The sequence below is a fragment of the Scyliorhinus canicula genome, chromosome 5 (genome assembly GCF_902713615.1).
Source record: "Scyliorhinus canicula chromosome 5, sScyCan1.1, whole genome shotgun sequence".
In the NCBI taxonomy this organism is placed as follows: domain Eukaryota; kingdom Metazoa; phylum Chordata; class Chondrichthyes; order Carcharhiniformes; family Scyliorhinidae; genus Scyliorhinus; species Scyliorhinus canicula.
In genome coordinates, this window is record NC_052150.1 from 165,095,844 (window position 1) to 165,225,778 (window position 129,935).

The window sequence follows — 129,935 nt, forward strand, 5'->3', positions numbered from 1 at the left end:
GAGGGCATCTTGAGAGGTTTACTGTGTGTTGCTGTTTACTTAGACGACGTTTTGATTACAGGGACGTTGGAGCAGGAACATTTGCAAAATTTGGAGGCTGTCCTTTCATTCTTTTCGGAGGCTGGAGTCCGTTTACGTCATATAAAGTGCATCTTTCAGGTGAAGGAAGTAGCCTACCTGGGTTATCGGATGGACCGCGAAGGTTTGCACCCCGTCGCAGAGAAGGTGCGCGCAATTCAACAGGCCCCCGCCCCGACTGACACTTCACATCTTTGTTCTTTTCTCGGCACTTTGTTCTTTTCTCAGGACCACGCCACATGCAGTGACTGGGGTAGCTCCCACCAAATTCCTAATGGTCCAGAGACTTCGCACCCGCCTTGGCATGGTTTTCACGGACATTGGTGCAAAAGTACGCCGCTCTCAAAAGCGGCAGGGACATGGCTTTTCTCGGCATCAGCTGTTTCGGCAGTTTGCGCCCAGGGACCCAGTGTTTGTTTGAAATTTTGCTGGTGGTGCCTAGTGGGCCCCTGGCATTATCTTTCGCCGAACGGGCCCTATCTTTTACCAGGTGCAAGCCCAGGGTCGTCTCCAGCGCAAGCATGCAGACCACGTTCGGTCCAGAAGACCATTTCTTCCAAAGATTCCCCGCCCCCGGAGCTCATTTCTACAGCCACAGAGACCAGATACAGTGGAGAGTATTCCTCACAATCTTCCTCTGGTGCCACACTCAGAGCCTGCGCAGGTCGTTACAGAACCTTGTGGAGATAGAGACGCCGAGATGATGGAGGAAGTGCACTCCGACTCAGAGATGGAGACACAGGACGCCTCAGAGGGGGAGTCCTAGGGCCCACGGGCCGTGGATGTACAACCATTACGCCGTTCATCATGGAAGCGCTGTTCTCTGTCTCGTTACATGCCGCCCGATCCAGCGCCTCGTGCAAATGGTGGCCGGCCTGCGGCAAAACGAGTCCTCTCCCCTCCTTCGCTAGGGTTTTCGGTGGATTCCTTGGACTTTGCGGGGGGGGGGGGGTGTTTTATATATATATATATATATATAGTAAATGAATGTTATTTCTTTCTATCCTTCAACTTGTGCTGGATTCTTTGTGGCCCTCACAAAAGGAATGATCTGTTTGAGCTGTATGCAGAACAATATTTTTCACTGTACCTCAGTACACTTGATAATAAACAAATCCAAATCCAATTGTACCTTTTCAATTTTATGAATAAAAGTTATTTTTTTAAACTCTTCTGCTGAGAACTATATCTCCAAATGAGGAAAATCAGACTTATAATCCTTAAAATCAAGGACACATTGGCTAACATGAATATTAAAATGATCTTATGTATTCATTTTTTAAAAAGTTCTATATGCCTTAATGTGTTATTATTTCCATAATTCCAAATGCAAATTACACCCAATGTGTCAAGGAAGAAAGGAGCACATAAGACTGAATTTTCCCCTCCAGCCTGTGTTGGATTTTGTGGTGGGCGGGAACAGAAAATCTGGAGAGATGCCAACAGTAGGAAATCAGTTTGGAATTTTCTCCTCACTGCTTTCATGCTGGGCTGATGGCGAGTCGGATTTCCCACTGATTCATGGTAGGAACTTTATTTGTGTGCATTACCTCGTCATGAATGCTTGTTTAGAACTTTGATGTCAGGTCCATCCTTGCCCTTTTCCACAACAATCTTGAACCTAATGGAGTCACTCCTATCAATTAGAGTAATCATCCATTATCCCCACTCTCTGTCACCTGCAACTCAACCAATTTCCTAATCATGTCTATAATTTTCCATCAACATGGGGAAAAGACGAATAGGATGTTGGCCCATCAGTTGAGAGAGCAGCAGGCGGGGAGGGGGATCGGTCGAGTTAGGGATGATAAGCGTAAGGTGGCAATGGACTTGGAGGGGGTGAATGAGGCCTTGTATAGGAGGCTGTACAAGGTGGAGACCCCGACCGGGGAGGAGAGGATGCAGCAGTTCTTGGATGGGTTAGAGTTTCCCAAAGTGGAGGAGACACCCCAATTGGGCTGAGGGAGGTGATGAATGGCATGGGGACAATGCAGGCAGGAAAGGACCTGGGACGGACGGGTTCCCGGTAGAGTTTTATAAAAAATTTGGGGCAGACCTGGGCCACTGCTGGTGAGGCGTTTAGTGAAGCAAGAGGGAGGAACTCCCCCCTACATTGTCGCAGGCTTCTATCTCCCTGATTTTGAAGAGGAACAGGGACCTGGAGCAGTGTGGGTCGTCACGCTCTACATTACTATTAAATGTGGACACCAAGTTATTGGTATCGCAAATCGAGGACTGTGTGCCGGGGATTATAGGCAAGGATCAGACAGGTTTTGTGAAGGGGAGGCAGTTGTCGCCCAATATGAGGAGACTGCTAAATGTAATCACGATACCTTTGGAGGGGCAGGAGATGGAGGTTGTGGTGGTAATGGAAGCAGAGAATGTGTTTGATCAGGTGGATTGGGTGTATTTGTTGGAGATACTGGGCTGGTTTGAGTTTGTGGATGGGATCCGGTTGTTGTACAAGGCGCCGGGCGCGAGTGTGCGGATGAACCGAGTGTGTTTGGGGTACTTCGAGCTGCATCGTGGGACGTCGCAAGGGTGTCCGCTCTCCTGTTGCTCTTTGCCTTGCCGATAGAGCTACTGGCAATGTCACTTCGAGCATCAAGGGTCTGGAGAGGGATTGAGCAGGGCGGGGAGGGGGGTGGGGTGCATTGAGCACAGGGTCTCATTGTATGCAGACAACCTGTTATTACATATTTCGGACCTGGTGGAGGATTTGGAGGCATCATGGAGTTGGGGGAATTTAGACGGTTTTCAGGATACAAATTGAATATGGGAAAGAGCGAGGTGTTCCCCGATTGAGGCCAGAGAGCAGGAAAGGAGGTTGGGGAGTTGCCGTTTGGGGTGGTGGGGTGAGTTTCAGATATTTGGGTATCCAGGTGGTGTGGTGTTGGGCGCAGATGCATAGGCTGAACTTGGTTTGTCTGGTGGAGTAGATAAAGGGGGATTTAAAGAGGTGGGATGTGCTGCCACTGTCATTGGCAGGGCAGGTGCAGACAGTGAAAATGACGGTGCTACGTACTGAGGTTTCTTTTTGTATTTCAGAACCTCCGAATATTTATTCACAAGTCATTTTTTCGAAAGGTCAATGAGCTGATTGTGATGATTGGTAGACTATCATCTATATATGATATTAGTAGATCATCATCTGTGTGTGTATTTAAGTTATATGTTTTACTGCTGGAGTTCCAGCATACGACCACCAGGTGGTGTGGGTATGCAGGCATGTGACCCGGACAAACCATGGGTGGGATTCTCGGTGCTGAAATCGCGATCAGCGCGGGGGCGGAGGATGGGCGTCAAACCCGAGATTGGGTCCGACACCGCTCCCGTGATTCTCCAGTCCCCAGTGAATCGCCGCCAATCGCGTGCGCGTGGTCGATGCGGCGTCAGTTGGGGGCCATTGAAAGAGGCCCCGGCGGCAATTCACTGAGTGCAGCTGGCTGGGTTCCCGACGGCGTGGTTCTCTCATGGTTCCACCCATCAGAAAATTGGCGTGGCGCCTGTGGACTCAGTCTGCGGCCGCCCTGGTGGGGGGTGCGGGGGGGGGGGGGGGGGGGGGGGGGGTGTGGATCATTTACTGGGGGGGCCTCCAGGACGGCCAGGCTACCGATCAGCAGCCACCGATCCGCAGGCGCGCGTGATCTGGGGGGGCATCTATGTTTTCGGTGCCGGTCCGCGGTGTGGGATGGCCAATGGCGCCACCGTGCGCACGCATGGACCCTCGACCGGAAGTGCAGGGCCCCGTATCGGCAGCCGGAGCTGCAGGGACTACTCCGGGGCTAATCGGAGAATCACCCTGGACTTTCTCCAGGTATGGCCAGAGTGATTCGCACGTGTTTTTCCGCAGGTGTGAGGACATAGCTCCATTATTGGAGAATCCCGTCCCATGTGTTCCACAGAAGGTGCTAGTGAGGAGTTGATAGCAGTCGCATATTAGAGTAGCTCTGTAGTATTATAGTGTAAGTTAATGTTAGATCATTATTTCCAACTGTGTTAATCTTAGACATTGTAGTAATCCGTTTGAGTAATGTTAGTAATATAGTTTTGTTGTAAAACAAAGTCTAATGTTAACATTAACACATCAAGGTCCAAGATCAGCAATCAAAGAACATTACACTGATCTCCAGGTTTGTGTGGACGGGGAAGACCCCATGAGTGCGGCGGGCCATTTTGGAGTGGGGGCGGGAGGGGGGACTGCTGTTGACGAACATGATGAACTATTATTGGGCGGCGAATATTGCTATGGTAAACAAGTGGGGAGGGGCCGGTGTGGGGGAGGGTGGAGACAGCATCGTGTAGGGGTACGTGTTTGAGGGCTATGTTGTTGGCGCCTTTACCATTCCCGCCGGCCAGGTACTATGTGAGCCCACTGGTGGTGTTGGCCCTCAGGGTGTGGGGGCAGTGGAGGCAGCACTTGGGGCTGGAGGGTGCCTCAGTTTGGGTGCCGATCTCTAATAACCATAGGTTTGCGCTGGCAGGGCAGGATGCCAGGCTGCAGGCAGGGATTGAGTGCTTGTTTATAGGGGATAAATGCCGGGGCTGGAGGGTCTGGGGGAAGTGTATGAGTTGCCCTGGGGTAATGTCTTTAGGCACTTGCAGCTTCGGGATTTTGTGAGGAGAGAGGTGGTGTCCTTTCCTGGGCTGCCGCTCTTGGGGTTGTAACACAAGGTGCTGTCAAAGGACGAAATAGGGGAGGGGAAGGTGTCGGATATCTATAAGGAGTTGATGGAGTGGGAGGGAGCCCTGGTGGGGGACATTAAGCGCAAATGGGAGAAGGAACTGGGAGGAGGGGTGGGGCTGAGATGTGGGCAGAGGCCTTGAGGAGGGTGACTGCATTCTCGTCATGCATTTAAAGTGGTGCATAGGCTCATATGACAGTGGCGAGGATGAGAGGTTCTTTGCGGGGGTAGAGGATAGATGTGGGTGGTGGATGAGTTGGCCCGCAAATCATGTCCGCATGTTCTGGGAGTGCCCGAGACTGAGGGGGTTCTGGCAGGGTTTCTTGGACGTAATGTCCGAGGTGCTGGATGTGGTGATGGTTCCGAGTCCGGCGGTGGCAATATTTGGGGTGTCAGAAGACACGGGAGTCCAGAGGTGAGAGAGGCCGATGTTTTGGCCTTTGCCTCCCTGATAGCTGGGAGATGGATTTTGCTAGGGTGGCAGGACTCTGAGCCACCGAACGCAGGTGTGTGGGTGAGCAACCTGGCAGAATTCTTGAGGCTGGAAAAGGTCAAGTTCGCTTTGTGAGGGTCAGCAGAGGGGTTCACCTGGAAGTGGAAGCTGTTTATCAATTTCTTTAAGGAGGATTGAGGAGTCATTGGTTGGGGGGGAGGGGGGGGGGGGTGGGTAAGGGCATAAAGTTAGGGAAGGTGGGATGCGAGGTGGGGTTGGTGTCAGGCGGGCAGGTGGGGTGTGGTTGTTTATTGAATTGTTCCGTTGTCCGTCTCATTTTTGTGCATATATGTGAAAATGCCTTGAATAAAATATTTTCCAAAAAAAATAATAGTTTGCCCTTAACTCCATGGGTTTCCACGTTAGTTAAGTCTTTTGTGTGGGATGTTTTCAAATGCTTTCTGGGATTCCATATAAATGACATCCGTAGACATTCCCCTGTCCACTACCTTAGTCACCTCTTCAAAAAATTCACTAAGCTTACTCAAGAATGACTTTCCCTTCACAAATCCATGCTGGCTCTCCTTGATCGACCAAAATTTTTCAAGGTGTTCAGTAACCCCATCCTTGATTATAGAGGGCAGCAATTTTCCCCACCATTGATGTTAGACTAACAGGCCTGTAATTCCCTGGTTTCCCCCTTTCACCCTTCTTAAAAAGTGAAAAGACGTGTGCAATCTTCCAATCCAGATGGGCTACTCCTAAATCTAGGGAATTCTGAAAGATTATAGTTAAGGCTGTTATGTTCTGTGTTGTGGCCGTAGTACAGATGCACTCTTTAGTTCCCATTAATTTCCTTGTTAATGATGCTGTACGTGCGTTAATTGCATTCATCCCTGACCTCTATCAACTATTAATATTTCTGGGACGTCTGGCACGTTATCCTCCTTTTCAACTGTAAATACTGAGGCAAAGTAATTGTTCAATATGTCTGCCATTTTCCCATTATCACTGACAATATCTCCATTTTCAGCTTTCAGTGGGCCTACATTGCTCTTCACCACCCGTTTTCCCTTTATCTGGTTATAACATTTCTTCTTGTTGATTTTGATGCCCCTTCCAAGTTTCCATTCATAATCCCTTTTAGTAGCTCTTATAAACTGCTTTGTGATCCTTTGCTGATCTTTCATCATGATCTGTGCTATGTCTTGCATTTTTGTAAGCCCTTTCTTTTAGTTTTAGAACATAGAACATACAGTGCAGAAGGAGGCCATTCAGCCCATTGAGTCTGCACCGACCCATTTAAGTCCTCACTTCCACCCTATCCCCGTAACCCAATAACACCTCCTACTCTTTTTGGTTACTAAGGGCAATTTATCATGGCAAATCCACCTAACCTGCACGTCTTTGGGCTATGGGAGGAAACCAGAGCACCCGGAGAAAACCCACGCAGACACTGGGAGAACGTGAAGACTCCGCACAGACAGTGACCCAGCGGGGAATCGAACCTTGGACCCTGGTGCTGTGAAGCCACAGAGCTATCTACTTGTGCTACCGTGCTGCCCGATGCTGTCTCTAACCTCTTTATTTGTCCATGCCTGTTTTTTTTGTGAAGTGGAGACTTTTCCTCTCAGGGGTATATACTCGCTCTATATCTCATTAAATGTTTCTTTAAATATTCTCCACTGATCTTCAGTTGTTTGTTCCATTAACAGATCTTCCCAGTTTACCATGGACAGTCTCTGTCTCATCCCATTAAAGTCAGCGATATCCAAGTCTAAAATTCTAATGTCTGAAACATGCTTTTCATTTTCTACACAAAGCAGTCACTTCATTTGGCCTTCAACAGAGAGGTATGTGAGAATATAAATGAGGGAAATCATTTAGGAAGAACAGCTGCTGCATTTCTGCTAGATCATCGATGGAAGCCTATGTTTTTTCCAATTGGCATGGATCACAGGCCAAAGAGCATTCAGTCACTGCTGAAGTGAAAATTTAGGTTGATCAGCATGAAAGATAATGGGCGGAATTCTCCGCAAGGCCCGGCGCCGTTGTGAAACCCGGAGGGGTTCACGGCGGCGTCGGAGGCCGCTCCTTGCCCCCTATTCTCCCCCCCCCCCCCCGGTTGCCTGGCCCGCGATCGGGGCCCACCGATCAGCGGGCGGGCCTGTGCCATGGGGACACTCTTTTTCTTCCGCCGCCGCCACGGCCTCCACCATGGCAGAGGCGGAAGAGACCCCCTCCACCGCGCATATGCCGGGGTAACGTCAGTGGCCGCTGACGCTCCGGCGCATGCGCGGACTGACGGCGACCAGTGTAGGCCTTTCGGCCAGCCCTGACGCCGGTCAGTGGGGCGCCAAAGGCCGTTGGCGCCGTTCGGCAGAGCGGGACCACTGAGGCGCGGGCTTAGCCCCTAAAGAGAGGTCTCCGCACCTTTGGGGAGGCCCGACGCCGGAGTGGTTCTCGCCACTCCGGTACGCCGGGACCCCCCGCCCTGCCAGGTAGGGGAGAATCCCGGCCCTGGTCGCTGCCGGCATGAACAGCGCGCGAACGCTGCGGGGGCAGCCTGTGGTTGGGGGGGGGGGGGGGGGGGGGAGGTCAAGCACCGGGGGGGGGTGCGCCCACCAATCGGTCTCTGAAGGACGCACTCCTTTCCTCCGCCGCCCTGCAAGATCACTACTCCATTTCTTACGGGGCGGCCGCGGGGAGGACGGCAACCGCGTATGCGTAATTTACGCGGCGCTGCCCAGCGCGCGTAAATGATGCGGCGCTGCTCCTAGCCCCCGGGGGGTGGGAGAATAGGGGGTGAGGAGCGGCCTCCGACGCCGGAGTGAAACACTCCGGTTTGCACTCCGGCGTCGGCACTTAGTCTCCCGTTGGGAGAATCCTGCCCATGGAGAACACCTTGCTTCAATTGAAATAAAATGATTCAGCTGCAAGGTTATTTTCTTCTATTTCTGACATAGATTATTATTACAACTTGACACAACAAGTTTATATCTTCTAAGGGACAAGCTTAAAAAAAACATGTCTGAAGTGTTACCCTTGGCAGGCATGAATAAGAGGATTCCATGAAAACCTATTTAAATGGGATTCTAAAGAAATACAGGAAATTAAACAGCAGTATGGATTAATGAAACACCATGGTGCCAGAATTCCTGATGGGAAGAACAGTGGTGTCGTATTGTGTGAGGGAACTGCAACTTGGGGCAGAATGTGAATCTCCCATGTTTCCACTTAACATATTCTGGGAATTGCACCATAGAGTGGCCAGTCTTCTGTCCTAACCCTTATGCCCAAAGTCAACTACGGTGGTATTCCTGAGGAATTTGTCCAGTCCCCTGGGGAATTCTGCTCATTTATCATCCAAAAGGCAAAAAATAACAAAGGAAGGCATTTCCTCTGAATTTATTCAATCTTCATTCAGTACCATCAGCTACAGAACAAGTGCTGCAAAATGGGATTAGCATAGATAGGTTCTTGATGGCTGACGCAGACACGACAGGCCAATGGGCCTCTTTTTGAGCTGTAAAACTCGGATTCTACCATACTGCTTAAAATGTGGAGCAGGAACACATTGTAGCAAGTGTACAACCACAGAAGTGTTACAGTGCAGATGGAGGCTTTTTGGCCCATTTTTTCTGCACTGGCTCTCCAAACGAGAAGTTGCTAATGACAGAAATAAAACTTTTTCACAATGTTCCATACAGATCGGTTGTAAGGCATACCGAATGGAATATCAGACAGCTGATACAATATTTTTTTTAAAATCACTTAGTTATCTCCCCATCTGTTTATGGAAGCATTACATTTCAAAGATGCCTCCATTTTCCATATGGTTGATACATTTAATTTACTTCATAAAAAAAGGAAGCTGAAACTTTAACATTAATGAACCGTCTCAGTTCTATTTAAAAGATGTATAGTTGCAGGGAGCACAATGCTTATGCAGAAATCGTCCAAGTTACACGCTCCCTTTCATGTATGGTGAACATTAAGGATTTACTGAATGCAAAGTGATCTGGCCTTTAAAGATAGTGAACCTCAGCAGTTTCTAAATGCTTTGTAATGTAAGCTACTAAAAACTTTTCATTATCTGGCTCTTTGAGGTAAAAATGGCCTCCGGGAAGCTTGTGGGTGGTAAATTCTCCACTTGTTAAGTCGTTCCAAGCTGCAGAATTAAATCAAGAAATAATTTTAATCCTCTCTCCAATAGTAAAATTTAATTACAAAACATAAAATATAATTTCAATCCTAATTTCTTTGTTGATCTGTCATGAGAACTGAACTGGCTTCCCGAATGTTCATGAGGAAAAGAAAATGCCACTCCATCCACTCGGGTCTACACATGATTCAGGCCCCATCTTATGTGGTTGAAAAGTAAAAAGATTTAAAGTTTCAAACTGAACCCAAACCTGTCCACTTCTTTTTTTAAACAGAGGTGGAGCAGCCAATAAATCTGCTTTCAGGGTGTCAAGGGCACTCTTGCTCTCATCTTCGGAATTCAGTTCTTTTGTCCAATACTGAGATCTGAAGCAGAGTGGTTCTGGCAGATTGTAAACTGAGCATTGGTGAGGCAAGTGGTTGGTGAGGCAAGTGCCACTCGTCGGGCGGGATTTACCGATCAACCCGCTGCGTGTTTTCCGGCGGCAGAGGTGGCCCGCCAGCGGAATTTACCCACTCTGTCACTGTCAATGGGATTTCCCAGTGCCTGCACACCTCATCGTCAGGAAACCCGTGAGTTGGTGTGTGACCGGAATATTCTGCTGGCGTGAACAGCCGGCAGATCGCGCCTGATAGTACAGTCAACAATACCTTCCATCACGTGCAGATGCGGGATTGCGCAAGGAAGGTTTTCCCGACAGTTCCGGTGGCACTGCCCTCCTCATTGTTGGACGGTGTTGTTGTTGGTGATGGGATTGGAGGGATGGATCATCTCGGCAATTTATGGGAGGATTTTGGAGGGGGAAATGGTGTTCGCGAGAAGGGGTTAAAGCCAAAAGGGAGGAGCTGGGGGTGGCGAAGGAAGGAGGGGTTGTGGTGCGAGGTGTTGCGGAGGGCAAATGCTTCAACATCGTGTGCAAGGCTGGAGTTAATACAGTTTTTTTTTTTATAAATTTAGATTAGCCAATTATTTTTTCCAATTAAGGGGCAATTTAGCGTGGCCAATCCACCTACTCTGCACATTTTTGGGTTGTGGGGGCGAAACCCACGCAGACACGGGGAGAATGTGCAAACTCCACACAGACAGTGACCCAGAGCCGGGATCGAACCTGGGACCTCAGCGCCGTGAGGCGGTTGTGCTAACCACTAGGCCACCGTGCTGCCCCGAGTTAATACAGTTAAAGGTGGTGTGCAGGGCGCACCTAACGAGATCGAGGATGAGCCGGCTGTTTGAGGGGGTGGACACTTACAAGCAGTGTGGGAGAGGTCCAGCCAATCATGTACATATGTTCTGGTCCTGGCCAAATTTGGAGAAATTTTGGAGATTGTTTTTCAGCACCACGTTGGCGATCCTGCACATAGACTTAGATTCCAGTCCCCTAGGGGCCATATTTGGGCTGCCGGACTTGCAGGGGCTGCAGACCAGAGCGGGGGCAGATGTTTTAGCCTTCCCTTTGTTGATTGTTCGCAGGCGGGTCCTGTTGGGGTTAAGGTCAGCTTCTCCACTCTGTGCCTCTGTATGACTTGGAGACCTGTTATTTACCATCAGCTGCTAAGGGGAGAAGGTGGATGGTTGGGGGGGCTGGAATGAATTCTTAGCATTATTGGGGAGATGGCTCGTGAAGTGGGGGCAGGTTCTGTTCTTGTTGTTTTGCACTGTTTTGTTTTATGTGTAAAATGTTAAAAACTGAATAAAAATATTTTTAAAAATACCTTCCATCACTTTGCTGATGATTCAGAGTGGACTGATGGGGCAGAAATTGTATGGGCAGGACGTATCAGCGTAATTTTGCCTTTTGTCAGGTAGATGTTAGCTGGTATGGCTAGCTCTGGAGTATAAGTCCTTAGCACCAAAGTCACTGCTGTTCCCTTCCACCTGTCAGCCAGGCCTTTGGCCAATTGCCTTTTAGTTTGGCAGCATCTCGGCCTCACCTGATATGCTACCTGTATATATTATGCTTTTATTTCTAAGTAATCAGACAGTTAATAATTTATACTAAGATATAGGCGGTCATAAAATTTGACGCACGCATGATCAAAGGAAAATGTATTTTGTGAGATAGCTAGTTTATATCATATACTGGAACATTGTTGAAATTAATCTCACCTTCAAGGTCATGTGGTACATCCTGTTTTCCATCAAAGCTGCTGATAGAACAAGAGAAGAGCTTGTTCGGAGGTTTCTCATATCTGCAGAAGAAGCAAGCTCAATTCAAAATCATTCAAAAGTTATTAACTTCACATTAAACAAGAACAACCTGCATTTTTATAGTGCTTTTTACATTGTAAAGAATTCCAAGGTGCTTCACAGGAGCGGAATTTGACAAAAAATCCCACATTGGAAAAACACATCAGCAGCGTCAACGCTTCATTCTTTTACAAATAGGAACAAAATCTAATTTTTAAATTCAGTCCTCTCTTCAGTTCCATCTTACGCAAGACATTTTAGAGACATGGCAGCAGAGTGATGATTGGCTGCTAAGCTGTTTTGAGGAACTGCACAAGGGAAGCTTGGTGTCGGTCCAGTAGTCATGAAAGACACTATGGGCGGGATTCTCCGGCTGCACCCGCCGGGCGACTGGAAATTTCTGCCCGAGGTCAATGGACCTGTACATGGTCCGGATCCCACCCATGACGATATTGCGCCAGGTGGAAGAATCCAGCCCTATATAAATGCAAGTATTTATTTTATACGCTCCATCTCACGAAGGTGATTCAAGCTGGTATCTGTAATCGAGCAGGCATTTGGGAAGAAAAGTACTTGAGGGATACAGTATGTTGTGGGGTTCATGGATGCTCCAAAATAGCTTTACCTATCCTGCACATTTCTGTGCCCTTTGCTATTTCACAACAAAATGTACATGCTATATCTCAAGGCTACTTTAGAACTGATGCTGAGGATCAATGACAGGATTTAAAATTTCATTAACATTGGCACATGGGAATTCTTGCATTCCTGACTGCTCGGAGTCCTGCCAAGGTTAAGTGACCAGCAAACCTACAGTGAAAATGGGAATATCAAGCTTTTAGGGGAAATTTTGTGGTGTAATGGGAATGCACTAGTAATCCAGAGACACAGGCTAATGCTCAGGAAACATGGGTTCAAATCCCACCACAGCAGCTGATGGAATTTGAATTTAATTAATAAATCTGGAATTGGCTTCACTAATGATTATTATGGAAGGAAATCTACCATCATTACCTGGTCTGGCCTACATGCATATCCAGACTCACAGCAATGTAGTTAACTCTTAACTGACTTCTGTGTTGGCCTAGCACGCCACTCAGCCAAGGGTAATAAATACTGGCCTTCTCAGTGAATCACCAAACCTTGTAGGAGTGAAGAAAATAAACAGGGATGGTGTCGGGACCCCGAACAGGAGCGTACTTGGACTGCCTAGCTTTAGGCAGTCCTCTTCAAAAAGAGTCTGAGTTGCGATGTTTCTGGGCTGGGATTGAGCCTGGGTGGGGTGATAATCAGCTTAACTGCTGGAATTGTTCCGTGGATTGTATTATTGTTATTATGTTATTTTCTTTCACTCTAAAACTGAAGTTTGTTATCATACAAATATTTTGAATAAAAGGTTCTCATTTACCTTCTCTGAAAGAATGCTGTTGTAATGACTGTCTGCAGTTTACCTACTGTAAAATGACGGCTGAAGGCAAGACGTTTTATCCAGCTGGATGCTTTCATATATGAACCATATAGTTACAATGATTCAGCCAAATGATAACCCCAAAAAGGACCCAATGCACTTCAATTTGAATGTGAAAAACAAATCAAATAGAAAATGCAGAAAATAAATCATATACACATTGTACACCTATTTTATAATCCTAATCTTATTATATATATTATAAAATGAATTCACCTAATTGATTCCACAAGTCTAAGATCTGCTTTTAAAACTGGGACAAACAGTTGCAGAATGTCTTTATTGGCAAGAATTTCAGATGGGGTACCACCAATGGATGCCATCCATTCCAAGAATTTATCATCTGGGAGGTCAGCCCTCTTCTGTATGGGGTAGCGAACTGGAGACTACATTGTGGGAAAAGGTGAAATCATTATTCAGTCTCATTTAATCAATTACACTTTACTACAAAAGACAAGTAGAGACAGTTAGAAACAGTCCAAATTAATTTCTGTACTTTGCATTTTCCCATGGTAATATATGTAGTGGAGTTGGTTTTCCTGATATATCCAGACCATGGTGTACAGGGACAAATTTATAAACAATACAAAACTTGGAAGTATTTTACACTGCAAGGAGGAAAATGTAGAACTTCAAATGGACATAGACAAGTTGGTGGAATGAGCAATGAGGTGGGAGATAAAGTTTATGCATAAAAATGTAAGGTGATATATTTTGATAGGCAGAACATGGAGAGGCAGTATAAAATAAAAGGTTCAACTCTAAATGGGGTACAGGAGCAGACGGACATGGGTGTATATCTGCATAAACAATTGAAGGTGACAAGACGGTTGAAAGAGCAGTCAATATGTGCGGCACGTTAGCACAGTGGTTAGAACTGTTGCTTCACAGCGCCATGGACCCGGGTATGACTCCCGGTTTGGGTAACTGTCTATGCGGAGTCTGCATGTTCTCCCTGTGTCTGCGTGGGTTTCCTCCGGGTGTTCCGGTTTCCTCCCACAAGTCCCAAAAGACGTGCTTGTTAGGTGAATTGGACATTTTGAATTCTCCCTCAGTGTACCCAAACAGGTGCCGGAGTGTGGCGACTAAGGGATTTTCACAGTAACTTCATTGCAGTGTTTTTTTTATTTTAAAAATAATTTTTATTGAAATTTTTTAAATTTACACAACAACATCAAACCATACTAAAATACCAACGATAACAGTAATAACAACAATCATAAACCTTCGCCCCTCCTCAATGAACAACCCAACATATTAACAACAACTTAAGTTAACCCAGTGTTAAGTTACACAACCGTAGCAAAAAACAATATAGAAACTATATTTAGGAACACCCCCCCAGGCTGCTGCTGCTATTGACCAAGATACCTATCTTTGAGCCAGGAAGTCCAGAAAAGGCTGTCTCCGTTTATAGAACCCTTGTACTGATCCTCTCAAGGCAAATTTAACCCTTTCCAACTTTATAAATCCCGCCATGTCATTGACCCAGGTCTCTACACTTGGGGGCCTCGCATCTTTCCACTGTAGCAAGATCCTCCGCCGGGCTACTAGGGACGCAAAGGCCAGAACACCGGCCTCTTTCGCCTCTTGCACTCCCGACTCCACCGCAACTCCAAAAATCGCGAGTCCCCACCCTGGTTTGACCCTGGATCCAACCACCCTCGACACCGTCCCCGCCAACCCCTTCCAGAATTCTTCCAGTGCCGGACATGCCCAGAACATATGGGCATGATTCGCTGGACTCCCCGAACACCTGGTGCACCTGTCCTCCCCCCCCAAAGAACCTACTCATCCTAGTCCCGGACATGTGGGCCCGGTGCAGCACCTTAAATTGGATGAGGCCAAGCCTCGCACATGAAGAGGAAGAGTTGACTCTCTCCAAGGCATCCGCCCAAGTCCCGTCCTCTATCTGCTCCCCAAGTTCCCCCTCCCATTTAGCCTTCAGCTCCTCCACTGATGACTCTTCCACCTCCTGCATTAGCTTATAGATGTCAGACACCTTCCCCTCTCCGACCCACACCCCCGAAAGCACTCTGTCTATCGTCCCCCGCGAGGGCAGCAAAGGGAATCCCTCTACCTGTTGTCTAGCAAACGCCTTTACCTGCAAGTATCTGAACATGTTCCCTTGGGGAAGCCCAAATTTATCTTCCAGTTCCCCCAGGCCTGCAAACCTCCCGCCAATAAACAGGTCCCTCAATTTACTGATGCCCACCCTTTGCCACCCTCTAAATCCCCCATCCTTGTTCCCCGGGATGAACCGATGATTGCCACCCAGTGGAGCCTCCATCGAGCCCCCTGTTTCCCCCCTATGCCGTCTCCACTGTCCCCAGATTCTTAGGATCGCCGCCACCACCGGGCTCGTGGGAAACCTCTTAGGGGAGAGCGGCAGCGGCGCCGTTACCATGGCACCCAGGCTCGTACCTCTACATGACGCCATCTCCATTCTTTTCCACGCCGCCCCTACCCCCTCCATCACCCATTTACGCACCATTGACACATTGGCCGCCCAATAGTACCCCAAAAGGTTGGGCAGCGCCAGCCCGCCTCTATCCCTCCCTCGCTCCAGGAAAACCCTCTTCACTCTCGGAGTCCCATATGCCCACACAAAGCTCAAGATACTGCTAGTCACTCTCCTAAAGAAGGCCCTGGGGATAAAGATGGGCAGGCACTGAAAGGAGGAACAAGAACCTCGGAAGCACCATCATTTTGACGGACTGCACCCTCCCCGCCAACGACAACATGTCCCACCTCTTGAACTCATCCTCCATTTGATCGACAAGTCTGGTGAAATTATGTTTGTGAAGAATCCCCCAGTCCCTGGCCACCTGCACCCCCAGGTACCTAAAACTCTCCCCTGCCCGCCTAAGCAGGAGCCTACCAATTCCTTCCTCCTGGTCTCCAGGGTGCACCACAAACACCTCACTCTTGCCTAAATTTAGTTTATAACCTGAAAAGGTCCCAAACTCAGCTAGCAGCTCCATCACCCCCGGCATCCCTCCCACCGGGTCCGCCACATACAGTAACAGGTCATCGGCATACAACGACACCCTATGTTCCTCCCCACCTCGCACCAAACCTCTCCACCTCTCTGAATCCCTCAACGCCATCGCCAACGGCTCGATTGCCAATGCAAACAACAAGGGGGACAGGGGGCAACCCTGCCTGGTCCCTTGGTAAAGCCGGAAGTACTCCGACCTCCTCCCATTTGTGGCCACGCACGCCATCGGGGCCTCATATAGCAGCCTCACCCATCTAATAAACCCTTCACCAAATCCAAACCTCCCCAACACCTCCCATAAGTACCCCCACTCCACTCTATCGAAGGCCTTCTCCGCATCCAGCGCCACCACTATCTCTGCCTCCCCCTCAATCGCCGGCATCATGATGACATTCAACAATCTCCGCACATTCGTGTTCAGCTGCCTTTCCTTCACAAAATCTGTCTGGTCCTCGTGTACAACCCGTGGCGCACAGTCCTCTATCCTGGTGGCCAGGATTTTTGCCAGCACCTTGGCATCTACGTTGAGGAGAGATATGGGCCTGTATGAACCGCACTGCTGGGGGTCCTTGTCCCTCTTTAAGATTAACGAGATCAGCGCCCGCGACATCGTCGGGGGCAAAGTCCCCCCTTCCCACGCTTCATTAAGTGTCCGCACCAGTAAGGGGCCCACTAGGTCCACAAACTTTTTATAAAATTCCACCGGGAACCCATCCAGCCCTGGTGCCTTCCCTGACTGGATCTGCCCGATCCCCTTAACTAGCTCCTCCAGCTCAATCGGCGCACCCAACCCCTCCACCTGCTCCTCCTGCACCTTCGGGAAAGAAAGCCCGTCGAGGAACCTCTTCATTCCCCTCCTCTCCCCCGTTGGCTCCGACCGGTACAGTTCCCCGTAAAAGTCCTTGAAGACCTCATTCACCTCTACCCCCTTCCGCACCACATTCCCACTCTTGTCTCTCACTCCAGCAATTACCTTTGCCGCATCCCGCTTGCGGAGATGATGAGCCAGCATCCTACTCGCCTTTTCACCATGTTCATACACTGCCCCTTGTGCCTTCCTCCACTGTGCCGCCGCCTTTCTAGTGGTCAGCAAATCAAATTTAGCCTGCAGGCTGCGCCTCTCCCCCAACGGTCCCTCTTCTGGTGCCTCTGCATACCTCCTGTCCACCTCCAGCATCTTCCCCACCAGTCTATCCCTCTCACTCCTCTCCCTGTGTGCCCGGATGGATATCAGCTCCCTACGAATCACTGCTTTCAGGGCTTCCCAGACCACCCCAACCTGAACCTCCCCGTATCATTCACCTCGAGGTACCCCTCAATACTTGCCCGGACCCTCCTACACACCTCCTCCTCCGCCAACAACCCCACATCCAACCGCCACAACGGGCGCTGGTCCCGCACCTCCCCCATCTCCAACTCCATCCAATGCGGAGCGTGGTCGGAGATTGCAATGGCCGAATACTCGGCCTCCTCCACTCTCGGAATCAGTCCCCTACTCACCACGAAGAAGTCTATCCGAGAGTAGACCCTATGTACGTGGGAGAAGAAAGAGTACTCCCGTGCCCTCGGCCTCACAAACCTCCATGGATCCACCCCACCCATCTGGTCCATAAACCCTCTCAGTACCTTGGCAGCCGCCGGCCGCCTGCCGCCTACCCGTCCTAGAGCTGGACCGATCCAGTGAAGGATACAACACCGCATTGAAGTCCGTCCCCCCCGTCGTCCCCCCCTCCCCCCCCCCCTCCCCCCGCATACACACTAGCAAGTACCACCTTCTCTCCTTGTAGCCGGCCCCTAACCATAACATACCTACCCCCCTTATCCGCCACCACCTCCGATGCCTCAAACGACACATTTTTCCCCACCAGATTCGCCACTCCCCGGTTCTTCACATCCAACCCAGAGTGGAAAACCTGCCCCACCCACCCCTTCCTCAGACGGACCTGGTCCGCCACCTTCAGGTGGGTCTCCTGAAGCATTGCCACATCTGCCTTTAGCCCCCTCAGATGAGCAAGTACCCTCGACCGCTTCACCGGCCCAATCAATCCTCTCGCATTCCAGGTGACCAACCGGATCAGAGGGCGTCCCGCCCCCCCTCCCCCGTCGACTAGCCATAGCCCGTCGACTGCCCGCCCCAGGCCAGCACCCCCTGCCCGACCCAGTCCCCACAGCGACAACACCTCACCTCTGTCCCCCCGGCCCCCACCAGCTCCTTCCTGACCCTGCCGGCAGCAACCCGGTATTCCCCTTTCCCCTCCTCCCTCCCCCCCCAGGCTAGGAACCCTCCTAGCCGCGAAGCGTCCTCCATTGTACTTCCGTGGGTCAGCTAACCTCTGCTGACCCCGGAAACTTCCGCCAGTAACCCGACCCCTCCCAAAGTGGGATCATCCCCCATCCTATCCCTCCTCCAGGCACCGCTCCAGCGCGGGGAAGAACCAGTTAAGGCCCCGCCTCCCCCCGTCATCATCTCCTCCCCCCAGCCCCGCAGCGCGAGAAACCGGAGGAAAGCCCTGCCCCACCACACCCTTCTGACGCAGCGCCCAAATACCAGCCCCACTCCATACCCCCAACCTGACATAGAATACAACAAACCCCCCCAACCCTCCCCGCAAGATAAAAAACTCAAACAGTGCCCCACAGCAAAAAACATAACAGAACAACACCCCCATAAATAACTATATCAAAATTGTAAAAGTACAGAAAAAGAGAACACAGCAACAGCAGAGTCCAGCAATAAAGTATTACAACCGACCCCGCAACCCCCAACCCCTAGTTCAAGTCCAGTTTCTCCGTCCGCACGAAGGCCCACGCCTCCTCCGGGGAATCGAAATAATAATGCCGGTCCAAATAAGTTACCCACAGGCGCGCAGGCTGCAACATTCCAAACTTAATCTTCTTCTTGTAAAGCACCTCTTTCGTCCGATTAAACCCGGACCGCCGCTTAGCCACCTCCGCACTTCAATCCTGGTAGATCCGTACTACCCCATTCTTCCAGTTGCTGCTCTTCACCCTCTTGGCCCAGCGCAGCACACACTCCCGATCACTGAACTGGTGGAACCTCACCAGCACTGCACGCGGGGGTTCATTCTCCTTAGGCCTCCTGGCCAGTACTGTGTGTGCTCCCTCCAGCTCCAAGGGCGGATGGAAAGACCCGGCCCCCACTAGCGAGTTCAGCATCGCAGCCACATAGGTTGTCAGGTCCGACCCCTACAGCCCCTCCGCAAGGCCCAAGATCCACAGATTTTTCCGCCTCATGCGGTGATCAAGCTCCTTGAAGCGGTCCTGCCACTTCTTGTGGAGCGCCTCGTGTCCTTCCACCTTACTCATGAGGATCCCGGCCTCTTCCTCTCGTTCAGTGGCCTGTGTCTGCAGCTCCTTGATGGCAGCACCCTGGGTCGTCTGAATCTCCGAGAGCCTTTTGTTCGTTTCCTGCAGAGAGCTCAGTACCTCAGCCTTGAAGTCTGCAAAACAGCGCAGGAGAGCAGCTTGTTGCTCCAGGGCCCACTGCTACCAGTCCTCTGGAGCTCCGCCGGCTGCCATCTTGGATTCCTTCCCCCGTTTTTTCTGGGGAGCTGCTGCCGTTTTTTCCTCCTTTCCACTCCGAGTTCGAGTCATGAACTGCGGGGAAAGTCGATCAGCACACCTTCTCCCACCGGGAGACGTCGAAAAATTTCCGTTTTGGGCTCTAAAAAGAGCCGAAAAGTCCGTTTGAAACGGGAGCACCCAAATGTGCGGCTTCCTACATCATCGCCGCCACCGGAAGTCGCCAACTTCATTGCAGTGTTAATGATAAAGATTATTACTATTAACGCTTACAGTAACTTAGGCTTTACTAACAGTGGCATTGAGTACAAGGATAAAGGAGGTTATGATGAACTTGTATAAGACAGTAGTTCGACCTCATTTGGAGTGTTGTGCATAGTTCTGGGTGCCATATTTTAGAAAGGACATGAAGGCATTGAAGAAAGTGCAGAAAAGATTCATGAGAATTGCCCCAGGGAAGAGGAACTTCAGTTATGAAGTACGATTGGAGAAGTTAATCTCCTCCTTGGAATAAGACTGAGAGGAGATTTAATAGAGGTATTCAAAATTATGAGGATGTGGACAGAGCAGACAGGGAGAAATAGTTCCCATTCATGAAAGGATCAAGACCAAGACAGCACAAATGCAAAGTAATTGCCTAAAAAAGCAAAAAACGAGATGGAAAAAACCCCTCCTCACAGAGTGGTTAGGATCTGGAATGCTATGGCTAAGGGGAAATTAGATGATTATTTGAAAAGGAACAATCTGCAGGGATACGGGGAGAAGGCGGAAGAATGGCACTAGGTGAAATGCTCACTCAGAGCTGGTGCAGACATGATGGACAAAATGGCCTCAATCTGCACTGTAACAATTCTGAGACACTATGATTAAAGGTGTGGAATACCAGTGCTAGCATGTCAGCTGTAATCGCTTCCAGTAGTTACAGCCCAAGTTACATGCAGCTCTTTACTCTGCTCCAACAAGGCGCATTAATCTCAACTTCATATTACACCAATTAACTCTTTTTAATTTCTCACACCAGCCTTCCTTAACCAAGTACTAATGAAGTGTAAAATTATGGTCACTTTAGTTTTGCGTTTGCACAAAGAACATAGATGAGATTGCAGAAATGTGCTCAATTTAGGTCTGTTGCAACTGCCAGCAAGGAGATTTTCTTCCAACCAGACTGGGTTCCAAAGATGATGGGTGAAGGGATATATAATAAGGAATCCATTGATATATACAGACATATGAAATAGGGAAAGTAGGCCATTCTGTCCCTTGTTCCTGCTCTGCCATTCAATAAGATCATGGCTGATCCATGATCTTATTGAATCATGGATGTTTGTGTCAAAATCCCACCTACCCCCAATAACCTATCTTACCTAACAAGAATCTATCGACTTCGGCCTTAAAAATATTTAGTGGCCAAACAGTGATTCACCTTGATCCCAGTACAGTGCACAATAAGTAAACACAATAAATATTCAAAATACATACAACTTCAGTACTAACATCCCAAATATAGAGCAGCATTTTGATGTGGCACTGGGGATCTTGCCTGCCAGCTGGAGAGCCGGCAAGAGACCTGCAGTGCCTCTTTTCGGGAAGGCCCACTGAACAACACACCAATCAGGCAGCGGCAAGGCCATGGAATCCAGATCGCTGGCAGAAGTCCCATCTAGCAGCCGGTCGGAGGATGGCAACTCTTGTGCTCAGCAGTGCCAGGTATGGCAGGTAATAAGGCATCTGGAATTTTTTCTTTCAGAGCTAAAGAAATAGAGTATAAAACTAGGGAAGTGTTGCTCCAATTGTACAAAGCATTGGTGAGACCGTACCTCGAATATTGTGTAGAGTTTTGGTCCCCTTATTTGAGGAGGGATGTAGTTGCATTAAAGGCAGTTCAGAGAAGGTTCACTGGATTGATTCCAGAGATGAGGGGTTTGTCTGATGAAGAGAGATTGAGCAGTTTAGGCCTATACTTTCTAGACTTTAGAAGAATGTGAGGACTAATTGAGGTATATAAGATGATAAAACGTATTGACACAATAGATGGAGGGCCAATGCTTCCTCTTGTGGGGCAATCTAGAACACAAGGTCATAGTTTTAGGATAAGTGGATAGCAGATTTAAAACGGAGATAGGAGAAATTACTTCTCTCAAAGGGTTGTGAATCTGCGGAATTCACTATTCCAGAATGCAGTGAATGTTAGGACTTTGAGTAAATTTAAGGAGGAGATAAACAGATTTTTATTTAGTAATGGTTTGAAAGGCTATGGAGAATGGGCGAGAAAGTGGAGTTGAGGTCGAGATGAGATTAGCCATGATCTTATTGAATGGTAGAGTGGGCTCCGGTAGCTGAATTGCCTACTCCTGCTACTAATTCTACTATTATTTCACTGAGAAATTCATGGTCCTGTGTACTTTGCTCTAGCTGAACTCTCCAGATGAACCATGACTCTCATCAGTATTCACAACTGAATACTGGTTGGACAACAAAATGCAGTCTGGGGACTCCTGCAATACATGCCTCGTCCACTTTGATTACCTGGCAGTCACCTGTTCTGCCTGCACACCCGGAAGCCAGGTGGTCTCAGCTCTGCAAATACACCACAGTGAGGCCAGCTGTTGTTCAAGCTCCAAATCCCACACCACGAGACTGAGGCACTCTGTATGCCTCTATTTATAAAATAACTAAAGTTAGCTAAACTAAAGCATATTACAGCCTTATTAAAGGAAGAAGATGACACACAACTAAACTGACACACTGTGAAAGCATCCGAGAACACAGTTTTTCCCATGAGCAGTTAGCGTGAATAGGATTTGAATAGCGTGAATGGGATCACTAGCTGCCAAGAGTTTTTTGTTATGAGGCAGATTAAAGTGGTTAGTGAGAGATCCTGATTTTATGCAGTGAACTTGGGAAAGATTTTATTTGATGAACGATTGAAAACACGTGAAAATGAGTATGGTTGTTTAAGCATACAAGTGAAAATGTCTGTAAAACACAGCCTTATCACTCTGTCTGATCGACTAGATATCTATTTTGCCTCATAGCCAAGGTTATTTTTCCTTGGCTGAGACACATTTGCCAGAAGAAATTACGTAACTCCAGCAGGTTGCAATGTAGAATCATTATCTTTAAGAGTATATTCAAGTATTGTTGGACATTTCCAGATATTTACGGTTGTGCTAGCATTAATGGGAACCTAAGAATAGATATTTATTATGTAGCTGCTCCCATCCCCGCGCCACCTGGATGTCCATGTATCTGAAGCTTGCCCCCACCACCTTGAATGGCAGCTCTCCCAACTTTCTTTCCTGCTCTCTGAACACCTGTCTCTTCCCCATGTTTAGCTTATATCCGGAAAACCGGCCAAACTCCTCCAGAATTCTCATGATTCCCCCAATACCTCCCAGTGGGTCAGAAATGTACAGCAACACGTCGTCCGCGTACAACAAAACTCTGTGTTCAAACCCTCACCCACACCGCACAATTCCTCTCCATCTCCTCAACGATCTAAGGGCCATTGCCAACGGCTCTATTGCCAAGGCAAAAAGCAACGGGGAGAGCGGGCACCCCTGCCTTCTCCCACGTGTAACCCAAAGTACCCTGGGCTCACCCATTAGTCTGTACGCTCGCTTCCAGTGCCCTATACAACAATCGGACCCAGTCCACAAACCCCTGCTTGAACCCAAACCGTCCCAAAATTCCCACAGATGCTCCGACTCCACCCGATCAAAAGCCTTCTCTGCATCCATTGCCACTTCTACGTCCTGTCCGCCTGGGAGCATCATTATCCGTTTAGTAATCTCCTAACATTCGCAGACAATTGCTTCCCCTTTACAAACCCTGCCTGATTTTCCCCTATCAGCCCCGGCACACAGTCCTTGATGCATGGGGCCTGTATCTTTGCCAGCAGCTTAGCATCCACATTTAATAGCGATATCGGGCGGTCGGACCCACGCTGCTCCGGATCTTTATCCTTCTTCAGTAGTAGGGATGTGGATACCTGCGATAATGTAGGGGGGAGTTCCCCTTTTCCCTAGCCTCATTATATGTCCTGACCAACAGAGGCCCCGGGTTCCCCCCCCCCCCCAACAAACATCTTATAAAATTCTACAGGGAACCCATCCAGGCCCGGGGCCTTGCCTGCCTACATCCCTCCCCATGCTCTCCATCACTTTCACCAGTCTAATGGGCACCCCAACCACTCCACCTGTTCTTCCTCCACCTTGGGGAACTCCATCCCATCCAGGAACTGCTGCATTCCCTCTAAACCCCCCAGATCAATATGAATCCCCCCCTCCCAAAACCACTGCCTTGAGTGCCTCCCATTGCGTAGTGGCCGAGACCACACCTGTATCATTTAGTTCCACATACCCGCGAATGGCGGCCCTCACCCACTCACACACCACCTCATTCGCTAACAACCCTTCTTCCAACATCCACTGCGGGTACTAGGCCCCCACCGGTGCAAATCCACCCAGTGTGACGTGTGGTCTGAATCCATGATCACCGGGTATCCGGAGTCGACAACCCCTGGCAGCAGCGCTATGCCCTCCATGAAAAAATTATTCCCAGAGTACTCCCTTCACACATGGGAGAAGTACGAGACCTCTTTCGCCCTTGGCCTCCCAAACCTCCCATGGGTCAAAAAATGAAGACAGAAACAGCATACTTCATAGCACGTTTTCTAGCATGAATGTTTTAATAACAAATAACGAAGAAATGTAATCTATTTTACTTACATGTGGTGCTGAAGCACCAGACACAAAAAGATGCACAGGTTCCAATCCGTGAATTCGTTTTAGATATTCTGCTGTAGCAAAGCTGAGGTATGCCCCAAGACTGTCGAGGAAAACAAATGGTTAAGCAGTTTTTAGCCTAGATCATGTATCAACGATCTTACACTTATTTCTTGTGAAATCAGTATCAGTATTGTTATTGTCCATTATGAATGAAACACGTGTATTTACTCAGATGAGATGTTCAGCACTATTGTTTCTGCACACTCCACAAGTACATTCTGCCTACTGCTGGAGTAACTGTTGGAAATTTGCATCTGGCAGTCAAGCAGAAGGCAAAATAAGATAGACTGTGATTTTGCAAAAGCCCATAAACAAGAGAGAACCTCAAAGGCAGTATGATGTAGGTCATAGGTGTTGAACTTCATGCGACTGGCTTTCAGGGTACCTAATATTTCAATGGGATAACTTATTTCAAAATTTAAATTCCCTCATTAAATTTTATGTCTCAGGGCCAGGGCCAGACCCTGGCCAACACACCTACCCCTGTATGTAAAATCTAGTTGCTGGCGGGTTACAGGAGCTGGCCTGCTCAGGTAGGCCTCTTAGGCTGAATAGAGAATGTTCAGAGGGGAGGTGAAAAAGCAAATAAGACCCAATACTTCCAGCTGCACAGGGGCACCAGACAAGGATGCCCACTGTCCCCGCTGCTGTTCGCACTAGCAATTGAACCGCTAGCAATCGCGCTCAGGGCAGCAAAAAATTGGAGAGGGATCCGAAGGGGAGGCAGAGAGCACAGAGTCTCACTCTATGCAGATGATCTGCTCCTCTACATCTCGGACCCACAAAGCAGCATGGACGGAATCATCGCGCTCCTGAAAGAGTTTGGAGCCTTCTCGGGCTACAAACTCAACATGAGCAAAAGAGAGATCTTCCCAGTACACCAGCTGGGGGAGGGGGGGGGGGGGGGGGGGGGGGGGGGGGCAGCACTAAAGGGGCTGCCGTTCAAACAAGCCCAACATAAATTCCGCTACCTGGGGATCCAAATAGCCCATGACTGGAAAGGGATCCACAAATGGAACCTCACCAGCCTGACGGAGGAAGTAAAAAAGGACCTGCAAAGATGGAACACACTCCCACTCTCCCTCGCGGGGGGAGTTCAGATGATCAAAATGAACGTACTGCCCAGGTTTCTCTTCCTGTTTAGATCCATTCCGATCTACATCCCCAAGGCCTTTTTCAAAGTGCTGGACAAACTTATCATGGCGTTTGTATGGGGGGGGGGGGGGGGGGGGGGGGGGGGGGGTTAAAATGCTAGGATCCCAAAGAAGGTCCTACAAAAACAAAATCCAGGGGGGGCTAGCTCTCCCGAATCTACAATTCTACCACTGGGCGGCAATAGCCGAGCGAGTAAGGGGATGGATCCAGGAGCCAGAAGCCGAGTGGGCGCGTGCGGAGGAGGCCTCCTGCATGGGGACCTCCCTCCGGGCCCTCGCCACGGCAGCACTCCCATCCCCACCCAAAAAACACTCCAGCAGCCCAGTGGTGACAGCCACCCTCCAATCCTGGAACCAACTGCGGCAGCAATTTGGCCTGACCAAAATGTCGGACAAGGCTCCCATCTGCAACAACCATAGGTTCACACCAGCACTGACTGACACCACCTTCAAAAGTTGGAGGCAGGACGGGGGGACACTGACAGTCAGGGACCTATACACGGATGACAGGATCGCAACACTGGGCGAACTGACAGAGAAATTTCAGCTAGCTGGGGGGAACGAGCTACGGTACCTCCAGCTCAAAAACTTCCTACGAAAGGAGACCAGGACGTACCCACAACCGCCACGACAGACACTACTGGAAGACCTACTGGACGCAAGTATCCTAGAGAAAGGGAACTGTAGCGACATGTATGACCGACTGGTAGAAAGGGACGACACCGTACTGGACGCAACAAGAAGGAAGTGGGAGGACGACCTGGGGACTGAGATAGGGTGGGGACTCTGGAGCGAAGCACTGCATAGGGTCAACTCCACCTCCACGTGCGCAAGGCTCAGCCTGACGCAACTAAAAGTGGTACATAGAGCCCACTTAACAAGAAACCGTATGAGCAGGTTCTTCCCGGAGGTGGAGGACAGATGTGAACGGTGCCAAAGAGGCCCGGCCAACCACGCCCACATGTTCTGGTCTTGCCCCTGACTTGTGGAGTACTGGACAGCCTTCTTCAAGGCTATGTCCAAAGTGGTGGGGGTGAGGGTGGAGCCATGCCCGATAGTGGCGGTCTTCGGGGTTTCAGACCAGCCAGATCTATTCCTGGGGAGGAGGGCGGACGCCCTTGCCTTTGCCTCCCTGATCGCCCGCCGTAGAATCCTGTTTGGCTGGCGGTCAGCAGCACCACCCAGAGCTACGGGTTTGTTATGGGGGTTTGATGGCTAGCTAAGGCCCAAAACCAAACTGTAAATAAATGCCTATAAACATGTGCCTCGGCCATATTGGGGAATGTAAAATATGTATGCCGGCTAAAGGGGAGGCGGCCACAGTTGTTATTATGAAGATGCTTACCTGTAAATATATATGTTAATTTTTGCATGTTTTTTTTTCTCTCTCTAATAATTTGTAATTTGTTCAATATAAAACATGAAAACTCAATAAAAAACATTTATAAAAAAAAAGCAAATAAGAGAAACAAAGGGAAAGTATGAAAAGAGACTGGCGACTAACATAAAAGGGAGTCCCAGGAGACATATAAATAGTAACAGGATGGTAAAAGGAGGAATACGGTTGATTCGGGATCAAAAAGGGAATTTACGTTTGGAGACAGAGGCTATAGCTGTATTAAATAAATAATTTGCACCTGTCTTTATTAAGGACGATGATGCTACCCAGGCCATGATGGAAGAGGAGGAATTAGAGATGGCATTGAATAGGTTGCCTGCACTTAAAGCTTAGTAGGAGCCAGGACTAGATGAGATGCATCTAAGGATACGGAATGAAGTGAGGGTGGAAACTACAAAGGCACTAGCCATAATTTTTTGGTATTTCTTATTCTAAAGAATGATGCCAGGTACTGGAATACTGCAAATGTTGCACCCTTATTCTAAAAAAGGTCTATAGATAAGCCCAGCAGCTACAGGTCAGTCAATTTAACTTGGTGGCGGAGAAACTTGCAGAAACAATTATTCAGCACAACATTAATAGTCACTTGGACAAATGGAAGTTAATTCAGGAAAGCCAGCATGGATTTCCGTTTTAAGGAAAAAGCATATTTAACTAACTTTAAGTTTTATTTTAGAGGCAACATAGAGGAATAATAAGGGCAATGCTGGTGATATGGAGTGCTCGGATTTCCAAAAGGCATTGGATGCAATGCCACATAACAGACCTGTGAGCAAAGCCATAGCTAATAAATAGGTCAGTAGCAACATGGATAAAAAATTTGCTCAGTGACAGAAAACAGAGGGATCATAGAATTTAGAGTGCAGGTGGAGGCTATTCGGCCCATCAAGTCTGCAACGGCCCATGGAAAGATCACCCCATCTAAGCCCACACTTCCACCCTATCCCCGTAACCCAGTAACCACATCCAATCTTTTGTAACACTAAGGGCAATTTAGCATGGACAATCCACCTAGCCTACACATCTTTGGACTGTGGGAGGAAACCGGAGCACCTGGAGGAAACCCAGGCAGACACTGGGAGAACGTGCAGACTCCGCACAGAGAGTGACCCAAGCCAGGAATCGTACCTGGGACCCTGGAGTTATGAAGCAACTGTTCTAACCACTGTGCTACCGTGCCAGCCAATGGTTGATGTTTTTCAGCCTGGGTGAAGGTGGAAACTGGAGTTCCCGAGAGGACCTGGCATGTTGAAATCCTTGCTTTGCCTGTTAAATATTAATGACACAGACCTTGGTGTACAGGGCATAATTTCAAAATCTTATAAGACCATAAGACATAGGAGCAGAATTAGGCCACTCAGCCCATCGAGTCTGCTCCACCATTCAATCATGGCTGATATTTTCTCATCCTTGTTGGGGGACATTTTCTGATACTGGACTATGATATAAATTATAGTTGGCTCTGTAACTAAATTTTTGCTCCTATATTATTTTTGAATAGTTCTGCTGAGACAAAAGGTACTCATTGGCTTAGATGCCTGTTTAGAAGAGGCAATTTGTAGGAATAGATAGTTTATACACAATGCTTACTAATATCAGAAAGGACACAAAATGGCTGTTAGCTATGTTAGCAATACTAAAGACACAAAATGGCTGAGCTAGCCACATTCCTGAACAATAAGTTACAAACTGTGTAAACTACCTCATGAGAACCAAGCGTCGGTATGTATAGGGAGTATTTTAACAGCCGCTGATAACAGCTTCACAGATCAAGGAATGCAATGTATCTTTAGTAGCTCAACGTCCCCAGCTGAAGACAGGACATATCCTTATGTTAGTCTTGAGTGACTTTTGCATGAAGTTAGGGGCAGGTAAGACAACACCCACTTTAATCATATGTTTGATAACTGGGATGCTAAGAAAATTGATTGACTGCATGTAATGAATTGTGACACGAATATAGTTGATTGATTGTATGTAAATGAGAATACAACTAATTCCGCCCTTTGAATCTGTATATTAACCCAATGCGGACCTTAGCTCAAGTGAGAAAGAGGATTGTGAGGCTGCGGAGCTTCCAATATTTCTCCCAGATCTGATATTATAAACTGCTTCGTTACTCACTCAAAAGGGCCTACATGTGAATATTTTCGCCTCGAACAATCCCCATTCTCCTGCCTTCTCCCGATAACCACTGATCCCCTTATTAATCAAGAACCTATCTATCTCTGTCTTAAAGACACTCAGTGACTTGGCCTCCACAGCCTTCTGCGGCAAAGAGTTCCACAGAATCACCACCCTCTGGCTGAAAAAATTCCTCCTCATCTCTGTTTGAAAGGATCATCCCTAGTCTGAGATGGTGTCCTCTGGTTCTTGTTTTTCCTACAAGTGGAAACATCCTCTCCACATCCACTCCATCCAGGCCTCGCATTATCATGTAATTTTCAATTAGATCCCCCCTCATCCTTCTAAACTCCAACAAGTACAGACCCAGAGTCCTCAACCGTTCCTGACGATACAAAACCTAGAAGCATGGTGAACTGTGTGGAGGACAGTGTCGAACTTCAAACGGACCTAAACAAGTTGGGAGAATGAGAGGACAGGTGGTAGATGAAGTTTCATGCGGAGAATTGTGAAGAGATTCATAGAGGTACAAAGAAAATGGAGTGATATTAGAGTTGTACCCTTTATGTTATAAAGAAATTCAGGAACAGAGAAACCTGGGGGTATATAAGCATTGAAGGTGGCAGGATAGGCTAAGAGGTCTATTAATAGGCAGCACGGTGGCGCAGTGGTTAGTGCTGCTGCCTCGCGGCGCCGAGGTCCCAGGTTCGATCATGGCTCTGTCCGTGTGGAGTTTGCACATTGTCCCCGTGTTTGCGTGGGGTTTGCCCCCACAATCCAAATGATGTGCAGGGTAGGTGAATTGGCACACTAAATTGCCCCTTAATTGGAAAAAATGAATATGGTACTCTAAATTTAAAAATAAAATTAAAAAGTAGAGGTTGAGTAATAAAACACACAGTATCTTGGGCTTTATTAACAGTGCCATAGAATACAAGAGCAAAGAGGTTATGTTGAACTTGCATAAGACGCTAGTTCGGCAACTGCTAGAGTACTGTGTACAGTTCTGGGCATCACACTTTCGGAAAGATGTGAAGGCATTGGAGAGAGTGCAGAAGGGATTTGCATGAATGGTTCCAGGAATGAGGAACTTAAGTTATGAAAGTAGATTAGAGAAGTTAGGACTGTTTTTTTTCCTTGGTAAAAAGACTGAGAGGAGATATGATAGAGGTATTCAAAATCATGAGGAGTCTGGTCAGAGGGCGAGGGAGAAACTGTTCCCGCTCATAAAAGGATTGAGAACGAGAGGGCACAGACTTAAAGCCAAAGTGAGAAGAAGCAAAAGTGACATCAAAGAAAACCAAAGAATTCACAGTTCAGCTTTGACAAAGAGTCTTCAGACTCGAAATGTTAGTTCTCTTCTCTTCCTACAGATGCTGCCAGAGCTGCTGAGATTTTCCATCATTTTCTCTTTCATTTCAGATTCCAGCATCCGCAGTAATTTGCTTTTATCAAAGAAAACCTTTTCAGCAAGTAATTAAGTTCTGGAATGTACTGCTCAAGAGTGTGGAAGGGGCAGGTTTGATTAAAGCATTAAAAAGGGAATCAGACTGCTATCTGAAAAGAAAGAATGTGCAAAGTTATGTGGAGAAGGCTGGAGGATGGCACTCAGCAAATTGCTCATTTGGAGACCGGTGCAGACTGTGTTGTAATAATTCTGTGATTCTATAAAAGGAGGAGGTCGCTTCTCAGGTTTTTTTTCTGCTTATGTTATTTTTTCTATTGCTGCATTTTGACTATGAATTGGTTAGTTTTGTTGCTGTTTTGTCACTTGCAAATAATTTTCTTCAGTATTGTTGGTTACTGATTCCTTTGGAATTGATCTTACAAAAGAAGTAAAGATGGGTATTATTTTGTACAGTTCTGAATACACTGCATGATTGAAAAAGGAGTTTGTGCAAATTCAAATATTCCTGCAGTGTTTTGGCCATAAGATGTCTCAAGTGCACTTGGACATATCAGAGTTGATGTGGCTTTGCCAATTTTATTTGATGCGGCAGGCTGTCGTAGAGTTGCGTCATCTGCTCCAAAATTACCTGCACATCATATTAGTATATCCCTTCCCATCACGTAGGTTATATATTATTGGATCTTTCCAGGACACCCTGGAGCTATCTGCAACATCTGCTTGCAGTGCTTGGCCACATTAAGGAATTGACAGATTCTCGATTTGCAATGGCAACACTTCGTTCATATTTCATTCTATCGGTCAAGGTTACCACAATACTGATCTTTTGTATGTCAAGCTCATTTCAAACAACCACAGGGGACACCAGTAACATCAGTCAATTCACAGTTCATATGTGTATGCACCAAGAATCTTATTGACAAGCTTTTCAACAAAACAAACAAGTGCACAATTCTTCTGAGAAATGTGGAGAATTAATGGGTTCTGCAATCTTTACACTGAATGTGTACTTTAAGTGTAAGATATTAACTCTGCATTTGTGCTCACCTCAGCCAGTGGCGGACTGGGTCTAAAAATATTGGTTGCCAGGAGACAAAGGGGGCCCACCCACAACTACAATGCTATCATTTAATTTTCATAACGAATAAATCAAATTTTCAAAAAATACATATGGAAAAAAGGGTACAATTAAAGTTTCTGTGGAAAAAATGTGTATTTCTTAGTAATTACAGTGTACATGTACTGTACATATTACTGGCAGTAGATACCAAATGTAAATACAGAATGTTATAATTGAATTTCTTTTTTAAATTTTAAGTAATTGGTTGATATTTTTAAATAGTTTACTGCACAATTTACACATTAACAGATAGTTCAAAAGCACAATAGAGCAGTGCATGCAGTCCACTATATAGAGCAATCGTTTGTGTTCGCTAGATGATTGTGCGAATCTGCCAATAACTGCTTCTGCATCCAATTCATCTAACAATTCCTTTTCAATGGATAGCAACATGTATGATTCCAAATTCTCCTCAGACAGCAAATTTCTTAACCTTGTCTTTATGATCTTTAGCTTTGAAAATGTCCTCTCACATTGGACTTGAGTAACTGATAGTGTGCAGATGACTTTATAAAGTTCATAAAGATTATCATATGCCTTGTCATGAAGTCTGTTGGATGCCAGAATTTTTAGTACACACATATTAGCAAGTGCTATAAATTTTACAATTGTTGCAACTGGAATCCATATTCTCACCATCATTAAGCAATAGCTTTAATACATCAAAGTTTGAAGCAAAAGAAAGCAATTCCAATATTACTTGATCTTTGCTGATTTGTGGAAACAGCTTAATAATACCTTCCAATGCTTCATCTTCAAGGCCCTTCTCTGCAATAGTTTTAAACTTTGCTGGGTCCAAGCAGGACAAATCTTTATACAACTGTTTGTGTTGTACAAAGCGTGATTCTAGTGACTGGACAATGCGATCCATTATTAGGTTAAACACATTTACTTGAAAATCAGCTGGAGAATCTGAGCAATTTCTTTCATCATCAATAAGCTCATCTGCCATTATTTTCTTCTTCCTCTGCCTCTTAACTGGCAATGCTGTTTCCAACGCATCAATTTCCAATGTTTGATTTTCATCCATATTCATCTGTGAAATCCTGTCATTACATTTATTTACAAATTCCAAAGCCTTGCTGTGAACGTTATCAAATGTTCTTGTCTGTTCCTTCAACTTTGTTGTAGCTGAATCTTCCAAACTCCATGCAGTAAACATATCTAAACCACTTGTCTGTAGATAACTTGATAACGGGGTTGTAGTTTCAAATATATACAAGTAGGTAAATGCTGTCAATATGGTTTCAAACTTTAGAAGACTTTGAAGTAAAACATTTGCTTCATGTTTTGTTTTTGCATCAAACTTTTCTGAATCTTGTATCATTGATAAGCATGTCAATAGATTTACAAAAGTACTGGCAGCGGCATCACCAAAACGTCCAAATATAGTTGTTGCTGCATTGGATTTTCCTGACCATCTGGTCTCACCAATTAGCTTTAATCGTTTCATTTTTTCTTGTCCTAGATGTTTTCCAACAACTTCTATCCATACAGCCATTCTCTTGTATGATGCTTTCACAAAAGTTGCTATATTCTGGAGCAAATTGAAAAAAGAAACTGCAGGCACACAACATTTTGTTGTTTCAGTTATCACCAAATTCAAGACATGGGCATAGCACCATATATGAACATGTTGATCAGCCACATCAGCAATTTTACTTTGTAAACCATTATACTGGCCATGGAAGCTTGCAGCGCCATCTGTGCTATCAGATAAACATTTTTGGGGGTCAATTTTAAGATGCTGTAATGTTTCAATCAATAGATCAAAAAGTCCCTGTCCTGTACCATCATTACTTGGCACCCGCCCCCTCCACTCTTTTTCACATCCGTTTAACACTGCTTCGTTCCTTCATACACTGAGTGATTATTTGTTTGTTTCTTTATTGCATTTTTATTTGGTATTGCTCTTTTTAAAAACAATTATATTTTATTAAGTTAGAATACAAATCTCAGGAAAGAAGTTAGAGATTTATTTATCTAATTAATTATAATTTTTAAGGGCCCTTCAGAGATTCATGGGCCCCTTCTTGGTTCTCCGGGTCCTGGACCAATGTACCGGCTGAACCAAGACTACTGCTTGATATCCTTTGAAGTTGCCGACCATCTCAAATCACGAATTGTAACTTTATCTTTAAATTCACACACTCTTGCTGAAAACATGGAATTTCCTTAATTATGCCCGACCCGGGCCCCCCTATTCCACATCCTTCCACTACCTCCCCTGCTTTGTTCCTTTTCATGCACTGCTTATTTGTGTCCTGTTCTCTTTTTTTTCTTATTCCTTTTTATTACTAAAACAGTTGTCTGTGTTTGTTTCTTTATTGCATTTTTATTTGATATAGGGGGCTCACTTCATCAGGGGCCCACTTGCCATCGGTCAAGCTGACACCCTGGCCAGTCCGCCACTGACCTCAGCCTCTACACACAATCTTTTGGCTTTCATGCAGGACATGGAATCCCACTTAATTTTCAGTTGTAGTTCTTCAGTGGACAGATAAGCTGCTTTACATTACAGGTCCAGAACAATCTCTAACATAATCACATAACTAAAATTTGTGCCATGTACATAGGACTAACAATGGGGGATGAGGAAGTGGTTGGTAAACTGGATACTAGATAATACCTGCTCTTGCAACATTCAGACCAAGAGCTCAGTAGACATGCTTAACAAGACTGATCTTGCAAAAGAACCCAACAAAATTCACCAAGCACAATCAGTGTGCTTCAACCTGCTGTTCCTACGTCAGTACCAGAACATTTCCCTAACAGGTCAAATACCTCATATTAAAACTATTAAGTGAATATAATTGTATATCATTACTTGTTGCATTGTTACTTCAGAATTATCACAGAACATTTCATGCAATTTTATTAAGTAATACAAGTGAAGCAAGCAACAAATTGATTTAGAATTTTGGAATCCCCACAAAGCAGAAGGAGGCCATTCAGCCCATCGAGTCTGCACTGATCCTCCAAAAGAGCACTCTATCTAGGCCCACTCCCCTGCAACCCCGTTAGCAACACTTATGGCAACAAGAACGTTGATATTTAGCTGTAGTACCTGTTCTGACTATAGGTTGATGCTGCAACGGTTTCTTAATGTTAAATCCAAGACAACGTTAGCTGCTTAACCAATAGTTGCTAGATTGGATAACAAACTTGTATTGGGCAGGGAAGCTGTTTGACTAACACTACTAATTGCTCAATCTACCCCTCCGCCTTCTGTCCTTAGAACCATAGAATTCCTACAGCGTAGGAGGAGGCCATTTGGCCCATCGAGTCTGCACCGACCCTCTGAGAACACTCTATCCATGCTCACTCCCCCGCCCTATCACTGTAACCCCACCTAACCTACACACCTTTGGACTGTGAAAGGAACCCAAAGGGAGAAAGTGAAAACTCCACACAGAAAGTACCCAATGGTCGGAACTGAACCAGGGTCCCTGGCGCTGTGCCACCTTGTCGTCCTTCGGTATCCTCCTTGTTTAGGTCTCCCCTTCCTCGTCCTATTTTCCTCACTCAAATTTTCTTTCCCCAATCCTCTACTTCCTCTTGTCCCTCTAACCTGTCCTCCTCTATCTCTTCTCCCTGGTTATCCCTTCTTTCTTTAATTCATCTGTGTCCACCACCCAAACCTAAAAACAAATTGACCGACCTATTTACCGTCCATTTTTCTCAATACAAGGGTGATTTAACTAGAAAAGGAACAATTTGAGGCTGATGTTTGTTCACTTGTTAAACAAGTAATAACTTTTATATTAAACTATCCTAATTTTCCACTTGTAATAATCATTACTGTGGCGAAAGTTGATGCTGGGATAGACAGACACTAGCACTTTAAAATTGGCATTTGCATGGTTATTGATTATAAAATTTAACTGCTGTTAATGGAAACAATATAACAACATTAAACAATGATCTAAAATGGTGTGGTTCTTTGTAGCTCAAGATAAATTCAGACCTGGTTCATTATTATCCATACCTGTGACCAAAAAATGCAAAGGGTTTCTCTTTAAGGCTCGGGAGCAAGGTGCTGGAAATTTCCTCAATAAGTTGCTGAAGATTCTGTGCATGCGGCTCCTTAGAACGAATTTCTCTTCCAGGAAGGCGTATAGAGTAAACTGAAATTGAAAGATATGATTAATGGTGTCAGCGTCTCTTCAAATTCGAGAATGTGGGATGAGTTAGTATTATAAATTATATAGGCTGTCAGAATCAACCCTGCTTAAACATTCCACACTGCCCTGCTGCACAAAATGAATATCATAAGATATTCTATGGCTCAGGTACGAGGGTTGACAGGGACAGCATGAGAAAAAGAAATAAGATAAGTTTCCAAACCCATATCTATCCCATTATTTACATATAAAAGTTATTTTTAAAAATGTGGCAAGGCAGTGACAAGATTGCTATGCCTTCAAGATAGACGTAGACGAGGAAACTAAAGGTCACACAGGAATGCAATAGTAGGTTTGTTGTAGGACCGTTTTCAGAGACTGAGTATTAAGCTGTCTTTCATGTGAGGGATTTTCCTTCTTAATTACGGCCCAGCTAATACAAAGACTTGCGGAGACAGCAACCCTGGTTAAAGACAGTCATACCATTTTCAAACGGCAGTAGCCCACCCCAGCTGGGCATGGGCCAATCATATATTGACCAATGTAATTTACTCTCAGGTAGCATGGGACTGCGTGATCAGCTCATGGACAGTTGGAAACTCGTGCATGATCTTCTGATGTTTTCCAGACGATCTCATCTACTGTCCTTGTTTCTTTAATAAGACAATCCCCCCATCTTAACCTGGTTCCTGACTGGAACCATTGTCCGTATTCATAACGGCTTTCTGGGGTCTGCTGATAAGGGAGGAATGTTTCTGAAAACAGGTTGTTTCTTTGTGAATCTGCTTCCCTAAAGAATATGGCCAATTTAGCTGGCTACATCTCATTATACCTCGCGAACATTTCACTGTTAACAAAGATTTGTATGCTGTATTACTGTTATGCTTTAAGAATACTATTAGTACTTGTTGCAGGTGCCTCTATTCGGGGAGTAATTTATAACTCTATCTGTTAATTCTACTTCTGTGTGCTGAGCAAGTTAATACTGTTAACTTTGCGCTTATCATCTATTTCTCTTTATCCTATTTAGTTTAACCTACTGATCTTTTGTTCCAAGCTACTGAGTCCCCTTACAAGGCTTTTCCACCAATGTTCCTGCCAATTTAGCACCTGATACTGCGAAGTAAAGTCCAGGCCTCGTTGTCTATCAAAGAAACATCTCTACCTTGTATCATGATACAAGTATGCAGATACACAGAATCAGCTACCTTTCCATTCTGATACTAAAGACGCCCTTGTTTTATGGTTCATTATTCATGGGGATATCTTTAAATTTGAAACTCTTCCTGTTACAAGTGGGCAGGTTCACCTCGCTTGCATTACTGGCAGAGTTCTGACTTTCGTGCAATAGGATTTGCCGCTGTTTTACTGAAAGTCCGGTTTAGAAGCAGGTGACAAGACAGTGGTGCTACTTGAGGAAATGAGTTCAGCGTTCCACTAATTTGTACATGCTTAGCTGCAATATAAAAATTGTTGCTTTTCTGGTCCCCATGAAAAATAGTCTTCAAAAGACACTCCTTTGGAGAAGCAGCATTAACTGGAGCGAATAAGAGAGCAGTTCTCTCTTTCAGTAATGCTTTCTTAATCTCCCAACTGGGATAAAAATAGAAAATGCTGGAAAGACTCAGCATTTGTGGAGAGAGAAGCACAGTTAAGTTTTGAGTCAAATATGATTCTTAGCTCCAGGGTCCCAGGTTCGATTCCCGACTGGGTCACTGTCTGTGTGGAGTCTGCACGTCCTCCCCCTGTGTGCGTGGGTTTCCTCCGGGTGCTCCGGTTTCCTCCCACAGTCCAAAGATGTGCGGGTTAGGTGGATTGGCCATGCTAAATTGCCCGTAGTGTCCTAATAAAAAGTAAGGTTAAGGGGTGGGTTGTTGGGTTACGGGTATAGGGTGGATATGTGGGTTTGAGTAGGGTGATCATGGCTCGGCACAACATTGAGGGCCGAAGGGCCTGTTCTGTGCTGTACTGTTCTATGTTCTATGTTCTATGTTCTTCATGTTATGCTGTGTCTATTTTTATATTTCTATGTTTTTGTATATATTCTGCACAGGTAAGGATAAAGTTGTGTCGGTGTGTGTCCAGGATTAATTGGAGGCAAGATTTTAAACTCAGATTGTGGAATCTAAGGGATGAAAGACTAAAGGTGCTATCTTCTTGCATTTTGCAATGAGAACATAAGAACCAGGAGCAGGAGTAGGCAATTCAGCACCCTAAACCTGCTTCGCCATTCAATATGATCATGACTGATCTAATCTCGTTCTCATATCCACGTCTTGTCCACCCCTCATAACCCTTCATCTCACTACTAATCAAAAGCCTATCTACCTCCTCCTTAAATCTGTTTATTGCTCCAGCGGCCACTGCACTCTGGGGTAGAGACTTCATGTTAGGTCTTAATTTACAAGGAAACAGAGTAGATCTCAAATTTTCATATGGGATTAGGTTTGAAATTGGCTTGTAGCTGCTGTATTTCAAAAGAATCGCAAAGGTGTCAAAAAACATTTATTTTACAGGAGATTTATGAGGTAACAAGGGCAGGCAATTTACATTTTATTGACCTGAAATAGAGGTAACACAGGTACATGAAAGGCTTTAATATTTAGGAACCTGGGTGTTCAAAGGGATGTTTAAAGTGCTACGATCCCAGCTGATGTTATAACTGGACAGGAAGATCCCGGAATGGAACCCTGGCTCAAAAGACCATAACTTTTACTTTTTAAAAATAAAATGTGGAGGAACATAGTTACAGGGCCACTAATTAGTTTTAACAAGAAGAAAGACATCTATTAAACATGAAAAAATGGATTGATATAATACTCCTTTACTTCCTACTTAGCTTGACAATTGCACACAGATTTAAATATTATCATGAGTTACAAAGTACATTTTAAATTACAATGGTCTCATTAACACACAAAGTCTATTGTAAGCACACAAGATGACGCTGATCAAATACACTCTCCACTCTGAACCTCTAGTAAATGTCAGTGGATTTCTCCTCAGAATCCTCCAGAATCAGATTGCCACCAGATTGCCAAACTCCACTCCCAAAAAACACTTTAAAACCTCCTTTCATAATAATGTTTCCCTTAGCGGTTTGTGTTCAGAAATCCAGAACATGATTTTCAAATGACACTTTTAAACAAAGCTTCCATTCCACTTTTAACAACAAATCCAGTACCAGACTGTATTAAAATTGCATCAAACATTCAATTGACCTACAAGTCTGGTATCCCACTTTAAATCTGGTTACTGTAGTTTTCTCTTAACTCAGAACACCTTGTTTACTCTTCCTTGAATTCTTCTGAACAATGCCTTGATCTCAGTTCACTTAACTCCAATCCTCTTGAACATTCTGAAACAAACCCAATTCCGTTGGTTTCCAGACTGTATCTTGTTCCTTAGGAAGCTTACGTCTTTGCAACTCTCTTGCCCATCGAGCTTCTCTTGGCAGAGTGAAGAGAGGTTCACTGCCCAGTGTCCTGCCTCCAACTGCAAACAACTTCAGTTAAAACTAAAACTTACAAGCTTCTCTACCTTACAAGGCCCCAGTTGCTGAGCAACCACTGCAGGTTTATTTACTCTTCACATCATAGCCCTCTCCAAGCACAAACGAATCACTGTTGAAATTGAAACTAATTCTCACATATACAAACCAGAGCACCCGGAGGAAACCCACTTGGTCGGAAAACATGCAGAGTCCGCACAGACAGTGACCCAAGCCGGGAATCGAACCTGTACCCTGGCGCTGTGAAGCAACAGTGCTACCCACTGTGCTACCATGCCGACAAGTGTCCCTTTGCAAAAATCATCAGCATGGATTTGTTCTGCGGGGTTGTGGATTGTATTTCTGTTTAAAGCGAAAGCACTTTCTCAGTTTGGGAATATCTCCTGGATTTTTATGGTTAAGAATCTATAAGGGCTGGTGTCAGAAAAATAGTTGTGTATCTTTGATAAAGCATTTAAGAGGTTATTTTGTAATATTTCTTTTTAATTATGTTTATTTTATCTTGTGTTTAGGTTTTATCTTTTCTTCCTTTTAATAAACATTTTAACTTTTAAAAACTTTATTATTATTGGAGTTCTGTACCTTTTGTGTTCAGTAACTTTCCCTCTTCATTTCTACAATACAGAAAAAAGTACATTTCGCCGAGAGGGATCGCAATCTGAGATCTGCCTCGTTCAGGATTAACATCAGGAAGCTCTGAAGAAAAGTCTTATTGGACTGGGGGTTGGGGGACAGTAATTCAGCTGCCGAGGGTGGCACGTGAGCACAGTGGATTTACCACTGTTGCTTCATAGCTCCAGGGTCCCAGGTTTGATTCCCAGCTGGGTCACGTGCACAGTCTGCATGTTCTTCCCATGTCTGTGTGGGTTTCCTCCAGGCTTCTCCCACAGTTCATAGATGTGCAGATTAGGTGGACTGGTCATGCTAAATTGCCCTTAGTGTCCAAAAATGCTGGTTGGGGTTACTGGGTTATGGGGATAAGGTGCAGGTGTGGGCTTAAGTAGGGTGCTCTTTCCAAGGGCCGATGCAGACTCAATGGGCCAAATGGCCTCCTTCTGCACTGTAAATTCTATGTAATCTATGAGATGGGTACTCAGTGGCAGGTGGGTTACCACTACTTCAATCAGATCTACAGGCCCTCGCTATGCTGCCAAAGACCATTCTGTAGAGGGATTCCCACGCTGAAGCACCCTCTCTGTTACTTACCATTCACTTCAGCCCACTGCTCCCCTTGAGCTGAAAGGCCCTCTTGCTTTGGGACCCTACTCACAGCCTTTAATTGTCTCCATGTCAATGAAAGAGACATGCAGTCAAAAAGTGACTGTTTCCCAATGGGGTAGGTTTGGGACCAGGAAACATGCCACCTCCAAAGCAATAATTTTGTCCATTTGTCTTCAAAGAGCAGGAAAAACAGGAAGGAAATGAGAAGAAAAATAACCATTAGATTGATTTATGGAAAACGTTTTTATGTTCAATAGATAAATCTATAGAATGGATTAAAATTATACTCAAACACGTGCATACCCACTAGGAAGACCTAAATGGAAGCGAATGCAAAATGTGACTCACAAATAAAAACAAATCCTTCATTGAAAGGTTTAGACAGCAGTATCATACTCATGCTCGTAGCTGATGCCAAATGGACTTTTGCCTTATTGTTGAATTAGGAAAACTGTCAAACATATTAATCTGACTGTTGCTTCAGTGGAATTTTAAAATCTAAATGCAAAGTGGTTGGTTCCTTGTATAGATTTTGAGAGTCACCATTGTCAAAATAATCTGGGACATTTTGTGCATTTCCTCTCTCATCATCCAGATGTTTCTTTCAAAGTTCATCAAATTACTTCAAAACCAATTTTTGAAAGATACATTGAGTTGGGGGGGATGGTCAAAATATATGTTTTAAACTCAGGGTCAGTTCTAAAATATATCTTAAAAGCTGTACTTTTCACAGCATGACAGAACATTCCATCCAAATTATCGCTAGCTTGGACCCCCACAATTCACAATCTGGCTGCAGGATTTTTTTTGCCATTTTCTACATGAGCTACAATAAAGCAACGCAGAATAGCAAAATTTTTGTTCACAGGAAAAGGAAAATTATTTAAATCCATTGCTTTCATTTTGTAGCCCCAAAACTTTCAGGTGGGATTTTTACAGCCAGAAAGAATTTCTACCCACATCTGTCACTGCTTTGTTACATCCAATCTCGATTACTCTGCTGGCCAGTCTGGTCTCTTCCATCCAGAGCCAAACAAAATCTCTGCTGCCCAAATCCATTTTCAGGGCTCATATCAGTCCTATGCACCTATTACATGTGGTCACAGACACGTTCCTAATATACAAAATGAATTGATTTTAAAGTTCTCATCCTGGTGCAATCTTCAGCCAATTTGCTTCACTCCATGTGATATCAAGAAATGGCAGCGAGAGTGCTGGAGACTTCAAAAGCCAAGGAGCCCGACAACATCCGCACGATAGCACTGGAGACTTGTGCTCCAGAAATAGCCGCGTGCCCTAGCCAAGCTGTTTCAGCACAGCTACAACCAGCAATGTGGAAAATTACTCCGATATGTTCTGTCCACAAAAAGCAGGACAAAGACAACCTGGCCAATTACCGCTCCATCAGTCTACTCACGTTCATCAGCAAAGTTATTTTTTATTCATTCATGGGACGTGGGCATTGACGGTCATGCCAGCATTTATTGCCCATCTCTAATTTCCCTTGAGGAGCAGTTATGAGTCAACCACACTGCTGTGGGTCTGGAGTTACATGTAGGCCAGAATAGGTAAGGACGGCAGATTTCCTCCCTAAAGGGCAGTAGTGAACCAGATGGGAGTTTACAACAATCGACAATGGTTTCATGGTCATCATTAGACTTTTAATTCCAGATTTTTATTGACTTCATATTTCACCATCTGAATCTGGGATCCCAGAGCAGTACTCTAGGTCTCTGGATTACTAGTCCAGTGACAATACCACTACGCCACTGCCTCCCCCTGAGTGATGGAAGGTGTCATCTGATAATACTATCAAGCAGCACTTACAGAGCAACAACCTGCTCACTGATGCCCATGCAGTTTGGGTTCCACCAGGGCTACTTGGCTCCTGTCTTCAATACAGCCTTGGTCCAAATGTGGACAAAGCAGCTGAACTCAAGAGGTGAGATGAGAGTGATTTCCCTTGAAGTCAAGGCAGCATTTACAAAGCAAGGCCAAGCGGAATATCTGGGGCTGGAGCATCCCTACCCGATGATCTGAACAATTTCTATGCCCGCTTTGAGCAGTCAGCCAATGCATCAGTGCCACTCGCCCCAACACACCAATACCCACTATTACAGCCTCAGAGGTTAGAGCTGCCTTCTTGAAAGTGAATCTGCAGAAAGCGACGGGCCCCGACGGAGTCCTTGGGTGAGCACTGACAGCCTACAAGACCAGTTGGCGAGTGTATTCGCAGATATCTTCAACACCTTACTCCTCCGCTCTGAGGTCCCCACCTCCATAATACCAGTACCAAAGAAGAACAAGGGAGCCTGCCTCAACAACTCCCGACCAGTGGCCCTGACGTCTGTTATCATGAAATGCTTCGAGTGGCTAGTCATGAATCGGATCAACGCCAGCCTCCCAGGCGGTCTCGATCCACTGTAGTTTGCCTATCACGGCAACTGGTCCACAGTAGATGCTATCTCCCTGGCTCGACAATCAATACTCGAACACCTCGACAACAAGGGCACTACCAACATAAGACTGCTGTTCATAAACTACAGCTACGCCTTCAACACCATTATCCCGACAAGACAAATAACCAAACTCTGCAATCTTGGACTTGACCCCTCCCTGCGCAGCTGGATCCTTGACTTCCTCATCAACAGACCACAATCTGTCAGGGGGACCCCGCAAGGTCGTGTGCTCAGTCCTCTATTGTACACCCTATACACACATGACTGTGTGGCAAGATTTAACTGCAACTCAATCTATAAGTTTGCGGATGATGCGGTTGTGGTGGACCACATCTCAAACAGCGAAGAATCAGACTACATGAGGGAGATAAATCACTTGGTTTCATGGTGTACCGAAAACAACCTCTCTCTAAATGTCGGAAAGACCAAGGAACTGATCATCAACTTCAGGAAGCGTAGCATGACACACATTCCCTTCTGCATCAATGGCTCCGAAGTGGAGATGGTCGATAGCTTTAAGTTCCTGGGGCTCACCATTACTAACAGCCTGTCCTGGTCCACCCACGTTGATGCAACAGTCAAGAAAGCCCAACAACGTCTCTACTTCCTACGGAAGCAAAAGAAATTCGGCATGTCTGCATCAACCCTCTCAAACTTCTACAGATGTGCGATAGAGAGCATCCTATCCAGCTGCATCACAACCTGGTATGGCAACTGCTCGGTCCAAGATCGCAAGAAACTGCAGAGTGTGGGGAACTCAGCCCAACATATCACACAAGCTTGCCACCACCACATTGATTCTGTCTACACCTCCCGCTGCCTCAGGAAGGCAGACAGCATTATCAGAGACCCTTCCACTCAGGCATTGCCTCCTTCCAGACCCTTCCATCAGTCAGAAGGTATAGAAATCTGAAGACCCGCACATCCAGACATAGGAACAGCTTCTTCCCCACAGCTACAAGACTCCTCGGACTGATCTATTCCCTGTAAGAATACTATTCACATGCCCAATGTTGCTCTTGCTCATGTATTTGTTTTGTTTGCCTCTTGTTCCGCACTGTAACCAATCACTGTTTGTCAATTTACCATTTGTCAATATACTCTGTTGATTATTCTCTTTGTCTACTGTGTATATTCCCTCGGCCGCAGAAAAATACTTTTCACTGTACTCTGGTACACGTGACAATAAATCAAATCAAATCAACTGTGTGTGGCATAAAACATTACTGGCGAAATTCAAGTCAATAAGAATCGGGGGAAAACACTCCACTGGTTAGAGTCATACCTAGTACAAAGGAAAATGTTTATGATGTTGAAGGCCAATCATCTCAGTTCCAGGACATTGCTGCAGGAGTTTCTCAGGATCATGTCTTCTGCCTACCATCTTTAGCTGCTTCATCAATAACCTCACTTCCACCTTAAGGTCATGATGTGGAGATGCCGGCATTGGACTGGGGTGAGCACAGTAAGAAGTCTTACAACACCAGGTTAAAGTCCAACAGGTTTGTTTCGAATCACTAGCTTTTGGAGCACTGCTCCTTCCTCAGGTGAATGAAGAGGTGGGTTCCAGAAACATATATATAGACAAAGTGAAAGATGCAAGACGATACCCTTGAATGCAAGTCTTTGAAGGTAATTAAGTCCACAGGTCCAGATGGAGCAACTGGAGAGAGGGATAATCACAGGTCAAAGAGGTGTGAATTGTCTCAAGCCAGGACAGTTTGTTGATTTTCACAAGCCCAGGCCAGATGGTGAGGGTGAATGTAATGCAACATGAATCCAAGGTCCCGGTTGAGGCCGTACTCATGTGTGCAGAACTTGGCTATAAGTTTCTGCTCGGCGATTCTGCGTTGTCGTGCGTCCTGAAGGCCACCTTAGAGAACGCTTACCCGATGATCAGAAGTTGAATGCCCTTGACTGCTGAAGTCTTCCCTGACATTTGTGTAACATAATACATTCCTGCCTGGCGACTGTCGCACGATGTCCGTTCATCCGTTGTCGCAGTGTCTGCATGGTCTTGCCAATGTACCACACTTCGGGACATCCTTTCCTGCAGTGTATGAGGTAGACAACGTTGGCCGAGTCGCACGAGTATGTACCACGTACCTGGTGGGTGGTGTTCTCACGTGTAATGGTGATGCCCATGTCGATGATCTGGCATGTCTTACAACGATTGCCATGGCAGGGTTGTGTGGTGTTGTGGTCACTGTTCTGAAGGCTGGGTAGTTAGCTGCAAACAATGGTTTGTTTGAGGTTGTGCGGTTGTTTGAAGGCAAGTAGTGGGAGTGTGGGGATGACCTTGGCAAGATGTTCATCTTCATTGATGACGTGTGGAAGGCTGCAAAGAAGTTGTCGTTCTCCGCTCCAGGGAAGTACTGGACGATGAAGGGTACCTTAAGGTCAGAAATGGGGATGCTAGCCGATGATTGATGAGGATAGTACAGTTGACGTGGTCTACATGGACTTTAGCAAGAGTTTAGATGAGGGGCCATATAGCAGACTGTTTGGAAAAATAAAATCCATGGAACCAGGGGAATGTACCAAACTGCATACAAGATTGGCTTAGTGGCTGGAAACAAATGGTAATTGTTGATGGATATTTTTGCAATGGGAAGGTTGTTTCTAATGGGGTTCTGCCGCGCTCAGTACTAGTTCCCTTGCTTTTTGTGGTGAATATTAATGATTTGGACCTAAATGTAGAGGGGAGGAAGATCATCAAGATGTTTGCAGATGACACAATATCTGCATGGCTGATAGTGAGGAGGAGAGTTGTAGATTGCAGGATGATATCAAAGGGTGTCAGTGGGCAGAAAAGTAGCAAAAGGAATTAAACCTGGAGAAGGGAGAGGTCAAACAAGGCATAGGAATACACAATACATGGGAGGATAGTGAGAGACGTGGAGGAAGTGAGGGACCTTGGAATGCATATCCACAGATTCCTGAAGGTAGCCAGGCAGCTTGATCAGATGATTAAGAAGGCCTTTATTGTCAATGCATAGAATAGAACAAACAAATAACAAAAGAAAAGTACAGCTCAGGAACAGGTCCTTCGGCCCTCCAAGCCTGCGCCGACCATGCTAACCTAAAACCTTTCACATCTCCGGAGTCAGTATCCCTCTATTCCCATGCTATTCATGTATTTGTCAAGATGCCCCTTAAAGGTCACTACTGTTCCTGCTTCCATCACCTCCTCTGGCAACGGGTTCCAGGGACCCACTACCCTCTGTATAAAAAAGCTTCCCTCGCGCATAAGAGCAGGAAGGTTATTTTAGAACTATATAAAACACAAGTGAGGCTACAATTTGAATACTGCATACAGTTAGGTTCACCTGACTACAGAAAGGATGCCTTTGCACTAGGTATAGAAGAAATCATGAAGAATTTGCCAGGATTGCAAAATTGCAGTTATGAGGAAAAATTGGATAGGCTGGGGCTATTTTCCTTGGAAAGAAAAAGGAAGCTATGGGAAGGTTTGGTTGAGGCATGCAAGGTTGTGTGTGTGTGTGGAGGGGGGGGGGGGGGGGGGGGTCTGGATAGAGTGGGCGAGAAGGACCTATTTTTCATAGCAGAGAGGTCCATGACCGGGGGCTGGGGTGGGGCACATAACGTGATTGGTAGAAGGAAAGAAGTTAGATGTGGAAAAGCCTTTCACCCGTAGGGTGGGAGGATTATGGATCTTGCAACCTAAATAAGCAATAGAGGCAGAAAACTCAACTAATTTAAAAGGTATCTGGATATGTACCTGAAGTCCTCTATCTTCCAGGGTTATGACCAAGTGCTAGAAAGTGGCATTAGACCTAATAGTTCATTTATCAGCTGACCAACGATGGGCAGAGTGCCTCCTTCCGTGCTATATGTTTTTCTATATTTTCTAAATGTCTGAAAGGGAGAATATTCAGGGATGTGGGAAGAGGGCCCGGGGGGGGGGGGGGGGGGGGGGGGGGGGGGGGGGGGCAATATAGGAATCCCCCTTAGGAGACTGCATAGGCATGATTGGCTGAAAGACCTTCTTCTGTGCTGTACCAATTCTATTCTATGATTCAGAACGTTCAGTGCCATTTGCAACTCCTCAGATACTGAAAACTGTCCACACCAATAGGTAGCAAGACCTGCACAACATTTAGGCTTGGGCCTTTTTATGAAAATATTTTACAGGATATGGTGCAAGGCCCCTTCCTGTTTGTTCTTGTTTATTACCTTATTTCCCCTTTCTTTTATATCTGCCATTACATTCTTGATCCATGGATGGTTTATGGCCATGGGTCTTTAAGAAAAGTGACCTGTGTCTTTAAATTGAGGCCTATGCTGGTTTGGACAAGTTGTGGACAGACCTGCACCAATATCAGAGATTGGCTGAGTCTCGGTTTGATTGATTTGGCGGATGGCCAATGAATTGGCCCAAAATGGCTGTGTTCTGCCTGGTAACAGGTGGTGATTGGATCTGTTCCCATTGGAATGGTTTAGAGACCCAAAGATCTTTTGGTTTCGCTTCGGCAGCTAAGGGCGGAAACCTCTCTTTTTCCCCCATACTATTTTCTCCAAAGATAATCAGCTAATTCTCACCAAAAGCCACTGTGGGAAACAACTCACTCTGTAGAAAAGGCTGGTGCAAGCAGAATCCAGAACCTGATAACTCTCTATGCAGAACAGGCTGATGTGAAGCCAGTGCTTCTCCTGGAAAAATTATAAGATGTTGCTAACTGCAAGAAAGATCATTACAGGCTGTAAACCAGGGACTTGAATCCACGCTCATACGGTGAAGAATGTGCATTAACAAACTCAATATCTGAAGCAGAGACTCTTTATGTTTTGACTTTAATCTTTATTTTTACCCCTTTCCATCCCTTGGTATTTATCTGTCTTGTGTGTGGGTACAGGGTGGGGCAGTTAAAGGGGGAGTCAGGTATTAGTGTTTTGTTAAGCAGCTGTATTTTCTGTGTATTTCGTATTTGTTCTTGTTATAAACAGTAATTGTGTTGAAACTTACAAACCTGGTGACTCTAATTATCGGACAGGCAAGGGCCAAACACTTTGGGGTAGTTTTAAAAGAATTATTGGTTAATTCAATGGTGTTGTCACTTGGGAGTGAGGCTGGAATTGACCGCACGTTTGCCCAGGGTGTCGTAACACTGGGCAGGGCAGCAATTTATTGCCCACCCATAATTGCCTTAGAAATGGTGCCGGTACACCCATGGTGCTGTTTGGGAGGGAGTTCCAGGATTTTGACCCAATGACAGTGAACAAACGGCAATATATTTCCAAGTTAGGACGATGTGTCGCTTGGAGTGGAACTTGTAGGTGGTGGTGGTGGTCTCATGCATCTGCTGCCCTTGTCCTTTTAGGTGGTCATGGTCACAGGTTTGGAAGGTACTATCAAAGGAGTTATGGTGAGTTGTTGCAATGCATCTAATAGATGGTACACACTGCTGCCACTGTGCATTAGTGGTTGAGGGAGTCGATGTTGGAGGTGCTGCCAATCAAGCAGACTGCTTTGTCTTGATGGTTCTGGAGTGTTGTTGGGCTGCACTGATTCAGGCAATCGGGGAGTATTCCATCACACTCATGACTTCTGCCTTACAGAATGTCGTCGGGCTTTACGGAATCAGGAGGTGAGTTACTCTCTGCAGAAGTCCCAGCTTCTGACCTGCTCTTGTAGCCACAGAATTTATATGGCTCATCCAGTACAGTTTCTTGTCAATGGTAATCCCCAGGATATTGAGAGTGAGGGAATTAAGAGATGGTTAGAGTTAAGCCAAGGGGAGATGGTTGGATTCTCTCTTGGAGATTGCCATTGCCTGTCACTAGCTCGGCATGAACATTACTTGCCACTTATTAGCCCAAGTCTGATTTATGTCCAGGTGTTGCTGCACATGGGCACAGACTGCTTCAGTCTCTCACCTTGGGAGTTCAGCTCTTCTGTCAATGTTGGATCACATGTTCCGCCGCATGAAGATCCACAGCAGAAACCCCTGACCCGAGGTAATTGTCATCCTTGAATGGAGTGATAGCTGACATGCACACTCCACCCACAAAAGGTATAACATAACATATATAGGTGTTACCTTCTATTGAATTGTTGAAGTGTTTTCCCCACTGAGCATAATGTATGGATCCACCTCCAGCCCAGGGAAAGCAGATAAGTCTGTAAAGAGCTTGAGGTCTTCTATATAGGCAGTTCGCTACTTTATCCATTTCTGTAACATAATACACAATTCTTAAAATAAAGATTTGATTATCCCATAAAATTCGATCACTACATTTCAAGTTTAGAGATTTTGTGCTGCAATTTAAAAAAGAATGTGGGTGTCTAGTTCAAATCTTATTATACAATAATGAATTCAAGGTCAGAAATTTAATAAACATTGGGCAAAAGTTCAAAATATAATTAGCAACAGGGAGTGGTAGCATAATGGCATACTACTAGATTTGTAATCCAGGGACCTGGAATAATGGTCCAGAGGAGTTCAAATCACACCACAATAGCTCAGGGAATTTAAATTCAATTCATTGAATAATTTTCGAATAAAAAAACAGGATATCAAACTACCACTCCCTGATTACAGAATCTCTGAACTTTTACAACACAGGAGGCCAGTTGGCCCATCATGTCTGCACCGGCTGGCCAAATGATAAATTTACTTGGTGACATTCCCTCAGCTCCTTGTAACCCTGAACATTCTTCCTTTTCATTTGTCATGTTCTGCAGCCATATACCAACCCCGAAGAAACACTTTTGTATCTTTCCCTTCAGTCCGAAAAAGACCCATTCGCTGCTATCATTAAAACTGGAGCCAATTTTGTATCCACTCAGCCACTTCAAGGACTTCAATTTTACTGACTAGCTGAGATACTTTTATCAAGTGTTCGTTTGTAAAGTCCGCATACATACAATGCCACCCAGGCTACTCACATTACTTCTTCTGGTTTTGATGAAGTTGAAGCTGAAAAGTTAGCAGTTCTGTTTTCTGTCAGCGGATGCTTCCTATTCTCTAGCTTTCTGTTTCTGATTCCGCGACATCCTGTTTTTTTATGTATATCCTGGTGATGTATTTATTTATTTGCTTTTTCCTCACCCTCACGTTTGGTCGGCGTACGACTTTTAGCAGCGTCTTTATAAGGCAACACATTCATAACGCGATGGAAACATTTGTCCAGGACACAATGACGTTTAAGCCCAGGGTGAACACGTGATACACAGACAACGTGCCAGATACAAATATTGGTAACATTGTGAATTGGCCGGCCAGCCTACCAACCCCGAGAAAGGTTTGGAGCTGCACTTGTCTTTAAAGTAATTTATATTGACTACAGGGCCTTTAATGCAGAAATAACTGCAAACAGCCTGGTTGATGAGGGTTTAAAATACATCAAAACGGGTGACATTTTTAAGCAAAGTGAACTGCACTGATTTAAAACAGCGTGAATTGCCAGCAGTGTGCTACGAATGTTGGCGATCTGAGCCCCCATCTCACTGGCTCACTTCATTCTAGTTGCCTGCGGGGCGGAAGTGTGTGAGAGAGGGGGGCGGAAGTCGCGCTGCCTCCCCGGCCTGCGAACGGGAGAGTGGGGCGGAAATATCGCTGCCATCCGGCCTGTGGGGGCGGAAGTGTCTGGTGGCAGTTGACTGAAGTCTCGATGACTCCCGCCCCGCTTGTGTGTCGGAAGCACCGGGAGAGTTGGGGCGGAAGTCTAACTGAGCGTCGGGGAGTAGAGCGGGGCGGAAGTCTGGCTCTGACACCCGGCCTGCGGGGCGGAAGTGCCGGGAGAGTGGGGGAAAGTTCACCGCCTCCGTCAGGTGGGGGAGGGGGAAAGTGGAGCATTGGAGGAGGAGCAGGTCCTCTGCTCGGAACAATCCTGTTGACACCAAAAGACAGTGAATAAATCATTCGTTTTCGGAAATTTTCTTTTGTTTTCACATACCGACTGAGATTAGCCCCGGAAAGCCCAAAGTAAGTTCTTAACCTGAGAGCATTGAGATAAGTACCGCTCCTCTGTGTAGGTTATTGATGTGCTTCTCGGGGATTAGTGAAACATACCAGCTGTGTGTGTGTAAATATAACGACATATTAGAAATCGTGTGCATATTTTCTGTTATCACCATTTTGGTCACCTATTCATATATTAAAAGGGGATTCCTGGATGCAAACCGGTTTCAGGCATTTGGGCTGCAGCCAGAAAGATGTGGGTTCAAGTCCGGGTCTGGAGGCTTATGAGTCCTCAACCAGGACTTGCACCTCAGTGTATTAGTGAGGGAGTGCTGCATTGTCAGAGGTGTCCAGTTTGAGATGTTACACTGACGTCTGTCTGCCCTCTCTGGAGGTAAAAGTCAAAGATCCTCTTGATAATGTTTGAAGAGGGTCAGGGGAGTTCTGCCCAGTCTCCTGACCAGTGCTTCCTTCGCCCGACACCTGAAAAATATGTTTAATTGCCACTGGTGAAACTTTCTGCTTTGTTTCTTCCAGTTCAGCAATGACCCTCGCACCTTCAAAGGTGCATCATCGATCAGTCCTATATAATAAAAGCAAATTACTATGAATGCTGGAATCTGAAACAAAAACAGAAAATACTGGATAATCTCAGCAGGTCTGACAGCTTCTGTGGAGAGAGGAGGCAGCTAACCTTTCGAGTCTGGATGACTATTTGTCACAGGGAATTTGCTCTTCATTGAATGTAGAACATATAGTGCAGAAAGAGGCCATTTGGCCCATCGAGTCTGCACTGGCCCATCGAGTCTGCACTGGCCCACTTGAGCCCTCACATCCACCCTAACCCAATAACCTCTTCTACTTGTTTTGGACACTAAGGGTAATTTATCATGGCCAATCCACCTAACCTGCACGTCTTTGGACTGTGGGAGGCAATCAGAGCACCTGGAGGAAACCCATGCAGACACGGGGAGAATGTGCAGACTCCGCACAGACAGTGACCCAGTGGAGATTCGCCGTGGGATCCTGCTGCTGTGAAGCCACAGTGCTAACCGCAATGCTACCATGCTGCGTGACCTTTGATGAACCCGACCTTTCAGGACTGAGTTTAGATGGACATGTCAATCACTGCTGGCATGGATAAATTTGTAAAACTTCAGTTACTTCTCAGAAATAAATGACCATTTCATGGACTGAAATGGGCAAATACAGCAAAGGATAAGTCGTGTGCTGTAAATATTTCTGCTCTGCTGTGGCTTCCTCTTGCACCTAAACTGAATGCAATAAACTGGCTGAAAACCGATAACACTTTCTCCAAAAGGCCAGTGAATGCAACGTTATAGTCAATATATTTACATAACCCAGTTTAGTTGACTGTGATGCCAACGTTGAATGATTAACATTACCATGTAACCTGTGTTAGCCTTGAACTCTTTCAGAATGCTTTTCTGGATACCAGAAAATAGATGTTGAAATGAGAAATATTGGTATTTTCTTTTCTTTTGATCTCATGTTTAGCTGTTGATTTTCTAATCGATCTTTCTGCCTAATGTACAATTCCTCCCATGTCATGAATTAAGAATCTTCCACCATCCATCTATTGGGAATGCCTCTGCCAGTTCAGTGTGTAGATATTCTGAGTCATGTTGATATTAATAAAGAGGAGGTGTTGGGCATCTTAAGAAGCAGTAAAGTAGATAGGTCCCCAGGGCTTGATGGGATCTATCCCAGAATACTGCGGGAGGCAAGGGAGGAAATTGCTGCAGCCTTGACAGTAATCTTTGTATCCTCATTGGCTACAGGTGAAGTTCCAGAGGACTGGAGAGTAGCCAATGATGTTCCGTTATTTAAGAAGGGCAGCAGGGATAATCCAGGAAATTTTAGGCCGGTGAGCCTGATGTCAGTGCTAGGGAACTATTGGAAACGATTCTTAGAGATAGGATTTACTCACATTTGGAAACGATTCTTAGAGATAGGATTTACTCACATTTGGAAACAAATGGACTTGTTTGTGATGGGCAGCTTGGCTTTGTGAAGGGGAAGTTGTGCCTCACTAATCTGATCGAGTTTTTCGAGGCAGTGACAAAGATGATAGATGAGGGAAAGGTAGTAGCTGTTGTATACATGGAATTCAGTAAAGTCTTTGACAAGGTACCTCATGGTAGACTGGTACAAAAAGTGAAGTCACATGGGATCAGAGGAGAGCTGGCAAGTTGGATACAGAACTGGCTTGGGCACAGAAGTCAGAGGGTAACAATAGAAGAGTGTTTTTCTGAATGGAAGGCTGTGGCTAGCAATGTTCCATAGGCATCAGTTCTGGGGCCTTTGTTTGTGGTGTATATAAATGATTTGGAAGAAAATGTAGCTGGTCTGATTAGTAAGTTCGCAGACGACATAAAAATTGATGGAGTTGCGGATAGTGAAGAGGATTGTCAGAGGATACAGCAGGATATAAACTGGTTGGATCTTGGGCGGAAAATAGGCAGATGGAGCTTAATCTGGACAAGTGTGAGGTAATGCACTTTGGAAGGTCCAATGCATGTAGGAATTACACATTAAATGGTAGAATTCTTGTGAGTACTGACAGGCAGCGAGATCTGGACGTGCATGTCCATCGATCACTGAAAGTGGCAACGCATGTGGATAAGGTGGTCAAGACGCATACTGTATGCTGACTTTCATTGGTTGGGGCACTGAATATAAAAATTGCCAAGTCATGTTGCAGCTGTACAGGACCTTAGTTCGGCCTCATTTGGAATATTGTGTACAATGCTGGTCGCCACACTACCAGAAGGATGTGGATGCTTTGGAAAGGGTACAAAAGTGGTTTAATAGGATGTTGCCTGGTATGGAGGGCATCAGCGATGGGGAGAGGTTAGATAAACTCGGTCTGTTCTCACTGGAATGACGGAGGTTGAGCGGTGACCTGATAGAGGTCTACAAGATTATGAGTGACATGGACAAAGTGGATATCAGATGCTCTTTCCAAGGGTAGGAGAGTCAAGTACTAGGGGACAGAGGGAAAAAGTTTAGAACAGATGTATGAGGCAAGTGTTTTACACATAGGGTGGTAAATATATGGAATGCGGTGCCTGGGGAGTTGGTGGGAGCAGGTACGATAGCGGCATTTAAGGGACATCTAGACAAATATGAGTAGGGTGAGATTGGAAGGATAGGGACCCTTAAGTGCAGACAGTTTTAGTTTAGGTAGGTATCATGGTCGGCGCAGGCTTGGAGGGCCGAATGGCCTGTTCCTGTGCTGTATTTTTCTTTGTTCATTCAGACAATAATAGCTTGCATCTGTACAGCACCCTTTCAGTGCAAAAAGACACGAGGTACTTCACAGAGCCGAAACATTTGCTGAATAGTATTGAGAGAGTTAGGGTTAATGACCAAATACATGGCTGAAAAGGTTTGAAGAAGCTTTTAATAAAGGAGGAGGAAAAAAAAACATCACGGTAGAGCACTTCAGGGATTGAATGACAAAAGGCTGAGCCAAAAAATTGAAAGTTTTATAACTGATCCTGGGATGCATAGAAGGCCAGAGATGGAGGACCAAATGGCATAGCTATGATTTAAGGATGGAAGAAGTTGCAACGGTAATATGTTAAATATGCAATTGGTAATAAGAGTGCAGAAGAGATTTATGAGGATGCTACCAGGACTTGATGGTCTGAGTTATAAGGAGAGGCGAGATAGGCTGGAACTTTTTTCCCTGGAGCGTAGGAGCCTTGGGGGTGATCTTATAGAGGTCTATAAAATAATGAGGAGCACCGTTAAGGTAGATAGTCAACAACTTTTCCCAAAGGTAGAGAAGTCTAGAACTAGAGGGCATAGGTTTAAGGTGAGAGGAGAGATACAAAAGAGACCAGAGGAGAAATTTCTTCACAGAGGTGAGCATCTGGAATGGGCTGCTAGAACATCTATGACTCTTATGGAATTAAATGTTGGAGGGATTTGTAAATGAGGATAAGGATTTTTAATATGCTACATTGGGGTGACGTAGGAGTTTGTAGGGTTGTGTGTGTGATGGGGGCTTAGGTTTGTTGCTCGTTTTACTGGAGTGTGATTAACACGCCTCCGTTTAAAGGCCGTGTGCTTAACACTGCTATGGCTCTGTATGTGTAATTATGCTCGGAGTCGCCATGTGCCGTATTGAGACACCGTCACAAGTATATCAAGGTCAGGTTCAAAGTAATAAATCCGTACACCGATTAGTAAGTCCAAACGATTGGTGTTTATTATAACAAATATAATAAATACACATGCATACGCTAAAGAGACTAACTTACTTCTAATACTAAACAACTAAATACTTATCTAGACAGGAACAGGCAAGGTCAGGGAACAAGGCCTTCGTCCCATTCTTGGTCTGCAACTTTCTGATTCGTAAAGTTGTCAAGATCTAGCAAGGTCTGGATCACGTAGCGATCGTTGTATTGGCACTTACAGTTCGATGGCTGAGGCTCAACGGCTGGCGATGAAACTGGAGTCAGGATGCGATGTAACAAGTCTGGGCCGGAGCAAAACAACAGACTTGGGCCGGAGCAAGCAAGCAGACCGAACCATGTGCGGGGTCTACTCTTATAGGCCCTAGAAGTCCGTGCCCCCTTGGGGCGGTTCTTTCACCTGCCAGGTATCGATTGGGTCTCTCCCAATCGATATCTTCCAAACTCCCCAATCTGAGGGTCGTTCCTCGATGGGTGGGGCGGTCCCTACGGCTCTTTGTGTTGGTTGCTGTGGCGCCATTCTGTCTGGGCGTCTACGGAAAAGTATCCACTTAAATGTTTCTATTGTGCGGGGTCTGGATCTGGATCACCTCATTACTATGCAGATCTGTTTCCCATTTGCACCTTTGGCTGAAACTCTGCACCTGGCCAGAAACTGGTTTCTGTACGTGCAGAATGCAAATTAGTCTTCTGCAAGCTGCTTGTCCTCACTAAGACTGTTTTTCCGTGCAGCCTTAGCGGTTCTCCATTTTGTAGCCCAGTGTCCATCTTAGATGGCTACATTCCCTCCTTGTGATCCTCACAAGAAATTGTGAAGGATCACCTATGCACGTTTCCTCGAGTGCCTTTGGGTGCCCTCTTTGGGTTCCCTGACCTTAGCAAGTTCCTGGGCGTCTACGCTTTCTTTAACTATGGCAAGAAAAATTTTATCTTACATTTCTACTTGGCGCTATGTCAAAGGGGACATGCATTACCAATAACTGGGAACCTCTACCTATCACAACTACTATCCTTATCTCATTTTAAACATTTTATTACAGTCTAAAAACCTTATCCATTCACACCACATTACATATCACTTTCTGACTCGGCAGTCGAGTTCAGAACAATATAATACATTAGTGTCTTCTTTATTAACATATTGCTTTATTCATTTCCTAGGCATCAATGGGTTGGGGGGATTGGTGAAAACCGAAAATAGGGGATTGAACTCCGTAAATGGTTGAGGGGCAGGAACGGGAGGCTCTCCTTTTCCATTTTCTCAACCTGAGGGTCTGTACAATGATGCAGAGAATTGCAATCACCAACAGTGATTCAATCACATACGACATTGAGTACCATGTCATGAATTTTGTGCACCAGGTCTGAACTTCGCTGATCAGTGCTGAGCACGGGGAAGTTGGTGTGAGGGAAACATTAACGGCGGGGGTTGTGGGGGAAACGTGACTTGCTTCCACATATACAAATGCAACATTTAATAGTAATAGGTAGGCTTCCATCATGGTCTTCTCTTCGTTCTCTTTGTCCTCTTCCTTCTGTATGGCCGATCCTTGCCGTGAACCCTCTTTCGTCTTTCGAAAGCTATGGGATCGAGCACAGTATCTTTCAATACACAGTTTAATATCCGTACTGTTAGTGTATCTGTCCTCTCATTCCAATTGACCCTTAAATGACTGGCCAAGTCACACCCTGTGACTCCCCTCATTTTTTTTCAAATGCGAATTTAGGAGCAGATATACACCTAACAACGTTCCTCCTGCGAGCCGTCTCGCAGGCTTTGCAAATTTACCATCCGAATGTTCCTAGATGTAAATGGCATGTGGGATGGCGGCCTAAGGGCTACCTAACGAAAAATGAAACAAAGTTTTGAAACAAAAGGTCGAATGGGTTGCGTATGGGCCACTACGGGTAAGATTTGGCGTGTCGCGTCTTTTCGTCCGACGTTACTTCGTCCAACGACACTTCGTCCACGTCTTTTGGTCCAACGTCTTTTTGTCCGCCCGTCTTTTGGTCCAACGTCACTTCGTCCAATTATCCAATTACAAATTAACTCCGTATAAAACCATTTAATTGATAAAATGCAAGTACAATACAGCAAGTGAATTTAATTGCTAAAATGCAAGTAATTGATAAAATGCAAGTAAAATGCAAGTTGAAAAATGCAGTTAAAAAGTTAAAAAATCTAAAAATGCAGTTAAAAAATCTAAAAGTTTACTAATTACTTAAAATTCCCGAAATTACTTAAAATTGATGTAAATTGTAAATTCCCGAAATTCCCTAAAAGTTAGATTTCCAGAACTGTACCCGAGAGAGAATAATGGGGAGAGGACAAGATGATTTGATATTCTACAATTCCGACAGACACAGATATAAGTGGGAGTCTAATTGGATTTAGACAATGAGTGCAGTTCTGAAAGAAGCAGATTTAAACTCGATTTTCGTCAAGTGATTAAAACCTCTGGTTGGCAGTGGGTTCTGACATTACAGGTCTGAAATGATCAAATATTCCATCAGATACAATGGCTCTCATCACGCTGGAGCATACATGGGTGAATATCCTGCAGCTTATCTTAATAATGTCTGGAGATCAAGCAGCACAAATGCAGAACTCAACCTCAAGAGGCGAAATAGGTGGAGAGGATCCTTGAGCAGTAACATTGAGAAACTAAATTAAACTATTTGTAATTGGATAATTGGACGAGTGACGTTGGACCAAAAGACGGGCGGACAAAAAGACGTTGGACCAAAAGACGTGGACGAAGTGTCGTTGGACGAAATGACATCGGACGAAAAGACATAGCACCAGATTTGGATGGGATCCCCGGGTAAGGCGTGCTGTGCCGTACCCGAGCCTGGCTGACCAAAGTGGGTTCTCAGACAGGGCGGGTCCTCAGTGCCGTTTCTCCACTGCCTGAGTAACCTGGAATGAACAGGCAAGAATGTGTTAACCATGGGGTTGCAGCCTCTATTCACCGAATAGAGGGGCACCTGAAAAACAAGGGAGGAGCCAAGATGCTCCTTGTGAAAAGTTGAGCTGTGCTCCAGACATTTTAGCCATCATGTGAGGTGGTCACAATCTCTTCAGCTGAAAAGATCTGCAATCAAACGCTTAACATATCAACAAGCAAACGAACATAAACTTACAAACAAAACATACGTGCAGGTTCCATCAGAAAGGATATCGCTTCCCTCAAGCGGTTCCTATTTTACATCATCTGGACACCTCACTTTTCCTCTATCTCTGTGAACAGGGTCACAAAGGGGTTGCCGTATCGGGAGTCAGACACCGTGTCGTCCTGCTCTCCCGGATCCCACACCCTTGTGTGGATCAGGCATGCAATCTTGGAATTATGTGACCGGGGGTCACTTTCATCGTTACGGACAAGTCTGTGTGAATTGTCCCTGTGCCAAAGTGTGGGGTCTAAACTTGAAGGGGCATTGTTGGGGTCGGGTGGTGGGTCTGGGTATTTAACATAGGTGACTTCCATGGGGTCACTGGAGTCGGGGTCGTAGTCGCTACAGTGTGGGCTGTAGGGTTGTGTGCTGTGGCTGTCCTCAAAGTCAGTGTCAGTATCGCTGTCTCTGCTGTGGCAGCTTGTGGGCGTTTCGGGGCGTGGTCTGTTGTGGTCAGTGGGCGGAGTCGTGGGCGAGTCCGAGGATGAACTGGTCTGTGAGGGGGATGGTGGAAACGTGTCTCTAGTGGGCGGGAAGAGATGTTCTGCTGCGTCTAGCAGGACATGGTGTGCGTGGTTAGACTGTGTTCCATATGCCTTCAGTTGGTTAATATGGAACCACGCAGTCTTTCCATTGGGGTATTTTATCCTGTAAACTGAGGGGCTAATTTTGTCCGAAATTGAATACGGGCCTGAAAATTTTGGTGCCAAAAAACTGCTGGGGTTATACACAGATAGCATTACCTGTTGCCCAACCTGAAATTCTGTGGGGTGTACGTTCTTATTAAAGCATGCTGTGCTTTGTTTGCGTCGTTTTCCCAGTTGAACTGCGGCTGCGATCTGTGCAGATCTCACAGTCTCAACTAGGTCTTTAACAGCTTTCTCATGCGTGAGGGCCGTCACTTCGGGGCTAGTCATGTCCAGTCCTAAAAGGAATTCTGTACCTTTCATAGGGCGTCCGGTCATGAGTGTGTGTGGGGTGAAACCTGTGGATGTTGAAACCGTGTTGCGGATAAACATTAGTGCAAATGGGAGTACTGAATCCCATGTTGAATTGTTTTCCTGAACCATTTTCCTAAGGGTCGATTTTAGGGTCCGATTCATGCGCTCTACAATCCCGCTTGACAGTGGGTGATACGCAATGTGAAAATTTTGTTTAATGCCGAATATGGTCAGGACGTTCTTCATGACACGTCCTGTGAAGTGAGATCCTTGGTCCGAATCTATACTTCTGGGTAAACCCCATCTCGTGAAGATGTGGTGGGTCAGGATCTTTGCAGCTGTCTTAGTTGTATTCGTTCGTGAGGGGAATGCCTCTACCCATTTGGTAAAGGTATCAATTACAACCAGCACGTATTTATAGCCATTCCTACAAGGGGGCAATGGTCCTATAAAGTCGATCTGGAGGTTTGTCCAGGGGCCAATAACTGGTCGAGTATGCCGAAGCTGTGCCTTTTTGGAATACCTCTCCGGGTTATTCTGGGCGCAAATAAGGCAATTCTCGATGTAATGGGTAACATCGGTCCTTAAATTAGGCCACCAACAGAGTTGACTGAGGTGCCTCGTGGTCGGGTCGATCCCTTGATGTCCATGACCGTCATGGAACAAGGCAATCATTTGATTTCTATCCTGTTGCGGGACCACATAAAGCTGGTCCTTGATGATCACACCCTCGTGTGTGGTCAGTGCGTGTCGGAACTTATCGTGCTGTGGCACAAAATTTCCTTTAAAAATCTCCCTGAGATCTCTATCCTGCTTCTGTGCCTCGGCTAAATCTTTAATGTCCGTCTGTGAGACTTGAACTGCACTCACAGGGGCGCTAGCTGGTGCGCTAGCTGGGGGTGTCCAACAGTGTCCTCGCCTGGAACCTGCTTTAGCCAGGGCGTCGGCTTTTACATTTCCAGGGGGGTATGACCTATGGTGACTTCTAACTTTGATAATTCCAAAGGTCCTATCCTTCGCTTTGTCTAGGATGTGGCGGAGTAAAGGGGCTGATGGAAGGGGTTTCCCATCTGCGGAGACAAAACCTTGTGTCCTCCACAGGGGTAGAAAATCCGTTAAACTGTTGCAAACATATAGACTGTCCGAATATATGTCTGCCAGGCTGGGGAAAGAATCGAGGTGGTCCACTATGTAAGCTATGGCCACGAGCTCTGCTGCCTGCGCGCCTAAGTGACCTGGCAATTTTAGTGCAATCTCCTCTAAAGCGCGACCCTGCGCGTCCTCGACATAGATGCCGCATCCAGTGATACGCTCACCATCTAAAACTGTGGATGAACCGTCCACGTATATCTTTAGTGGGCCACACGTGTCTGTGTGTTGGGGGCTTTGTCTTGGGTTCCCTATCTTCCTGGGGGGTGTCTTCGCTATGAAGGGTCCTGTGTTGTGTAGGGGTGCTACAATTTCGCATTCATGGGGCTGTCCTGGATATTGGAGGTTGTCGGCTAAAATGTGTGTGTCCGGGTCCGTTTTACCGTAATGTCCCATCCTTGTAAAAGTAGTGTCCACCTAGCTGCCCTAATCTGGCTAACTGAACCGTCCTTCAGTCGACCGTCTAGGAGTAACTGTGTGGGGGTGTGCTCGGTCAAAATGGTGATGGGGTTGAGTCCGGTAATGTAGGAAAAGTATTGAACTGCCCAGAAAACTGCTAGGAGGTGCCTCTCGCAGGCTGAGAATCCTTGTTCTACTGGGTCTAAAAGTCTTGAGGCATAAGCCATGGGTCGTAGCTGCTCGTGCCGTTCCTGGAGTAGTACGGCCGAGAGGGTTAGATCAGTGCTCGCTACCTCTATTGCATAGGGGGAGAGTTGGTCTGGGACTTGTAGCGCGGGTGCTGCGCTAAGGGCTTTCTTTAAATCTTCCACAGCCTCTGTATGCTGCGGAAGCCATTCCCATGGGGCTCCTTTCTTAAGGAAGTCTGAGAGTGGGGCTGCTTTTGTCGCGAAGCCATCGGTATGGTTCCGACAGTACCCAACCAGTCCTAAGAACGACCGGAGGGCTGAAACATTCTGGGGAAGGGGCAATTTGACAATCGAATCAATCCTTTTGAATTCGATCTCGCATTTGCCGTGCGTGATGACTGTACCCAAATACATCACTTTATTTTCCAATATCTGGGCCTTTCTGGGGTTAACTTTACATCCAATCGAGGTTAAAAGTTCCAGGAGCTCGGCCAGAAGCGTAATGTGCTCTGCCTTTGTGTCTGTCTGCAGTAATAGGTCGTCCACATACTGTACCAGACATTCGGGTCGGGAAAATTTTTCTAAACCATTCGCCAGCTGTCGGTGGAAAATGGAGGGGGAATTGTGGAATCCTTGTGGGAGGCATGTCCACGTATACTGCTGTGCTTTGAATGTGAAGGCAAATTTGTACTGGCACGCCTTTGCCAATGGGATTGACCAGAAGCCATTGCTAATGTCCAATACCGTGAAATATTTGGAGTAGGGTCCCTGTTTGAGCATGGTCTCGGGACTTGTTGCTACCGTGGGGGCTACTGCTGGGGTTACTTTGTTGAGCTCCCGATAATCAATGGTCAGACGCCATGATCCGTCGGGCTTTCTCACAGGCCAAATAGGAGCATTATTGGTCGAGGCTACTGTCCTACGTACACCTTGCTGCAATAAGCTATCTATTACTTTCCCTATTTCTCCCTCTGCTTCTAGGGGAAATCTGTACTGTTTCTGTGGTCGGGGGTCAGGTCCGGTAACTTGACCTTGTCCAGTCATTCTGCCGCAGTCGTGCCGGTGACTGGCAAATGCTGTCCTGTGTTTGTTTAAAACTGCTCTCACTTGTTTGTCCGTGTTTAGTGTAGTCAGGTCGAAAGAATATTCGCTTACTGCGCTAATCCGATTAGCATACTCTCCTACTGTGAGAGTAGCGGGTGCTCTGTCTGACCTTGCCATTCGCCAGACACACTGGTTTACTGGGTCGAACGACAGGCTATGGGCATTCATAAAGTCTATTCCCAAAATGTGTTCTGCTGAACGGGGAAGATTTACTAAAACGACGGGGTGTTTGGTAGAGATGTTCCCTAGCTGGATTGCTACGGGGGCTGTAATGTGTCCCTGCTGTGAGTGTCCTGTGAAACCGCTAAGTGTGATGGTGGAGGTGGTCGGCCACGTGTCTGCCTGTGCCGTGGTGGTGGAATTAATAGTGGTGCGGGACCCTCCTGTGTCCCAAAGTAACTCTATGGGCTTCCCTCTAACCTTTGCTGTGACTACCGGTCTTCCGGATTGATCCCAAAGAGTGTCACAGACCCAAGTGGGGGAGCCCGAACACCGTCAGTCCGTTCCGTCCACATTGGTCTGTCCTGACTGTATCCCTATACTACGGATCGGCTTTGCTCTATTTCTATTCAGAGTGCCTGTCTGCTGGCCTTTCTGTGATCTTTGGGGTGCATTGCATTCCTTTGCAAAATGTCCTAATTGGTCACAGTTGTAGCATTCGAGCGACTTCTGTGGAGGGCTGTTCTTCCCTTCATTTACCCATGCGGGGCTTTGGTGCGCTTTTACTGCTTGAATGTCCGCTGCAGCCTGAGTTTCCTCTGGGGTCTTTATTTTACTTTTGCCCTGAACCGATTGTTCCCAAGCGCGGGACAATCTTTTCAGAACCCATTTCTCGTTATGGGCCTCTTCTGAGGGGTCGTAACAATTGCAAGCACTCTGTCCTGCATCTGTGGCATGGGAAATTATGGTGCGCGTCCATTTAACCATGTTGTCACGGTTCAAATGCGCTCGGTTTAAATCGCCGAAAACTGCGTTGAAATGGATCCACAGCCTTCCTGCAAATGCTGTGGGATGCTCTGTTTTCTTTTGTCTGCATTTATTTAGTCCTTCAACTGGGTCTCCTCGGTTATACCCTATTGCATCTAGAATGGAGGTGTGCAGTTCCTCTAGTGTGCCTCCTCCAACGGTTTGCACTAGAGTGCTGAGCTTGTGGCATTTGAGTGCTACAGTGAGAGTTTGGTGACTGAGGGAGTATAAGGGTTCATTTTTATTTAAAGTCTAGTATTTCTTTTATTTAGTTAATTAACTTAAAAGTTGCTGTTTGGTCTATAAGAAGGTGAATTTTGAATCAGTTTTAAACAAGGTTCTACTTGGACTTACTTGCAGCTGGAGCTTGTTAATTAGTTAATTGCATTAGGCCAGTTTTCAGAAGCTAGAGTCACAGTATAAATAGGAGCTAGTTACAGTGCAGACTTTGTTTGCACTAGAGTGCTGAGCTTGTGGCATTTGAGTGCTACAGTGAGAGTTTGGTGACTGAGGGAGTATAAGGGTTCATTTTTATTTAAAGTCTAGTATTTCTTTTATTTAGTTAATTAACTTAAAAGTTGCTGTTTGGTCTATAAGAAGGTGAATTTTGAATCAGTTTTAAACAAGGTTCTACTTGGACTTACTTGCAGCTGGAGCTTGTTAATTAGTTAATTGCATTAGGCCAGTTTTCAGAAGCTAGAGTCACAGTATAAATAGGAGCTAGTTACAGTGCAGACTTTGTTTGCACTAGAGTGCTGAGCTTGTGGCATTTGAGTGCTACAGTGAGAGTTTGGTGACTGAGGGAGTTAAGTGAGGAAGGGAGTAAGGTGCTCCTGACATTTCATTTCCTATATTTATCAAAGAGCGTGAAGAGAGCCAGGAGTTTAGAGTACAGCTGACTGGAAGTAGAGTCGGAGGGCGGAGGTCCAGTTGGTCCAAGGGGCAGCTAATTCTGTAAAGTAAGAGGGGATGGAGGCTAGGGCAGTTGCATGCTCCTCCTGTAGGATGTGGGTGGTGAGGGATACCACTGGTGTCCCCGCTGACTATACCTGCGGGAAGTGCACCCAACTCCAGCTCCTCAGAGACCGTGTTAAGGTACTGGAGCTGGAGCTGGATGAACTTCGGATCATCCGGGAGGCAGAGGGGGTCATAGAGAAGAGTTACAGGGAGGTAGCCACACCAAAGGTACTGGACAAGAGTAGCTGGGTTACAGTCAGGGGAAAGAAAACTAACAGGCAGACAGTGCAGGGATCCCTCGTGGCCATTCCCCTTCAAAACAAGTATACCGTTTTGGATGCTGTTGGGGGGGATGACCTACCGGGGGAAGGCCCCAGCGGCCAGGTCTCTGGCACTGAGTCTGGCTCTGGGGATCAGAAGGGAAGGGGGGAGCATAGAAAAGCAATAGTAATAGGAGATTCAATGGTTAGGGGAATAGATAGGAGATTCTGTGGTTGCGAGCGAGACTCCCGAAAGGTATGTTGCCTCCCGGGTGCCAGGGCCAGGGATGTCTCTGATCGTGTCTTCAGGATCCTGAAGGGGGAGGGTGAGCAGCCAGAAGTCGTGGTGCACATTGGTACCAACGATGTAGGTAGGAAAAAGGGTGTGGAGGTAATAAACAAGTTTAGGGAGTTAGGCTGAAAGTTAAAGGCCAGGACAGACAGAGTTGTCATCTCTGGTTTGTTGCCGGTGCCACGTGATAGCGAGGCTAGGAATAGGGAGAGAGTGCAGTTGAACACGTGGCTGCAGGAATGGTGTAGGAGGGAGGGCTTCAGGTATTTGGATAATTGGAGCGCATTCTGGGGAAGGTGGGACCTGTACAAGCAGGACGGGTTGCATCTGAACCAGAGGGGCACCAATATCCTGGGAGGGAGGTTTTCTAGTACTCTTCGGGAGGGTTTAAACTAATTTGGCAGGGGAATGGGAACCGGATCTGTAGTCCAGCAACTAAGGTAGACGATAGTCAGGACTCCAAAGCACGTAGTGATGCAGTGGGGAAGGTAACAATGACAAAGAAGAGTACTTGCAGGCAAGGAGATGGGTTGAAGTGTGTATACTTTAATGCAAGAAGCATCAGGAATAAGGTGGGTGAACTTAAGGCATGGATCTGTACTTGGGACTACGATGTGGTGGCCATCACGGAAACTTGGATAGAAGAGGGGCAGAAATGGTTGTTGGAGGTCCCTGGTTATAGATGTTTCAACAAGATTAGGGAGGATGGTAAAAGAGGTGGGGGGGGTGGCATTGTTAATTAGAGATAGTGTAACAGCTGCAGAAAGGCAGTTCGAGGGGGATCTGCCTACTGAGGTAATATGGGTTGAAGTTAGAAATAGGAAAGGTGCAGTCACCTTGTTGGGAGTTTTCTATAGGCCCCCCAATAGCAGCAGAGATGTGGAGGAACAGATTGGGAAACAGATTTTGGAAAGGTGCAGAAGTCACAGGGTAGTAGTCATGGGCGACTTCAACTTCCCAAACATTGAGTGGAAACTCTTTAGATCAAATAGTTTGGATGGGGTAGTGTTTGTGCAGTGTGTCCAGGAAGCTTTTCTAACACAGTATGTAGATTGTCCGACCAGAGGGGAGGCCATATTGGATTTAGTACTTGGTAATGAACCAGGGCAGGTGATAGATTTGTTAGTGGGGGAGCATTTTGGAGGTAGTGACCACAATTCTGTGACTTTCACTTTAGTAATGGAGAGGGATAGGTGCGAGCAACAGGGCAAGGTTTATAATTGGGGGAAGGGTAAATACAATGCTGTCAGACAAGAATTGAAGTGCAGAAGTTGGGAACATAGGCTGTCAGGGAAGGACAAAAGTGAAATGTGGAACTTGTTCAAGGAACAGGTACTGCGTGTCTTTGATATGTATGTCCCTGTCAGGCAGGGAGGAGATGGTCGAGTGAGGAAACCATGGTTGACAAGAGAGGTTGAATGTCTTGTTAAGAGGAAGAAGGAGACTTATGTAAGGCTGAAGAAACAAGGTTCAGACAGGGCGCTGGAGGGATACAAGATAGCCAGGAGGGAACTGAAGAAAGGGATTAGGAGAGCTAAGAGAGGGCATGAAAAATCTTTGGCGGGTAGGATCAAGGAAAACCCCAAGGCCTTTTACACATATGTGAGAAATATGAGAATGACTAGAGCGAGGGTAGGTCCGATTAAGGACAGTAGCGGGAGATTGTGTATTGAGTCTGAAGAGATAGGAGAGGTCTTGAACAAGTATTTTTCTTCAGTATTTACAAACGAGAGGGGCCATATTGTTGGAGAGGACAGCGTGAAGCAGACTGATAAGCTTGAGGAGATACTTGTCAGGAAGGAAGATGTGTTGCGCGTTTTGAAAAACTTGAGGATAGACAAGTCCCCCGGGCCTGACGGGATATATCCAAGGATTCTATGGGAAGCAAGAAATGAAATTGCAGAGCCGTTGGCAATGATCTTTTTGTCCTCGCTGTCAACAGGGGTGGTACCAGAGGATTGGAGAGTGGCGAATGTCGTGCCCCTGTACAAAAAAGGGAATAGGGATAACCCTGGGAATTACAGACCAGTTAGTCTTACTTCGGTGGTAGGCAAAGTAATGGAAAGGGTACTGAGGGATAGGATTTCTGAGCATCTGGAAAGGCATTGCTTGATTAGGGATAGTCAGCACGGATTTGTGAGGGGTAGGTCTTGCCTTACAAGTCTTATTGAATTCTTTGAGGAGGTGACCAAGCATGTGGATGAAGGTAAAGCAGTGGATGTAGTGTACATGGATTTTAGTAAGGCATTTGATAAGGTTCCCCATGGTAGGCTTATGCAGAAAGTAAGGAGGCATGGGATAGTGGGAAATTTGGCCAGTTGGATAACAAACTGGCTAACCGATAGAAAACAGAGAGTGGTGGTGGATGGCAAATATTCAGCCTGGAGCCCAGTTATCAGTGGCGTACCGCAGGGATCAGTTCTGGGTCCTCTGCTGTTTGTGATTTTCATTAACAACTTGGATGAGGGAGTTGAAGGGTGGGTCAGTAAATTTGCAGATGATACGAAGATTGGTGGAGTTGTGGATAGTGAGGAGGGCTGTTGTCGGCTTCAAAGAGACATAGATAGAATGCAGAGCTGGGCTGAGAAGTGGCAGATGGAGTTTAACCCTGACAAGTGTGAGGTTGTCCATTTTGGAAGGACAAATATGAATGCGGAATACAGGGTTAATGGTAGGGTTCTTGGCAATGTGGAGGAGCAGAGAGATCTTGGGGTCTATGTTCATAGTTCTTTGAAAGTTGCCACTCAAGTGGATAGAGCTGTGAAGAAGGCCTATGGTGTGCTAGCGTTCATTAGCAGAGGGATTGAATTTAAGAGCCGTGAGGTGATGATGCAGCTGTACAAAACCTTGGTCAGGCCACATTTGGAGTACTGTGTGCAGTTCTGGTCACCTCATTTTAGGAAGGATGTGGAAGCTTTGGAAAAGGTGCAAAGGAGATTTACCAGGATGTTGCCTGGAATGGAGAGTAGGTCATACGAGGAAAGGTTGAGGGTGCTCGGCCTTTTCTCATTAGAACGGAGAAGGATGAGGGGCGACTTGATAGAGGTTTATAAGATGATCAGGGGAATAGATAGAGTAGACAGTCAGAGACTTTTTCCCCGGGTGGAACACACCATTACAAGGGGACATAAATTTAAGATAAATGGTGGAAGATATAGAGGGGATGTCAGAGGTAGGTTCTTTACCCAGAGAGTAGTGGGGGCATGGAATGCACTGCCTGTGGTAGTAGTTGAGTCGGAAAAGTTAGGGACCTTCAAGCGGCTATTGGATAGGTACTTGGATTAGGGTAGAATAATGGAGTGTAGGTTAACTTCTTAAGGGCAGCACGGTAGCATTGTGGATAGCACAATTGCTTCACAGCTCCAGGGTCCCAAGTTCGATTTCGACTTGGGTCACTGTCTGTGTGGAGTCTGCACATCCTCCCCGTGACTGCGTGGGTTTCCTCCGGGTACTCCGGTTTCCTCCCACAGTCCAAAGATGTGCAGGTTGGGTGGATTGGCCATGAAAAATTGTCCAAAATTCTATGATTAACCTAGGACAAAAGTTCGGCGCAACATCGTGGGCCGAAGGGCCTGTTCTGTGCTGTATTTCTCTATCTATCTAGCGTTCTGTGGGTCGGGGAGGGCTGCTACTACAGATGGGTCTAAGCTCAGAACCGTGAGCTTAACCTGCTCTCTCTTGTCCAGGCCGTACATGGTTGCCTGTTTTTTCACTTTCGCGAAAAATTGGGGGGGGTCTGCGGTGGGGAGAAACGGAGTGATTTTTTGACACGCGTCCCTGAGTTGGGTTACAGTTAAGGGGGTGGTGTAGGTGATATTGGGTGCGCCTTCTGTGGTCGCTTTCCTTTGGGTGGTGACTGGATTCATAGGTGCGGTAGCGATTTGATCTGCGGGGGGTTGGGGTGCTTTCCTTTTCTGCTGCGCTGCTGGCGCACATGTTCCTTGAACATAGCGCTGCGCTGTCTCACTTAATTCCTGCCAGTCTGGGGCATTCTCCTCATCTAGCTGCGTTCCAAAAGTACTTTGGAACCCATTCTGCACTGAAAGCAGAGATTGAAGCTCCGCAATCTGCTTCCTACACTTGGCATGATCCACTGTGCTTTGTCTTTGTTCTGTGGTGGCAGCATGGAGTGCTCTTAACGCTGCCTTAAGGTCAGAGCATTGCCTCTGCAATGCCTCTACCTGTTTTTCTGATTCTTCTCTTATCAGGACTGCACGTTGCACATCCTGATAGGCTTTTTCATACTGGGTCTGGGAACTGCTCAGATGGGCTAGACATGACTGATGTGCCCTCTTGGCATCATCTACCTCGCTACCCTTCTCTGCCAGCTTCCCTCTTAGTTCCATGTTTTCCTTTTCTATGTCCCTGACATCAACTTTGCTCATCCTATTTCTCTCTTCTAACTCTGCTCGGAGCGTCTGAACGACCTCCTCAGTGCCTTGCAACTGTGCCAAACAGGACACGATTGCCATCGGCTTGCGTGCTTTACCTAAATTCTTTTTATGAATTTGAGAGAGGTTCTCCCACCAAGTATGTCCTATACTTCCGGGACCTGTCTCCTCATTCATACTAAACTCGTTCCAAAGGGGCCATCCCTTTCCTTTCAGGTATTTGCGGAGTTCCAGCTCCCACACGGGACACTGACCTACTCGGCTACTGCTGGTCGCTGCGACCACAAACCGTTCTGGGTTCATGAGGCGTTCCATTGCCTGCATGGCCATTTTCTCTTTCTCTCTTAATTTAGGACAGGGGGTGTTGAGGTAATGTTTTACAAGACGGGTAAGGCTTTCGCTATGTTCCGCTTAAAAACTCCCGACAGTTCGTCGCAACAAAAAGCTCTCAGGTTTACCTTACAACCCTGTTAGTACGCATGCACAAAACACACTTCCGAATTATTTTTATTGGTTTGAACACCTTAATTACTTGTGATTTTTCCTTTTTCTTTACTCAGATTTCTAATTCAAATTTCTGGGTCCTCGACGGAGTGGGGGTGCCACTTGTAACCGCGTCCCGGCGGAGTCGCCACTAAATGTTGCTTGTTTTACTGGAGTGTGATTAACACGCCTCCGTTTAAAGGCCGTGTGCTTAACACTGCTATGGCTCTGTATGTGTAATTATGCTCAGAGTTGCCAGGTGCCGTATTGAGACACCGTCACAAGTATATCAAGGTCAGGTTCAAAGTAATAAATCCGTACACCGATTAGCAAGTCCAAACGATTGGTGTTTATTATAACAAATATAATAAATACACATGCATACGCTAAAGAGACTAACTTACTTCTAATACTAAACAACTAAATACTTATCTAGACAGGAACAGGCAAGGTCAGGGAACAAGGCCTTCGTCCCGTTCTTGGTCTGCAACTTTCTGATTCGTAAAGTTGTCAAGATCTAGCAAGGTCTGGATCACGTAGCGATCGTTGTATTGGCACTTACAGTTCGATGGCTGAGGCTCAACGGCTGGCGATGAAACTGGAGTCAGGATGCGATGTAACAAGTCTGGGCCGGAGCAAAACAACAGACTTGGGCCGGAGCAAGCAAGCAGACCGAACCATGTGCGGGGTCTACTCTTATAGGCCCTAGAAGTCCGTGCCCCCTTGGGGCGGTTCTTTCACCTGCCAGGTATCGATTGGGTCTCTCCCAATCGATATCTTCCAAACTCCCCAATCTGAGGGTCGTTCCTCGATGGGTGGGGCGGTCCCTACGGCTCTTTGTGTTGGTTGCTGTGGCGCCATTCTGTCTGGGCGTCTACGGAAAAGTATCCATTGATACTTAAATGTTTCTATTGTGCGGGGTCTGGATCTGGATCACCTCATTACTATGCAGATCTGTTTCCCATTTGCACCTTTGGCTGAAACTCTGCACCTGGCCAGAAACTGGTTTCTGTACGTGCAGAATGCAAATTAGTCTTCTGCAAGCTGCTTGTCCTCACTAAGACTGTTTTTCCGTGCAACCTTAGCAGTTCTCCATTTTGTAGCCCAGTGTCCATCTTAGATGGCTACAGGTTGCACAGAGAATCCATGGGAGTGATGGGAAAGAAAGGCTTTATGTAAGACAACATGGGTGACAGTTTTGTGCCAGTTGTTGCATGTGGAGGGTAGGGCTTAGGAATGTGATAAATAGGACATTGAGTCTAATAGTAAGGAAAGTGTGGATAAGGGTTTCACTGGTGTGGGAATAATGTATTGACATAGATGTGCAAGTAAAGTATACGATCTTGGTACCCCACAAGATTAGGGATATTTAAGCTGTGGAAAGGGTTTAGAGGAGGGCTACAAGATAAATTCCCAGTTTAAAGCTCCTCAGTTTCCCAGATAGACTCAGCAAGCTAGATTTCTATACTTAAAAGAAGCAGATGTGAGTCAATTTGATTGAGGCTTCTGAAGGTCTGAAGGACGGTATTGTATTTATATAAACCTATTATTTCAGCTGTATAGGCTAGGGAGGACTTTACGTCATGGTTACAAGTTATAGCAGACCTAGACTGGATATTAGGAGATGCATCCTTGAAGAGAGACCCAAACCAATTGCTGAATTTGGTCAGTTCATAAAAGAGGTAGGTGTGCTGTACTACAAATCAGTGATTTACAGGACTAGGTTTGATCACCCAAAGGGATCAGAGAGGAAATTTACAGTTTCCCTCCCTTCTAGTTGGTCTGTGGTTTTATCTGGTTTTAGCCAATTCCAGACATTTACATGGCTCTGGGTGGCCTGGGCAGTATGTATCTTGTGATGCATAAGATGCATACACCTGTGCGAGACAGGATGAATGGATCTTTTCCTGAACCTTAGTTTTGTACGATTGTATTGGTTTTATACAGTTAATTCTACAAGGGGAAGGGAATAGGTGCGGAATAGTGTTTTGTGCAGTTTGTGTGAAGGAGAAATGGAGTAGGGGTACAAAGTAAGAGTAGTAAGGAAAGATGCAGCAACAGGCACCAGAATGTGGCAACTAAGGGCTTTTCATAGTAATTTCACTGCAGTATTAATGTAAGCCTACTTGCGGCAATAAAGATTATTATTATTGTCACCTGAGTCATCTAAAGTCAGCAGTTCTTAGCTACTTTTGTGTGGAGATGTAGAATTCCTGTTGGAATGCCTGTCCTTTTAAAAGTACGCCAAAGAGCTTCTGCTCTGGATCGCCGGTCAGACTTTGTACATGTGTTTATGTAACCATATTTTATAGTATTCATTGTATTGTTTCCAAAATAGTATGTTACAAATATAGACACTGAAAAGCCTATTACTGAACAGAAAACGCACCATTCCACTGAGAATGACAATCTGGAGAGATGCTTTTGTTGTGCCTTTCACTTGTAACTGAGCTGTACTGAGATATTTTTCTTTTCCTTACATCTCTGGTGCTCAGCACAACGGATGGCAAAGTCTGTTCATGTGATCCATTAGTCGCCTTCAGGTGACTTCGTTTGTCATGTGACTACTAATTGCCTTTCTACTTGCACCAGTGCTTCTCCTATTCAGCAGGTTGCTCACAATTAACCTTTGTTTTTATTTACCAAATTTAGTGTTTTGTAAAATATTAGGAAAATGAACGTTAAGTTGGGTAGCAATAAGATGTTGTTCACCTGGAAAAGGGCACTTTGAACCATTAGGTAATAGGTTTTACGATCGTGATTATGAAAGAAGGAATTGTAAAATCGGGCAGATTGTCAGTGAGAGTACCGAAGATCGCAGGTCGACTTTTGAAGTTTCAAAGAATCATTCCCAGAATCGAGTGTTGACTTTTACGGCAAGTATAAAATGTGACACCCCCCCCCCCCCATCAGTGTTGGTGCAGGAGAGCCAGTTTATTTTTGACCCTTGCCATGTGCAGTCTTACTGTGTGGGCCTGTTTTAAACCCCTGTGTACTTTCTTGCCGACACGGCCTGTATCTCAAGCGCCGATTTATAAGGCGGGTATAAACCTAAAAATGTATCTCTGAGGTGAACAAATTGATGCCAACTCCTAAGGCGAGTATAGCCCTAAACATGCACTCAATAGTTAGAAATGAGGGTGGGCGGGGGGGGAGAGAGGGGGGCTCAACTTATACACTGAGTATAGGCCTAAACATACATTTTAGCACTGAAAAAATGGGTAATCGTGTATGTCAGGTCAACCTGTATGCCGTGTTCTGTAGTATTTTGTTTCTGTAATATTTTTTGTAATTTTCAACAGAACAGGCCAGCTTTGAAACATTTTAAGTAGGATTCTATCAAGTAACCATAAATCTGGGAATCCTGTGTATAGACCAAACTCTTTTTTTAAAAGCACATTCTAATATTAGTAAAACAATTGGATTCGTACGGCAATAGATTTTCAGAAATTTTCCATTGTGCTACTAGAATAAAAGCAAATTACTGTCGGTGTTGGAAATCCTGAAATGCAAACAGAAAATGCCAGAAATACTCAATAGGGAAGGCAACATCTGTGGAGAAACAAATAGTTAAACATTATAAATCAAACTTGTGTAATAGAATGGCTTGGTTGTCATACCCCAGCTTTCACACACTCATCCAGTGAAAGGTTTATTCTTTCAAGAGGAATGTCTAAAGTACCTCATTTTACTTGGACATAACTTGTGCGGAAAAGGTTACCTTTGTCAGCACTTTGTATGAATACTTAGTTTCATAGCAAATGCTAAATAAAATGCATGCATGCTTTGCTAGCAGATGAGGGGGGGAGGGGGGGGGGGGGGGGGGGGGTAACCTGGCATTAGACTTTTGTAATCATTTTAGTGCCTGTATTGTCCTGGATCTCTGTATCTGTTGAATTTTATTGCAATAGTCTACTTAAAGTCAAATTAATTTTATAGAATTGTGCATTTTTAAATAGGAGATAGGGTGGAGGTATGGGCTTGGGTAGGGTGCTCTTTCCAATAGCCGGTGCAGACTCGATGGGCTGAATGGCCTCCTTCTGCACTGTAAAAAAAATAAAAACATTCTATAAAATCCTTCCTATTTTGTTATGCTTATGACACTGCATACTTTAAGTGTTGTCATCCCTTTAATATAAGAGATAAGTAATACAAGTTTGAAAATCTATGCAGAGTTCCAGGTGGTGTGAGGGTAACTCTGATAGATAGCTTGAGGGATAGGAAAAGATCAGCTGGAGGTACCTTGTCAAAGTGGTTGGTTATCCCTTCCTGTCAAAGTTTTGGTGAGATTGCTATTAATTTAGCCATTCTGGGCCTTCTGACCCTGGACCTGTTGAATACGCGGGTGCTGTGGTTATCTGGCAGCAAGCTTGCATTGCCTTGAATGTATGAATTTATTTTTGGGATAGAGCCTCAATCTCCATTGATATGATAGGATGTTCTGTTCTTGTTTCAGTAAAAGGTGCAGCAGAGGGCTGGAAAAAAAAGAAATCCGGAGGGAGTAATGAGATCACAGTGGAAAATCAGGAGATACAGTGTGCAGGTTTAGGGGCTTTTTTTTCCTGTCAGTTTGTGTTGGAAGGATGAACCTCACCTAGGGGCATACAGAAAAAAGACAAGGAAAGCTCAGTGACGTTCAACCTAGCTGTTATACAGTGATCCTTGTGCATCACTCTTCTCCCATCACTCTTCTCCCATCACGTGTGATGCTAACTCTGGCATAAGTAGTCCCGGGAGGTCACAGTTACCCAAAACGTATTGGTAAACACTCCGCCTAATTTCCCTGGTGGGCCCTGATATTCTAGCCGGTGCCCTGAGGAGGGCGACACTGTACAAAGGTAGAAAGATCTATTTACATTTAGTGTGTTAATTCTAAAGAACAAAGACTTCCTGTCCCGCTTTACCTGTCAGTAACAGAATCATTTTGTCACCACTGTTGCAACTTATTACATTTTCCATTTCTTCTTTCTGTATAGTTGTAGTTTAAAAATAAATTATTTCATGGACGTGGGTGTCACTGGCCAGGCTAGTGTTCATTGCTCTTGAGCAGGTGATGCTGAGCTGCTGCCTTGAAATACTGCAGTCCATCAGGTATCATTACGCCCACAGTGCTGTTAAGATATTTCCCCATCCTATTTAGGAGGAAAGCAAATTACTGCGAATGCTAGCATCTGAAACAAAAGAAACCTGCTGGAAAATCTCAGCAGGTCTGGCCGCATCTGTAGGCAGAGGAAAGAGCTAACGTTTCAAGTCCAATGACTCTTTGTCAAAGCCAACAGACGGAGAAAGTGGGAAATATTTATACTGTGGAGTGAGAATGAAAGATGAGTCATAGCCACAGAAACCAAGGGAAAAGAGTGCTAATGGTAGTCCCCAGAGAGAGCAAAAGGTGTGAGAGGCCAAATAGCAGAGAAACTAACATCAGAGGCTAAACTGTGACAGATGGAGATGTGGGGAGATGGGAAGAGGGAAGCAAAGAGGAGAAGGGGGAAGCCAAGTGGAGAAGGGGTAAGGAAAGGTGGATAAGATTGGGGGAGGGGTTAAATATATATTAAGAAAGACACCTTAAGGTTGTGAATGTAGCCCAATTCATCACGCAAACCATCCTGTCGTCCATCGACTCTGTCTACAATTCCCGCTGCCTCGGGAAGGCAGCCAGCATAATTAAGGACCCAGGCACCCTGCGGACATACTCTCTTCCACCTTCTTCCATCAGGAAAAAGATACCAAAGTTTGAGGTCACGTACCAAACTATTCAAGAATGTATTCTTCCCTACTGCCATCAGAATTTTGAATGGACCTACCTCGTATTAAGTTGATCTTTTCTCTACACCTTGCCATAACTGTAACATTATATTCTGCAGTCTCTCCTTCCTTCCCTATGTACGGTATGCATTGTTGTACAGCATGCAAGAAACAATACGTTTCACTGTATACTAATACATGTGACAACAATAAATCAAATCAAATCAAAATCAAAACACCTTCATGCACTCTTGGAGCCCCATTTATACTTTTCTGGAGATAGGGGGTCAAAACTCTGCAGGAAATAATAATCTGGGGCATTCTTTTAAGAAAGTAGTACAATATAAATGTGTGTTATTGATTGTACTTCATCTGTGGAAGGGACGGTCTTTATAGAATTTTTCCCTCCGTAATTCCATGTTTTCTTGTGTTACTAGAAATAAGGTGAAGTTTTGACTTAACAAAAATGGAAAATCAGATGTTTGAATCAAAAGAAGAACGCACATTCCAGTACCAGGACTCATTACCTCCATTACCTGTTCCCCCTCTTGAGGAATCCTTGATGAAATATTTAGATGCAGGTACAGTGTCATCTTTCATAGTTTACGTAGTTTTATTTCTGTCTCTGTACAGCAGTTGAATGGCTTTTGTGGTGAAAAAAGGAACTATCTTTTCATGTCAACATCTCTTAAAGACCAGACTCACTAAAGTTGTCGTACATGTAGCAGTAACTATATAGTGTACTCGGCACTAAACCAAACATACTTGATCTGGTTGTTGGCAGAGAGTCAATTGCCAATTCATAGCTTCAAATCTATCTCTGCTGACTGCTTTCTGTCACACAGTTCTGAGGACCACTGCAGGTTTTTCCCACTTTGCTTCTGCTATTCTAACCCACACTATTCTACTTGCCCATTGCCTGTATGTTAGGCATGCAATTGATCCTCAGCCCACCAGTTTCAATATCGATGCAAAGGAATAGTTAGATCTTAATACGTTTGAGTAAATGTCTTTTGATTAATTCATTTTGTTCTTCATAGATTGGACTGATCAAATTTTGATTTTTGCTTCCAAGTGTAGGGTTTTAATCTTTTCCTGCAACCCCCCCCCCCCACCATTTTCAGTCTTGCATCTTTTGTCACAGCAATAGTGACTTGCTGTTGTCAAGTTCCACAGATACCTGTGGTTTTTGCATAGCTCAATTCTGCCTCTAAGTATGGATGGTGAATGTAATCAGGTTGTTTAACCACATTCGTAACCCTGCTTGATGCTATCTCTGCTTACAGTAATTAATAATCACTTATTGTCCCAAGTACCAAGGCTTAGCACAGTGGGCTAAACAGCTGGCTTGTAATGCAGAATAAGGCCAGCAGCATGGGTTCAATTCCCGTACCGGCCTCCCCGAACAGGCGCCGGAATGTGGCGACTAGGGGCTTTTCACAGTAACTTCATTGAAGCATATGTGTGACAATAAGAGATTATAATAATTAAAGTAGAATTTGGTAAGAAGGGTTTCTGCTCTTTACTGTCACCAGAAATTAGATTTTTACTATTGCAGTTGCATCTATATTGCAAGAGTATTGAGTCTCCGATGAGACTCTTGTCCCTCCTACTGCAGGGGCAGGTTTAGCACAGGGCTAAATCGCTGGCTTTGAAAGCAGACCAAGGCAGGCCAGCAGCACGTTTCAATTCCCGTACCAGCCTCCTCTAATAGGCGCCGGAATGTGGCGACTAGGGGCTTTTCACAGAAACTTCATTTGAAGCCTACTTGTGACAATAAGCGATTTTCATTTTCATTTCATTTCACTTCCCTGCAAGGCAAACATTTATATTTTGAGTTTCCCTGTAGTGGTGAATAGGGAGTTTTTCTCTCCCGGAGAACCAGTACTAGCGTGTGATCTTCTACAAGAGATAATCAGAAAACTAGTAATTAATACAAGGTGTGGAGTGACACTTTTGTCATCAATTTTAATGTTTATAAAGATTTGAATTTTTTTTTCTAAATGGTTATTCACTCACAACAGAAAAAGGATGGCAGAAATAAATTTGATTTGGCAGTGTTTTCATGATTATATATTGCAATATTTGGTATTGAACAGCTCTTCCAAGCTGCAATAATGTTTTGTTTTCTTGGACTCTTCAATTTTGGCATATGGGAGATGTTGACTATTGTACATTCTTGAATTTTCTCATGTTTTGTTTAATTTCATAGACAGTAGCTGATCATACAGAATGGGGTATTGCCACAGGCTGTGGCACCATTTTTGAGCTCTGGTGACTTATTTTATTTCTCCAGTTCTGCTTTTTTGATTTGTATCATTAGACCTCGTGTGTTCCGGCTTTAAGGTTTGATCCCTTTGTTTTAATGTTCATCTGTGAGCTCAATTAGATATTGATACAGTGCTAAGAATTCTGTGCCAGAGTATTATGTGTAAATTTTCATTTGATTGTTTTTATCTACTCCAGTAATCTATCTTACATTCACACTGTGCAATATTTGACCTATGGAAACTGTTCAATTATTAAGAAAAGGTTCCTGGATCTCTAGGATCCTTCAGAATTCAGAATCGTACCTTTATGGTTGCAATGTCCGCACATTTCTCAATAATGTAATGTTTTATGCTGCAATATCAGTGAAAACCTGTTATAGTAGGCTTGTCAATATTATTTAGTTGTAATTATACAGTTGAATTTTTTAAAAATTGTTTTAGTGAAGCCATTTTTGAATGAAGAAGAACTTCAAAGGAGTACAGAAATTATTAAAACATTTGGACAAGGGATTGGTAAACAGCTACATCAAAAACTTCTGGAGAGGGCCAAAGTTAGGAGAAACTGGGTAAGCAGGAGCACAGATGCTGTTGGCATTAATATGATAATGAAGTAGTGTAGTTGGTTTACTTTCTGGTTGTCTGTCTACAGATTTGGACATAGTTGCGTTGCTTACATTTTTGAAAGGTTTTCTATTTTAATTCTTGCATATTCCTGCAGTTAAAAGTCATTTTTGTCCATTCCATCCCTGTTTTCTCTTTCCCTTGCATCATCTATACATGAAAAGGTGATTGATCTTCCGGGGCTATGTCTATTTTTTCATGATTGCTAGGAAGCATGTGAGATCAGCACGAGTGTTGACCTTTCTTTGATTCTACTCCTCAATGATATGGTTGAAATCCAGCTCTCTTTTCTGTGGCATCGTTCTCTCCATCACATTCCCATGCATATTTTATTTCACCAATTTCCACGAATCTACTTTTATTTCCAAGTCTTCCATTTTCACATACCAGGAGTGGCACTGGTACAAGATTGGACTTACAAGATAGAAGCATGGGTTGATACTGCAGCTGACCACAAACTTTGAGAATAATTTTACCCAGGGATTTCGCAACAAGGAAGCTATGTACTGCTGACCTTATCATTCAGTTGGATGGGGACAAGTGATGTTTGGTGGTATCAAGCCCAAACCTGAAACCTTTGTCATCCATAATTGTGGTACCTCACCTAGACATTTTGTGCATTCTTTATTTGCACAGAAATAAAACCTTTGAGAAATTGGTACTGAAGTGACGTTGAAGTTGTTTAATTGTAATCGATATTGCATTTATTATATTACAATTTTCAATATTTGAAAGATCTTTTTTATTTCTGGGGAATCCTTGACTAATGCAAGATGGACTTTAAAGCTCTGACAAGCGCTGTAATGTCTTGAACTGGTACTTTTAAGTACAATAATTTGATCAATTTAGAAATTACTTGTGGCTTCTGCATAAAATGCTGGAATGTTCTTCAGATACCTGTACAGTTTCAGATCATTTCCAAGTAATTGGTATTGGATATTGCTTTCTTGTGTGAATACATTACGTTTATTTTGGATTTTATAAGCACATGACCACTATTGTTCTGTATCTTTCGATCAGCTTGAGGAATGGTGGCTCACCAGTGGCTATCTGGATGTCCGAATGCCATCAATGTTGAATGTAAACTTTGGAGGTCCTGCGCCCTATTTAGAACATTATTGGCCACCAAAAGAAGGCACACAGCTTGAGCGATCTGCTATAGCTGTATTCTACATGCTGCAGTTTTGGAAACTACTTAGAAAGTAAGGTGAATTATATGTAATTGAGAAATGCAAAACATCTTTTACTGAAATTTAATAAGGAAAATAATGTTTAATCCCATTTTCAAATTAAACCTTTTGGATTTTGATGGTGATTTGGATTCAGTTTTTCTGATTTGGAACTAAACTGTTCCATCACTAAAGCTTGCAGTATGTACTCTGTGCCTGAAACACAAGGTGCATATTCAGTGCCTTTATCAGATTTAGTGGAGGTTCATCTAACTTCCTAATTTTGATCTCAAACACTGCTCTGAGTATCTTTAGACATTATAGAAATTATCAAGGGATAGCCTATATTATCTTTATTAAAAGCACATTGCTACTCTGTGGACGTTCAGGCCCTCTCGGACTCTTATTGCCACTCCACTCCTACTTTTCTACTTTGTAGTCTTTTCGATCCCGTCCCACCTGACCGTCTGACTCAGGGCAGACAAGAACTGAGAGGGCGACGTGCTCCTGAGGCCCTCAGTCGAGCCCTGCTGAATCGGAGGCAAGGGTGCCACACCCTTTTTTAATGACACCGGGGAGGGGTAGGGTCGGTGTGGGGATCAGTCGGGGCTAATTGTGTAGTCAGGGATTGGGGGGAGGGGCAGCTGGAGTCCCATGGGGGGCTGTTGTGAGTCTGCACAATAGTTACCGAGAAACACAAAGTGATTTTAATTCTCCTAACTTTTTCTGGGCAACTATTGATGAAAGACATTCAGAACCATTCGAAGTTTGTAATTTAAATTGCATTCTCGGATGGATCCCAGTACATGGCATTTACCCACTGGAACTTTGTACTTCCTGCCAATTGCCTTGCAAACCTCACCTGGGTACCTCCAGGATGAATTCCCGCACTCATCTTTGAGCTACCCGCAGTTGCACTGTCCTGGAGCTCAGAGTATACAGCCTGTATTTTTTGTTAAATAATGGAATTCATATGTTGTTAAATGTCTATCCTAGGACAAAATATCATGGCAGCCAGTGTATGTTTACAGTATATTATTGGTATATCGGGAAATGATAAATTGATTTTGGTGAAACAGGATAAGCATATATTGATTTGGGAATCTCACGATCACCATGCTGATAATCTGATATGGGACTTTATTGTTAACTGTTTAGTGCTGGGCACAAGTCTTATAACGTTGTCTTCTTTTTGTCAGTGCAGTTTTTTATGCGCAATGCTAGATGAGAAAAATAATCAGCATCTTTGTTTGCCTTTAGACAGCGCTTGACTGTACACAAAACTGGCAGTGTGCCATTGGACATGGACCAGTTTCGTGCATTGTACTGTACCTGCAAAGTACCTGGAATAACCAGAGATTCCCTTGTCAGCTACTTTAAGACCGGTAATTATTTTATTATAAGCAACCGATACAAAAGCAAGTAAGGATCAAATACTATCTATTATACATATAAAAGCAGAGAGTGGTCTCAGGGTGCCAAAGGTACAGCGTTTATAGGTGACACTATGAATGTATTGTTACATGGCAAATAAAGAAAAATGGGACGCCACCCAAGGTTAAATGCCACCTGCAAAAACTGAACTTTCATAATGCTCATGCACTGTATTCTGTTCCAAAGATGTGAACTATTCTCAGCAAGCTGATAATTATTTGTGAACTTTGTAAAGGCACCATTACAAATCTGTGTTAATGAAAACCCCAGTACCATGGACAAACAATGTGAATGTTTCTCGTAATGAAACATGAGAGAAGATGAAAGACTGTTCCGAAATATCGTATTGGATAGCAAAGTGAACACAAACCTATCTGAACTCCTTCCCTAAACTGCACGCTTCAAACTCCCAAAAAGTACTCCACCATGCCCAACCCGAACAGTAGAGAGGTTGAGCAGGGACAAAGCCTGCCTTGCGAACACTGCACTGAGTATCCACTAAAGCAATGAAGATTCTGGCCAGATCAATCAACTATGATCCAAAACAAGCCTTCATTAATAGAATTTTTAAAAAAGTTATTTAAGAAATATTCAGGACTAGCTGTGAAATTTCAATAGGGAATAAGACGATTCGGAACAGAGTGTTAACAGGAAGAAACTGGAGAAAGTAGAGGAGAAAGTAGAAAACGGGAAGTAGACCAGAATGCAACTCTGAAAAACTAATTCGAGTGGTGAGCCTAATGTAAAAAAACTTATTTTAAATTCAAATGGAAATAGCTACGTTGTGTTTTAAATCTGGCATTCCGAATTTGTCGTTTTAATACAAAATACAGTTGAGACATTGGATTGTCTAACAGAAACCATGATGGAAGCAAAATTCATAATAGCTTTTTAAAGGGTGTGGGTAAATATTTGAAAAAAGACAATTTTAGTAGGAATGGGAAAAGGGCAGACATTGATAAATGGATACCCTTTTCTGAGATGTGAAAATGAGGCAACCGCACAAATGCAGCTCTTAGCAATTTCACTGTCGTGCTATATTTTTTTTGCAAGTTTAGACTTCTTGTTGTGGAGTGTTGCTTTATGAAAACAGTAATGCTTTTTTGATGTTTTTTATCTTTGATGAATGAATTATTAATGCTGGAACTATTCTGTTTCATCTCTCTCTAGAAGCCGAAGGGCCTTGTCCCTCCCATTTAATAGTTCTCTGTCGTGGGCGAGTATTTACCTTTGATGCCATGTATGAGCATAATATCTTAACTCCACCAGAGCTTTGCAGGTGTTTATTTGCTTTTTCTTATTGCACAATAGATGCAGTTTAATGGAGCTGCCACAAACTGTTGTTTCAACTTTTAAAACACATATATTAAACTGTGTATGTTCGCAAGAATAAAGCTCAGAAGAAAGACAATGTAACACCCGTAGCACAATCTTTTATTTACAGTGTAAAGAGAAGATGTAAAAGTTTTGATTTAAAAAAAAAGATATTATCTACTTTCACTATTGAACACCATCTGCTTTATTCTTTCACAGGCTGTGGGTGTGACTGGTAGGCCAGCATTTGTTGCCCATCCCTGTTGATCCTTGAAAAGGTGGTGATGAGCTGCTGTTTTGAACCACTGCAGTCCATGTAGTGTAGGTACACCCACAGTGTTGTTAGGGAGGGAGGGAGCTTTAGGATATTGCGATAGTGATGGAATGAGGTATAGTTTCAGGATGGTGTGTGACCTGGAGGAGAGTTGTTCCCAATGTGTTCCCATGTGGTGTTCCCATGCGTCTGCTGCCTGGTAGAAGTTGCAGGTTTAGAAGGTGCTATTGAAGGTGGTAGGGGGTCACAGGTTTGTAAGGTGCTGTCGAAGAAGCCTTGGTGAGTTGCTACATTGCATCCAGTAGATGGTACTTGTTGTGATGTGATGACCTGACCCTTTAAGGAAAGCGTATCTTAAACTACTGCAAATGATTACACACCTCAACAGGATGTGGTGTATTAGTCCCATGACAAGTTGTCAGTCTGCAAGCAGCAGTAGTAAAGATCAGATATACCATAGAACAAAGAACAAAGAAAAGTACAGCACTGGAGCAGGCCCTCCAAGCCCACGCCGACCATGCTGCCCGTCTAAATTAAAATCTTCTACACTTCCAGGGTTCGTATCCCTCTATTGCCATCCTGTTCCTGTATTTCTCAAGATGCCCCTTAAACGTCACTATCATCTCCCCTTCCACCACCTCCTCCGGCAGCAAGTTCCAGGCACCCAGTACCCTCTGTGTATAAAACTTGCCTTGTACCTCTCCTCTAAACCTTGCCCCTCGCACCTTAAACCTATACCCCCTAGTAATTGACCCCTCTACCCTGGGAAAAAGTCTATGACTATCCTTAGGCTCTCTCGGGTAACTCTATCTGTATAGTTTATCTTCAAATAAAGAACCCACATAATTTTTTCACTAAACCTTGTGTATGATTGGCACATATACGTTAAAGAGAAGAACCTAACAATACACACTGCTGCCACTAGATGTCAGTAACGGAGGTGTGCATGTTTATGGGGAGCCAATCTAGCAGTCCACTTTGTCCTGGATGGTGTTGAGTTTATTGCTTATTATCGGAATTGCACTTGTCCAGGAAAGTGGAGAATATTCCATTGCACCACTGACTTGTGCCTTGTAGATAATGGACAGGCTTTGGAATGTCAGAAGATGAGCTATTTGCCACAGGTTCCCAGCCTCTGACCTGCTCTTGTCGCCACTTTATTTATATGGCTGATCCATTTCCGTTGCTGGTTAATGGTAACCCCTAGGATGTTGATAGTTCATGATCTAGCGACGCTAATTTTCTTTTCTTTATTCTTCGGTGGGATATGGACTTCGCTGGAAAAGTTTGCATTTTCATCCATCCCTAATTGCCTTTAAGATGGAGTGAACCATATTGTTGTGGATCTGGATTCACTTGTAAGCCAGACCTGACAAATGGCATAAGAACTAGGAGCAGGAGTAGGCCATCTGGCCCCTCGAGCCTGCTCCGCCATTCAATGAGATCATGGCTGATCTTGTGGACTCAGCTCCACCTTCCAGCCCAAACAGCATAACCCTTAATCCCTTTATTCTTCAAAATACTATCTATCTTTATCTTAAAAACATTTAATGAAGGGGCCTCTACTTCTTCACTGGGCAAGGAATTCCATAGATTCACAACCCTTTGGGTGAAGAAGTTCCTCCTAAACTCAGTCCTAAATCTACTTCCCCTTATTTTGAGGCTATGCCCCCTAGTTCTGCTTTTATCGGCCAGTGGAAACAACCTGCCCGCATCTATCCTATCTATTCCCTTCATAATTTTATTTGTTTTTATAAGATCCCCCCTCATCCTTCTAAATTCCAACGAGTACAGTCCCAGTCTACTCGACCTCTCCTCGTAATCCAACCCCTTCAGATCTGGGATTAACCTAGTGAATCTCCTCTGCACACTCTCCAGTGCCAGTACGTCCTTTCTCAAGTAAGGAGACCAAAACTGAACACAATACTCCAGGTGTTGCCTCACTAACACCTTATACAATTGCAGCCTAACCTCCCTAGTCTTAAACTCCATCCCTCTCGCAATGAAGGACAAAATTCCATTTGCCTTCTTAATCACCGGTTGCACCTGTAAACCAACTTTTTGCGACTCATGCACTAGCACACCCAGGTCTCTCTGCACAGCAGCATGATTTAATATTTTATCATTTAAATAATAATCCCGTTTGCTGTTATTCCTACCAAAATGGATAACCTTACATTTGTCAACATTGTATTCCATCTGCCAGACCCTAGCCCATTCACTTAACCTATCCAAATCCCTCTGCAGACATCCAGTATCCTCTGCACTTTTCGCTTTACCACTCATCTTAGTGTTATCTGCAAACTTGGACACATTGCCCTTGGTCCCCAACTCCAAATCATCTATGTAAATTGTGAACAATTGTGGGCCCAACATGGATCCCTGAGGGACACCACTAGCTACTGATTGCCAACCAGAGAAACATCCATTAATCCCCACTCTTTCCTTTCTATTAATTAAGCAATCCTCTATCCATGCTACTACTTTACCCTTAATGCCATGCATCTTTATCTTATGCAGCAACCTTTTGTGTGGCACCTTGTCAAAGGCTTTCTGGAAATCCAGATATACCACATCCTTTGGCTCCCCATTATCTACTGCACTGCTAATGTCCTCAAAAATTTCCACTAAATTAGTTAGGCACGACCTGCCCTTTATGAACCCATGCTGTGTCTGCCTAATGGGACAATTTCTATCCAGATGCCTCGCTATTTCTTCCTTGATGATAGATTCCAGCATCTCCCCTACTACTGAAGTTAAGCTCACTGGCCTATAATTACCCGCTCTCTGCCTACCTCCTTTTTTAAACAGGAGTGTCACGTTTGCTAACTTCCAATCCGCCGGGACCACCCCAGAGTCTAGTGAATTTTGGTAAATGATCACTAGTGCATTTGCAATTTCCCTAGCCGTCTCTTTTAGCACTCTGGGATGCATTCCATCAGGACCAGGAGACTTGTCTACCTTTAGCTCCATTAGCTTGCCCATCACTACCTCCTTAGTCATAACAATCTTCTCAAGGTCCTCATCTGTCATAGCCTCATTTCTATCAGTCACTGGCATGTTATTGTGTCTTCCACTGTGAAGACCGATCCAAAAAACCTGTTCAGTTCCTCAGCCATTTCCTCATCTCTCATTATTAAAACTCCCTTCTCATCTTCTAAAGGACCAATATTTACCTTAGCCACTCTTTTTTGTTTTATATATTTATAGAAACGTTTACTATCTGTTTTTATGTTCTGAGCAAGTTAGTCTCATAATCTATTTTACTCTTCTTTATAGCTTTTTTTAGTAGCTTTCTGTTGCCCCCCTAAAGATTTCCCAGTCCTCTAGTCTCCCACTAATCTTTGCCACGTTGTATGCTTTTTCCTTCAATTTGATACTCTCCCTTATTTCCTTAGATATCCACTGTCGATTTTCCCTCTTTCTACCGTCCTTCCTTTTTGTTGGTATAAACCTTTGCTGAGCACTGTGAAAAATCGCTTGGAAGGTTCTGCACTGTTCCTCAACTGTTCCACCATAAAGTCTTTGCTCCCAGTCTACCTTAGCTAGTTCTTCTCTCATCCCATTGTAATCTCCTTTGTTTAAGCACAAAACACAAGTATTTGATTAAGGCATATTTCCTTCCTAAAAGACATTAGTGAACCAGATGAGTTTTCATGACAATTGTTGATAGTTTTGTGGTCACCATCACTGAGATTTTATTTAATTAACTGAATCTAATTTTTTTTCAAATAAATTTAGAATACCCAATTTTTTTTCCCCAATTAAGGGGTAATTTAGTGTGGCCAATCCACCTATCCTGCACACCTTTTTGGGTTGTAGGGGTGAGACCCACGCAGACACAGGGAAAATATGCAAACTCCACACGAATAGTGAGCAGGGCTTGGATTGAACCAGGTCCTTGACGCCTTGAGGCAGCAGTGCTGACCATTGCACCACTGTGCTGCCGCCTACTGAATCTAAATTCTGCAAGTTGCCAAGGTGTGATTTGAACCCGTGTCCTCAGAGCATTAGTGTGGGCCTGTGGATTATTAATCCAGTGACATTACCACTATGCCACAATCTTTGAGTTAGGTATGACTGCAGCCCGTGGAGAGTTTCCCCCCACTTCCCATTGACTTCAATCTAATTATGTTTCCTAGAATGATACTTGAACAAACAATGCTCCCTATCATTCCTAACTCTTCAGATACTGAAGGAGTCCATGATCATATGCAGAAATAACTGGACAAGATTACCATTGTGTAATTTCTCAACATTCTCCAATTACTATTGACCAGAAACTTGGTCAGCCATATGAATACCTGTACTGTGCCTACAAGAGCAGGTCAGAGGCTGGAAATTCTGTGATGAGTAACACACCTGACACCCCAAAGCGTTCCCACCATCTCAAAGGTACAAGTCAGAAGAGATTTAGAATTCTCTCCACTTGCTTGGATGAGTATAGCTCCAACAACATTCACACCATTCCGGACAAAGCATCTCGCTTGATCAACATTCCATCCATTTAATCACCGTTTAAACACTCTCTCCACCAGTGCTATACGATGACTGCAGTGTGTAAACCTACAAAATACTCAGCAGCAACTCACTAAGGCTCCTTTTACGGCACCTTCTTAAGCCACAAGACCTACCAACTAGAAGGGCAAAGGTAGCAGGTAGGATAGGAACACCACTGCTTGTAATTTACCTTACAAGACATGCACCACCTTGACTTCATAATCACAGAATGGTTAAAGCACAGAAGGAGGCCATTGTACCTGGTGTGTCCATGCTCTTATCTGCCTTTGCCCCACTGCCTTGAAAAAAAATTTCCACTTCAGATAATTATCCATTTCTCCTCTGAAGGCTTGGATTCATATTGCACCTTTTCTACTCAGCGTCAAAATCCTGGAATCACCTCTTTGACAACTCTGTGGCTGTACCGACACAAAGTGGACTGCAGCGGTTGAAACAAGTGGCTCGCTAACACCTTTTTGAATCAATTGGGGATGGGCAATAAATACTGGCGATGCTCATATCTCATAGATGAATTTTTAAAAGAAGGACATGGGAAGTACGTCCAATTTAAGATGGGTGAATTCAGTATCAAATCTGGTATAGAAGGGGAAATAAAGACTACCGTTAGCCTCCATGCTATTTTGAAAGCTAATTATAGGTCATTAGACATCAAATTTGCAACTCTAAAGAAACTCCATAGAAATACGTAGGTGTTACAACCTGGAAACAGGCTGAACCTGTGTTGGAATTTATCTGCCATATGAGAAAGTAGTCTTCTACATGATTATTTGCCTTGTTCGCATAGTCATAGAGTTTTACAGCACGGAAAGGGGTACTTCGGCCCATCGCGTCCACGCTAGTGTTTGAATATTTGCAACTTATGTTTTTTAATTATGTAATAAAAAAGCAGTGGAATTGGACATAATCCCTCTCGCATGAATAAATGTGGGGCTGGAATCTCCGTTTCAGCGGCTAAGTGCCGCCTCAAACAGAATTCGCGGGCGTTTTATGACCCGATAATCGGTGCCGAACCTTAACCGATTCCGGGACTGGTGAGGAGATAGCAGTGGCGCCGGGTGTAACCCCCAGTTCCCACGCCATAAACAGCCGGAGAATGGCCAGGTCTCTGGCTGCACATGCGTACGGCGATGACCTGCAGCGGTCGCGGCGTACAACATAGTGCCAGCCGTGCGCGGACCCGATCCGCCACCTGCGACCTCCTAGGCCACCTCCCACCAGTCCCCCCAGCCCTCGCTGAAGCCCCCCTCAGCCAGCGGCACGGATCCCGGCCGAGTGTGGCGGTACAGGCAGCAGCCGCCACGCCGGGTTCCCGACCACTCAGGCCATTTAAAAGCTGCATGGTCGGGACCTCGTCCCATCAGTGGTGGAGCGTTGTGGGAGGGCCTGCTGATGATGTGCCAATGCCGTTGCAACAGCGCACGACGCAATTATGCCACTTTCAAAGGGGTGGAGCATGGCTGACCGGCGTCAGACCAGCGTCGGCCCCGATTTGGGCGTCGTAGTGGATTCTCGGCCTGATAGCTGATTACGAAATCAGTGTCGGGCAGCGGAGTACCCAGCCCGTGGTTTTTACCCCATTTGATTATTTGATATTCTCCCACTCTTCTCTCCCCATCCCCCCAGCTATGCATTTGTGACCCGCCAAAATCACTATCCTTTGTTCTCTTAGCTAAAGGTTGAAAATCCCTTTTCCGAAATGCTTGGTGCCGAGTGTGTATCAGATTTTGGAATTTTTCAGATTTCGGAATGTACTGTGTTTATGCAGCACACGTTGGGAACTGTGCATCGCCTGGGAACCTTGTGGGATTTCCCACTCGTGACGTCACATCGGCGCTCGAAAAAAAAAATGCAGATTTTGGAATTTTTCGGTTTTTGGAATTATGGATAAGGGATGCTCAACCTGTACTATCAAACGATTGAAAGTGGCTTGTTGGAAACCAATCTTCTTTTCTCTATCTTTTTCTCCTACCATGAGGAGACTTCTCTCCTACACTTAGCAACTCTCTGCAGCAGTACATGTGAGATAAGGATCTCAGCGGAGGAATTAAAGTTGTACCAATTACATCTAAATTGTTCAAGCAGTATTAAATTGTCTTCCCATGCTATTTCACAATTGTCACTATGTTAAATTATGCTATTAAAATACTTAAGTGAGCTGAATGTTTAAAGTACTTTGTGTAAGTTAACTATTAGCAGCTCCTGCTTATTCTTGCCATGTCTGTAGACAGCTGACTCACATCAGAGAAAGATGCAACAGCGGACCTGAAGGACCGGGTGTGTCAGCATTAACTGCTGAAGAGCGAACACGTTGGGCAAAGGTATGTTGTACAGACTGCGATTATTGTTGGTAGTAGGAGATTCCTTGTTCAAGTATATCCAAACTGTCAGTGGTTACATCATTTTCCGTGGGTTCTCTAGTGACTAAAGAGTGGGATCTGGGATCAGCATGGCTGTCCACAGAACCAATTCATGTTATCATTGTTGGTGCTTGGAGGAACCTTCTGCATGTGCGCCGCCACCTCTTGCCTTCCCCTGGGCATGTTGCAGATGTGGCGTAGACGATCATTGGAACATGCTCAGTCACATTTCAGTGCATGCCTCCACATGAACTGATTGGTTGTAGTGTTCTCCCATGGGAAGTTGTCTGCATTGCACAAGTTTGTAAGACTTTTAATTTGTAGTAGAAATTGTCAGTGTCACTGAAACTGCTTACATATTGCACATATTTTTTATAGCATGGTGTGTGTGTGTGTGTGTGTGTGTGTGTGTGTGTGTGTGTGTGTGTGTGTGTGTGTGTGTGTGTGTGTGTGTGTGCACACTGTCCAAAAGCTCGTTCATTGTCGGCTGATGCTTTATCCTGAGCTATTATCATTTTTCAGTGGTGGTTTGCCATTGCCTTCCACTCTCGGGTCAAGGCAAGAAGGCAGCTCCCAAGGCTACCTCAGCTGGGATAAGAACTGAATGCACAATGTTGACATTATTCTGAACAATGCACTACCCATTTAGTCAACTAAGCTAACCACCCCAGCTATTATTTTATATATTTATTACTTATCGTGTTTTGAGTATGAATGAGGCCCAACAACACTCAAGAGACTTGACATCATCCAGGGCAAAGTAACCTGCTTGATCGGCACCCAACCTACCAATTTAAAAATTCACTGCCTCTGCCACTGATGCACAGTGGCAGCACTGTGCACCTTCTGCAAGATGCACTGCAGCAACTGCAGCTTCCTATGACAGCACCTTCTAGACCAGGGGTGGGTAAACTACGCCAAAGGTCTTTATGCGGCCCACCAAGATCAAGTCATAAAAAAACAAAAAAAAGTATTTAAAAAATTTTTTTTTTTTAATTTTTTTTTTAATAAGGTTAATGGGGGGGGCTGTTGGGTTACTTACTGGTATAGGGTGTATACGTTGACTTGAGTAGGGTGATCATTGTTCGGCACAACATCGAGGGCCGAAGGGCCTGTTCTGTGCTGTACTGTTCTATGTTCTATATGAGGCGCCCAGAATCATAACCGGGTGAAGCGCCATTTTTGAAAAGTAGAGATAAAGAGGGCTAAAGGCAGGATGCCGCCGGGGGAAGCGCTGAGGTATATGCCGCACGCTAATTGGTTACAAGCGGGACTATTAATACTATGCGGCCCTTTAAAATTGTGAATTTCTGAATGTGGCCCTTGCACGGAAAAGTTTGCCCACCCCTGTTCTAGACCCATAGAAGGACATAGGTAGCAGATGCAGGGGAGTACCACCACTTGCCTCCACCCTGACTTGGAAATAAATATATCACTGCTCCTTCACTGGGTCAAAATCTTGGAACTCCTTTCCTAACAGTATTGCTGGTATACCTTCACCAAATGGACTACAGCAGTTCAAGAAGGCAGCTCACCACCACCTTCATATATTGCAGAAATTACAGTTTTAGGGCAATAATAATAATCCGCTAGATTAACATCCTAAAATTGGAGATCCCACGATGCAGATGTACGTTTGCAACAATAGTGAAATGGATCAGAATGTTTTGACAACAATCTGAAGCTTTGCACATAGAACATACAGTGCAGAAGGAGGCCATTCGGCCCATCGAATCTGCACCGACCTACTTAAGCCCTCACTTCCACCCTATCCCCCTAACCCAATAACCCCTCCTAACCTTTTTGGACACTAAGGGCAATTTAGCACAGCCAATCCACCTAACCTGCACGTCTTTGGACTGTGGAAGGGAACCCTCGCAGACACGGGGAGAACGTGCAGACTCCGCACACACAGTGTCCCATGGGGGAATCGAACCTGGGACCCTGGCGCTGTGAAGCCACAGTGCTATCCACTTGTGCTACCGTATTGCCCAAATAAATGCTCATTACAAAGCTAAAACAGGTGAAAAGCTAGTGAAACTAAGAGTATGTGTATCCTAATGAACTACTTTTTCCTTCACTCAATCATGTTTAATTAAACTTAATTATGTGTCTTTCAAATTCAAAGCCCGACAATCAAAATGTACACAAGAAAACCCTGGACATGACTTTTGGTTTCAGTTGATTGGCTTGACATGTACCTCGAAATAAAGAATAGAAAGCAACACAATGATTTGTCATTGAAATAACTACTAAATTTCTGCCGTAGAGAATTTTTGAGGCAAAGGTTTTTAATTTTTGTCAGGATAATTTTCTTTTCAAAATTTTTTTTTGTAGATACGAGAATATCTAATTGATTTGGAACCCAAGAATTTGACTATATTGGAACAAATTCAGAGCTCCTTGTTTGTGCTATCATTGGATGATGCTAGTCCCCATGCAACAGCTGAAGATTACTCTCAAGTGAGTGGATGAACCATTTATATATGATTTATTTTTTCTGTAGGAACTTCCAAATTAAAACAGATTGAATTCTTCCTTTGGGATCTGTGCATGTAGCTGGTACAGAAATAGAAAGTCAGAATCCCTTGTTCCATCCAGAGCCTCGCCCTTTCCTATCTCTGTAATTTCTTTGGTAGCATCTTCCAAACCTGCATGAGCAGCAGATTCATGGGCACATCACAATCTGCATATCCCAATCCAGGCACCAACCTGATTTGGAAATATATTGCTGTTCCTCCACTGTTACCGGGACAAAATCCTGGAACCCCTTTCGTTACAAGACTGTAGCTTAACCTGCACTACTGGGACTGCAGCGGTTCAAAGAGGCACCACCTTCTCGAGGATAATTGAAGAGGGGCAACAAATGCTACCTAGACGGTGAAAGAATTTTTAAAAAATCTTTTCCGGCCCCACAGTCCTCCCAAGATATCTGCACGTCTCCAATTTGATGTCCTGCATTCCTGGTTTTATTTGCTTTGTCATTCGGTGGCCATGCCTTGAATAGCCTGAGCCCGAAGTTCGGGAATTCCCACCCTAGATTTTGCTCTCCCTTCTCCCTCTCTTTTCTCCTTCACTGCGCTCCTAAAACTAACACTCTCTGGCCAAGCATTCAGTAAGCTGTCCAAATATCTCCTGATGTAGTACACTGCCCAATCTTGTTTTATAGTGCACTGTTTTGTCTTTGATTACTTGCATGTAATTTCAGCGCCTCACTATCGTATACATTTGTAATAAAAAAGAGAGAAAGTCAAATTCACCATTGAAGGTCAGTGGACAGGTTCCATCTAAGATGGTAAACATTGATTTCCTTTTTTCAGGAGTCAGTCAGTTGTACGGGGTTTTATGTACTTTTATGTTGTGTGCTTTTTGTACTTTTATATTTGCTTGTGATTTCTTGCATTCTTTTATTCTGGCTTTTCATTGAGTTAGCAGATATAATATTTGGATATATTGTGTATGCATTAAGAAGCAGCCAATATTATGTTTTGTTTACTGTTTTCAGATATGTTTATCGGCACTAACTGGAAACCCAACGATACGATGGGGTGACAAGTCATACAACTGCCTCAGTTTCTCCAATGGAACTTTTGGTTCAAACTGTGATGTAAGTGAACAAGAAAATATATGCCTACATTTTGGGTAGGGAGTTCAAGGATTTCTTAGGCAGTGAAGGAACGGTGATATATTTCCAATTTGGAATCATGTGGGACTTGGAGCAGATATGGCAGCTGCTGGTGTTCCAATATTGCTTCCTGCCTTGCCCTTTATTGGTGGTAGAGGTCACAGGTTTGGAAGATGCTGTCAGAGGAATCATTGGTATTTCGAACTGTTTACCAATCGGACAGCTTCAGAACACCAGACCTTTTCAACTTAGTAGTATATTGGCGTTGTTACCGGGCTAGTAATTAAAGGGCTGGACTAATGATCTGGAAACAGGAGTTTGAATACCAAATGGCAGCTGAGAAATTTGCATTCCGTTACTTCAATAAATCTGGAATAAAAAGCTTGCTTTAATAATGGTGATCATGAAATGACCAGATTGTCATAAAAGTCCTTCTAGTTTTCATAGCATCATAGAATCCCTACAGTGCAGAAGGAGACCATTGGGCCCATCAGTCTGCACCAATCCTCTGAAAGAGTACCCTATCTAGGATCGCTCCCCTGTCCTATCCCCGTAACCCCACCTAACCTTTGGACAGTAAGGGGCAATTTAGCATGGCCAATCAACCTAACCTGCACATCTTGGGACTGTGGAAAGAAACCGGAGCACCCGGTGGAAACCCACACAGCCATGGGGGGTATGTGCAAACTCCACACACACAGTAATTGAACCTGGGTCCCTGGTGCTGTGAGTCAGCAGCGCTAACCATTGTGCCACTATCCCTCTTTTAGGAAGAAAATCTACAGTCTTTACCTGGTCTGGTCTTTGTCTGATTCCATGCTTTAAGCAGTGTGGTTGACTCTTAACTGTCCTCTGTAAAGGCCTACCAAGCCACAGAGTTGTATTAGAGCTGGGTCAAAATTCTGCACTGTGGGTGTATCCACACCACAGGAACTGCAGCAACTGAAGAAGCCAACTCACCATTTCCTTCTGAACGGCAATTAGGGATGGAAAATAATTTGCTGGCCCAGCTAGTGATGGACACATCCCGTAAATTAATACAAAAATCTATTTTTTTTAAAAAAGGAGAATAAAACTGGATGAACCACCTGCATAGAAGCACTTGTTTGGTTTGATTTACCCGATATCTTATGTTTATGTATTTACATTGTGTATTTATAGTTCTATTTATAGTATGTTCTATGTATTCATGTATGGAGCGTTCTGCCTGGACTGTACGCAGAACAATACTTTTCACTGTCCCTCGGTACACGTGACCATAAATAAATCAAATCGACTCCGATCAGATTTGGTTCGGTCAATTGTTGGCCTTATGTGCTTGGCATTGCACGGGCATTGAGATTCATACAATGTTGATCAGTTGTGTGATAGGAAAACATACTTTTGGCTGATCGAATCAAGCAACATGTTCCTCTGACTGTTCATAATATGCAGAGTGTAGACTACATTCAACTAGCCTGCACTTGCAAAACCCAAGACAAAATATCTACTGTTCGATGTGATTTTGAGATTGGGCAACACTTGCTGAGTGCACCAATAACTACACACCATCAACCAATTTAAGATATCCAGTCAACTTTGCAATTTGGCTCATTTACACTTGCTAGAAGCATACCCAGGGATTTGGTTCTCTGCAAACACAAACCTTGCTTTATAAAAAAAATTACCCAAGAGCATGGGGAGACTATTGTTCATCATTGCTGCCTCGATGGCAACGCTTCCGTCAGAGTTGACTTGCCAGCCAATTGAAACCCGTTTTAACACTGTGGTATAAATTGTTGTGATGCTTGGAAATTTGGCATTCTTGCATTTGTTGTGATGAGTGCAAGATTAAAAAGCTTTGGCAACATTGCCTCTTTTCAGCAATATTCAAACAAATCTCTAGTGATGTCCAAAAGGCTGAAAATTATTGTGTCAAGGCAGTTTATTTTGTTCTGTTTTGGCGCAGCATTCTCCTTACGATGCCATGGTCATGGTTTCCCTGTGTTATTACATTGATCAGACTATCAAGTCGGTGGAAGGTAAATGGAAGGTAAGAAAACAACGTGTGTCTTTCATCAAAAGCAAAATATTGCAGATGCTAGAATTCTGCAATAAAAACCAAAATGCTGACGATATTCAGCAGGTCAGGCCACATCTGTGGAACAAGAAACGATTAACACTGCAGGTCGAAGACTTTCATTTGTTCTGGCACCATTTTATCACCTTGAACCATTAACTCTATTACTCTTTCCACAGGTGATGCCGGACCTGCTCAGTATTTCCAACCTTTCCCGTTTTGTTTGTGTCACCAGTTGTACTTGGTATAATATTAAGTTCAATTTTTGTGCCTGTAACAGCGATAATTCTCATGACATTTTTCCAGTTTGATATAACCACTTTTTATGATGTATCAAAACTTCTACTCTATTTAGGAAATATCAGTGATAATAATTTGAGAACTGTTACGTAAGTGTATGATGGGCATGACGATGTGGATTATTTTCCTGTTTTGGTTGCTGATCTTGTTTGAAGGCAGTAGCTAAAAAGTACTGTTCAATTTTAGACGAATAGAATGTAAAAAAAAAACCTGACATCCTGCTATTAAACACCTTTCCTTCTTCAACTGCTGGAAACTAAATGCAGGTGCATAATTATACATCAATGCTGGTTTGTTACCACCTCAACCCGAGTCACCTTCAGTCTAGTCATAGAGTCGGAGAGGTCTACAGCACAGAAAAAGCCCTTCGGCCCATTGTGCCTGCGCCAGTCAAAACCAACCACCTAACTATTCTAATCCCACTTTCCAGCATTTGGCCCATGGCCTGCTATGGGCAGCACGGTAGGACAAGTGGATAGCACTGTGGCTTCACAGCGCCAGGGTCCCAGGTTTGATTCCCCGCTGGGTCACTGTCTGTGCAGAGTTTGATTCCCTGTGTCTGCGTGGGTTTCCTCCGGGTGCTCCGGTTTCCTCCCACAGTCCAAAGACATGCAGGTTAGGTGGATCGGCCATGCTAAATTGGCCTTAGTGTCCAAAAATGTTAGGAGGGGTTATTGGGTTACGGGGATAGGGTGGAAGTAAGGGCTTAATGTGGGTCGGTGCAGACTCGATGGGCCGAATGGCTTCCTTCTGCACTATGTAAAAGCCTCACATACCTTAACATTGCAAGTGCAGATCTAAATGTTTCTTAAATGTTATGAGGGTCTCTGTCTCCACCACCTTTCAGATTTCCTCACATTCCCTCTAAGCCTCCTTCTCCTTATCTTTAAATCTATTCCCCCTGGTTATTGAACCCTCCACCAAGGGAAAAAGTTTCTTCCTGCCTATCCATGTCCCTCATAATTTTATACACCTCAATCATGCCCCCTGTCCTCAGTATTCTCTGCTTCAAGGAAAACAACCCCAATCTCTCCAACCTCTCTTCATAGCTAAAATTCTCCAGCCCATGCAGCATCCTGGTAAATCTCTTCTGCACCCTTTCAAGTGCTATCAAATGGCAGCACAGGGGTAACGTCACTAGGCGAGTAATCCAGAGGCACAGATTAATGTCTTGGGGACATGTGTATTTAATTTGTATTCAATTAATAAAAAGCTAGTGTCAGTAATGTTGACCATGAAACTATCATCAATTGGTGTAAAAACCTTCACTAATGGCCTTTAGTGAAGGAAATCTACCATCCTTACCTGGTCTGGCTACATGTGACTTTGGATCCAAAGTAATGTGGTCGACTCTTAACAGCCCTCTGAAATGGCTGAGCAAGACACTCAGTCCCAGGGAAATTGGGAATGGGTAACCAATGCTGGCCTTGCTAGTGACATCCATATCCCATGAAAGAATAAAACAAGACTGCAGGCTGAACACTCCTGTGAAAATTTTGAGATGATTGGCTTTCTACTCCATAATGACCCAAGAATGGTGATTTTATTTTTTTTGCCTAGCTAAATATTTCTGCTTCTTGAGTTGGACCTTTTTTTTTGCCAAAGAGTCTTGCCACCTGCATGAGTAAGTTAGGTTGGACAAATATTAGAATTGTTTTGCTATTTTGTGAAAATTATTTGGAAATTATCCTGCGACACATATTCGTACCAGCCTCCCCGAACAGGCGCCGGAATGTGGTGACTAGGGGCTTTGCACAATAACTTCATTTGAAGCCTACTTGTGACAATAAGCGATTTTCATTTCATTCATTATTAGACACACACTGATTCTTAAGGGATAAACTTTGAACAGAGGTGCTTCCAGTTGTATTCAGCTTAAAATAAATTTGCATTGGTACATTTTCTGCTGTTTAAGAACATGTTCCCTTCCCTCCATTAACTTCCAAACCATAAGAACTATTGTCAATGATACTTGTGGGAAAGCACTTTATTATCTTTTGGAAATGTTTCCGGGGGCTATTTTAATGGAAGCATTTGCTTACTTATTTTATATAATGTTAACAACTTCCCTTAATAGTGGATGGGGAATACCCTAAGAACCGGTCAAGCACTAATCTTTTATTTTCACTAACAGATTTTAGGCCTGTGCTAGTTTGTTAACTAGTGACCTGAAAGCTTGATCACTACCAATAATATCACTTTCATGGCACAAACTAGTTTTTGCGAATATATCAGGGGAACAAACTTGGATTAGCCTGAAGCACTTATTAGAATTCTGTTTATGTTTCAAAACGGTTTTTAAAGCAGTTGAGGCACATAAATGCTTATAAACTGAATGAAATAAGATTGAATTTTACTTATAGATAGTCACTAAAATTGACTACACAGCTTCTAATCTGAAATCATGATCTACATTATTATAAAACATTTCTCTCAGGGATCAACTGTGGTACGTGATCTGGCTTGGCCAGAGGAACTGGTTTTTGTGTTGGATCAGAAGGTTCTAAATGGCATAGATCAAGCTAAGCAGCAGTATTACAAGCAGGTAAGAGTCAGTTCTGTAAAGATAGGTGAGCTATATACATCTATGTTCCAACAAGCGCATAACTAACTTTCCAAGAAATGTAGGGGACAAACATGAAATGTTAGTCTGATGTTTCTCATGCATCTTTAGCTTTCTTCATGCTTCATGTTTTTGTGCTACAGAGTAGATAGGGAGTAGATTTATGTTATGAAACCTATTTCAATAGGTCACAACAGCTGTACTCACAGTCCTCTGGTGTTTTAAAACTCTTACTTTGGAAAGTGGGCTAGTCTGTTTCCAGTTGAACAAAATGTTGAATTGATAGTAGAACCACAACATTAGTTACACCATAGAATATGCTAATTAAACACAAAGGCCTTGCATCAGCTCCTCTGATGATCAAGACTGTCTTGTTGTTATTTCTGACATTCCAGCCAATGTAAGACAGTGCACACTTATAAGAAGTATCTGGTTCTTAAGTTTATACTTTCTGTGGTCGTAAACATGACTCCAGGATGGTATATTGCCACCCTCGTGCCTGGGTCAAGGATGAGATAGAGTGGCTGTAGGACTTTCTTCAGAGGGAGAGTGAACAGCAGAGGTTGTGGTCCACATTGATACCAATGATTTAGATAGGAAAGGGAATTGGGTCCTGCAATCAGAATTTAGGGAGCTAGGCAGAAAAGTAGCAAGCAGGACCTCAAATATAGTCAACTCTGGTTGACGCCTAGTGCCATGTGAAAGTGAGTACAAATATATTATGTACAATTCTGGTCATCTCACTATAGGAAGGATGTGGAATCATTGTAGAGAGTACAGGAGAGGTTTACTAGAATGATTCCAGGAATGAGAAACTGCAGTTATGAGGATAGAACATAGAACGTAGAACAGTACAGCACAGAACAAGCCCTTCGGCCCTCGATGTTGTGCCGAGCAATGATCACCCTACTCAAACCCACGTATCCACCCTATACCCGTAACCCAACAACCTCCCCCTTAACCTTACTTTTTTAGGACACTACGGGCAAATTGGCATGGCCAATCCACCTAACCTGCACATCTTTGGACTGTGGGAGGAAACCGGAGCACCCGGAGGAAACCCACGCACACACGGGGAGGACGTGCAGACTCCGCACAGACAGTGACCCAGCCGGGAACCGAACCTGGGACCCTGGAGCTGTGAAGCATTTATGCTAACCACCATGCTACCGTGCTGAGATATGGGGCTGTTCACTTTGGAGAGAAGAAGGTTAAGAGGCAATCTGATAGAGATGTTCAAAATCATGGGCGGAATTCTCCAACCCCCCGCAGGGTCAGAGAATCGCCCGGGGCCAGCGTAAATCCGATTCTCCGGCCTGCGATGGGCCAAAGTCCCGCTGCTGACAGGCCAATCCCGCCGATGTGGTTTAAACCACCTCTGGTGCCGGCATGAGCGTGCCCCCGGGGGGTGCCCCCACGGTGGCCTGGCCTGCGATCGGGGCCCACCGATCAGCGGGCGGGCCAGTGCCATGGGGGCATTCTTTTTCTTCAGCCACCGCCACGGCCTCCACCATGGCAGAGACGGAAGAGACACCCCCTACCGCGCATGCGCCGGTGGTGACGTCAGTGGTCGCTGACACACCGGCGCATGCGCAGACCGGCGAAGGCCTTTTGGCCAGCCCCGACGCCGGGTGGCGTAGCACCAAAGGCCATTGGCGCCGGTTGTCGCGCCATCAGCGGAGCAGAAACCACTCGGGCGCAGGCCTAGCCCCTAAAGGTGCGCCACTCCGCTACGCCGGGACCCCCCACTCCACCGGGTAGGGGAGAATCCCAGCCCGTGAGAGAGCTGGACAGAGTAGATAGGGAGAAACTCTTATCGCTTGTAAAAGGATAAAGAATTGTGGGGGGCAGATTTAAAGTGATTTGCAAAAGAAGCAAATGTGATGTGAGAAAAAACCTTTTCACACGAGTGGTTCGGGTCTGTAATGCTCTACCTGGAAATGTGGTAGAGGCACATTACGTGAATAGGAACAATGTGTTGGGGCATGGGGAAAAGGCAGAGGAATTGCACTAAGCCATGATGCTCATTTGCAGTGCCGGTACGGTACAGACACAATTGGCCAAATGGCCTCTTCCTGTGCTGTAACAAATCTGTTATTCTGTGAGAACAGTTAACACTGATTGAAAATGCTCAGCGATTTTTTTTTACCCCTCAGTCTGGGGCTAAATAACTGATGAATGAGGTGGGGAAGATCTCCTCTGCGTTCTCTGTGAAATGAGTTTGTGCAGCCTCCCATCCAGCTCCCAGTGGATGCGGCCTTAAACGTTTAACACAAATTGTTAATCTTACTCAGAGGCCAGAGAATAGCTGGTGTGTGAAATAGAAACCAACATTGCACCAGTGCAGGAGAAGGTGCTTTTGTAAAGTTGAAGCTGAGTTCCATCATTGGGCAGAGTGGTGAAAGCATTATTCTGAATCTAGCTGTGTTATATCTGACCCAGGAATGAGTGCTTTTGCTAATGTCTAAAATAGGAAGACTTCTCTAGTACTATCCCCCTCGTTTTGATGAGCACATTAAAAACAAATATGAAATTCTTGCTCATGGTGTTGTGATAACCTGCTGAATTGAAGAACTAGGAGGTGGAGGATTAGCGACATGTATAAACTGCAGTCATTACATTTAGAATGAAAACATAAAATTATATTTTAAATGTTTGGTATTAAATGATTCAGATTAATTTTATATGTGATTGTAATAACTCATTTGGTTTTACAGGCATTAGATGTTCAAATTGTCAGTTATGCCTTCACTGCATTTGGAAAATCTCTGATCAAAATCAAGAAGCTGCACCCAGACATATTTGTACAACTTGCACTTCAGTTGGCCTACTACAGATGTCATGGACGGTAAGCATCATGACCTTGTATAGAGCAAATATTATATTTATTCCACAGCCACATTTTTACTGCAAGGCTTTGAGTTATTAAACTGAAAACACAATTTCCCGCACCAGCCTCCCCGAACAGGCGGCAGAATGTGGCGACTAGGGGCTTTTCACAGTAACTTCATTTGAAGTCTACTTGTGACAATAAGTGATTTTCATTTCATTTCATTGACACTAGATAGCCTGAATGCAAGGATGGGGGGGGGGGGGGGGGGGGGGGGGGGGACACACGCTGCCGTCTGCCCCCCTGTAACATCCAGAATTGAGATTGGCTTTAATAATCCAAAATCAAATTCACAAACCAGAAACTTGTTTATGACTTTCAGAAGTTTGATCTGGGGGAAGCTCCTTGACGAGCAGCTCAGTTTTTGCAAGTCCTGTGTCTGGGCTTTTGCCTTTTTCAGCTATTTCAATTTATCCTTTGAAAATAATACTAAACTTTATCCCTATCGACAAGACGTCACAAGCTCTCCCACCAGCACACGCACTGTTTTTACCTCAACTGACAGTCACTATAGTTGATGTAAGGCTTTTGCACCAAGTAATGATACTTTAAAAGACATGCTGGAAATACTCAGCAGGTCATGCCGCATCTATGGAGAAAGAGAGCTAACGTCCCAGGTCAAGATGACCTTTCGTCAGCACTCATCTCGACCTGAAATGTTTACTCTTTTCTTTCTTCACGGATGCTGTCTGACCACCTGAGAATTTCCAGTAGTTTTTGTTTCATTTTAAATTTCCTGCATCTGTAGTATTTTGCTTCTGTATTTTATTTATTACTTTTTCTGAGATACAAAGCCACGGCTTCCCTATTCCAGCTCCTTGCCTGCTCCAAAAACCAATTCAAATTGAATCCAATTCATGGTCCCACAAGGAGATATACTAGATCTTAGCCAAAAGGCCGAGCAGATGCTACACTTGATCATGACGCCACTGGCTATAATGTAGTAAACCCTTCTTGAGAAATGAGCAGCAATTTTGAGTCCAGTTTATATTGCAATCTTCATCAGCTGAATTTCTGTTAATATTTGCTGGAGTTAACCAGATTTGCTAGTCTGGAATATAAAGGCAGAGACTCTGTCGCAGAGAAACATTATGGATATTAAAATGTTGGCAGAATTGGCAACGATCCTGCACCATTCCCCTCTCTCGCTAATTAATTTCTTGTTATTTTGTTATAAATTGAGATTAAAGTGAGGTTATGTGTTTTAGAATACTTTGCAACTAAAGAGGTTGCTAACAACTTTGATGTGAAAAATCGGGAGGGCCGTCGTGAACTCGGCCAAGTTTCACGACGACCTCGGAGGCCGCTCCTCGCCCCCTATTCTCCCCCCCCCGGCGGGGCTAGGAGCGGCGCTCTGTAACTCTCAGCCACCAGGCAGCGCGCCGAGATTGACTCGACGGCGGCGCCTATGTGACGTCAGCCGCGCATGCGCAGGTTGGCCGGCCACAACCCATGTGTGCGCGGCTGACGTCACGACGGCTGACAGCTCGAACCCGCGCATGCGCGGTGGCCGTCTTTCCCCTCAGCCACCCCGCAAGACGTGGCGGCTTTATCTTGCAGGACGGCGGAGGGGAAATAGTGCGTCCGATTGAGACGCCGGCCCGACAATCGGTGGGCACCCATCGTGGGCCTGTCCTCTCCCGAGCACAGTCGTGGTGCTCATTCCCCACCGGGCCCCCTACAAGCCCCAAAACGGGCATCTCACGGCGATTTCACGACGGCAGCGACCAGGTGTGGTTGCCGCCGTCGTGAAACGGTCGCAAATGGCAGGCCGCTCGGCCCATCCGGGTCGGAGAATCGGTGGTCGGCGTGAAAAGCGGCGAGCGGCGATTCTTCCGAGTGGGAGGTGGGAGAATCGTGCGGGGCTCCAGGGGGTTGTGAAATTAGTCGGGGGGCCCTCCCGCGATTCTCCCACCCGGCGTGGGGAGCGGAGAATCGCGCCCACTGAGTTTTAACCCATGAGTTGTTTTTAAAATTTAGAGTACCCAATTTACTTTTTCCAATTAAGGGGCAATTTAGAGTGGCCAATCCACCTACACTGCACATCTTGGGTTGTGGGGGCGAGACCCACGGAAACACGGGGATAATGTGCAAACTCCACACGGACAGTGACCCAGAGCCGGGGTCAAACCTGGGACCTTGGCGCCATGAGGCAGCAGTGCTAACCATTCTGCCCGGTAACCCAGGAGTTAATGCAGTGTTTTTTCCCCCCTTTAAATTTCAGCTGCATGATTTAGGTGAGGGAAGTGGCTGAACATGCATTTGTGATATCACCAGTGTTTCTACATTGTACGTTTCTTTTTAATCCAAGAGTATATGCTCCCCGATAATACCTTCAATTTTTATAGTTTTGTGATAACTTCACAAAGTAACTGACCTTTTCAAATCAATTCGTCACAGACCTGGCTGCTGTTACGAGACTGCTACAACTAGACGCTTTTATCATGGCCGAACTGAGACAATGAGGCCCTGCACTGTTGAGGCTGTGGAATGGTGTCGAGCGATGCTGGATCCAGCCGCTTCTGTAGGTGTTCAATTAGTTAAATCTTATTTTTAATTTTATGTTGTTACATTCCTCCAGCCCTGTGCTTACTTAAAGGTTCATTCAAGTTTCATGTCTTCCTTGTTGCTACAGCTGATAATTTCTGAAAAAAAGCATCAGAAATTATTGCATCCCATTTTGCTTATCTCAGATCTTACTGTTAAAGAACATTATTGACTGCAGATTCTTCTAGCAGGTAACTAACTACACACAAACTTGCAGAAAGGCACTCAAGTGTTAAGATAATCTGTCCAAGCTGCATTCATCAAAGGTGGCATTAGATGTGTAGTGCAAAGTTGACATCAACCATACGTATACATAAAACTAATAGTTTATGCTATGTAAAGTTACATCATTGGGTTGACAGACCTTTCTGTACATTGTTATTTTGAAAATATTTCTTGACCTGTGTGCAATGTTGTGCTCCAGCTGAAAGTTATTTTTCGAAACAATTTTGTGACGTGAAAATGTAATTACTGATATATTTTACAAAGGATAATTCAGGCATATGATTCAGATGATATCCTGAACAGGAGCAAGTGGGTTTATCGACCTCACCTGAAGTTGAGCTGCTGCTTTGAATTCATTGTTAGCTGAGCATTATATGTAACCTGTACCATTAGAATTTATCCTTAAAAGTAATTTTCCTGGTATAGTAACTATATGAAACTGAGATAAGAATGTTCATTTTATACCTAAAAGTGAATTGGATTTGTGTCGTAGGATTTCCTTTACTAGCTGATTTCTGTTTTTTTTTTAAACAAAGTTAATCGCTGCGATGAGCCCTGATTGCCTGTGGATGCCTTTGTTAAGACTAAGATCATAAAAAGATTTATAAAACAAGAGGCCATTAGGCCCACCATGCCCAAACCAGCTTTTTTTTAAATAAATTTAGATTACCCAATTATTTTTTCCAATTAAGGGGCAATTTAGCATGGCCAATCCACCTAACCTGCACATTTTTGGGTTGTGGGGGCGAAACCCACGCAGACACGGGGGGAATGTGCAAACCAGCTTTTTAATTGAATATCCAGTTAGTCCCAAACTCCTACTCTTTCCCCACAACAAAATAATATATACATTTAAGATTTGAGCTCTGTTATAATGTTGTGTACAGGTGTTTAATGTGAACAAATATATATAGGTTTGTGTCCTAGCCCCTAACGCTATACTGTGTCCTGCACCCATGCCAATGTAACTGGTGTCTACTTTTCTGACCTTACGGGTCCTAGCACTATGCCTAGGTAGATCCCCAGGCCGTCCCTGGCCTGGGCCTCGGCCACCACCTGCAAAGATTGCTCCAGGCTGTGGATATCTTGACTCATGGCCAAGACCTTCGCCCGCAATGCCTCCACCGTGGACACCGCCCTTGCGGTGTTGGCCTAGGTGGGATGCATGATCGGCGCCCCATCCTGCTCCTGCACTCGATTGGACTTCTCCAACTGCATCTGAAGGTGCTGGATACTCGCCGAATACCCCTCATGCTGATATCTGGATCAATGATTTCTGTCTGTGTTGGTGTCATCAACGTCACTGCTCGCCACCTGGGGATGTGGTTGGGGTCGTTGACTGGGGACACCAGGAGTGCCCGCTTTATCACCAACTCCTGCAAGACACAAGACAAGATGCATGATTGCATCGCGGGCCTGGGGTGTGTCTGTGATAGGAGTGGTGCTTGGTATGGAGCTTGAGGTGGGGGAGGCGTGTCACACGTGCCATGGGGAACCACAACTCAGCGGGGTCTCACTTCCTCGCCCGTGCCGACCTCCGCCCCGGCGACTGCCCTTTCTTCGGGCCCTCCGACCACATCAGTGCCCTCTGTTGTGCTGCAGTGAGGGGCAACAGGTCCGGCGGTCCCCCTCCAGCCTTCTCCCTCTCTCTGCAGTTGTGTGCAGTCTTCTCCGGGGTGGGGAGGGGCGGTGGAAACAGAAAACGCATAGTGTTCGATAGTTGACAACGCATGCAGCCTAGGGGGGTGAGTAGCTGGTGGCTTCAATGGCCAGGGCACCCAGCATGTGGTGCAGGGTGGGCGTTTCGACCACCCTCCTGGTTGGGGGGGTGGTTTCCAAGTGTGGGATGGGGGTTGGTGCTAGGGGCACAGTGCTGGCTACTTACCCTGGCCACCCTGAGGAGGTTGTGCAGTTTCTTTCTGCACTGCTGGCTGGTCTGTGCGGTGTTGCCCACGGCGCTGACTATCTCTGCCACCCGCGTCCAGGCCCAGCAAATAGCGGCAGCTGGCAGCCTACTTCCCACCCCGGGGTATCGGGTCGCCCGCCTCTCCTCCACGTTTTACAGCAAGATCTCTAGTTCGGCATCCGTAAATCTTGGTGCCGCTCTTGCTGCCATCTTTTTGGCTGGGATGCGTGTGTGTGCCAAGTGAAGTGTGTACATATGTCTGTAGCTTGTCAGCCTCCTGAATGCCAATCCTGAAACCGGCCAATCAGAAACCGTTTCTCATTGGAATCGATTTTGTTCCACGTGGTGCTGATGCCAGCCCCTTCACAATTGCTGACTCGGTCCAGGTGCGGCGCCTGTTTTGCTGTTGTCGAAGTCCACTAACCCTGCCCTGGCATCAACACTTAATCTCAGGAACGGAGAATCCGGCCCAGTGTTTGTAAATTGAGGCTCCAGTACTACTGAACTGCCGGGGGTAGAGCTTTCACCAGCGTGCTCCTGTTTTACCAACGCAATTAATCTGAAACCGCCCGAAAGAGTATAAAAGATCTTGACGTTTTAAGCACGAGTTAGGTCAGACCTAAACCCAGTTTCTGTGATCTTGACCACTTAATTTTAAAAAAACATAATTTTCCCCATAAAACTGGCCATGCTCCCCAGAACAATAATGATGCATGGTAAGATTTTGCCGATTACCCCCATTTGAGGAGGCTTTCCTCATTGAGCTGTTATTTAAGAGCATTGGTGGGCAGATTTTGAACATTTTTAAGCATTTAAGGAATAATCAATTTACGAAGAAATTGTCTGATGCCACATCAGTGAAACTCCTCCTTTGTTGTATGATTCTAAATAAGCTTGCTATTTATCTCCTTTTGCAGTTGTAGAATTGGAGGACTATAGTCCAATACCAATGAGCTTCAAATGAAACGGGAAAGTAGTTTTTCTTTTTGTAGCTTATAGGTTCTTTTTATCATTTTCAATTATTTAGAATGCAGTTACTCAGGTGACATTGTTAAAAATGTTTATATTTGTGATAAACTCAATAACTGCATTCTTAAATCTGCAGCAGGTTATTGCCTTAAATGCACCAAGAACTATTTTTTTGATGAAGGGCAAAAATAAATTGCACCACCCAATTACATTGGTCCTTGGAAGACTTTACTTTTGTGATTATGCCAAGAGTTTGAGTGGAAACTTGAACCATGATCAATAACTTTGCTTTGGAAAACCAGCACCATTTGTGCTTCAGTGCATACTCTATCCCGATGCATACTCGACCTCTATATTTAAGGCAGTAACCTGGTGCGAGTTTAATAATACAAGCTTATCGCAAAATAAGCATTTTTAAAATTGTCCACTCCGTTACTTGAGTTTAAATAACTGAAAATGACTTTAAAAAGTCACAAGCTATGAAAAAATCTGGTGACTAATTTCACTGCTGTACATTAGAGAATTTCTGAGTTAATTAAGTACACAATACTTAAAAATGTTCAAAATCTTCCTTTGCACTTTAAAAAAAGCTTGTCAAGAAGGATGGGCAACAGGTCAAAGCTGCCATCAGCAGGAATGTAGTTGTACTGCAGCTTTTCTTCACAAATTCTACTGAACCCACTCAGTTGCCTTGAGGAAGATGTCTAACATGGTTCAAATTGCAAGTAAAGCTCTGCTAAATTTTTGCCTGACCAAAAGGGATAATTGCGCAGAATATCAAGATATCTGTCCAGCCTTACACTTCACATTATTCAACACTCACCAGTTATATCTCATATGTATTCATTGCCCTAGTGGCATAAATATCCCACGGAGAATTTAATGATCTATTTCAGTTCCTTTCTTTATAACTTCAGTCTCTTTCAAAATAGTTACTCAGTTTGATTTTCGAAATGGGTAATTGGCATGACATTAACTACTATAGTTGTTAATGTTTCACAAATCTCAAATAGTTTCCTTCTAATCTTAACATTCATTTGAGGCTCATTGATATTGAACTATAGTCCTCCAATTCTATAAATGCAATAGGAATTAAATAGCAAGCTTATTTAGAATCATACAACAAAGGAGAAGGCCATTTAGCCCATCTTGTCTGGTGAGCTACCCAATGAATCTAAAGACATGCAGGTTAGGTGGATTGGCCATGCTAAATTGCCCTTAGTGTCCAAAGGTGTTGGGTGGGGTTGCGGGTATGGGGCGGAGGTGTGGGCTTGGGTGGGGTGCTCTTTCCGGGGGCCGGTGCGGACTCGATGGGCCGAATGGCCTCCTGCACTGTAAAGTCTATGTCTATGAATCTCACTCCCATTCTATTTCATGATAACTCTCATTTTAGTGAACTTGCTTGTGTCATCTCACCTCTCCCCTTTTCCCCATAAAAATATATTCAGCTTTGCAACCTGCTTCACAACTTAGCTTTAACTCCCACAGCCATCCCTGTTTCTTTCCTTTAAACCGTACCGCTATTTGCTAACAGCAGTTTCACGTTGTCATGAAACTTTGAATGTGGAATTCATTCTTCCTTTAGTCAGAAGTAAATAACTTTTATCTATGTTTGTTGTGGTGTCAGCCTCCCCACAAAATGTATTTTAAATTATTGCTAATTACTAAGGCTTTGTGCCTCATCTCTCCATCTGGTACTTGCAGTCCATTATTGCTGATCCTTATAACTCAGGATATTATTCATTGATTGAATCAGTTCGGTCCTATACACATTTAAATGTCACTCTTGAAGTCAGTGATCCTGCATATTAATTTTGTGTGTCTAGATGATGCATAGAAAAAGGATTATGGGGGGAATGCGGGATTAGGCGATTAAATTGGATGACGAGCCCTGATCATAATGATTGGCGAAGCAGGGCCGAATGGCCTTCTCCTGCTCCTATTTTCTATGTTCCTATAATACAGGTGCTATAATATTTAAAATCTGGGGTACATTTTAATCCATTCATTAATATGAATGTTTAAAAAAAAATCATGGTGCATATAGGGCTGGTACCCCACTTTATAGTCACAAAATTCTGCTAACAGAAACAGATTAGAATATATCCCTTTGTAGTGTTATTGCTTCTTAAGCTCAGTCAGGCCTTTAATCAAATATATTATTTGTTCCCCATTATTAACTGATTGCTAATTTTAAAGTATTTAGAAGTTGAATTTAATGACCATGACATATAAATTGAATTTTAAAAAGGCTTCCCAATGAAAGGATGTATACGAGTAACTTGCAAATTTACGGTGAGAGGTACATGTGTTTAAATTGGCATGCTGTGTAGCAAAAGGAACTAAGATTAACTGAATCGCTCTGAACTGTGCTAAAGTAAGGATAAGACTATGGATTCTTCAACTCTAAATGTTTTTCCTAAATCTATTTCCAACTCACGCAATGTTGTGTAATCAATTGTGCTTTAATTACTTAATACTCCATCCTAGAATATGAAACGTCAACAGCTGATGATGAAATCTTTTGCAAAGCATCACAAACTGATGAGTGACTGTCAGAATGGTAGAGGTATGTAGCTTGCTTTCATTGATTTGGTATCTACTGAGTTTCTAAACTAATATTTGCAAATTTTATGTATAATTAATTATATGCTTCTAATTGCATTAATACTTTAGGTTTTGACCGACACCTGCTAGGTCTGCTGCTTCTAGCTAAACAGGACGGCCTTGCTGTGCCAGAGCTCTATTCAGATCCTGCCTTTGCTAAAAGGTAATTTACGTTCCCTGTTTCACAGACTACAACAAAAATAACATGACTGTTACAGATAAGATATGGGTTAGCTCACTGGATGCTTTCATGACAATCTGCCATTAAGTTTATTTCTTCGTTCCTTTTAACAGTGGTGGTGGAGGAAACTTTGTTCTTTCAACTAGCCTTGTTGGATATACTACAATCCTGGGTGCTGTCCTTCCTATGGTACACAATGGCTATGGATTTTTCTACCGTATCCGAGATGACAGGTAATGATCATAATGTAGATTTAGGATGTCTGCGGTACATGAGAAATGAGAGATTTAAATGCATAGAAGAGTTCTTTATTCAGAGTCGGCAGACATTAGACGCTCCTTAAATCCTAACTGTGTATGTAGGATGGTGAAGAGGACACAAGGAGGCTACAAAGGAACATAGGTTAAGTGAGTGGGCATAACCTGACAAATGGAGTATAAAGTGGGAAAGTGTGTAATTTTCCATTTTGGCAGGAAGATTTTTTTAAAATAGTATATTTGAATGATGGATGAAGTGGCTAGTTGCACATAGTTCAAACTGACATTTGTTTTCCATTTGGGAGACCATGAGCGGGATTCTCCATTGCCCGACGGCAATATCATAATCGGCGATCGGGCGGAGAATCCACTCCGTCACCAAAATCGAGGCTGGTGTGGGTCAGCCATTCTCCGGCCCCTCCATTGCACACCATTGCAGCGGCATTGGTGCATCATCAATCAGCCCTCCCGCGATGCTCTGACCTGATGGGCCGTGTTCCCGACCGCGCAGGAGACGTGTGGTCTCAGTGATCAGGAACCCGGCGTGATAGCTGCGGACTGTGCCGAATGCCGTGGCACTCACCTGGGATCTGTGCCGCTGGCCGGTGAGGCTTCCGCGAGGGCTGGGGGGGGGGGGGGGGGGGGCAGGGGGTGGCCTGTGGGGTCACGAATGGCGGATCATGTCCGCTCACAGCCGGTGCCATGTTGTAATGTTCAACCGCTGCAGGTTGTCGCCGTTCGCATGCGCAGCCACGGACCCGGCCATTCTCCAGCCGCTTTCGGCGCGGGAGCCGGGAATTTCACCTGGCACTGCTGCAAGCCCCTCACCGGTCCCAGAATCGTAAAATGCTTGTGCTGAGAGCGCAAATCAAGAAGTGATTCCCAATCCTCAGCCATGTAAATTTATGCATGGCAAGGATTGCGAGCGATTCCCGAGGGAATCCCGCTATCGCGCTGCCATTTTGAGCAGGCGGCCCAGGAGGTCCACCTTTCTACATTGTGAATCAGTCTCCCCGCCACATCTGCACCTGCCCCTGGATTTTAATAAATGGAGACTCCCCATAGAGACCCCTTAAATAGGAGGACCCAGCACCCCCCCCCCCCCCCCGCCACAGGAGACCCCCTAAATATCCCGATCTTTCCCCGACACCCGATTCTCCGCCGCATCGGGAACCCTGCTACCGGTGCCGAGAATTTTTCCCATTGAAATTCACCAGTATGACTTGTAATTTTACTAGCTTTCTGAAGGTTTATGTCCCCTTCTGACTCCTAACCATGTCTTGAACGATCCCTCACAGTCAGCTAATTTGCCCATTAAATGCATAAATCTCATCTTTGTCGCATAAAATCACTAGGAAGAATGAAATAACAAATATTAATTTACATTTTGAGAGGTTGCAGAGCAGATTCGATTTTCTTCATTTTTGTGAATATTAGAAACGCAGTTACTGTGTTGTGAAATTGCACAATGCAGACCATAAGACATTGGAGCAGAATTAGGCCACCTGGCCCATCGAACCTGCTCCGTCATTCAATCATGGCTGATGTTTTTCTCATCCCCATTCTCCTGCCTTCTCTCCATAGTCCCTGATGCCCTTATTAATCAAGAACCTATCCATCTCCGCCTTAAAGACACTCAGTGATTTGGCCTCCACAGCCTTCTACGGCAAAGAGTTCCACAGATTCACCACCCTCTGGCTGAAGAAATTCCTCCTTATCTCTGTTTTAAAGGATCGTCCCTTTAGTCTGGGATTGTGTCCTCTGCTTCTAATTTTTCCTACAAATGGATACATCTTATCCACGTCCACTCTATTCAGGCCTTGCAGTATCCTGTGAGTTTCAACAGGATCCCTCCTAATCCATCTAAACTCCAATGAGTACAGACCCACAGTCTCAATCGTTCCTCATACGACAAGCTCTTCAATCCAGGGATCATTCTTGTGACCCTTTCCAAGGCCAGCACATCCTTCCTTAGATATAGAACATAGAACAGAACAGCACAGAACAGGCCTTTCGGCCCTCGATGTTGTGCCGAGCCTTGTTCAAAACTAAGATCAAGCTATCCCACTCCCTGTCATTCTGGTGTGCTCCATGATCCTATTCAATAACCACTTGAAAGTTCCTAAAGTGTCCGACTCCACTATCACAGCAGGCAGTCCATTCCACACCCTAACCACTCTCTGAGTAAAGAACCTACCTCGGACATCCCTCCTATATCTCCCACCCTGAACCTTATAGTTATGCCCCCTTGTAACAGCTAGATCCACCCGAGGAAATAGTCTCTGAACGTCCACTCTATCTATCCCTCTCATCATCTTATAAACCTCTATTAAGTCGCCTCTCATCCTCCTCCGCTCCAAAGAGAAAAGCCCTAACTCCTTCAACCTTTCCTCATAAAACCTATCCTCCAAACCAGGCAGCATCCTGGTAAATATCCTATGCACCCTTTCCAATGCTTCCACATCCTTCCTATAATGAGGTGACCAGAACTGCGCACAAATATGGGGCCCAAAACTGCTCACAGTATTCCAAATGGCATGTGACCAGAGACTAATACAGCCTCCGAACTACATCCCTGGTCTTGTATTCAAGCCCTCTCAACATGAATGCTAAATTGCATTTGTCTTTCTAACTGCCAACTGAACCTGCATATTAACCTTTAGAGAATCGTGAACAAGGACTCCCAAGTCCCTTTGTGCTTCTGATTTCCTCAGCATTTTCCCATTTAGAAAATAATCTATGCCTCCATTCCTCCTTCCAAAGTTCATAACCTCAACCTCACACTTGTCCACATGGTATTCCATCTGCCACTTCTTTGCCCACTCCCCTAGCTTGTCCAAGTAATTCTGCAGCCCGCCGGCTTCCTTAATACTACCTGTCCCTCTACAGATCTTTGTATCATCTGCAAACTTAGCAACAGTGCCTTCAGTTCCTTCTTCCAGATCATTAACCATTGTGCCTTACACTTCTTGCTATTCCTGAAACATAAACCAATCTTAGGCTCTCAAGGTGGGAGAGAACTAAGAGTCTGACCTGTATTTTCAGAATGCTAGTTCTCTACATGGTACCATAAAAATATTTCCTGAACCATCCAGATTAAAGCACCTTTTTATTTAAATTTAGAGTACCCAATTAATTTTTTCCAGTTGAGGGCCAATTAAGTGTGGCCAATCCACCTACCCTGCACATCTTTGGGTTGTGGGGGCGAAATCCACGCACACATGGGGAGAATGTGCAAACTCCACATGGACAGTGATCCAAAGCTGGGATCAAATCTGGGACCTCAGCACCGTGAGGCAGCAATGCTAACCACTGCGCCACCGTGCTGCCCTCAGTTTAAAACGCCTTTAACCAAACCCCTACTTCCCTTTGGTGTGACCAGGGTGTGTGCTGGGGATGGTGGTGATTGTGGCGGGGCATCATAATGTTGTGTGGCTTTTATCTGAGTTTCATGATGAAATTAATGTTCTTTTCTAACTCCAGGCATAAACTGGTGCCACTTTTGAAAAGTGAAGACCAAAATGTTCTTTTAAAAATGCAACATTTTTTTTCTTGTCCTAACAGGATTGTCGTAGCTTGTTCTGCCTGGAAGTCGTGTCCAGAGACTGATGCAGAAGAGCTGTACCAGGGGCTAGCTCAATCCTTTCATGAAATGATCAAGTTGACAACAACAGCCCACCTTTAAGCAGTGCCAAAAACAAACACACACTGCTACAATGTTCTAAAATGCTAATTCTTTACGTATTTGCATTAATATCGCAGTAATTAATGCACAATCTCCTGTGAAGTCTATGCTACAAACATTTACTTGAAGTAATAATGTTCTTTTTTGAATCACTGCTTTGCAATATCAATGCAACATTTTTGAAACTATGCACAATACAATGCAAAAAATGCACATTTAAACCACAAAAAGTAAACTTAGAATAATTACAAAGGCAACTTTCGCATCGTGTTTTTAGATTCAGCTTTCAATTGTGTGGAAAAGGAAAAAGCCACAAATAATTATTCATTTTAATTAACCCTTTGACTGGACTATTCCATAGAAACAGTTTTTGGATCTAGGATTCTGAAAATAGGAGTCAGACTCTTAATGTCTAGAGTTTTAAAGAAAAGTTTTAAGATGTATAAATATGAAGTTAGGATTTATTTCATATTCAGTATATAAGCTAGAATGTCAATATTGAACTAATCTTAGAATTGTTTTATCCGGTTTTACAATTTTTCTTAATTCTGTAGTATCCATTGGATAGCTACCAAGATAAAACATTGTCAAGAAGTTCGACATGCAACAAACAAGAATGAGCAAAGTAACTAATTATTAATCAAATGTAAATTTTTTTTGTCAGTTGAACAAAATAAAATAATTACTGTGAAAAGCCCTTACAGGACTCTCCTATTGGTGTTGCATTTCTAACTGAATTACTAATCTTTCTCTCTCTACACTAAAAAAGACTGGGTTTGAACCCTCTTTATTACTTACCAAAAATAAATGTATCCATATTCTGCTCCTATACTGAAAGAATGTTTCACAGTACTTGAACAAAGTGGAAATCGGCAGTACTTTCTCATGAAGCATAAATTGACCTTTTAACAACAATGGATCTCCAGTGGTACTGCTTACAGTTTCAGGTCATGCTGATTTGTATAGCAAATAATGCTTGTTTTGTTAGAAAATGAAATGGATCGTCTGTAGCAATAGTCACAGAGTTGTATATATGGGTGTTAGCCGAGTTTGGGTTGGTGGTTTACTGGTCAGTGAAAGTTGTACGAGATTTGAATTATGGAATAAATAAACAATAAAGTAAGAATGCTTTGGAAAGAAAAAAATGCTGCGCACAGGCTTGCAACAGTCAATAAAAGAAATAGACCAAGGATGGCAGTTAGTAAAAAGGACAGGATTGATGCACGCCAAAGTATAAAACAACATTGGCTTCATTACTAAAGAGCAGTACTCTTTTAACAATTAATTACTTGCAAGGTCCCTTCCAAGCCACTCACCATCTTGAATTGGAAATATATTACTGTTCCTTCACTGTCACTGGGTGAAAATTCTGGAACTCCCTTCCTAACAGCACTGCGGGTGTATATACACGACATGGACTTTGGTTCAGGAAGGCGGCTCACCACCGCCCTCTCGGGCGCAGGTATGGATGGGCAATAAATGATCGCCTTGTCAGCAATGTTGACAACCCAAAATCATTTATTTTTCAAAGACAGTGGGGAGCTTGTGAAGAAAAGAGTTATAGAAATTGCTGAAAATGTGACATGCTTTCTGGGTTGAGTTCAGTTTTAATGACACCATGTATGCCTAAATAGATGACGTTGATGCTGCCATGGGATCCTCGCTGGCCCAGCTCTCAAACGCATCTTCGATGGCATTATGTCTAAGCACCTACCCATGCTTATTTTTGATATAGATGGTACATTTGCTATATTTGAATCTGCAGCTGCATGTAAGAACTTCCTTACAAGCCTTAAAGGGCTTCATCATTCACCTTTAAAATAAAGCCGTCAAATGAGATCCTCTTCCTCAACACGCTATTTGAGAAATTTTCCGTTAGGTTCTCTACTAATGTGTGCCGCAAGCCTACCTTCACTGGTTATTACACGCTTTGGGATTGCTACAGTTCCACATGCAAAAGAGTGGCCTTATTGGCAACTTAGTAAATTGGGCCTGAGCCATTTTCTCATTGTGCAACCCTGATTCTGAAATAAGGAACATCAAAGCCATTCTGTGGGATAATGGCTACCCTGATCAGATCATTGCTCTGCACATCGCATAAACTCATGAATGGGCCTAAGGTATCATGGGCTGCATGGTAGCACAGTGCATAGCACTGTGGCTTCAAAGCGCCAGGTGGATTGTATCACGGCCCATTAGCTGTTCACAATAGGCAAAGTACTGACTATACTCAACTAATCGGTGCTTGCAAAACTCAAAGAGCAGTGTCCAACATTAGATGTGATTCCGCATTTGGACAACATCTGCTAAACAATCCTGATTACGAAGATTACACTGAAAGCCAATTTAAGATTCCAGTTGGGCTCACAGTGTGGCTCACTTACGCATGCTAGCAGCCACATATATTCACAAACGTGACCCTACGGAAGAAACATATTCACACATTGCACCTATTTCATCCAGACAAATGGTTATGGAACAGTCATTCATTCACCGGTTAATTTCCCTGAGCAATGCCCCGACAAATCAGATTTGAAAAGCCTGGTTTTAATTTGCACAAAGCTGGGCAGCTAACTGCTTCATGCTGCAGTCTCCAAGGCAACCAATGGTCAGTGCCCTCATCTCGTGCAGTGCAAATTGTTGTTCCCCCGTTACAGTTTAGTAATTTCTTACAAGCTGTCCTGATGAGGATAAGACAAAAAGCTTCGGTAGCATGTCTTTTTTTTTTTAGCAATTATTGATTCCTGCATTACCAAACAATTTAAATAGATATATAAATATTTGGTTATTTTCTAACAGTAAATGCATTTTTTGAATTACTTGTAAATCACTTCACAATTTGGATTAGTTACTTGAACTGAAAGATTTACATGCGCAAATCAACCTGCCAATGCTGAACATAGATTTGATTGTAATCAACTTTCTTCAATTTGTTCTTGTGATTTAGAAATCAAGTTTGCACTAATAAGTTATTACATTGTGGCAATGTTTTTGGTTGAATTGTTTCAAAGTTAGTTTTTTAAATTTAATTTCACCCATGTGGACTAAATTCAAAATAAAGCAATATCCTCTCTAATATTTGTAGTTATGCAGTTGCCTTGTGTTACTTTGTAGCTCACTTGTGCCATGAGTAAGATGTTTGTGGGTTTAAATCCCACTCCTCGCACAAAATCTAGGCAGATGCTTCAATGTGATACTGAAGGAGTGTTGCACTGTTCAAGGTGGTCTTTCTTTTGGGATGAGAGGGTGGCATGGTGGCACAGTGGTTAGCACTGCTGCCTCACAGCGCCAGGGACCTGGGTTCAATTCCGGCCTCATGTGACTGTCTGCAGTTTGCATGTTCTCCCCATGTGTGCAGGGGTTTCCTCCAGGCGTTCTGGTTTTGATGCAGATTCAATGGGCTGAATAGCCTCCTTCTGCACTGTAAGGGTTCTGTGATTCTATGTGAAACCAAGGGTACGGGCCTCTGGCACGGAGTCTGTCCCTGTTGCTCAGAAGGGAAGGGGGGAAAGGAGTAGAACATTAGTAATTGGGGACTCAATAGTCAGGGGCACAGATAGGAGATTTTGTGGGAGCGAGAGAGACTCGCGTTTGGTATGTTGCCTCCCAGGTGCAAGGGTACGTGATGTCTCGGATCGTGTTTTCCGGGTCCTTAAGGGGGAGGGGGAGCAGCCCTAAGTCGTAGTCCATATTGGCACTAGCGACATAGGTAGGAAAGGGGACAAGGATGTCAGGCAGGCCTTTAGGGAGCTAGGATGGAAGCTCAGAGCGAGAACAAACAGAGTTGTTATCTCTGGGTTGTTGCCCGTGCCACGTGATAGTGAGATGAGGAATAGGGAGAGAGAGCAATTAAACACGTGGCTACAGGGATGGTGCAGGCGGGAGAGATTCAGATTTCTGGATAACTGGGGCTCTTTCTGGGGAAGGTGGGACCTCTATAGACAGGATGGTCTACATCTGAACCTGAGGGGCACCAATATCCTGGGGGGGAGATTTGTTAGTGCTCTTTGGGGGGGTTTAAACTAATTCAGCAGGGGCATGGGAACCTGGATTGTAGTTTTGGGGTACGGAAGATTAAGAGTATAGAGGTCAGGAGCACAGATTTGACTTCGCAGGAGGGTGCCAGTGTTCAGGTAGGTGGTTTGAAGTGTGTCTACTTCAATGCCAGGAGTATACGAAATAAGGTAGGGGAACTGGCAGCATGAAAAAAATGAAAATCGCTTATTGTCACGAGTAGGCTTCAAATGAAGTTACTGTGAAAAGCCCCTAGTCGCCACATTCCGGCGCCTGTTCGGGGAGGCTGTTACGGGAATCGAACCGTGCTGCTGGCCTGCCTTGGTCTGCTTTCAAAGCCAGTGATTAGCCCTGTGAGCTAAACAGCATGGGTTGGTACCTGGGACTTCGATGTTGTGGCCATTTCAGAGACATGGATAGAGCAGGGACAGGAATGTTGCAGGTTCCGGGGTTTAGGTGTTTTAGTAAGCTCAGAAAAGGGGGCAAAAGAGGGGGAGGTGTGGCGCTGCTAGTCAAGGCCGGTATTACGGTGGCGGAAAGGATGCTAGATGGGGACTCTTCTTCCGAGGTAGTATGGGCTGAGGTTAGAAACAGGAAAGGAGAGGTCACCCTGTTGGGAGTTTTCTATAGTTCTAGGGATGTAGAGGAAAGGATGGCAAAGATGATTCTGGAAAAGAGCGAAAGTAACAGGGTAGTTGTTATGGGAGACTTTAACTTTCCAAATATTGACTGGAAAAGATATAGTTCGAGTACATTAGATGGGTCGTTCTTTGTACAATGTGTGCAGGAGGGTTTCCTGACACAATATGTTGACAGGCCAACAAGAGGCGAGGCCACATTGGATTTAGTTTTGGGTAATGAACCAGGCCAGGTGTTAGATCTGGAGGTAGGTGAGCACTTTGGAAACAGTGACCACAATTCGGTGACCTTTACGTTAGTGATGGAAAGGGATAAGTATACCCCGCAGGGCAAGAGTTAAAGCTGGGGGAAGGGCAATTATGATGCCATTAGACATGACTTAGGATGTGTAGGTTGGAGAAGTAGGCTGCAAGGGTTGGGCACACTGGATATGTGGAGCTTGTTCAAGGAACAGCTATTGCATGTTCTTGATAAGTACGTACCAGTCAGGCAGGGAGGAAGGGGTCGAGCGAGGGAACCGTGGTTTACCAAAGAAGTGGAATCTCTTGTTAAGAGGAAGAAGGAGGCCTATGTGAAGATGAGGCGTGAAGTTTCAGTTGGGGCGCTTGATAGTTACAAGGAAGCGAGGAAGGATCTAAAGAGAGAGCTAAGACGAGCAAGGAGGGGACATGAGAAGTCTTTGGCAGGTAGGATCAAGGAAAACCCAAAAGCTTTCTATAGGTATGTCAGGAATAAAAGAATGACTAGGGTAAGAGTAGGGCCAGTCAAGGACAGTGGTGGGAAGTTGTGTGTGGAGGCTGAGGAGATGAGCGAGATACTAAATGAATACTTTTCGTCAGTATTCACTCAGGAAAAAGATAATATTGTGGAGGAGAATGCTGAGACCCAGGCTATTAGAATAGATGGCATTGAGGTGCGTAGGGAAGAAGTGTTGGCAATTCTGGACAAGGTGAAAATAGATAAGTCCCCGGGGCCGGATGGGATTTATCCTAGGATTGTCTGGGAAGCCAGGGAAGAGATTGCTGAGCCTTTGGCTTTGATTTTTAGGTCATCATTGGCTACAGGAATAGTGCCAGAGGACTGGAGGATAGCAAATGTGGTCCCTTTGTTCAAGAAGGGGAGTAGAGATAACCCCGGTAACTATAGGCCGGTGAGCCTAACGTCTGTGGTGGGTAAAGTCTTGGAGAGGATTATAAAAGATACGATTTATAATCATCTAGATAGGAATAATATGATTAGGGATAGTCAGCATGGTTTTGTGAAGGGTAGGTCATGCCTCACAAACCTTATCGAGTTCTTTGAGAAGGTGACTGAACAGGTAGACGAGGGTAGAGCAGTTGATGTGTATATGGATTTCAGTAAAGCGTTTGATAAGGTTCCCCACGGTCGGCTATTGCAGAAAATACGGAGGCTGGGGATTGAGGGTGATTTAGAGATGTGGATCAGAAATTGGCTAGTTGAAAGAAGACAGAGAGTGGTAGTTGATGGGAAATGTTCAGAATGGAGTTCAGTTACGAGTGGCGTACCACAAGGATCTGTTCTGGGGCCGTTGCTGTTTGTCATTTTTATAAATGACCTAGAGGAGGGCGCAGAAGGATGGGTGAGTAAATTTGCAGACGACACTAAAGTCGGTGGAGTTGTAGACAGTGCGGAAGGATGTTGCAGGTTACAGAGGGATATAGATAAGCTGCAGAGCTGGGCTGAGAGGTGGCAAATGGAGTTTAATGTGGAGAAGTGTGAGGTGATTCACTTTGGAAAGAATAACAGGAATGCGGAATATTTGGCTAATGGTAAAATTCTTGGTAGTGTGGATGAGCAGAGGGATCTCGGTGTCCATGTACATAGATCCCTGAAAGTTGCCACCCAGGTTGAGAGGGTTGTTAAGAAGGCGTACGGTGTGTTGGCCTTTATTGGTAGAGGGATTGAGTTCCGGAGCCATGAGGTCATGTTGCAGTTGTACAAAACTCTAGTACGGCCGCATTTGGAGTATTACGTACAGTTCTAGTCGCCTCATTATAGGAAGGACGTGGAAGCTTTGGAACGGATGCAGAGGAGATTTACCAGGATGTTGCCTGGTATGGAGGGAAAATCTTATGAGGAAAGGCTGCTGGACTTGAGGTTGTTTTCGTTAGAGAGAAGAAGGTTAAGAGGTGACTTAATAGAGGCATACAAAATGATCAGAGGGTTAGATAGGGTGGACAGCGAGAGCCTTCTCCCGCGGATGGAGGTGGCTAGCACGAGGGGACATAGCCTTAAATTGAGGGGTAATAGATATAGGACAGAGGTCAGAGGTGGGTCTTTTACGCAAAGAGTGGTGAGGCCGTGGAATGCCCTACTTGCAACAGTAGTGAACTCGCCAACATTGAGGGCATTTAAAAGTTTATTGGATAAGCATATGGATGATAAGGGCATAGTGTAGGTTAGATGGCCTTTAGTTTTTTTCCATGTCGGTGCAACATCGAGGGCCGAAGGGCCTGTACTGCGCTGTATCGTTCTATGTTCAAGGCTCGTTTTTCCCAGACTGCTTCACTGTGATGCCGACAGTAGGACACTCTTCCCAGACTGCTTCACTGCAATGCTGACTGCAGGACACTCATCCCAGTCTGCTTCACTGCAATTCTCACTTCAGAACACACTTCCAAGACTGCATCTGAAGGTGCTCAGCCACATGGCTCATACCTACTTCACTGCGATATTTACTGATGAGCATTCTTCCCAGACTGCTGCACTGCAATGCTGACTGCAGGACACTCTTCCCAGAATGCTTCACTGCAATGCCGATTGCAGAACACTCTTCCCAGACTGCTTCACTGCAATGCTGACTGCAGAACACTCTTCCCAGACTGCTTCACTGCAATGCTGACTGCAGGACACTCTTCCCAGACTGCTTCACTGCAATGCTGACTGCAGGACACTCTTCCCAGACTGCTTCACTGCAATGCTGACTGCGGGACACTCTTCCCAGACTGCTTCACTGTGATGGCGACTGCAGCACACCCCCCCCCCCCCCCACCCCAGAGTGCTTCACTGCAATGTAGCCTGCTGGACAGTTTTTCCAGACTACTTCAATACAATGCTGACTGCAGAACACTCTTCCCAGGCTGCTTGACTGATGCCGACTGCTGGACAAGTTTCCTAAACTACTTCACTGCAATGCTGGCTGCAGGGCACTCTTCCCAGACTGCTTCACTGTGATGTCGACTGCAGCACACTCTCCCCAGAGTGCTTCACTGCAATGTAGCCTGCTGGACAAGTTTCTGAGACTACTTCACTGCAATGCTGGCTGCAGCACACTCTTCCCAGACTGCTTCACTGCGATGCCTACTGCAGGAAACTCTTCCCACACTGCTCCACTGCGATGTTGACTGCAGGACACTCTTCCTAGACTGCTCCACTGCAATGCTGACTGCTGGACATTCTTCCCAGATTCCTTATTGCGATGCCGACAGTAGGACACCCTTCCTAGACTACTTTACTGCGATGCTGACGGTAGGACACTCTCCCAGACTGCTTCACTGTGATGTCAACTGCAGGACAGTGGAAACCATATTAGTGTATTATATGCATTGTGCTGTTTCATACATGCCTGGGCTTGTCCAGGTTGGCTCCACCTGTGCCTCCTCCCCTCGGGGCTTCTGTATAAAAGTGGCAAGTCTCCGCCTCCGGACCCAGTTCGGGTCCAGAGGCAGGAGTCTTGCTGTTTAGCGTATTAAAGCCTCAGTTGCGTTTATCTCTCGTTGTGTATTATTGATGGTGTATCAATTTAATACACTAAACTTCTAAAGATGGACTCTTCACTCAAGGTGAACTCCTCACACAAGCCTGATCGCTTGGAACTCTACCCACAAGCAGCTGACGCTACAGAGACTTTTGAACACTGGTTAAGCTGCTTCGAGGCGTACCTCGCATCCTTCAATGAAGACTTCACAGACCTCCAGAAGAAGCAGGTCCTCCACGCATGGGTGAACCCAAGAGTCTTTAACCTCATCAGGGATGCCCCTTCGTACGTGGAAGCAATAACGCTGCAAAAAGAAAATTACGTGAAATCCGTCAACCAGGTATATTCTACGCACCTCCTTGCCACGAGACGGCAACGCCCTGGAGAAACACTCGCAGAATTCCTGTGTGCCTTGCGCATCCTGTCGGAACTGTGACTGTCGGGCAATATTGGCTACCCAGCACACGGAGCTGCTGATCAGTGATGCCTATGTCGCGGGCTTGCACTCTATATCTGCCAGCGATTATTAGAAGGGGGGGGGGGGACACGGCCTCCCAGAGACAGTACAGCTCTCCAACTCACTGGAGGTGGCCTCCCAGAACATGGGGGCCTACAGCTCCGACTGCGCGGCACCCTCGTGGGCGCAGCCATCAACTGACCCGGGTGCGATGCAAGCCTGCACCGCGCACCGGCCCGCCAACACCGGAGGCCCGAAGTGCAACATCTGCAGCCAGAATAATCACCCCAGACAATGCTGCCCAGCACGGAACGCAACTTGTAACGGCTGTGGGAAGAAGGGCCACTTCGCAAAAGCCTGCCAGGCCTGAGCCCCCACCCCTAAATCTTGTAGCCTCAGCAGTGCTGCCTGCTGCCTGTCGGGACCACCCCCAGCTGCCGCGCCACCTGCCACGCGCGACACATGAGGCCGCCATCTTGGGACCGTTCCACTGCCTCCCGGGAGTCCAGCACAACGGACCGTATGCTGGCCGCTGCTACCTCCGACCGGCCCACTGACCCACTGACCGCCTTCCGACACCTGCCTCTGTCACACTCGACCAGTCCCGGCCGCACCACCTCGCGAAGTCCACTCTGACCGTCCGGATCAACGGGCACGAGACGGCTTGCCTTTTCGACTCCGGGAGCACAGACAGCTTCATACACCCAGATACGGTACGGTGCTGCTCTCTGCCCATCCTACACGCGACCCAGAAAATCTCCCTGACTTCCGGATCCCACGCAATCCGTGGGTACTGCGTCGCAATCCTCACTGTGCAAAGCATAGAGTACACCAACTTTAGGCTCTACCTCCTCCCCCATCTCTGCGCTGCCCTATTACTGGGGCTCGACTTCCAGTGCCACCTCCAGAGCCTCAGCTTCAAGTTCAACGGACCCCTGCCCCACTTCACCGTCTGTAGCCTCGCGACCCTTAAAGTCACTCCACCCTCCCTCTTCGCAATCCTCACCCCGGACTGTCAGCCCTTCGCTACCAGAAGCAGATGCTACAGTGCCCAGGACAGGGCCTTCATCAGGTCGGAGGCCCAGCGACTCTCGCGAGAGAGGAACATTGAGGCTAGTAACAGCCCCTGGAGAGCTCAAGTGATGGTCCTCAAGACTGGGGAGAAGCACCGGATGGTCATCGATTATAGCCAGACCATTAACCGATACACGGAGCTCGATGCGTACCCACTCCCCCGCATATCTGGCATGGTCAATCAGATTGTGCAGTATCGAACCTTCTCTGCAGTTGATTTGAAGTCTGCATACCACCAGCTCCCTATCTGCCCGGAGGACCGCCAATACACTGCCTTCGAGGCAGATGGCCACCTCTATCACTTCCTCAGGGTTCCCTTGGACGTCACTAACGGGGTCGCGATCTTCCAAAGGGAAATGAACCGAATGGTTGACCAGTACAGGCTACAGGCCATGTTCCCGTACCTAGACAACGGCACCATCTGCAGCCATGACCAGCAGGACCATGACGAGAACCTCCGGCGCTTCCTCCACACCGCAAAACTCCTGAACCTCACTTATAATAGAGAGAAATGCGTCTTTCGCACAACCTGCCTGGCCATCCTTGGCTACATCGTGGAACACGGAGTCCTAGGGCCCGACCCCGACCGCATGAGCACCCTCCTGGAACTCCCCCTCACCCATTGCCCCAAAGGCCCTGAAATGCCTGGGGTTCTTCTCCTACTATACCCAGTGGGTCCTCAACTATGCAGACAAGGCCCGACCACTGATCAAATCCATTACATACATCCAGACCTAGTAAGACGCTGTTCGCTCCCCGTTTTCCCCGTGCGGCAAACTATCTCGCTCGCTTCAGGCTCCCATTCGGTCCAGATCCAGGGGCGCACCGCCGCGACACTCACAATCCGAGGTGCTAGCTACTCAAAATTCCAACTCTACGTTTTGCCCGACCTCTGCGCGCCACTCTTATTAGGCCTAGACTTTCAATGTAACCTTAAGAGCCTCACCCTCAGCTTTGGCGGTCCCCTGCCCCCACTCACTATCTGCAGCTTCGCTATGTTGCGAATCCCCCCCTCCTCTCTTCGCCAATCTCACAAAGGACTGTAAACCCGTAGCCACTCGTAGCAGGCGGTATAGCCTGCAGGATAGGGTATTTATCAGAGCAGAGGTCCGAAGGCTTCTCAGTGAGGGGATTATAGAGGCCAGCAATAGTCCCTAGAGAGCTCAGGTGGTGGTCGTTAAGACCGGGGAAAAATTCCGCATGGTTGGCGACTATAGTCAGACCATAAATAGATTTACGCTCCTTGACGCGTATCCCCTCCCCAGGATTGCAGACATGGTAAACCAGATCACCCAGTACCGGCTCTTTTCCACGGTGGATCTGAAGGCTGCATACCACCAGCTCCCAATCCGCCCGGAGGACCGCCACTACACGGCATTCGAGGCCGATGGTCGCCTCTTCCATTTCCTCCGGGTCCCTTTCGGCTTCACTGATGGGGTCTCGGTGTTCCAACGAGCAATGGACCGAATGGTGGACCAGTACGGGCTGCAGGCCACGTTTCCGTACTTGGACAATGTCACCATCTGCGGCTACGACCAGCAGGACCACGACGCCAACCTCCACCGTTTTCTCCAGACGGCACAGAAACTGAATCTCACGTATAACAAGGAGAAAAAATGCGTTTTCCGCACAACGAGACTAGCCATCCTCGGCTATGTCGTGGAAAACGGAGTCCTGGGTCCCTACCCTCTTAGAACTCACCCTCTCCCATTCACCCAAGGTCCTCAAACGGTGCTTGGGCTTCTTCTCCTACAACGCCCAGTGGGTCCCTCAATATGCTGACAAAGCCCGCCCACTCTTTAGGGCCACACGATTTCCCCTGTCAGCTGAGGCACGCCAGGCCTTTGACTGCATCAAGGAGGACATCGCCAAAGCGGCCATGCGGGCGGTGGATGAATCCACCCCATTTCAGGTAGAGAGTGACGCCTCAGAGGTAACTCTAGCAGCCACACTAAATCAGGCAGGGAGACCAGTCGCATTTTTCTCCCGTACCCTCTCCGCTTCAGAACTCCGACACTCCTCAGTCGAGAAAGAAGCACAAGGCATTGTGGAGGCTATTCGTTACTGGAGGCACTATCTCGCAGGTAGGAGGTTCACTCTCATCACCGACCAAAGATCGGTTGCCTTCATGTTTGACAACTCGCAAAGGGGCAAAATAAAAAACGATAAAATTCTGAGGTTGAGGATCGAACTCTCAACCTACAATTACGATATTAAGTATCGACCCGGGAAGCTCAACGAACCTCCGGATGCCCTATCCCGCGGGACATGCACCAGCGCGCAGATTGACCGATTGAAAGTCATCCACAATGACCTCTGCCACCCGGGGGTCACCCGGCTCGCCCACTACATCAGGGCCCGAAACCTGCCTTTCTCCAACGAGGAGGTAAAAGCGGTCACCAGGGACTGCCCGATCTGTGTGGAGTGCAAACCCCACTTCTATAGACCAGACAGGGCCCACCTGGCTTCTAGGTCCTTTGGACGCCTCGCGATTGATTTCAAAGGCCCACTCCCCTCAACTAACAAGAACGTTTACTTTCTAAACGTCGTAGATGAGTTCTCCCGTTTCCCATTTGCTATCCCGTGCCCCGACATGACCTCCCACACAGTCATTAGGGCCCTGCATAGCATCTTCACCCTGTTTGGTTTCCCCAGCTACGTACACAGCGACCGGGGTTTGTCCTTCATGAGCGACGAGCTGCGTCAGTACCTGCGCGACAAGGGCATTGCCTCGAGCAGGACTACCAGCTACAACCCCAGGGGGAACGGGCAGGTGGAGAGGGAGAATGCGACGGTCTGGAAGACCGTCCTGCTGACCCTCCGGTCTAGAAAGCTTCAAGTCTCCCAGTGGCAGGAAGTCCTCCCAGACGCGCTCCACGCTATTAGGTCCCTTTTGTGCACAGTGACCAACCAGACCCCTCACGAGAGGCTCTTCATTTCTTCCAGGGGCACTACCACGGGGGTCTCACTTCCGGCATGGCTGAGGATGCCGGGCCCCGTACTCCTGAGGAAACACGTCAGGGCACACAAAACCGACCCCCTTGTTGAGAAGGTGCGCCTGCTCCACTCCAACCCCCAGTACGCATTCGTTGAGTTCCCTGACGGCCGTCAGGACACTGTATCCCTCCGGGATCTGGCACCTGCCGGATCCACCGCCCCCTCGCGCGCCTGAGCCCACGAGTTCGCTCCACCAGTTCCGCGGACCCGCACCGGCCAGCCCCCAGCGCCCCCAGTCCCCGGTCGAACCAAGAGAGTATGAAGCTCGGATACAACCCTCCCTGGAGTCCGCTATCGTACCCCAGCACACAACACCCATCCAGCCACCGCAAGAGGCTGCAAACCCAGTGCTCCGCAGATCACAGCGCACAGTTCGACCACCGGACAGACTGACTTTGTAGACCACCACCCCCGCCGGACTTGTTTTTTTTACAGGGGGTGAATGTGGTGAATGTAACTTGGTAATTCACACTGTATCTTTGTAAGTTTGTAAGCGCAGTAGCATTATCTGACCACTAGGGGGAGTAGCTCTGGGAATGGTTAGGAGTTTGTATGGGGCTCCACCCTTGGCTCCGCCCATGACTCCCCCCCCCCTTGTGCTGCTGCATAAATACCCTTGTCCAGAGTCAACCTGCAGTTCACCGAGAGTTCATCAACGGGTAACAGGCTGGCTCTGTAGTAAGTAGATTAAAACCACTGTTCATATCGGAAAGCACGTGTCTGGTGAATTGATGGTTACCTCAAGCCTCAGTTACATTTATATCTCGTCATGTATTATTGATGGTGTGTAAATTTAATACACTAAACTTCTAAAGATGGACTCTTCACTCAAGCCTTATCGCATGGAACTGGACCCACAAGCAGCCAATGCTACAGAGACTTTTGAACACTGGCTAAGCTCCTTCAAGGCGTACCTCGTGTCCTTCAACGAAGACTTCACGGACCTCCAGATGAAGCAGGTCCTCCATGCACAGGTGAGCCCAAGAGTCTTTAACCTCATCAGGGACGTCCCCTCGTATGCGGAGGCGATAACGTTGCTAAAAGAACATTATGTGAAATCCATCAACCAGGTATATGCTAGGCACCAACTCGCCACGAGACACCAATGCACTGGGGAATCGCTCGCAAAATTCCTACGCGCCCTGCGCATCTTCTGTCGGAACTGTGACTGCCGGGTGATATCGGCTATTCAGCACGCGGAGCTGCTGATCAGGGACGCCTATGTCGCAGACATGCACTCGAAGTATATCCACCAGCGATTATTAGAAGGGGGGACACACGGCCTCCCAGAGACAGTACAGCTCTCCAACTCGCTGGAGGTAGCCTCCCAGAACATGGGGGCCTACACCTCTGATGCGTGGCACCCTCGTGGGCCTCATGGGTGCAGCCATCAACCGACCCGGGTGCAATGCAAGTCTGCACCGCGCACCGGCCCACCAACGCCGGAGACCCGAGGTGCTACATCTGCGGACAGAATAATCACCCCCGACAACGCTGCTTGGCACGGAACGCGACTTGTAACGTCTGTGGGAAGAAGGGCCAGTTCGCAAAAGCCTGGCAAGCCCGAACCCCCCCCCCCCCCCCAAAGCTTCTAGGCCCAGCAATGCTGCCTGTTGCCTGTCGGGGTCACCCCCAGCTGCACCCGCCATGTGTGACCCGTGGGCACCGCCATTTTTTATTTTGGCCGACACGTGCGACCCATGGGGCCGCCATCTTGGACGCCATCTTGCACCTCGCGCGACCCATGGGGGCCGCCATCTTGGATGCCATCTTGCACCTCGCCCGCCATGTGCGACTAATGGGAGCCGCCATCTTGGGACTCCTCCGCTGCCTCCCGGTGCCCAGCTCACCCGACCGTACGCTGGCCGAATGGCCAGCCGTCCGTCTTCCGACACTCGCCTCCGTCACACTCGGCCAGTCCCGGCCGCACCACCTCGCAAAGTCCACAATGACCGACCGGATCAACGCGCTCGAGGCGGCCTGCCTTTTAGACTCCGGGAGCACAGACAGGTTCATATACCCAGATACGGCAAGGCGCTATTCCCTCCCCATCCTACCCACAACCCAGAAAATCTCCCTGTCTTCCGTTCCCATGCAGTGGATATCCGGGGGTACTGCGTCGTGACCCTCACTGTGCAAGGCGTAGAGTACATCAATTTTAGGCTCTACTTCTCCCCCACCTCTGCGCTGCCCTATTACTGGCGCTCAACTTCCAGTGCCACCTCCAGAGTCTTACCTTGAAGTTCAACGGACCCCTGCCCCACCTCACCGTCTGTAGCCTCGCAACCCTTAAGGTCACCCCTGTCTTGTAGCATAAGACTTGTACCCTGTCTTAGCATAGCATAAGCTGCTTCCTTGATGTTCACTCTTACAAAGGAAGGTTCAGACGTGGAGATAACTTCAACACGTTTATTAAACTATTTACAATTCTCCTACTCGGATTCGCCTCTACTGTTAATCCTTCTATAGCTACTCAGACTGACGAACCAGTCTGCTACAATCCACGTGGTGGGTGTGATATTCAATCAACCCTGTGTCTGTACTCACTGAGTGTCTCCACTGGAAAGAGGAAGATCATGTGTGCTGTGTCATTTATATATGGATTGGTGTAATGCCCCCCCTGTGGTAGTGTCACCTCTGTGTGTATCGTGAATGCCATTGGTCGTGTCCTCTCTTACAGACCTATTGGTTGAGCGTCTGTGTGTCATGTCTCTGGTGCTCCCTCTAGTGTCTAGCTAGTCTACGTGTACTTACATTAACCCCTTGAAGTTCAACGGACCCCTGCCCCACCTCACCGTCTGTAGCCTCGCAACCCTTAATAACCCCTTGTCTGTCTACAGTGATGCATGTCACCACATCCCTCCCTTTTTTCGTGTTACATATTTTCTGTACACTGTTAAAGAAAATTGAACAAAAAACAGGTAGATAAGCGATGATCTGTACAAGTTATGATAACAGTGATCATTAAACAATAAGTCCAACACATATGTTTGAGTCCACAACCCATCAATTATCATGGACGAATGTTTTTCTTGTTGGGTTGGTGAGTTGGTGATGTTGATGGTGGCATGTCCTTATGAACGCCATCAGTGTCCCTGTGCATAAGGAACCAAGAAGTGGTCAAATCACTTTGTTGTCTGATTTGGAGTCTTTTTTTCTTCCGATGCATGTGATAGCGATGTTGGATGGCATCTGTCCTGAAAGCCAGATTGCCTGTTGGTAGTGCAGCAGATGTGAATTGGTAAGATGCATCGTCCTGCCATGGTATGTCATTGTACTGAGCTGAGCAGTAACAGTGTCCCTCATGGGCAGAGTTGTACCATGTCGTACCAGTCGTAGTTCCATTGGTGTAGACTTTGTCGTGCGTGTTGTCGACGTTGTTGCCTTCGGTACGCTTCTTGTTATTGATGTGGTTTTCATAGGTTGTGTTGTTGTGTTGGTTGGTTTTGTTGTCGTGTTTGCTGCGCTCAAGGACCACGCTCTGTGGATAATACGAGCCCTTCACACAGTTACTCGTATCAGCGTGCTTTGTGGCATCTGCTGTTTTCTTGAGCGTGCCACCACTGAATTCGCGGCGCTCCCTGTCTGGAGTCTGGTCTGTTTCACCTGAGTCAGTTTTGGCTTGTCGAATTAGCATGTCTACAACAACTCTCACCAATTTATGTAGATGTACCAGAGGAAGCATCCTATCTGGCTGCATCACAGCTTGGTATGGCCAATACCGCAAGAAACTACAGAGAGCGATCTGCCTGGACTGTACGCAGAACGATACTTTTCACTGTACCTCGGTATCCATGACAATAAATCTAAATCTGGAAGATAGGATCTCACCAGCTAGATGCACAGATTACAGAACAATCATCACTCCCAGAGGACCATTGGTCCCCAACAATGGAATAACAAAACAGTTGCTATGACAACAGGGGCCATGGGGACAACAGATCGCTCCATACATGAAAACATAGAACATACGATAAATACATGAGTATACATAATGAAAATACATAAACATACATAGCGCGTGAAATATACGGTATATAGTGCTATAACTGCAGAAAAGATGTGTAGGAAGATCAGTTCAGTCCATAAGATCAGTTCAGACCCTAGAGGGTCATTCAGGAGTCTAGTAACAGCATGGAAGGGTCACAGAGAAGGAAGATCATCCATTTAATAAGAACTAATAAGAATA

General features: G+C 45.4%; 2 protein-coding genes across 8 annotated transcripts; one reads left to right on the plus strand and one right to left on the minus strand.

The window, feature by feature from the left end:
* Positions 1–8,588: 8,588 nt before the first annotated feature.
* Positions 8,589–50,324, minus strand: olah (oleoyl-ACP hydrolase). Of its 6 annotated transcripts, none has more exons than XM_038797969.1 (8): positions 49,944–50,324; positions 48,933–49,064; positions 40,397–40,582; positions 35,544–35,682; positions 24,291–24,390; positions 13,233–13,402; positions 11,468–11,550; positions 8,589–9,367 (listed from the first exon to the last, which is right to left on the minus strand). In XM_038797969.1, exons 1-8 carry the CDS (start codon positions 49,999–50,001, stop codon positions 9,225–9,227), a joined length of 1,011 nt encoding a protein of 336 aa, XP_038653897.1. In that variant the 5' UTR covers positions 50,002–50,324; the 3' UTR covers positions 8,589–9,224. The 6 variants fall into 6 exon arrangements, with proteins under 6 accessions (XP_038653897.1, XP_038653900.1, XP_038653899.1 ...); XM_038797972.1 differs by having other exon boundaries at positions 49,786–50,321; XM_038797971.1 differs by having other exon boundaries at positions 49,781–50,319.
* Positions 50,325–50,648: 324 nt separating this feature from the next.
* crot (carnitine O-octanoyltransferase) lies at positions 50,649–113,548 on the plus strand. Of its 2 annotated transcripts, none has more exons than XM_038797966.1 (17): positions 50,649–50,819; positions 75,511–75,654; positions 77,785–77,909; positions 78,985–79,166; positions 80,394–80,518; positions 81,738–81,846; positions 88,901–88,994; positions 91,371–91,496; positions 92,539–92,640; positions 94,607–94,690; positions 97,455–97,562; positions 100,298–100,428; positions 102,871–102,994; positions 108,608–108,686; positions 108,794–108,887; positions 109,019–109,138; positions 112,727–113,548. In XM_038797966.1, exons 2-17 carry the CDS (start codon positions 75,540–75,542, stop codon positions 112,845–112,847), a joined length of 1,839 nt encoding a protein of 612 aa, XP_038653894.1. In that variant the 5' UTR covers positions 50,649–50,819; positions 75,511–75,539; the 3' UTR covers positions 112,848–113,548. The 2 variants fall into 2 exon arrangements, with proteins under 2 accessions (XP_038653894.1, XP_038653896.1); XM_038797968.1 differs by lacking the exon at positions 50,649–50,819 and adding an exon at positions 71,940–72,204 and having other exon boundaries at positions 112,727–112,847.
* Positions 113,549–129,935: the final 16,387 nt, after the last annotated feature.

Bases quoted from the DNA above. Each gene is read 5' to 3' on its own strand.
- olah (XM_038797969.1), bottom strand. From the start codon at position 50,001: ATGAATGTGTTGCCTTATAAAGACGCTGCTAAAAGTCGTACGCCGACC. The intron at 49,065-49,943 runs GTGAGGAAAAAG...ATTATGTTACAG, and splicing joins TACGCCGACCAAACGTGAGG to AAATGGATAAAGTAGCGAAC. The intron at 24,391-35,543 runs GTATGGATAATA...TTTCCTCGACAG, and splicing joins TTTGCATTTTTTGGTCACAG to TCTTGGGGCATACCTCAGCT.
- crot (XM_038797966.1), top strand. From the start codon at position 75,540: ATGGAAAATCAGATGTTTGAATCAAAAGAAGAACGCACATTCCAGTAC. The intron at 97,563-100,297 runs GTAAGAGTCAGT...TTGGTTTTACAG, and splicing joins AGCAGCAGTATTACAAGCAG to GCATTAGATGTTCAAATTGT. The intron at 102,995-108,607 runs GTAGGTGTTCAA...ACTCCATCCTAG, and splicing joins TGCTGGATCCAGCCGCTTCT to AATATGAAACGTCAACAGCT.